We start from the raw sequence: 144,179 nt of genomic DNA, 5'->3' as shown, positions 1-144,179 counted from the left end.
GGAGGCTGCAGTAGAACACAAAGGCATCAACTGACAGGCTGCTCCTGTTGAAATATAACAGGAAGACATTTGAGATCACACTTGAAACATGTCCTAATTTATCTTTCTGCAGCACTAACCATAATTTCTGTGACAAAATGAATCCCATCATTTTGTTCCTTTTTAAATTAAATGTTTTAAGTGTTACCAGTTTATTCCAATCATGATGGCTTCAGGTGTGCCATACTTTTGTCATATGTAAGACTGTTAGCGCTCTAGTTGTTCTTTAGAACACTCTGGGAAGCTGCAGTAGAACACAAAGGCATCAACTGACAGGCTGCTCCTGTTGAAATATAACAGGAAGACATTTCAGATCACACTTGTAACATGTACAAATGTTTCTTTTTACAGCACTAACCATAATTTCTATGACAAAATGAACCCCCTCATTGTGTTCCTTTCTAAATTAAATATTTTAAGTGTTACCAGTTTATTCCAATCAAGATGGCTTCAGGTGTGCCATCATTTTGGTATAAGTAAGACTGTTAGCGCTCTAGTTGTTCTTTAGAACACTCTGGGAAGCTGCAGTAGAACACAAAGGCATCAACTGACAGGTTGCTCCTGTTGAAATATAACAGGAAGACATTTGAGATCACACTTGAAACATGTCCTAATTTATCTTTCTACAGCACTAACCATAATTTCTATGACAAAATGAACCCCCTCATTTTGTTCCTTTTTAAATTAAATGTTTTAAGAGTTACCAGTTTATTCCAATCAAGACGGCTTCAGGTGTGCCATAATTTTGTCATAAGTAAGACTGTTAGCGCTCTAGTTGTTCTTTAGAAAACTCTGGGAAGCTGCAGTAGAACACAAAGGCATCAACTGACATGCTGCTCCTGTTGAAATATAAGAGGAAGATATTTGAGATCATGCTTGAAACATGTCCTAATTTTTCTTTCTACAGCACTAACCATAATTTCCATGACAAAATTAACCCCAACATTTTGTTCGTTTTTCAATTAAATGTTTTAAGTGTTACCAGTTTATTCCAATCAAGATGGCTTCAGGTGTGCCATAATTGTGTCATAAGTAAGACTGTTATCTCTCTAGTTGTTCTTTAGAACACTCTAGGAAGCTGCAGTAGAACACAAAGGCATCAACTGGCAGGCTGCTCCTGTTGAAATATAACAGGAAGATATTTGAGATCTCACTTAAAACATGTCCTAATTTTTCTTTCTACAGCACTAACCATAATTTATATGGCAAAATGAACCCACTCATTTTGTTCCCTTTTAAATTAAATGTTTTAAGTGTTACCAGTTTATTCCAATCAAGATGGCTTCAGGTGTGCCATAATTATGTCATAAGTAAGACTGTTAGCTCTCTAGTTGTTCTTTAGATTTCTCTGGGAAGCTGTACTAGAACACAAAGGCATTAACTGACAAGCTGCTCCTGTCGAAATATAACAGGAAGATATTTGAGATCTCACTTAAAACATGTCCAAATTTTTCTTTCTACAGCACTAACCATAATTGTTATGACAAAATGAACCCCCTCATTGTGTTCCTTTTTAAATTAAATGTTTTAAGAGTTACCAGTTTATTCCAATCAAGATGGCTTCAGGTGTGCCATAAGTTTGGCATAAGTAAGACTGTTAGCGCTCTAGTTGTTCTTTAGAACACTCTGGGAAGCTGCAGTAGAACACAAAGGCATCAACTGACAGGCTGCTCCTGTTGAAATATAACAGGAAGACATTTGAGATCACACTTAAAACATGTCCTAATTTTTCTTTCTACAGCACTAACCATAATTTCTATGGCAAAAGGAACCTACTCATTTTGTTCCCTTTTAAATTAAATGTTTTAAGTGTTACCAGTTTATTCCAATCAAGATGGCTTCAGGTGTGCCATAATTTTGTCATAAGTAAGACTGTTAGCTCTCTAGTTGTTCTTTAGAACTCTCTGGGAAGCTGGACTAGAACACAAAGGCATTAACTGACAAGCTGCTCCTGTTGAAATATAACTGGAAGATATTTGAGATCTCACTTAAAAAAATGTCCTAATTTTTCTTTCTACAGCACTAACCATAATTGTTATGACAAAATGAACCCCCTCATTGTGTTACTTTTTAAATTAAATGTTTTAAGAGTTACCAGTTTATTCCAATCAAGATGGCTTCAGGTGTGCCATAATTTTGTCATAAGTAAGACTGTTAGCTCTCTAGTTGTTCTTTAGAACTCTCTGGGAAGCTGGACTAGAACACAAAGGCATTAACTGACAAGCTGCTCCTGTTGAAATATAACAGGAAGATATTTGAGATCTCACTTAAAAAAATGTCCTAATTTATCTTTCTACAGCACTAACCATAATTTCTATGACAAAATGAACCCCATCATTTCGTTCCTTTTTAAATTAAATGTTTTAAGTGTTACCAGTTTATTCCAATCATGATGGCTTCAGGTGTGCCATACTTTTGTCATAAGTAAGACTGTTAGCGCTCTAGTTGTTCTTTAGAACACTCTGGGAAGCTGCAGTAGAACACAAAGGAATCAACTGACAGTCTCTGCCCTTGTTGAATGTACATGATTTACTGAGAATGACAGAGTTCATTCTCACATGACTGAGAAAGATAATGTGAATTTACAGAAAATATGCTCTCATTTTAGCTTCTGTTTTCTCTCAAACATGATTCATGATATCCCAGCAGAAGGTTTTTCACAGGGTAAAATCCCCTTAGAACACACCACAATTCCTGAAAGGAGTATGGTACCATCAACAAATGAATTCTAATGCAACTAAAGTCTGTTATCACCCTTTATAGTTCTCCTTTTGGTAACCCTCAAAATCTTCGATTCACTAGAATGCATTTCAATGGGGTACTATCATGTATATTGGTGCCAAGATGGCTGCCGGCAATTCCAGAATGAAGTGCTGACAGCCAATCAGATCTCACAATGAGATGTGTCGTTAGGCTCCACCCAGATATTGAAACTTTTTCTTTTTCTAATTTCTCATGAACTACTGAACAGATTTACAACATTTAACAAAAAGGGATCTTTCTGAACCAAGGGCTACCTTTTTGCCAAATTTGGTGTAATTCCGTTCAGCAGTTCGGGCTGTAGCCGTGTCTAAAGTTTCCTATGGGAATTAACATGGAGAAAACATGTTTTAGGACCCCCTTTTTTCTAGGCCCCCACTTGCCGAATCACCCCAAAACTTTTAAGATAGGAGCTGACTGGAGCGCCCCACGAGTTCTGAAAATTTCGCGAAGATTCGTCAACCGAGGCCAAAGTTATTGGGAAAAGAATGTTACGATTTTCCAATGGATAATAGGTCCTAACTATAACTACCTACTGGCAATCGCCAGTAGGTAATATATATATATAGTTAGACTCAAAAGTTGCCGGATATCTGGCGCGTCTCAGCGGTGCAACTTCCACGGCGGAGCCAAGCCGTCACATATATTTCCAACCCTCTTTCTCAGAAGAAATGGTGCGCACTCACGGGTGACTTTCACAAATTCCTTTTGATTCATAAATCAATGTTTCACGGGCATCTCCTCGCCTCCAACCAACACGTTTCGGTCTCTCTGAGACCTTGATCACGGTTGATCAACCGGAGATGCTAATGTGTGAAAATAAATTAAAGTGAAAGCTAAAATTTTTGATCATTTGAGGTAGTGGTGATAAAACATTTGATACAGATGTTTTGCAGAAATATATAAAGAATACTCATAACCATGTGTGGAAATCCTCACTCGACCTTGAGGCATCTTGCTGTCTAATTCAAGGATATATTTGGTCTCAAGCCTCCTTAGCATCAGTTAACGGTTGCCACCTCGTCTGAGGGGCAGGATCGCATCCATGACAAAATATTTGAGATCATCTAATTTACTGCCGTGGTGATCCTTAAAGTGCCTGGCAACCGGATGAGTGTCATCTTTATTTGTAATGGCCCTCAGGTGCTGGAGTATTCGAATGTTTGTCTGCAGCTTGGTGCTTCCCACATACTGCAGGCCACATGAACACGCCAGCACATATACAGCATAGTCAGTCTTACAGTTGAGGTTCTTGGTAATTGGTATGGGATTAGGAGAAAAGGGTGTGCAGTATGAGGTAGTATTCACCCCATGCCTGCATGCCTTACAGCCGGTACATCTTCTACAACCTCTCCTGGAACTCAATCAGGTTTTGCTCAATTTCACCTCTGGGCTGCTTTTTACCAGGGAGTTACTCCTAGATCTTGACTTTCTAAAGGTGATATTAGGCGACCTGGTGATGCGACTACCTAATACTGGGTCATTTTGAATCAGGGCCCAATTTATATTGACGATCTTATGTATAGCTTTGTGTTGTTAATTGTATGTTAAGATCAGTCTAGTTGGTGCCTCTGACTTATTCTGATGTAAATTCTTTTTTGTGTTACCAGTTTTATAGGTGAGTGCCTCCAACCTATTGATGTTAGTAGTTCTGTTTATAGCTTTGTTTATCTCCTCTTGAGAGTAACCCCTGTTCAAGAACCTTTCCTTGCTTTACTGTTGGGCTACTATGCAGTCACTGTCAGAGCTGCATATATGACGAATACGTAGCATTTCCCCTTAGGGAATGCTATTTATTAGATGTCTAGGGTGACGACTAAGGGCGTGTAGTACCGTGTTGCCCACTGTTGCTTTTCTATGCAGTTTTGTTTGTAGTTTCCCTCCCACAATGAAAACTTCAACATCCAGGAAACAAATCAATTCCCTACTCATCTGAGCTGTAAATTGTAGGTTCAAACTATTACAGTTTAGTTGTTTCTCAAAGTCACATGCACTTTTATTTGTACCCTTCCAAATCATGAAGATGCCGTCTATATACCTAAACCAACATACAGCCTGTTTGTTCATAGTCTCACCATGGGATGCCATGAGGACCTGTTCCTCCCATAGTCCCATATGCAAACAAGCATAACTAGGAGAGAAACAGGCCCCCATGGCCACACCCCTAATCTGATTAAAAACCTGATTATTAAAAAGAAAAACATTGTTTTCTAAACAGGTTAAAATCATGGTGATTAGCATCTTGTTGTGCATGTACATGTACACAGGTCTGGTATTTAGGTAATATTCAATAGCTCTGATACTGTCTTTATGGTGAATGCTGGTGTATAGGGAGGTGACATCTAGAGAAATTAATACATAGTCTGCTTTCCAATTGATAACACTCAGTTTTCTTAAAAAGTCACCAGTGTCCTGGACATACGAGGGGAGATTTTTTACAAAACTTTGCAAAAAATAATCCACATAACAAGAAGTGTTCTCTAGTAAACAGCCACAGGCCGATATTATGCGCCTACCCGGTGGTTTGGATATATTTTTGTGGACTTTGGGTATAAAACATTATGCAGGAATCACAGGGTGGTCAACTTTTAAAAACCTGAATTCCTCATCACTTAACAGACCTGCTGACTTCCACGCCAACAACTTGTTGTAGAATTCATGGCGCGCGGATGTAACAGTTTGCATTGTGCATCTCCTGTAGCAGTCTGTATCGTGGAGTTAGTTTTGTGCTTCTTCCACATACATCTCACATGGCCACAGGATTATGTTTCCCCCTTTGTCAGACTAACGAATGATGATGTTGTCATCAGCCTGTAGTTTCTTTATCAATTGACGGTAAATATTATCCTGTTTCATGTACTTTTTGGCAGCATAATTGACTTTAGAATAATATTTTTTCAAATGCGTTGTTATTTTGTCATTAAACAAGTCCAAATTGTCATGAATCATAATAGGACAAAATTTAGAAGCTGGTTTGAAATGGATATGCACTGACCTGCCCAGTTCTGGGTCATCTTGGCTGGCCAACAGTGGTTCTGTTCCATCCTGTAATTCCTGCAAATTCCTCCAAAGCTCCACATCCCCTGCTGCCAAAGTTGTTAGATTTGTTCCTTCTGGTGGGTACAGTGGCATTTTTTTAGGTGCACCTTGTTTTTGATGGAATTTGTTCAGTTTTAGTTTGCGAACGAACTTGAAAATAATCAATTCGAGTTTCTGCATAGTTAAAGTTCATCTTCGGACTGAAAGATAACCCTAAAGCAAGTGTATTTGTTTCCTCTGGACTGAGCATGTCGGTTAGATTAATCACGGTGTTGGCGCTCATATTTTTGTCAGCGTCTATTGTCTGCGCCTCCATTTGTTGTTTTTCTTCCTTCTGTTTGTTTTGGCGTTGGCTGGCTCATCTCCGCCTTGTTCGGCATTTCCAGTTGTTGCTTTTGCTGCATGCTGACGAGGTCGGAGGGTCAGTCTTCTGTCCTGGCGGAGGTAATCGACCTCCTGAGCCAAGGACAGTTTTGGAAACCCCACCATACGTCCAGATCTTGTTAGATCTGTTTCTGATCCACTTTCAACAGCCGAGCTCAGATCCGATATTGAGGATGACATTCCTGCATTGCCACTTGTTATTGGACATGCCGTTGGTGTAGAGGTATTGCTGTTTGCTGCTTTGGCCAAGTCAAATTTCTTGGCAAATTTAAATACTCGTCCTTGATCGTAATCACATTTGTCTCTCTGAAACTTGAACCTTTTGCGTTTTTTTATAATTGCCTCTTCTCGCTGCAAGCGAACCAGCATATCCTCACGGTGGCACTCTATCACTGCAGTGGCATCCATTTTGCCTATTTCCTCATTTATTTTGTCTATTTGAAGTTGGAGGGTTATGCGATCACTTTCCGCATATTTGATTAAAGTCTGCACTAAACACCGAGATGAAACGTGTGGGCAAGCAATCACTATTGATCAAGCAATTGGGTGAATACCGCTACTCGATTTAAACGCTCTCCTTCTCCAGCCTCTCAGTGTGTCCTTACCGTTTAGCGAAGATCCCGCCGCTGCTCGCGTCTTCCGACAGAGGCTGCGTCCTCCGCTTTGGGTATAGGATGATTCCGCTGTCTGGGGGCTGCCACGGCTACTCTTTACTGGAGGCACTGTGACAACCTGGTGTGAACCAGGAAGTAGCTTCTTGCCGTCCGGCCCGTAACGAAGGAGGGGTCTGCAAATACCGAGGAAGCTGACTCGGTAATATGTACTGCTAGCTTCGCCGCGAAGATCACCCAGTCCCGTTGATGGTGCGTATATGTTCATTTAAAAATGCCCTGCACCACCGCCATGACGCGTTTCGGGCAACTGAATGCCCTTGATCACATGACACGCATGTGGAGTGCTTTCCCCATTTTAAAGTGCTAGTGCAAACATGTGACTAAAATTCAAAATGAACTGATGCATAAACATAAAAGAAATCTTGGTCGACTGATACAAAAATCATTGCTATCAATCTAAAATATATATACATTGATAAATTAATACGTGTGTAAAATATCAACTTAGTATATATAAAAAAGCAAGTGATGGTAAAATATTTATATAATAATAAATATTTAAAACCCTCCAAGCAAAGCATAGTTTTGAGAAATTCATGAGTCTCACTCGACACTCTCTGCGGCGACCCATTGGTGGGTTGTAAATGGTGGCAGAAATTAGTGCACCATCTATGGACTGATTTACCGGGACTTCAACATCCATAATGCTGTGGGGCCATTTGACCCGCCCATCCAGGGACGTGAAGTGTGCATTATGAAAGAGAGACCGGAGCATGCATTCGTGATAGCGACTGCCTCTGATGAAGAGAGAATGAACTCTTGAAACGCGTTAGGCTATTCGCATTGGGACTGCCTGGTTGAAGCTGTGGAGGGAAGGCTGCTTGCACCCTTCAATAAAGGTTTGCCACCTTAAGCATATGCTCGAGTGAGACTCATCTGTGGGCAAATGGAGCGAATATTTTAGACGGTGGTCCAGCCGTCGAGTCAGCACCACCCCGCGAAGTGAGGGGGCCACACGGCTCTATAATGTTGGCCCGTTTTGTGGAGCATATGTTGGGGATTAGAAGCGGACACTCTCTGCGGCGACCCATTGGAGGGTTGTAAATGGTGGCAGAAATTAGTGCACCATCTATGGACTGATGTACCGGGGCTTCAACATCCATAATGCTGTGGCGCCATTTGACCCGCCCATCCAGGGACGTGAAGTGTGCATTATGAAAGAGAGACCGGAGCACGCATTCGTGATAGCGACTGCCTCTGATAAAGAGAGAATGAACTCTTGAAACGCGTTAGGCTATTCGCATTGGGACTGCCTGATTGAAGCTGTGGAGGGAAGGCTGCTTGCACCCTTCAATAAAGGTTTGCCACCTTAAGCATATGCTCGAGTGAGACTCATCTGTGGGCAAATGGAGCGAATATATATATATATATATATATAAAATATATATATGTATATGTAAAATATATTTAAAAAACTAGAAATCAATTTAAATATTAACAGCTATGCATTCAGTGTTTCACAAAAATGTATAATTAGCATTTATTTTAACAATTAAAAAAATCTGTATTAAATCTCACATTACAAAATGAAACTTTATTTAAAAAAAAATTGAAAATACACCTAAAATGTAAAACCTTAAAAAAGGGACCTAAAAACAAAAACTTCCAAAATAACCGCTATAAACTTCTGTAATTCTCCTATTCCTGTATAAACCTGATATCCCACAAAAAAATATTAATCATATTAATTTAAATTTTTGAAAAACAGAAATTAGAAAACACAAAATGATATTTTACCATACACACACACGAACACGCAAGCGCACACACACACACACATATATACACATTAATACAAACAAATAACTGAATTGTTTCTCTAGCTTTTTCAAAGTGAAGTGTAGAATTAAATATCTTAACCCCTTCAGTGCCCATGACGAGCTGGACTCGTCATGGGCCGCGGTGGCGCTGTGCCCATGACGAGTCCAGCTCGTCATAGACCCCGCCCGCTAATACAACGGCCGGCACAGGGCGGGGAAAGGGGCGGGCACTGAAGGGGTTAATCACATTTACTGCTGCATTATGGTAAATATTGATGTACTTCTACAATGGAAATCGACTTTAAGCCTTCAGACACTGTGAACTCACCTATTTCAAGTATTTCATGTGCCTCTTTTTATTTATTAGGCATCCTGATCATGCCTTGTGAGCTAACATGTCATAATTTAGGAGTAACATCAATATATAAAAATTGTTTTTTCTGTGAGGCAAAGGCTCATTCTCTTGCAATGTATTACTGCAGTGCTTTGAAATGGCTGCTCAGCCAGAGCATAGTGGTGCCCTAGAGGTGGTTAGTGTAAATATATACAACAGCCCACATATGAATTGTAATTCATGCCATTTGTGCATTTTCTGTATCATTTAAAATGGGTTTACAGAACAAGTTAAAATGATCAACTGGGCGAATTTTAGGGCCAACGTCCACCCACTGAATGATACAAAAATAGGGCCTACGATCATGCTGATTAAGTGAATTTTGTACAGGCCCTATGCGCTTTTCTAATAAATTATGAATGATGTACATATCCCACCTGCTAATGCTGATAATCTTTAACTCCACAAAGCCACATCCTGCATGATTTTGTAGCATTGCGCAAGGCAAAGTAAAAGTTGGTTTAATTATATGGTTGTTAGGCATGGCACCTCGCTATGAAGTGTACAAGACAGGGAAATTGAAACTAAGCAACACCAACTTAACTCAGCTTCTTTTTAGTGTTCAAAATAGTCTATTAAGTTTTATACTAATAATAAACAATGACATTACAAAAAAGAGCATTGTATAAAGTACCCTTAAAGAAACTTATCTATAAAGAACATTAATTAAATATAAAGCAGTACAATGTAATATGAATGAAATGATCATAAAATAAAAAGGAAAGGGAGGAAACAAGCAGTTATTATCGTAAAAACAATTTCAAATAGAGCTACTATAAGTTAAACATGTGTAATATATAATGTAGGCCAATATATAGGAAGGGGACATAACTATCAATCGGATACCAAAATGAATTATAAGAGTCACAATTATGAGTAATACCAGACAGAGATAAATTGGCACCTCTTCTAATGAAAATAAACCATGACCACCAAGCATAAACGGATAATAATGATACATCTTTCCAACAAGTTGTGATAGACTTTAGAGCGGTTGACACCAAAAAGCATCAGCATGTTAAATGAAAGTCCATCAGAGATACTAAGGGGCCGATTCCAATCTGGCTTGGTAAGCCCTCCGTATAAATCGGACCTGGAGGGCTTTCCAATTGAGACACGCTGTGCGAGTCCAACTGAGCGGGTACGATGCAACAGCATGGTTACGGACTCGGTTTGGCCGGACTTCCATAGCACTCTATGGGAGCTTGTGTACGGACGTGTACACAGGATCCCATTGCAAAAAAGGGGTGGGAGGGGAAAAGTGTACACATTGTGGCAGGCAAAATGTTGCCCGCCACACTGCATGCTTGGATCGGGGGGGACCATCCACACCCCCTGTGACCGATTTGGAGTGCTCCAGGTGAAGGGGGGCCTGCTCTAGCCCCCCGAAGTCCGATTCTGACAGCGGCTTACACTTGCTGAGACCGAATCGATACAGCTGTCCGGATCGTCCATTGTACCCATCAGTTCGGAATCCGACTCCATTGTGCAGCGCGATTTGGTTTTGTATGAGTTGGATGGATAGATTCAGGTTCATAAACGAGTTGGTGGACACCAATGCAATTTTCGCATTGTACTTGGTCGTTTGTAATGGGGGACAATTCAGACAGAAAGATAGGCTCCAAATCAGATTTGCTCTTTATGAATCCCAATTTGGAGGCCTTCCTTATGACATGGGAATCGGCCCTAAGAATTTTTTGTATAACATCCCAAACTTCTTTCCAAAATGTACATTCAAAAAGCATATGTTTTAACAAATCTGTATGCGAGTTACAATGCCAACATTTCGAATTCGGAAAAAGCATAGCTTGAAATAATTTTGAGGGGGTCTATAAGCAATTAAACAGAATATAAGAATGTGTTTGATAAAGTAATACAGGTAACCATCCTACAATATTATTCAACCATATTTTTTTCCATGTATCATATGAAAAAGAAATTGAAAGTTCATTATTCCAAATCGTTGAAATCAAATCTATATTTTTACCCTGAAATTTATTCAGCTTCTTGTACATTTATGAAACAGCATGAGATGAAGAGGATATCATTTGAATAAAAATTGTTGAGTCTGAATTTGTATTTGAAGGAATATTATTAGGAAAGAAATCTAGTATAGAATTACATAATAGTTCATATTTAAGAAAATCAGAAGAAGGGAAATGGAATTTTGCCTGTAATACATCAAATGATACAAAAGTATTATCATGGTAAATATCTTTTGGGTAAAACATACCTGTGTTAATCCATGAATGCCAAAATTTAACAGATCAAGAACGTTTTAGTTGTGTATTGTACCATAATGACATCCCTACAGTATTTTAAATAGTTGATTGAATAAGTGAATCTAAATCATTTAATATTAACTTTGTTAATTTGAAAATAGGAGATTTATTAAGTAACATTGAATTGTTAGACATGGTTAGCAAAGTAGATAGTGTAAACAGAGTTACCAAATCCTTTCCTATGAGAAGCCATGTAGGAGGATTATTAAGGTGGGAGTGACTAAACCAAAGAGAGTTTTGTTTTAAGATAAAGGCTTTATGATAGTTAAAAAAAATCTGGCATGCCAAATCCCCCATTACATTTCGGCATTTTTACTTTTTTGTAGCCAATACAAGGTGATTTATTATTCCAAAGAAACTTAGAAAGATGTTGATCAACAGTTTTATAAAACTTCATAGGAAATTGACTAGGAGTCATAGCTAGAAAATAAAAAATGTTAGGCGCTCTAGTCATTTTTATTGAGTCCACTTATCCCCACCAGGAAAGGTGAAGTGGAGACCATTTGGATAATTTATCATTAATATAGTTTATAACAGACTCACAATTTAATGTAATTATTTTTATAGATGAAGAAAGCAAAATGCCAAGGTTTTTGATTTTATCTCTTTGCCAGATTATTTCTTGTATGGGTAACATATCTGGAGTACAATGAGGATTTAAATGGAACAATTCAGTTTAATTGGTATTTAACGTATAACCAGAAATTAAGGCATATGAGGAGATAATATCTAATAAAGGAGGAAGTAAGGATTCAGGATTACTAATAAACAAAAGTACATCACCTGCATATGCTAATGTTTTAATTGTGACTTCTTTAATCTTAATACCAGCGATATCCTTACATTTCCTAATGGAAGTAAGTAAAGTTTTGATAACAAGAAAAAATAATAGCGGGGACAGTGGACAACCTTTTCTGGTACCTCTAAAAAGAAAATATTGATTCAAAATTTGACCATGAATAAATAAGCGAGTGGTAGGGCTAGAGTAGAGAGCAGATATCATGCGTATAAACAAATCACCAAAATTAAATGCTGCTAAAGTATGAAATAAAAATGGCCAATGAACTTTATCAAAAGCTTTTTCAGCATCCAATGCAAGTACTCCACACGGAAAGGATAGAGTTGATCCTTGCTCAATAGCATGTAACAAAACTTTGTGTTATTAACAGAGTATCTATTTTTCATGAAACCAGATTGGTCGGGATGGATATGGGAGTCCAATATGGAGGACAGTCTGGTTGCAAGAATTTTAGCATATAGTTTACAATCTTGATTTATTAAGGAAGTAGGGCGATAATTCGATACAAGTGTCGGATCTTTGTTAGGGTTTGGTATAACTACAATCAAAGCTTCGGTAAAAGAACCTGAATTTGATACTGAAGCACTAAAAAAATGTAAAAAGTTTAAACAAATGAGAAATAAGTTGCAATTCAAATTCTTTATACAATACTGCTGGAATTCCATCTGGACCTGGGGATTTATTTTGTTAAAGAGATTTAATAGCCAATTGTATTTCTTGTTCAGTAATAGGCAAATCTAATTGATCCTTGGTTAACTGTGGAACTTTAGGTAGCCCACAGGTAAATAAAAAAGGATTAATCAGGGACAGATCATTGAATTAAAGTGTATTTTATAGGTTAGAGTAATAATTTAGAAATTCATTGACAATATCTTTTTGCGACAATGCAATCTTTCCATTGGGACCATGAATTCAATTTATTTGAGTTTTATCTTTTTCTAATACGTAAATAGTTGGCCAAGAGTCAACCAGATCTGTTAGTATTAAAACAAAATTTGGATTTAGAGTTAGAAAGTTGTATGCCAGCTCTTTTACTTAAAATTGAATTAAACTCATAATACAATTTTTGTAATTTTAATTTAAATTGGGGATCATTACAAGTAATAAAAAGTCTCTTGAATTTTGAAATTTGTTTGTCCAACTCTTTAATTTTGGAATCGAAAGATTTGTTTTCATGTGCCATAGGAGAAATGCAAGTCCCTCTAAATTAGGCTTCAAAAGCATCCCATCGATTCACCAAATACGTAGAGCCTTCTGGGTGAAGTTGAAAGTAATCTTGAAGTGCATTTAAAATGTTTGATTTATTATGTTCATTCAGAACAATGCTAGTGTTCATGCACCATCTGGATTGAGCTTTAAAATTTGAGCTAAGTTGCAATACCATAGAGGTCAAAGCATGATCAGAAATATCAATACTACAGATATTAGGGGTAGCAACTGAATTAATTAATAATTATAATTAGATAATTAGATCTTGAATCAGAATTGTGAGGGTTTGAGATGAGAAAAAAGTGAACGATTTTTCAGTAGGATAATGTAATCGCCAATTAGATTTTAGAGTTAAAAATGCTCTAGGTGGACGAAATTTAGTGTGAGATGATCTATCTAATAAAGGGTCATGTACAAGGTTGAAATCTTCTCCAACTATAAGTGGAACATTACCCAACTTGAGAACTTCAGTAGTTAAAATAGACCAACATTTAGGGTCCTCAACTGCTGGTTCATATACATTAATTAAAAACATAACTGTATCTTGAAGTGTAACTTTCCCTATAATATATATACCTTCTGTGTCTGAAGATTTACTTAATATTTAACAACGTAACCTTTTTGCGAAAAGAATAGCAACCCCATTTTTGTTACCTTTAGCAGTAGAAGAAATAATAGAATCAACCCACTTTTTCTTCATAAAAGTGAAAACTTTATCTTCAATATGTGTCTCTTGTATGAAGCAAATATCTGCTTTATGACTACCTAAATAATCTAAAAAAAAAATCATGCTTCACGGGATGCCTTAGACCCTTAACATTCAATGAAACAATTTTAATATTATTAATGTTAGCCATAGTGAGGTAGGGAAAAAAGAAAGAAGAAGAAGTAAAGTTTGAAGCATAAAAGGAAAAGCAATAGCTCTAGAAAAGGACAGTAGGGAGAAAAGGAAAAAAAAGTCATGTACGAAACATAGAGAACGACAACATATAAACATATATAACATTCTTGAAATGCACACACACTTTGCAAGCATGGCTGAACCATTGGAGCCCTGTAAGCAATTAAACAATTAGGTTAGCCAGAAAAAATAATGCATTAATATTCAAGTTGCAGTCTCATGTGTATCCAGGGGAAGCTCGGAATGTTGATCCAAAAATATCCGCAGGTCTTCAGGGCATTGAAAGGGTTTTAAAAACCATCTTCCAGATTCGCATTGTGAAAGGATCAACAATATCATATTTAAATCCAAGACTTCGTGACCGTGAACGAATGTCAGTGAATTCTTTGCGAGCGTTAACAGTTTCTTTAGCAAAATCTTGGTGAATAAAATTTTTATTACCGTTTACCATTAATGAAGGAATCTCTTGTGATGCTTTTCTTATCAAGACTAAATGATAGTGACATATAACCTTCAAAATCATTTGTCTCGGTTTAGTATGACGTGGATTACTAGGAGAAGGAATCCTGTGAGCTTTATCAATTTCAAATTTCTCAGGAGATTTTATACGTAAAAGACCAGGTATTAGGTTCTCCAAATATACCCTGCAGTCATTACCTTCTATATCATCAGGTAAATTAAAATTACGCGGGTTATACTGTCTGTTACGATTTTACAAATCAAGAAGAAGATTAGACATAGGAGATATCTTAGCCACAAGCAGCAAGAAAGAATCAATTTTGACTCTATTGTCTTGAATTTTAGTTGCATTTTCAGATATATTCATCAACATACTAGCCATATCTTTTCGTAAATTCTTCATTTCTGATGCAATAGTATCAGTGGTAGAGTGAATTGCCTGAATCTCATCAAATAGTAAAGACAAAGAAGGTTCAGTAGATTCCACCACTTTAGATTTAACAGGAGGAGGAGAAATATGTTGTTTCCTTTTATTATGTTGAGCTTGCATAGTTTGGTCTCAATGTTTTTTAAAAAAACTTCTGCAGCCAAAAAGAATCAAAAATTAAATGAGAGAGGTGCAGCAGCTAAATCTGACTGTGGGAGTGACGAGGCCAAAGCCTCGCCCTTTCCAGAGAATTACTCCGCCCCCTTGGCTGGAATGCTGGGCCGCACCCAAATAAAGAGGTTGACAGGATGCAAGAAACACTGCCCCTGATGACCTGTGAGACCGGAAAAACTTCTCACTGGTTGGTAAAATGCTCCAAACGCCGCTGTCAACAATATTTTATAAAATTCTGGCTGTTAAATGCAAAATAAAACGTGGTGAGAGCTCACGGGGGCGGCCATCTTGAATTGCACACTTGTGTGCCTCTCCTAATTCTGCTTATTTTTAAAATCCAGCTTTACGAAGATGGTGCATTTTTCAATTCGCAAATGCCTGCCCATAGCTGAATCTGATAAAAACCCACGAATATCTAGAAGAAAATCATAGGTCACAGTTTTCTGCTTTCCAGATTAAATCTTTTGTCAAAAAAAGCATAACCTGCTACTGACTAGTGGATGCTTTTAAAAACAAAAATCTGTTTATAATTGAAAATATGGTTCTCCAACCCGTGCCTGATTGACCATGAAATACACAAAAAACATGTTTCAGGTGGCATTTTCAAGCTGTTCCTTTTTGATTTTTAGGCCTTGGCTAGCGTTGCAGCGCATGCGCTGCTCGCTTTGCGAGGCATGCAGTATACACTATAGTGGGGAAGCTTCGTGGAAGCTCCGCCCACTCTCAGCCCATATTTCTTATTGGCTTATTTCCTCAATGCAGCCTTCCCATAGGATTTATGCTTCTTAGTCCCGCCTCATGACGATCATGTCGTCATTTGTATCCTGCCACGGCTATTGGCCCCTTTACTTCAGGCACTATTTTTTCCCTACCGCCACCCCTTCTCCCGCAGTCCGTTATTCTCAGCCCCTCCCACCCGCACTCCCGTTCGTGCACTTTCTTCACCTGTGCATAGCAAAGTTTCTGCCCCTGGAGTATTGCCGCAGAACTAGCAGGGACGTGCACGCAGTCCCTGCCTTTCCATTTGCAGCTCCATTCTGTCTTCAGCATTGCCCGCCCTTTACAGTGCCCCTGGGGCACAAGCAGAGACCTATTTGAGTGCTTCTCTAACAGAACACACACTGCGGTCCCCCCGGGGCACAAGCAGGCATCCACATTGGCGTGCCGTTCTTGCAGGTAAACTCGGACCAGTCTTGCACAGCTGAAGGAAAAGTTTTTGAGCATCAACGGAGAAAAGGATGACTCACACTTTGATGTAATACTTTTGATGGGCTTGTGTATGTATTCTGAGAGAGATAAAGAAGGCCTGTGGATTAAAGGCAGCCTTTTGAAACAGGACACGGTCACGGACCAGTATCAAAAATAAGACAATAACTGTGAGTACATATAAATGGTAACAGGACGCGGAACAAGGAAAGACTGCGGGGTCACATTTTTTAGGGCCTGGTCCCTTTTTTGATCTCAGTCCAACCCCTGCCAATCCCCCCCTCCGCCCTCATGTTCTTGTTTCAGGAGTGGTGCCAATGTCCAGGCGGTCGGCTCCCCTCCCCTCCCCCTCTTTAAACTTGGAAACTCCAGGTCCGGTTACTGGGTGGGCACACGGCTCGTGACGTCACTTCAGCCATGGCCTGGCTCATATTCTCTGCCCTCATGTGCTTTCACGAGTGCTGGCCTGCTCGGGGTATTGTATCCAATGTCGAATGTCGAGCCTGCTCCCCCACCTTAAACTTGGAAACTCCAGGGGTGATGGGGACGTGGGTGTGGTCTCTCAACTGAGGGATATAAGGTCACTTGTCCGCCGCCTCTCATCACACAGCACGGCCACCGTCGATCCCTAGCGCCCTGCCGCTCTCCTCTAGGCGCATTATAAAAATGTGTTGAAAAATGGTGCCCCTACCAAGGCTTTATGTTTCATCCCCATGACTCCCGGAATGTTTGACGGGTCTTGGGACACAATGCGGCTACTAATGTCCCTGGTATCAACTGTTTATGCTGTGCTGCCCCAGGGTGTTACCAAACCCCACAGCATGGCAGCAATTTAGTGTTATGCCTGTTTATGTTTCTATTTCAAAACACCTCTGCTTCCTGTATAGCTGTGGCACTGTTTACTTTAAAGTCACACAGCGCTTAGCTATGGTATGACAGTCTCTTGGTGACTCGCACCACAGCTTCAGGCTCGGGCGCTGAGTGTTGTAGCAAGCCACAGAGAGCTGCAGTGTTTTCTCACCCTCCAATATAGTGAGGGCTGGGCTTTCAGTAGAACAATATATTTTAACTCCCTCTGGGACTATAATGAGACTCTTGCTGCTGCTGCCGTTGCCCCCTCTTGTGGACAACAAAGCTCACCAATCCAGACTTCGGAATAGGCAATAAGTCAATCCGAATACGCAAATCCTTGTTTCTAAAGCAGCGTCTCAGCGTTTCAATGAGCTATCCCGTGAACACATTCATTTATGCTGCATCTGAAAGATCTGTATTGAGTACTTTTGGTTTTCCGTGCACTGCCTTCTTTTATGCATGCCCTATAGTAACATTTATGTCTGCCAATCAAATCATTATAAAACTGAGGTTTTATTTGATCTGCTACGTGTTTGTTTGTTTATTTAAGCCAGTTTGCTAAAAAACGTGGGATTAATTCCTAGACCTTACCTTTTGACAGTATTTTTTTTAGATAAATACTAAAGTGTCAACCAGTCTCTACAGATGTCAAATGCGTTTACATTGTATGTATGTGTAAGTATGCATGTGGCATTTGTATAGCGCAAGCACCCAGTCAGATGACTGCAGACAAGGTTGGATCGGGATCAAAAATCAGCCCGGGCACACCAAAAAAAAAGTGGCCCACATTTGCATATTGCCTTAACACAAAACACTGCTTCAGTGAAGTTGTATGAGAAGAAAGGGGGTGGGGGGCATGTTATATTAACTTCACTTACATTTTTAAAAAAATTACAGATTAGGGGTCAGTAAAATACCAGAATTGCTTTCTGTTTAGGGACTTTCTTTTTTTAATTTTTCTGGCAACTGCCTCTATTTAACTTTTTCTTAATAGACAACGACCAGCAAAGGTCAGTGAAATACCAGAATCACTTTAGCATTCTCTAAATTCCAGTCCATAGAAATTGTCTTCCACGAGCACCTGTAAACAATAATGTTTTTTCAAATCTTGCATTTCCAGTGATATGACCACCGAAGGGCCTGATTTTATATTAAAAACAGAGCTTTGGACTATACCATTTCCCGCTGCAAGGCAATATTTATCTCCCTGTGTTCCGATACCTGGTGTGTCCCGCAGTTTGATGCTTACTTTCTCGCCATGCTAAAGAACAGTAGATGTTTCAGCACCCAGACTAATGTGCTGCATAGCTAAATACATATAAGGACCCAAAGGCGAGGCCAATTGCATTGCAAATGCTTGTTTGGGTTACTGTTGGTCTTATACATATATTATCAACTAGGACTGATGCCATCTACTGTCTTATGCCATCTACTGTTTTTATTATGCACGTTTATCAGCTGATACTGATGCCATCAACCAAAAAAGAACATTGTTTTGAGAAATGTAACTGTACACAGGAAGTCATGAAACTGTACAGAGCAATTCATACTATGCATGTAATCTAACTCCATGTGATGTGTCAAATGACACTGTATAATTATAGTTAGAACCTAGTTACAACAGGATTTTTTTTGTTTTGCTAACCTGCAAGTTCACCCACATTAGCTCCTTCCTGGAAAGTATCGGGGTCATCCGTAAAGCTGGAGCAGAGAAAAATAGAGGTCCCAAAACACAATTTGCCCTATGCAGTTTATTATTGTGTTATGTGATGCAGATCGTGTGAGTAAACATAGGAGCAATATGTGAACCATTTCCCCTTGTGTTGAAAATCAATCCGCAAATGAATCTTTGTCATACAGTGTTTTACAGCTGAGAAATTATACATGACCCTTCTGATACAAACCAAGATAAAAACATCTGATACAAATATACAGATATTAATCATGAAATGATAATTTACATAGAAAAAATAATGCGTATTGGGCCATAAATTTCAAAGTGAAAAAAATCCACAAATTGTAACAAAATCATTGATTTGAGACTACTAATTATTTGAGATCGTAAAAGAAATACATCAATGTACATTTGTCAAATTTGCAAGTTTCGATCACATGATTGATATGGAAAAAATACTCCCGACCCATCAATACCATATAATTCAAAGATACTCAATTGTTAAAAATAATGGTCATTCCTGCAAATATCTAAAAAGAAAAGGAGCCACGCACCCTTTGTTATAGTGATTATAAAATAATGGTAGTCTTGTGTTTGTAAAAACGTTTTCTCAGTATATACAAAGTTGTGCCCTACTGGGCACATATAGGGTGGACATGAAATATCGAAGTACGTTTATTGCTCTTTCGGAGATGATGGGTAACTGTACAAGGAAATTAAAAATAATAGTTTAGAAAAATGATAATAAATATTTTTCATGGAGTGAACTCTTGAGTACATGGTTGCAGACACATCCAAGTAGGATAGTTTGGAGTGTTCAGCCCTAGGGCTTCTCAGGGAAGGGGCATGCTTTGTAGAGCTTGCACCTCCTGCTACATTTTCAGAAAGATTACATTTGTTTTTCAAGCATCACAATTGTAAAGTGGTCTCCAGCTGTCACCCTGAAGTCCACTGCGCTGGCTGCAATGCTGGGTGCCCGGCTGCTGCAGCCTTCAGTGTGGAAGTACGAGCGCTGTTTCCCATTCGCATGTGTGTGTACAATTTGATGTGCAATTGCTCATTTATCTCAGCTGCCTCAAGCTAGCACCACCATCATTGGTCCAAGTAAAAGCGAAATTACATTAGCTAATTCTATTGCTTTTTTTCCAGTGTTCCTTGTTCCAGTTATTACACTCTAAAGGTCCATCTTCACAGACAGACAATCCTTATCTTAAAGTAAAGTTAACCCCTCGTGAACAAATAGATCCGGATCACCTACCCAAAATACATACTTGAACGTGCTCAAGCCCTACCCTAACCTATCGGGGCGCCTACATTCTAAACCGGACAGAGGGAACTTATGACTGACTGGAAAGAGAAACACTGAACTCGGAATGATAGAATTACATACATAAATCAGTCACTACTTTACGATATTGTTCATCATTTTGTTCATTGCTCCAGGTAGAATATTCAAGCAAAATAAATGTAGCCCGGCCAAGCCTGTAAAATCAAACAATGAAAAACAGGCTCCAAACCCAGGACCCCTGCAGCAAACTAAAAATATCAAAAGCGGACACAGCTCTAGTTCACTGTGCTGTTGAAAGATACCAATTCTTTTCAAGTTAGGGCCCCATATAATATGAGAAAAGACTGCAACTGGCACAAAGTGCTGAGGGCCACTCAGTATTTCGACCTGAACTCCGTAGAGCTCTATGATAACTCACAGATAGAAACCTTTTTTATATTGCGTACTTCAAATTAAATTCACACATTTAAACAGCAATGCACAAGAATAAATGTTTCCCACACATCTTCACCACCACAACCCTCTGAAGTTTTTTTTCTAGTCATTCCCTCATTTAAACTTTCATCTAAGATGAAGCATTAGGTTCCTCTATAGGAGACATCCACATGGAACTGACTAAAGTCTTCTAATGATAACATTTTATGACTTGGGAAAGGAAGGATACGATATTTTCACTAAGTGTCAGTCATTCTAAATAACTAAAGTGCTGTATATTGTGCAATGGTTATTCTCTGCTGAGTTTGTCCCACAGGTGACTCCATTATTACAATGGCCTTTAGATACCACATACTTTCTTAGGGTGACCACTAGGTTTGTTTGAGAACATAAGATGAGTCAAACCAAAAGCTCTGATAAGGGCTGGAATTCTCTGGTTGCAACAAGCAGAAATCCCCCATGAAATGGAAGACCCTTTGTTGTTCTTCCAGGTTAATGTCAATCTAACCTTTATGAGAGTGGTAATGGAGGTTTTCTCTTCTACTGACCACTATTTTCTCCTAATATTCTGATGCCCTAATTGTTGACATCAGTGCATTGGGTCGTCCTCATCAAGTGAACAAGGTGGACCTTCAATGCAGGAGCCAGGCAACAGCCCCGACTTCCGTTAAGGAATAAGGTTTTTGCTCTAAGTTGCCTCACCAGCATCACTCTCCCGTGGATGGCGAACGTGTGGCCGGTCACATTTGCCATCAGCCCAACAAATAATTCTTGGTTTGGATCTCAACAATGCACAAACGGGAATTATGCTACTCAAAAATAAACATAATACAGACCCTACCAAATTATAGATTACTATGACCATATATAGACAGAATCGCAGATGAGTGGATCTCACTGCCACAGGTGCTAATTCCCTAGAAGAGAACAACAGTCCAATTTAAAGTGAACATCATAAATAGCTACTATAATCCGATTCAATTATACAACACTATAAAGTAACAGTATAAAAAATTTCAAAATGGTACTTTATATAATTTACAAATGAATTCATGTTTGAGTCATATTGCAGAGTAACTAACTATAATAATCAAACGTGCATTGAAAAGCATATGGAAGATTTGCTCTATTAAAAGTAAGATCTGGAATGCAAAATCTATTATTCTTGATTTAGTGAGAAGGCTCAAGCTATGTCTTAAATAGACATTAATTTAGAAACACGTTACATAAATATAAAAAAAGGTCAGGGTCCCAGGGGACAATTTTATTTTTCTGTATTCGTTTGTAATTATTTAGCATTCTGTTACAGCGCACTAATTCAGCGGCATCAGAATGCTGAGCAGTGTAACAAGTAAAGCAGAGTATTTTACAAGAAAATATTTAAATCCCAAAAGATATCAGAACATACTGTGTCAAACCTGCTGGTGAGCATTTTACAAGAAGCCGTTTTTATGCCTAATCATATCAAAATAGAATGTTTTGAACTCGGCTACTATGAAACCAGTGCTAAGAACAAAGGTACAGAAAGTGAGTGGCTAGCCAGAGAGACTGTAATGTGAATAGAAATACCTCAGATTGATAGGCTGGGAGAGAGTTTTTGGAAATCTTAGAGTGAAAGCTCCCTAGGGGTTACAGTGCCTCGCTCTACAAATGCTGATTAATTGATTGATTGATTGATTGATTGATTGATTGATTGATTGGAAGGTGAGGTGAAAAGAAGACAGAACGAAAGAAAAATAGGTGTCGGAAAAAGGAGAAAAACAACTACGCACAGAGTGAGACGGAAATACACCTAAGTAGATCATGGAGGGCTCGCAGAGGTCTGAAGTCCACATCTTTACAAATATTGATGTGAAAGTTCATCCCATGTTTCATATTTGTCATGGTTAAGCCTCCCTAAAGACATTTTCAGTTGCCTGTAGACAGACCTACTGTCACCACTACACTCACACCATACAATGCACAACACACAAAATAAACATGCTCCATCACATACAGTCACATTTACATAGTGTAATGGGATTTTGAGATTGCCCCTCCAACCATTGGCTTTCTGGGTTCAGCTGGCTTCATTCAGGCAATGACCGAATGAGTAGTTCATCAGCTTTCGTATCAACCCACTGAATGTTTGGGGTGTCATCTTTATTTTCCAGAAATTATTTCCATCGGTGATAGAGTCTCAGCAAGGAGTTCCTTGCATGTATGGAAAAAGTCAATGGTAAACCCAGACCTTTCTGCCAATGCATGTACTGCCACAGCTGCATTCAGAGCTACCGTGCTCTTTTCACCTCTGAGGACCTGGACTCAAATGCGTTCAGAGAAACCCGACGTGAGTACTGCCTCATGCAGCTATAGTACATTTTGAGAGGATACAGAAAGATGAATAGTACAGCGCCACTAGCAGATTGATGCATAATTTTATATAGTTAGCTCGGCGGCAGGGTGTTTGTCTCTAGCCTGGTTAGTATTATATTGTTCCTGTAATTTGAGAATCCGGCCATTTTGTTCGTTGTCATCTTTGTGGGAGTTCTCCAACACATACACTCTAAAGTAGGCCTACAGCTGCTGTCCTCATTCGCAGAGCGTGTCCTGCCCATGCAGTTAGCAGCTAACTGCATGGGCAGGACATGTAACATGATTTAAACCAAATGTAAACTGCAAGCAGTTTGTCCTCAATGCACATACAATGCAGCAAGAAACACAGCGGCGCACGAACGACTGCAAACGCATGAGAAATATGGTAAAGACGCGAGCAAAAGGCTCATTATTCTCCAGCAGACAATGATTGATTTAAACGTGAGTGTTTTGAGTGAAAGGTAAGTGCATCTACCCATAATGCATCAACGCAAATCTGGCAACTTTTTAAAATCAGAGTATTGCACACTTTCAAAAGTTATGTCTATGTTGAAGCTCTTTTTTAGGTTTCGCGGCAGACACATTTAGTTGCATGTTTCCAGACTTATTGTCACCACTACACCCCCCCCATAGACACATCCACATAGAGCAAGGAGCTTTTGGACATGCCCCATAGCCAGCGGCTAGTTTGGGTTAACTGGCTTCGCGTTTGGATAGACTTGTTATCCATCAGCTTTGATATAAGCCTGTGGCATGCTCTGTCTCTACATTTTTCTAATACCTTTTCTCTCAGTGGGGTAACAAGGGGCTGTAAGTGGGCTGAGTCCCTCCAGGTCTCAGACTCGATGGTAAATACAAGATAACTTTGAAACACACCTTTGTTTCGCCCCATCATCATGTCCTTACATTTACATGACAAAAACATTGCGCGATTTATGAACAATTGGTGTAAAACGCGTTAAGGTAATCCTAGTCGGTGACTTTATTCTTCATCATATTTCACATGTATAAATTAATCTACCCTCGTCTAAGTGTGCATATTACTCTTACATAATTAATACTTTGAACTGAGTCGCATCCATGATTTTATAGTGAAATACGGTTGACAGTTCTGGAGTTGAGGCTGGAGTGTGAGTTTCTTACAGTGGATATCACTTGGTCAAAAAGTGTTCAGAATACATTATCATCCAATCCTTGGCCTCGCTGCAGAGTGCACAGAACAATGGTAGCATATGCAGCCATGATTCTATGCAAATGCATGTGAAGTGGTCAAAGTATTGATGTAAGTAAAATAAAATGCGCTGCTTAGTGGTGAGTGGGTGCACGTTATGTATGTGTGTAGGGGGATCATGAAGCGAAGGTGATGTGAGGAAGTACATACAGGGGAGAGTGAAAAGACGGTGCTGAAGAGGAAAGAGATGAAGTGTGAGATATGCAGATGGAGGGTTTTAGAAAGATGAGAAGAGCACTGTTTAATTCACAGGCTAATAATTTCAGAATTTTAAAATGTCCAATACTATTTACAAAATCATTATTGCTACTCATTTATCTTATACAGACAGCAACCACTGACAAGCCAACAGCCCTGGCTTGTTTTAGGAGTATGTCCGTTGTTATGTTATGTATCTGGATACAATAATTGAAAGCACAGAGAAGCAGCAAAATAGCAAGCGAACTGCACGCTATGGGAAGCAGAGATTTTTAGTTCACCCATAAGCCATGCCCTTATGCAGTTAGGCGATGTCTCTTATGAGTTCCTCGCCCCCCTAGTTTTTTCATCCCACTTAAAGCACTGGTGGTAACAGCTCATCAACACCTGCTAAGAATTAGACCAAAGAAACAAATACTGCCCACTAGCATTTGTTATTTTATTCCTCACTCAGCACACCCACTGTTCACGCTGCACAATTATATTTCATAATTTCCTCTCATGAAAGTCATCAAATAAATTATTGAAGACATTATGTTCCGTTGAATGTTACATGCATTCATTGTAGTCTCCCCAGTTTTACATACTAAATCACTCTGCTTGAATATTATGGTGCAAGTGGAGAGGAAAAGCACCATCCTTGACTCCTCCCTCTCCATGAACTGACAGATCAACGCAGTTGCCTCCACCAGCTTCAACTGCCTGTGCATCCTCCAAAAGACCTTCAAGTGGATCACCCCAACTGCAGAAGGACTGTCACTCACACACTCATAACCAGCAGACTGGACTACGGCAACGCCCTATACGCCGGAATCAACAGAACCCTTCTACACAAACTCCAAACCATCCAGAACGCAACAGCCAGACTCATCTTCAGGATACCGCATCACGAACACATGACCCATCATCTACGAGACCTCCACTGGCTCCCCGTCGAGAAGAGGGTCACCTTCAAACTCCTCACCCACGCCTACAAATCCCTCAACAACATCGGACCCAAATGCCTCAATGAGAGAATATCCTTCCACGTACCCAAGAGGAACCTCCGCTCCGCCGACCTCGCCCTGGCAGAGGTCCCCCGCATCCGCAGAAACAGAACAGGCAGGAGAGCCTTCTCCTACATAGCAGCCAAGACCTGGAACAAGCTCCCAGTGAACATCAGACGCTCCCCGACCCTGCACACGTTCAGGAAGGACCTCAAGATCTGGCTCTTCAACTGATCCGGAGCTTCTCCCCCCCTCCCCCAGCGCGCTTTATAAACCCCTGATTGATTGATCCTTTTGCCACAGAGATGCTGTAATGTAATTGGAGAACTATACTTACTGCACATTCATAAGGCACAGTTTTAGAAAGGTAGACACTGCAGGAGGGACAGAAGCATTGCACATGAAGACAATGGTACGTTACCTTGTTGCAATTGGAGCACACCTGAAAATGCCTGTTCCCGAATTGTTCTATGTGTATCTATAGTACCATATCCACTCTTGGATTCATTGAATCATTCTTTACAACCTGGTAACTGGAGTTTTGATATTCCAATTATAAACATATTAGTGCAGTCTGAGTGCAAGAAAACAAACTAGACTGCATAGCTGTATGAGGTACTTGGATCTGACAACTTCAGTGGAACTCTCAAATGTATTCTCTATGCAGGTTTATCGAGTATTTTAATTACAATCCTTACTTCTGAAAGTATCCCCCATATTGCCCTACATGACAAAAATGTGGAAACATCGGTTTAACTGCCTTACTGTGCCCCCATATATATATAGCTGATTAAAGAAATTAAATTTGGTTGTTTGTCACCATACTGTTGGTCCAAAAAACAAGAATGACCTGGTTATAAAAAACACATGATGATTTTAAACAGTTTCTGCCAAATGTTTAACTCACATGTGTTGGTTATTATTAAAAAAACTCATAAACCACCCAGTGCAGGTCAGGAGCCCATCAGCCAATGCTCTCGCAATGGGCTACAAAATATAACAAAAAAATGTAACTGAAAAATGTGAGGTTGGTCAGAAAGTGCCTCACGTAAGCACCATCTATGGAGCTACTGGTTGGTACTCACCAGTTTGCTCACTCGGCACATTCTTGAGAGAAAAAAGAATGTGACCTAATTCTTAAAGTAATGTAAAAAAATAGGAAATGAAAGATGGAGGTGTATAAGTGAAGGTGACGTCTATCTACCATCTACGACCCATAATGTGAAAAAAGAGTAAACTAAACTCTCCATAAGTTAAAATAAAGTTGTGAACAGTCATTCCCTGGCAGTGCCACAGGAGCGCCACATCACATCATGCTGAGCAGGGCCTGGCGCAGTCCCGCTCAGCATATTTTGAGTTCTTGCACTGCCAGCCTTTACATGGCAGAGTCCCGCTATGACAATGTTGGCGTGCAAGAACAAAGGGGGCCCTACAGGGCCACCATGTCCCCCATACCAATGGGGATACATTCAGGGGGCACAACAAGTGCCCCCTGTCTTTATTCGCCCAGTTCGAGCATGGCATGGACGTCACCGTCCAAGCCGTGCTGGAACTTTTTGGCCATTCCCATTGCGGAACAGTTGAAGGACCGCCAACCGTATTACGAGTTGCACATTTTCAACTCTTAATACAGTCAGCGGTCCTTGCGCGGCTTTGTTATCAGGCCTTTTTTTATTTTATTTTACGTATGTAAATTTGTTGGATTGTTGAATTAATAATGTATTTTACATGTTTAATTTATTTTTAATCTATATTGACCCATTATCAAAAACGTTAATATTGATCACAGGGAAAGTAAACCACAATATATCGCATAAAACATTTAAAAATACATCAAAAGTGGATAATTCAATAATATTATCCTATATAAAATAGCAAGATACAATATCAACAATCATGTTTAGGAGGATAAAACTAATATATAATAAAACAAAATGTTATAGTGGAAACAACAAATCCAGGAAATCCAAAAAGGCTTAGCCGCACAATATTCAACTTTATCAATAAAAGCAAAGATCTTACATGTTGCAGTAGAGTGCAAAAGTATGTGATTGTAATAAAGTGACCAATGCATCAATACATCAAAAGCATCTAAACGACAGTGTGCCATTAGATAGAAAAGCAGGACCAACCAATATTGTGATTCTATACTACAACCGTGTACAACCTCCTAATTCCGGTTTAAGGTTGCCCATAAATTTGTGAAAGGCCCTAGTAAAGGCTCTCTCTCCATACTAGGAACCAATCTTGGCTACTTGATTCTGCATGAGTACTAGGTTCCAGTGATAAGGTGTCAGAGCAGTAATTATCTTGTATACACTGTATGCGTCTTAACCACAAGGCCATTAAGTATTTGGCCATACCAAAAACCACTACTCTGCTTGTATCCATTTTCAAGTTTCTGCAAAGTGGCACAATCCACTTTTTCCAGAGGCAATGAAAAGATGGACAAAAGAGTGGTACAAGGGTTAAGGATTACGAACCCCCTCAGCATGCAGGACATAGGGCATCAGCAATGCTCTTCTCTTGCCATTCACTGCTGAAGGCTGTAATGGGTAAAGATTCATACTTAGAATGCAAGTACAACTTCCTTACCAATGCGGGAATTATTTCATCAACTGTGTGCTCATACTGCTCACAGGGTTTAGACTCAATGCAAGCTAGTGATGGCATTCCTTTCAATTCAACACATTTTCCACAGCGACACACTCCCAATAGTTTGCATTTACACTGGCTCTGGAAAACGTGCACACTTTCTCAGGAGAAGGCCAGTATAGTTCTAGGCGCAATCTCTGAATTAAGTTCTTGACATTTTCGAAACCGAGGTATATTTTCGACACCCTGGGAAGCCAGAGGTCTCTAAGGCCCACACATTAGGATTCTAAAGCTAAGGTAGACCAAAATCGATGCCAAAAAGTCGAAATTTGCACTACATTTTTTGAGAGATCCTTCTTTGGTCCAGGTCAAGATAAAGAGGGGTCAATGGGGTACAGGAAGTTTAACTAGAGGTCTTAAAAACCTGTGCTCCACTAAAGTAAGAGATCGGGGATGTTTATGATGTCGGTGTGTCCGACACCGACATCTGGCCCTGTGGTCCTCCCCCAGCATTACTGTTTTTTGGCCCCACCATTAAGTGTGTGGGGGTAACCTGCTGCTAAATTAGCCACCAAATTTCTGCCAGGGCAACCTTGCAAAGCTATCTCCGTGCTCAGGTGTACCGTAAATGCTAACAAAGTGGCAAGTAAAATGTGCTTCTTGATTCACAACGCAAGGTCTGTGGCAGCTGTGTAAATCTCACAAAATGTTCAAAATTGTTTATTTATAGTGGGTAAGTGGATGTTTCAAGGCAAGTTTAGAGGGCTTGGCACTGCCTATAGCATGAACACTTAAATAATGATAATTTCATGTCAATTTACAAACATTTGCGAAATCTTTTCTACACTTTTTTGTAAAATCGTTTGTATTAGCGTTTCATAGTATAATACAGTACATGTGCATCAGTTATTTCAGAAACAGACATCATGCTAAATTTACATCGTGGTGTTATTCATAGCCATTTCATAGTGTGTAACCCATCCATCATCTCATTGGGTAGTATCGCTGATGAGAGGAGGCTTCTGGGTATAGAGCATGTGTCCATGAGAGGTAGTCTGTGGCCTGTACTGAAGATCGGGCGTGAGCTCTCAATGCTAGCCCTGTAGGTGACATGTTGCTAGGCTGAGAAAACGATCTGAACTCTTCAAACTGGAGGATGAACAGGGGTACACTGTGTCTATAGTGACTTTGCATAGTAGGGGCCAGTGGGTTAATACATCCTGACTGAACTTCTGATTGCACGGCGCTGAGAAGGGGGGGCATAGGCGTCAGACCGGGGGCAAAGCATGGGCCGTATGCCCTGGTCCACTATCCCTGGCCTATTATGTGTCTATTCTGCGGAGGAACTACAGTGGATAACCATGGTGTGTGCATGCGCTGTGGGGGACTGGGCGCTCTGGGACGACGGCTCCTACGCCGCTTCCTGTTTAAAGGAGTGTAATATGTTAGCCCAGGACACAGATATGGGGTTTTGCGGATACCCTTAAGCTCTTTTGAACGAAGCCCCTCCTCTTCCGAGGCACCCCACTTGTTGACCGCCCCCGCCAGGCCGCTAGCAGAGGTCCCCCCGCTGCCCTCCAGTCCATTGCTATGCACCATTTAGCTAGAAGCAGCGTCAAAGATGCGAAATGCGTCTCTACTTTCAGAGACTTGCGCCGCTTGTGTATGCCCAGTGTGCAGGCCTCCCAGGTGTGTATGTCAGTAAGTCCCATGACTGTGAGGAGGGTGCCGTGGACTTCAGTCCAGTAGGCGCGAAGCGCTGGACAATCCCAGAACATGTGGAGAAAGGTTGCGGCGGGCATTGGGCATCTGGGGCATGTAAAGGTTGTGTCTGGGTAATACTGTTGGAGCTTCTCGGGCGTCAGATAGGCGTGATGTAGTATGTGTAGTTGTATGCTTTTAAATCAATAGTTGCGGGACACTTTTTTGGGGAACTCTAATGCACGGCTCCATTCCCTGTTATGCAGTGGCCTTTGAAACTCAGCTTCCCATTTCTCCCGAAGGGGCGGGAGGGTGATTGGTTTTAGAGCCCGCACCGCGTTGTATATTGAAGGGACCAGATGACGCCCCGGGCCCATCTGTAGTAACCTGTGTATCACCAGGTGTGTGGGGGGCTCGGTGTCTATTGTGTGTCACATTCTACGGTAGTCTTCTTGTTGATGTAAAAGAAATTGCCCCCTAGGAATCGCCATATCCGCCGCCAACTCCACGAATGTCTGCAATTGTCCATTCACATATAGAGCGCCTACCTCCGTGACCTCGTTTGTCGTCCAGTCATGGAGAGCCCGCTCATTGTAATGTGCCCGGCCTCTTGGGAACCCCACCAGCGGCAGGATGTGGGAGTACATGGGGGCTTCGCAGTCCAGTCGGTGTATGCGTGTCAGACAGGCTTGTGCCACCATCATCTGAAGGGGCCGGTCAGATAGTGGCTCTGCCCCAGGGAGCAGCATGCAAAGTACGGTTGGGGTGGGAGTGGGCCCAGTAGCTGAGACTGTTTCCCCCAGTGCGCGGCCCACTGTCCATCTCAAAACCCACTGAAGCTGGGCTGCGAGGAAATAGCCCTCAAAGGAGGGATCACCCAGTCTCCCCTGAGTCATGGCCAGCTGGAGCTTAGCAAGGGCGATTCTCCTACGGCCCAAGCCCATATAGGATTACTGAGGAGGGTGTCCTGCTCGCGGAAGAAGGAAAGTAGAGGGATCACCGTAAGGAACGCAAAATAGTAGAGCAATCCCGAAACCAGTATCATTTTGGCCACTGAGATTTTGCCAATGACCTCAAGGGGGAGATCCTTCCAAAAGTGCACAGCAGACCTTATACCCTACAATAATTCCCTTCATAAAGGTCTTGCGGTGTGTGGTATAAGCGTACACCCAGGTACCACACTGCTTGGGGGCTCCAGGAGACTTCAATACCTCCTAGCCGTAACAGACGAGGAGGAAGAGTGATAATGAGGGAATATACCGTTGATTTAGACCAGTTCACTTTGAGACCCGCCACTGCCTCAATTTCCTGTAGCAAGTTAAGAATGGAGATCAGATGTAACATCACGGAGATATATGAGCATGTCATCCGCGTATAACGATACTGCATGAGTGGTGTCCGTGATGGGAATACCCCATCGCCTGCTCTCCTTGCGAAGACTGACTGCCAGCGGCTCCATCGCCATGGCGAAGAGCAATGGAGAGAGCGGGCAGCCCTGGCATGTGCCCTGGAGTAGTTAGCCATGGGGAGATTAAGTGACCTGCTCAGAATCACAGGATGATGAGCCAACGTAATGACTCGCACCTGGTTCCCCCATTCAAAAGTGGCAAACTCTAGTCGTTCCACCACATCCCCTTCCCTACATGATGTTTGTTCTTTATAATTTATTTGTAGGTTGATAGTCTCCAGACGAGATTTCATTACTGCCAGCTGGCCTCAGAAAGATACCATCCGCAGTAAGATATACACAGGACAAAATGGTGCCTTCACTTAAAAACCAGGTTGTACCTCATCGACTGCATTGTTTTAATGTACCTGAGAAGGAAAGGTTGAAACCTATTCTCTGTGTTTTTCCAGATAAGTTGTTAAAGTTTTTACTGCCTATATATATAATCCGAACGTGCCAACATTATCCTCGAAATTATGTGTGCTCACTGCTGTGCCACCCCCCTTATCTCATCTTGGCTGCTATGAACAAACCTTGGGATCTCATTGATCAAAAATGACCAAAGTAACAAAGCTGTGAGCTGCAGAAAAGCACCCTCGGGATTCAAAGAGTCAACAAGTAGGTATCCCTCTTGGTTTTAAAGATGTGTTGTGTGTGCTTGCACTTTGTGGTTGGAAAACATGCAACATAAGTATGTGCAGTTGCTGTGGTAAACTCGAAACAGAATTTTTTGTGCCACCTCACTCTCACTTAGAATCTTAGGGTACAAGTAATGAGAGGGTTATGGAATTGATCCTGCATACCTCCCAAGTCACCATAGCCACAGCACACCACCCACAGCACTTCTATGGTATAAGGTGCCATTTTAGGGAATACGGAAGCAAGGCGAAACAGGCACTGGTAATGCCAACAGGTCTGGCCTATAATTGAAACTGCCTCTTCAATGATTTGTGGAATTAGGCTCTCAATAAGTCATCATCATAGATGCACTCTATCAATCAATTTTGCACTCAGGTATCCATTTATCCATCTACTGAATCATTCTGACATTCACCCACTTACCCATCCACTATAAAACACACACAAACTTAACAAGCATATGCAATGTAAAGTAAAAGAATAAAAGTAGAAAAAAAGAAAACCTGCCACCACCTAAACACGGTGGGCAAATTATGTTACATATAGTAATTGGCAGCCATCTTGGATTAGTACAGTACATAGTGCATCATTGCATTACAGTTCCAACATGGTTGCCAAGTTTAAAAGGAATGTATTGGCCACCTTGAAGCAATAAAACAAAGGTAACCAATGATGACCAATCAATAAGAATCACACTGGGTGACCATCTTGGAATAGTATTGCGCATAATGTGTCATTGCTGTCTAGATCCAAGATGGCTGCCATAATCTTTCTATACACTGTGGTCACCTTGAAAGCTTAAAACCATGATGCACTGTGGACAGTACATTCCAACATGATTGTCTGGTTTAAATGCACTGATCACATAAGATTTGGTGCAGAGAAGCCACAGCAGCAAGCCAGTGGATCAGTTGCACTGTCTAAGGAGCTGCAGGACTCCTCACAAGTTAAAAAAACAAGCAAAAATTTAAGAAATGAAAAGGGACCTATAACATAAGAAATGGAAAACTGATGGTTTGGCCAGCCGTCCCTGGTGCCACAGTGCACCAAGGCGAATGTGCACAAGAGGATAGGCAAAAATGCAGCTCTTCCCAGAGGAATAGAACCATTGACCCTTGTTGTATACTCTCATGGGCAGAAGAAGAATGTGAATGACACTCAACCAGACCACTGGCAGACGAGGGATGACCCTGACCCCTCTATGTATGTATATGACTATATATGTATATAAGTATGTAGTTTGTATTGATTACATTGCCTGGCAGATACCTAACTCTGTAAGGCACTCGTATGAGTCCCTAACAAGGCTTACCACTGTGTAATTCATACGTATCTAGGTTGTGCCACACAGAGGTAAACAACACCACAACCCTTTGCCTGCACAGGTAATTAGTGTGTTTCTGTGTAAAAAGATACCTGTCTGCAGGCTTTCACAGTAAGTAATTCAGACCTACTGCGTTTGGTGTAACATTTCATAAAAAACTGATCACCCCTATAGCAGCATTTCACAATTAAACCATCAAGCCTATAACTTCCCTGTTGGCTTTTACCATAGCTGTAGGAAACTGTTTTATTAGTTGAGATGAATGAGAGCCCCGCTCAAGTAATAATTAGGCCTGGGCCAAAATTCCGTTCCGTTCGCGGAAATTGCGATATTTTGGCATTTTCGCATTCCGCGGAAAGCGCGAAAATGTCAAAATTTCCGCATTCCGCAGCTTAGCGATAATTTGTTTCTTGCTCGCGCTGTAAAAAAATACATTCTCGCGTTCGCGCGATCGCCTTACCTGAAACCCCGCGTTCGCCGACAAGTTTTCTTGACCCGGTCACGTTCTCCACGAGATGTTGGATTTTGGTAGCCATTTTGCGCTGTCTCGCGACAGTTCGCGGCCGCATTAACGTCATTTGTCACGCGATCACGTCATTTGTCGCGCGATCACGTCTTTCTTCTCGCGATCATGCACCGCGCGAGTATGAGAAGATTGAGATCTCGAACATGTCATTCTACATCGCGAGCCAGAGGATGAGGACGCGGGCACGTCTAATCGAACGCGAACAGGAGAAAGAGACCCCGAACACGTCATATCCAACGCGACAGGGACAAAGAAGAGAACGCGATCATGTCGTTTTCGACACGCCGGCGGAAGTAATGTGAAGCTCGAGAACTCAACAACGTAAAATTTTCAATTTGGAGAGGAATATCGGCTCTAGCAGCATGAAACCATCTGCAAATGCTGATTTTGGATGAAAAGAACTCCTTACATTGACATTTGGCTTTCCTTTTTTGTGCAAGGAGTCATTTTTTAAAAGGTGGAGAGAGGGAGGAAGTGACACAGAATCTCCAACTTCCTGTTCCTGTCCAGCAGGCTCCTCCCAGTGCTTTGTCCATCTCCTGCTCATTCTGCCTTTGGATTTGGAGCTGAAAAGATCACTCTTTTTGTCTGCTGCATCATTGCAATTGGATTTCAGGATTTTTGGAATAGGATATTTTACAAGTAAGTGGTTGTTGTGTTTGTTTGATTGTGGGCATTGCAGTTGTTGTAACTACAATTTATTTTTGATAATTAATTATCATCATTCCTTTTTTTTTTTTAAATTTTGTGGGTAGTAGTAGTAGGCCCGAGCTAGCCATGGGCATGGCCTCATGGGTGTGTGTGTGTGCATGATGAAGCAACTGTTCCTTTTGTTGTTTTTTGAATGTATTTCATTTTCAAGCACATTTAGGGCATGGATGGCATTGGATTGAGTTGGGGAAGTGTGTTTTTTGGGGGTGGTCTTTGTGATGTTGTTGGGCCTGGCCATGTGGCTGGTGGCCATTTTGAAGCCTAGGCCTGCAAGCTTGCCTGGCCTTGTCTGCCGACAGGCCTGCTTTTTCATCCACTAGGATCAGAGCAGGTAGCCACAGCTTTATTAATCAAGTGTTTTCTGTGTGATCTGTTGAATTTAGACATCATTTAGGGCATGGATGGCATTGGATTGAGTTGGGAAAGTGTGTTTTTTGAGGGTGGCCTTTGTGATGTTATTGGGCCTGGCCATGTGGCTGGTGGCCATTTTGAGGCCTAGGCCTGCAAGCTTGCCTGGCCTTGTCTGCCAACAGGCCTGCTTTTTCATCCACTAGGATCAGAGCAGGTAGCCACAGCTTTATTAATCAAGTGTTTTCTGTGTGATCTGCTGAATTTAGACATCATTTAGGGCATGGATGGCATTGGATTGAGTTGGGGAAGTGTGTTTTTGGGGTGGCCTTTGTGATGTTGTTGGGCCTGACCATGTGGCTGGTGGCCATTTTGAGGCCTAGGCCTGCAAGCTTGCCTGGCCTTGTCTGCCAACAGGCCTGCTTTTCCATCCACTAGGATCAGAGCAGGTAGCCACAGCTTTATTGATCAAGTGTTTTCTATGTGATCTGTTGAATTTATACATCATTTAGGGCATGGATGGCATTGGATTGAGTTGGGGAAGTGTGTTTTTTGGGGGTGGCCTTTGTGATGTTGTTGGGCCTGGCCATGTGGCTGGTGGCCATTTTGAAGCCTAGGCCTGCAAGCATGCCTGGCCTTGTCTGCCAACAGGCCTGCTTTTTCATCCACTAGGATCAGAGCAGGTAGCCACAGCTTTATTGATCAAGTGTTTTCTGTGTGATCTGTTGAATTTAGACATCATTTAGGGCATGGATGGCATTGGATTGAGTTGGGGAAGTGTGTTTTTTGGGGTGGCCTTTCTGATGTTGGTTGTCTTAAAGACATGCTTTTGTTGTATGTGTCTGGTGTGTTGGTGTGCAATGCATACACCCTGCAGAGCTTTTTGGGGCCTGTGAATGTTCCTATTTACATTTTGTTGCATTAAAAAGGCAGAGCAGTGTGCTTTAGCAGGCATCCTTTACCTGGCTTTTATAGGCCTTTTGTCAGCTCCTGGTGTTTCCCAGGCCCCCGGCTTGTTTGTGATTTGTGTGTGTCCGTGTGGGTGGTGGCCTTTTTTGGTGTTTGGACTGTGAGTTATTAGTGTCCTGCTTTTGCCATAGGCCTGCATGGTTTTCCTATTGGCTCTTTGGCTTACTGCGTCCATCCATCCACCCCCTTTGCCAGCAGCAGCTCCATGGATGCTGAGATGCTCAAATAATGCAATGGTCCACCCCACTTCCATAACATTTTTATTTTGTTGTTTATTATTAACTTTCCTACCCTTCCTGAGAGTGTAGTGTGTGGCTGAACACAGTACTAGTAGTATAACATAGCTCCAGTTAAAAAAAAGTCATAAATGGCTAGACTATCTTTTGTTTGCACTAGTACAGTACTAAGTAACTGAACCACAACAACAAATGCAACATTTCACTGATGTTCTTCTCCTGTCTTATTTGCTTTTAGGTTCACAAAAGACAGAGTAGGAGGTGTCATCAGCATCACACGGCTACCCGTTGTACTGCCAGCCAGACAGAAGTCCTGCTGCGCATCAAGTCCACGTGAGACCAGAACTTGTTGTGCATCTGCATCCTGCCTGACATCTGAAGAAGATGGCCCCAAAGAAAGGTACCAGGTCCAGTACCAAGAAAGTTGCCGGTGAGAAGAAGAAACAGAAAAAGCAAGTGCCATTAACCACGACTGGTGGTGTGCCGGCCATTGTTTTTTTTGGCACCAAAGCGTTGTCCGGGAACCAAGCTTGCAGCGGTCCAACCCCACCAACCTAGGCCCAAGGGCTTTAGTGTCGCAGAGGTAGCCAGTCTACTAACGAGCAGCGATGTTGAAGAAATGTCATTACCGCAAAGTAGTACACAATCAAGTTCAACGCAGGCGCAAACTCAGCAGATCAGTGTGCAGCCGCCGCAACAAGAACAGCAGCAGCTGCCGCAACAAGAACACCAGCAGCCGCCGCAACATGAACAGCAGCAGCCGCCGCAACAAGAACAGCAGCAGCAGCCGCCGCAACAAGAACAGCAGCAGCAGCCGCCGCAACAAGAACAGCAGCAGCAGCCGCCGCAACAGCCCACCATAGTAGTTGTTGCTCCTGACGTAGGGGCATTTCAGGAAATCGAGCTTCCTGCAGACTAAGTGGAGCAAAGTCAAACCACTGTTTCAGAAGATCTATTGTCTTCCAGACCACCAGCAAGGAAAAGGAGGCTTAGTCCATCATCTTCTTCTTCAAGCCCCACTTCTGATGATCGTGATGACACTTGGGTCCCACCAGCTCGGTCTGAGAGTGATATACGCCACAAGACAATGCTTCTGAAAAGGAAGGTCCCAGAAAAACTTAGAGTTAGGGAGGTAGATGTAGAAGAGGGGGGTGATGATGTTGATGAAGACGAGCCAGTCATCACGCACATTACTCCTGCCCCAAAGGGATTGGAGACCGACATTCTCACCCTATCCAGAAAGGCTGCTACTGAGCGGGATGTAGCATGGATCTCACCAACACAGGTTACACCACGACTGCCATATTTTCTAAGACCCGGCAGGGACCTACATCCAGCTCAACCATCTCAGTAGGAAGTGGTAGTAAAAGTCACAGTGTAGGTGGACAGGGTCACATATTTTCAAGCACCCCCTCAAGTTCATCTGGTGTTGAAAGTGGCACATCCAGCAGTGCCAGAAAGTTCTCCTCCCCAGTTTGAGACTTCTTTTCTGTTAGCGCAAAGGAGGAGAACGTTGCTATATATGCTCAATTTTTCGGCAAGGTGTTCGGCGTGGTAAGCTTGGTAAAAACTATGGTACCGGAGGACGAGCAAGTCATCTCAGAATACACCACACTATCGTGTGGGAGGATCACCTATTTAAGTTAAAAGAAAGTAGAAAAACTAAACCCATTGAAGTTGCTCAGGATTCAGAATCAGGGAGCGATATTATTGTGGTGGCAGGTGAAGAACAGGGAGGCATTTCTAGCCCTGTCTCCAGTAGTGCAGTCACTGCAGTGGTAACGCACACATCCTCCTCAGTAACATCAGAGTGGCACCGCAGTAAGAGCCATACTCAGAGTGTGGGTGAGACACCAAAGCGACCGGCGAGCACCTCAATGAGACAATCTGTGTCGTTGAGCCTTAGTGGGTTAATGAAAACAGCACCACTAAGGAAAGTAAGCCAGCCTACCATTGAGAGCATGTTTAGGTTGGAGGGGCAGTTCCAACGCAACCACCCAACGGCACGATTGTACAATGCGAAGCTGGCTAAAATGTTAGCGCTGGACCTTCTTCCTTTTTCATTTGTGTAAGGGGTGGGTTTCCTTGAATTTGTGTATGCCATCTGCCCGAAATGGAAAGTTCCCAGCCGGTCTTATTTCGCAAGAATTGCTGTTCCAGCACTACATCATGATGTGCTGGAATTGGTTGGACAAGCTTTGGAGAAGAGTGCTGTGCACAATATCCACCTGACAACAGACATCTGGAGCAGTTGCCAAGCCACAGATTACATGTGCATCACTGCACACTGGATCTCTTTTGTGGAGGTTAGAGATAAACTATCTGCACGAGGTGTTGTTGACACAGCTGCGATTTTTGAAGGTACTCGGAAACATGCAACTGTAGCCATGTTCGCCATGTGGAAATCTCATACAGCTGAAAACATTTTAGAAGAGTTTTGCACCGAGGTTTTGGAATGGCTGCGGCCCAGAGGGCTTGGTATTGGTTTTGTTGCCACAGACAATAGCAGTAATGTACTTAAGGCCATGGAACTTGGTTCCTATTTCAGGGTTCCATGTTTGGCCCACTGCATAAACATTATAGTGCAAGACTTTCTGAAAAAAGAACCCATAGTCAGCAATTTACTGGCCATCTGCCGAAGAATATGCACTCATTTCAGCCATTCTTTTAAAGCTCGGAAGCAGCTGAGGATCATCCAACGTGAATTTAGGATGCCAGTCAAGGCACTCATCCAGGAGGTGGCAACACGTTGGAACTCAACGTATTACATGCTTGATCGTCTGTACGAACAGCACAGGTCCCTCCATGAATATGTCTGGCACAGAAGCAGTGATGCTAGTGTTAAAGGCATGACCCTTCAGAGGGAGCAATGGAGCCTAATTAAATTACTGACTGAGATGCTTTCTCCTTTTGAGGTCTTCACACGTGAAGTCAGCAAGGAGGACTGTACAATGGGCCAAGCTATCCCATTGTTGCAAATGCTAGAGCATGGGCTGAATAATGTGTCTGAATCCTACAAAGGTGTAGAGGACAGAAGGCAAGCCCATGACTTGGTGGAGAGCTTATCCAGGCGCTTATCTGAAAATGAAAGGATACAAAATAAAATGTTGTCACAAGAACATTACATTTGTGCCACAATTCTGGATCCACGTGCAAAATTAGGACTATTCCTTGCTTTTTCCGACAATGATGTTGCCCGCTACAAAAGTTTGAAAACGAAGGGCTGCTAATTAAAAGCCCGCCACATCAACCCACAACAAGTACTGATACTGAAGCAGGCCATGCAGAATCAAGTGCAACTTCGTCGGCTGAGGGCAGTGCGGTTGGCTCACAATCCCAACACTCACCATCACTATCAACTACAGAAACAAAAACTGGATCATTAGGCCGAGTACAATCATCATCATTACAGGATTGGTATGTAAAGATGGGCTATTGTAAGCACAGTGCTGATGCACAGAAAAAACAGCACAAAAGCTTACCATCAGCAACCCTGAACATTGAGCGGATGGTCCAGGCCTATCTGGACGACCCAACAGAGGTGTACGTTGATCAAAACCCATTGCAGTATTGGTATAGGAAAAGGTCTGAATGGCCACAGCTCAGCAGGCTGGCGATAAGCTATCTGGCTTGCCCTGTCGCAAGTGTCTCTTCCGAACGTGTTTTCAGTGCTGCTGGTTCCATTGTAACATTGAGAAGGACCAGTCTATCTCCAAAAAACGTGGAGAGGTTAACAATGATCAAAATGAATCAGCAGTTCATACCACCGAATTACACAATGCATGAATCAACAGAGGAAGATGATGACAGCGGCTCAGGTGACGGAAGTATTGTGTCAGATGATTACCTACTACTGGAAGAACCCCCAGAGTTTGAGGACGAGCTATACTTCCCTGACAATTAGGCTCGCACTTACTGTCTTCCTCCCTTTTTTCCCCCTTTGTTTATGTGTCTGTCGTTCCAGTTATAAACTTGTGAATCGCCACAAATCCATTATCACCGTCTTCTACTCTTCTAATTTAATATACAAGTTTCAGGTGTCTGCCATTTGACAGTACAGTCCTCCGAATCCAGCTCCTCCGCTCGATCATACTGAATCTCCTGCTCAATTCCATTTCCCTCATGAATGATGATTGGATGATGGTAACAACAAATTCAAACTTTCCTCGTCCTTCCAAAACAAGTGGACCATGAATCAGATGACTACTATAGCTATCCTCCTTTCAGAGCCGAGAGAGACTGGCCATGAACTGAAAATAAGATGGAACAGGTAATGATTGATGCCATGCATTGGACGCAGAGTCGCAGACTGAATGATTTAGATTTTGTTGTGTTTGTTGCGCATTAATTTATGTAATTGTGCACTGCCACTAATCAACTTTCTACAGAACACCCTAATTTTCCCCTTCTTGCAAATAAGAAATGTGTACTTCTCCTGCATCTTGGTGATACATTGCTTTTAATTCAATACAGGAAGGGGACTCACTCAATCTGCGCAATGCAAATGACTGTGACACAACAGCACCGTCCATGATGATGATGGCGAAATAGACGGCCCGTTAACAAGATGAGATGGAACAGGTAATGATTGATGCCATGCATTGGCCGCAGAATCGCAGACTGAATGATGTCGATTTTTTTGTGTTTGTTGCGCATGAATTTATGTAATTGTGCACTGCCACTAATCAACTTTCTACAGAACACACTAATTTTCCCCTTCTTGCAAATAAGAAATGTGTACTTCTCCTGCATCTTGGTGATACATTGCTTTTAATTCAATACAGGAAGGGGACTCACTCAATCTGCGCAATGCAAATGACTGTGACACAACAGCACCGTCCATCATGATGATGGCGGAATAGACGGCCCGTTAACAAGATGAGATGGAACAGGTAATGATTGATGCCATGCACTGGCCGCAGAATCGTAGACTGAATGATGTAGATTTTGTTGTGTTTGTTGCGCATGAATTTATGTAATTGTGCACTGCCACTAATCAACTTTCTACAGAACACACTAATTTTCCCCTTCTTGCAAATAAGAAATGTGTACTTCTCCTGCATCTTGGTGATACATTTCTATTAATTCAATACAGGAAGGGGACTCACTCAATCTGCGCAATGCAAATGACTGTGACACAACAGCACCGTCCATGATGATGATGGCGAAATAGACGGCCCGTTAACAAGATGAGATGGAACAGGTAATGATTGATGCCATGCATTGGCCGCAGAATCGTAGACTGAATGATGTAGATTTTGTTGTGTTTGTTGCGCATGAATTTATGTAATTGTGCACTGCCACTAATCAACTTTCTACAGAACACACTAATTTTCCCCTTCTTGCAAATAAGAAATGTGTACTTCTCCTGCATCTTGGTGATACATTGCTTTTAATTCAATACAGGAAAGGGACTCACTCAATCTGCGCAATGCAAATGACTGTGACACAACAGCACCGTCCATCATGATGATGGCGAAAGAGATGGCCCGTTAACTTAAGATGAGAAGGAACAGGTAATGAATGATGACAATTAATGGCATGCATTGGACACCTGACTCTGAGCTATTGGTCTTTGTGTTTGCGGCGTTTGTTGTGCACAAAGTGATGTCAAAGTGTACTAGTAGTAATCTATCTTTCTGTACACAATAAAGAATGACTCAAGTCAGTAATATTTATATTTCTACTCTTGTTGTGTCATAAAAATTATACTTATACTGCAGTCCGATCTTCAGTCAGTCAGTAAAAGTATCAGAGATGATGATGAAGTCAGGAGGATGTTTCAGGAGTGGCATAAAACGGAAAAGCCTAAAGGTAAACACGTCAACAACAACCACAGCAGACCCAAATGTCTGTGTAGAAGTTGAATAGAGTGTAGTGGTGGGATGACTGCAGTGCATTGATTTTACTAACTTAAACTGTAAAATGCTATGTTTGGAATGGATAATGTGCTTTGCGTTTGTCCAACTCTTTGAGAGAAAAAAAAAGGACTCTAAAGTGTTAACGTAGGATGTGCTAATGCTAAGCACTGTGGCCCTGCTCTCTCCTGTTACTGTTGAAGGTCAATGCTTGGAAAAAAACTAGAGTAGAGATGATGCATATGCATACATGCCACCTTGGAAAGTGTTCTTGTTGCACTACACCATCACTTGTGCATTTGTTTTCACTTTCTTTCTCAATATTCCCTTTGCTTTTCCATCTAAAATTACAGGCCGGGCCTTGCCCAAAACTTTGTAAAACATTACAATGCACATTAATTACCTTACCAATCAATCACCTTTTTTTTCCAGCGGGCAGTGGCGTGTGGCGAGGCGACACACCCAAGATTGATGGACGAGACGAGAGGAGCAAGAGGACTGCCGAGATGCAAAAATCCAGTCCACATTTTTGAGCAGGATAAGACAGTAACAGTATCCACTTGTAACTTCTTTTAAATAATTTGATTAATATCTTGTATACAATCTTTACAACAGTGTGTTCTTGGAGTTGTTATTATGAATCATCATTATGTTTGCTCTGTGTTTACGATTCTTCCCTACCAATATTTAAAATTTCTATTTGCTATCTGTTAAAGTATTAAGGCCGGAACAACAGAACAAGAAATAGAAGTGTATGTAATCCGGGTCTCTCATCATCATGCATGCATTGCCTTTTTCTCCCTTAACATATGGATATGGTAGTCTTCAATGATTGTCGTTTGTTTGTCTATGTATGCATACTGTTTTTCTATGTCAAACCTTTCCCAAAAACCCCCTTCCCATCCATTCAACAAACCCTAACCCTCTTCCCCCGGGCTGTGTGACTTATTGTCGAGGTGTAACTAAATTAAATGTACACCAATACTTAATCACACACTTGCTGGGGCGGATGTGGTGAAAGCAACACTACTTCAATTTGAAGGCAGAGCGATGATCTTCTTCTGCTTGGCCACCCATGAGTAGGATATTTCAGAGGTTATTTTATTTAACAAAGGAACATATACCTCAGCATGAATTGCCGGCATTGATTGGATTTGTTTGTTGTCATTCCTCATATACAGCACTAACTGTTCGACTGTAAGCATAGTCAAGTGACTCGACACAACTATAGTTTGTAACTCTGTCTAGTAGGCTATCCTCCTAACCACCATTCAGTTTTTTTGTCAAATATTTGAGCATATTATTGTTGCTCGGTAAGTTCTGTACTGTACTTCATTCAACTACTCCTCTAACAGTCTCTCAAAGGCGATTGACTGTCTCCTTTTCTTTTTTTGGAAATGCTGCCGCCCTGCCAGTGTCTACTACTACTACTATACTACCACCACCACCACCACCACCCCAATCATGGCATGTATGAAAAAGGAAACCATCTTCACCATGCAGCCAGTGCTGTGCCACAGTTGGACATAAACATCAAGCACCGGTAAGAGAGAAGTTTGGGGGAGGCAGAATTAATAATGGACATGTTGTCAATGATTTCATTTTCACACACCACTCCAAAGAATGCATAGACTAGAGGACAGACTGAAAGTACTAGAAGGACCAGTCAATGAGTGAGGTGTGTCGCATCTATCTGTTTGTGTCTTATACAGTCAGCAAATTATTGAAATCAAACACAGGCTATGGGCGGCCATGCACCAGCAAGGAAACAGTGTGATGTAAAACAGTTACCCCACCTACAAAACATTAACAACATTGCATGTAACATAGAAAAATATATTTAATTTACCCTAACAAAAATAAACTAAACCCACAAAAGCTGACCCACCCCCCTCCCTAACCCCAACCACTGTCCATAGTAGAAAAAAGTCTGTAACGCCCAAACGAGTTAAGAACAAGAATTAAAAAAGGGGCAGTGACAGGGACTAACTGGTGGGGCGGGACTGGAGGAGGACACACATCTGGCGCATCTCGTCCTCTAAACGGGCGACGCGGCGTCTAAGGCCGCGGCAGTTGCAGCCACAGTGGGGGGAGGCACCGGAGATGGCACGGTGGCGGCGGGCAGCCGGCAGACGGTGGCGCCGTACCGCTGGAGGGCGGTGGCTGGGGCCCGGGGCACTGGAGGAGGCTTGAACAATTGCTGCCGCAGTCTCCTCCTCCTCCTCGGCTAGGACCACCAGCCGCCGGTATTCCCGCTGGATTGCCTCCAGCTTCCGGCGCCGTGCCTTGGTGGCCAACTCCTTCCGGTTGAGTTTCGGAGTAGCTGTATATCAAAAAGAAAGAAACAAGACAATTGTAAAATATAGTCTTAATAAAACAGTAGGACAAGGTAATTATTTATACACATAGTGGCATGGTAGAGTAGCACTATAAAATAAAGCACAGTAGTACATAACATTTTAAATGTCGCCCGCCCTTCTTCCTTCCACCTGTCTTACACTTTTTAGTTGAACAGTGCACCAGGTGCTCTTCTCCATAAAACTTTCAAAGCGGAGTTGAAATCAGATAGATGAGGCCATTGGTTACTCAATACTCCGGCTCCTAGTCCTATACCAATTAAAGGGAATTCTAGTCTTCTAGTTCACTCTTCAAACGTCCCCAACAACTCATACTTAATTACGACATCGGATAGTCCGCCCGCCATCCGACTGCTAAAAAGGGTGGGGGTCCCGTGGGGACAATTAATTAGGATGATGCACCTGGCACAGTGGCGGGCGCACCCTGTTTTTTTTTTTTACATTCTGGTTGGCTTTGCTGAAAGCAATGCTAAAATGTTGTGCTGCTTTTCCAAGCACAACATGACGGGCCCCGAACGGAGCCTGTCACGTTTTGCTTTGAAAGGCGGGGGGGTACCATAGCATAGGTAGGTACCCTCCATGGGGGCCCCCAAGCATACTCTGCAATGTCTGCATGCCTTTCCGTGGCGGACGGCAATGCCGCCACGCAAAGGCATTCCAAAATGCAGATTATATGGCTGGCGGTGTGGTGAGAGAGACACCACCGCCATATTGAACACTTTTCCGCCTGGTCGACATGTCTGAATATTTTCTACAGGGATGGCGGGAGGTTTGCCCCTGCGGTGTCGACAGTGAATTCCAGCCGGCCCGGCGGGGGCAATACGCCCACCATCCTAATGAAGCCATAAGTCACAACTGTACAGTATACATATACATACTGTACACCCTTGCAGTGAGTGTGCTGTCAAGTTCAACAATAGTTAAGGATTATGAATCTAACTTACCACCGCCTGCCACTGGTGCTGCCACTCCCCCTACCGCTCCATCGTCGGTATCGGCAGCAACTGCCGTATCCTCTCCCTCCACGTCGCCTTGTTCACTGGCCCCAGCACTGGTGGTCGGTAGTGCGCCTACAAAACTTTACACATTTATTAGGTGTCATATACACCTCCCCCCTATTGATCAGTTGCAAGGTTGAAAAATGAGTTAATACTAACATACATCACTAGTACAAATCAGGTAGTAGTAGAGTAGACACTAATAGTTATATATGATCATTGTAGCCTTTGCTTAATTAGCCCTAGCCATGCTACCATTTTACCTTTGTGGCTTTTATTTTTGCACATGTGACGTTACCTTTATCTTGCAGCTTCTTAAGACACCTTTGAGCCCACATGACCTGCCTCACACTGCTACTGTCTAGTCTACGCGCTGCGTACAAGCGGTCCACAAACATTAACAAGCCACTTTTTTAGGAAGTACTGGTGTACTACTGTTACTGTTAGTCCATATTGCTTATCCATAGATGCTACACTTTTTGGCACGGCTGAGAAATGCTTGCAAGTTGCAATATACTAACGCACACCATTTCTTTTTTCGCATTACAGACGCAATATTCCCTTCTACGAACCAGAGCTTCTGAATGATGCAACAACTACCAGTACTAGGTTCTTCTAAGGTGAGGGGTCCCTTCACTCACATCTTCTTTTATAAATGTATATAAACTAAATTGCTATGGGATGGTGGTGCTGCCTTCCACCACTGTTCAGTTATCATGATTTAATTCCCAACTGTATAAGTGTAACAACAATGTATATTGATTTAATGTTATTGATTTTCCGGTTGGTGCTGCTAAGAAAACAGTGTACAGACCTTCTCAAATTGAAATAAACATTTTGAACTTACATAGACTTGGTGGTATTTTGGTGTGGACTAACTTACACGAGTGAGCAAATTAAAGTAAGGGTGTGCATGTGAATTGCTTCCACGACTGAGAGGTTGGGTGTGTTATGTTCTGGGTTGTCTACTTGTTGGGTATCTTGGGGGGAGGGTTCCGAGACCTAATAGTTATGACAAGACAGTACTATAGTCAAGCAGTGGAATTGTGGTGGGTGCGGAATTTCTGATTGAGGTGTGCAAGGAAGGTCCAACCTACCATCACCAACATCCTATTTTCTGGTGCAAATGTATGTGCAAGATCCCTACAACAGTAGTATGTCCTATAGGGTATCATATCAAAATAGTAATAAATTTGGTAGGGCTATTGTTGCTGTGAATTTTCAAAGCCTCAAGATCAATAAGAGTAAAAGTAGTACAAGACGACGACCCAACGGATTGGACTCAATGGCTCGAGCTACTGGTGAATATGAGTTTTATATTACAACCTTTCACAAAAAGTGGAACTGGCCAACTGGGCAAGACTAGCTACTACAGTACAGACCGACTGATAGTATGTAGTAGTAGTAGTACTCAGAGTCATCATAGCAGAGGCAGGGATAAGATTTTTGAAACCGTACAGATCGAAGGATAATTTGTGGTAAAAAAATAGCATTTGGAAACCAACAATAGTTCAGGAAAAATATGGGGCAGTAAAAGTTATGGAATAAGAAATATTATTAAAAACAAGAAGACTTACTGGGGCCAGCAGAGGAGCCCTCAGCGGTGTCCTCCTGGTGGTGTTGTTCCTGTCCCGCCGACTGCCCAGTCCCTGTCGGTCTGCCCCTGGGTGCTGATGAACAGGAAAAATATAAGAAAGAGACAAACATTGATGGATGGTGTCAAACAAATACAATATTTTTCAACAACGGTCAAAAAACACTTATGTAAACAACAATTGCAATAACTACATTGACCGATCTCATCTGGTCAGCATGTAATATCGGGGGATTCGCAGTTCGACTACTTAAGTTACTATTTATCAACAGTAATCCAGTCTTCCATTCTGATTCCAGAAAACTAAGTTACAACTAAGCCTAAGTACAACGTACCACCCAACCTAGCCCACCTATTCCAGGCATGCCAATTGTACATTAAGTATGCATTTCCACTGTATTCCTCAACAATGCGTATGGTCAAATCATGGAGGACACATGAACATGACTACATTTTTTGTATACACCAAATTTTGGTTTGATTGATGCTGATCTGCTACTGCTAAGTAACTGCTAAGCCTACCACCACTCATTGAACAAACTAGAAAAGGTTCTAAAGACTGCCGTACTAGCAGCACGTCACGTAACTGAGTGAGGGGGCATCACGCGTACCACTAACAAATTAGAAGCTCATACAAAGTAGTGTACCTAAACATCAATCCGCCCCTATCTATTAGTGACGGGACAAAGTAAGGAGTGGACTAGAGTCACTGTAGCATTACGTAACTTAATTTCTCTAAAATAAACTCGTAAAGAATCACGCTAAGCAAGCGCAAACGCAAAGCTGCAAACAAGTAAGATTAGTAGTAGCGCAGAAGAGCACCATAATCACAAAAGACTTTTAAACGTTATTATCCTGGAATGTATTGATTTGTAAGCAGCAACATTCTAGCTGGTTGGAAGGAAAAAAAATATTCGCAATATATAACACAGAGCAGAAGAACAGACACAAAGTTGTAGTAATTAAATATGTACTCACCAAGCCCCGGGACCTCCACTCCTAGCAGGTCCAGCAGGTCCTGCTCACGGTCCAGGATGTCGGACCACCGGTGCGTCAGCTGTGCCTGGGTGCGCCGGACCCCAGAGATGCGCGACACTGCCCGGTGCACCTTCCCCCACCGCTGCCGACGCTCCCGGAGGCCGTACCCGGACCCAGGCCTGCCACCTGCTGCCAGGGCTGAGGGGAGGTGGCGCTGCACAAAGAAAATTAGTGCAGCCAACTCCTCCTCCCCAAATAAGGCCCGTGCCTGCACCCCTTGTGGGGAAGGCGGTCGCGGCTCTGGCTGCGCCGGCGAACAGCCCTACCCTTGGAAATGGTTCTGGGGACGGGGCGGGAAAGAAAAGGTAAAATAAATAAAGGAGTAAAGGAAATAAATAGCAAGCAATAGAAAGAGAAAAAGTAGCTAAAAAACTAAAAAAAAGTAGACAAAAACCAAAAATATAGAAGCAGGAAAATAGTTAGACAAATAATAAGTAATAAAGATCCAAAAAAAGTGGCTATAAACAAAGGATTGAAAGGATTTTGGGAGGATTGAAAATCAGGCCCCAGAACCATGCAATAGAGTGAAAAACAAGATGGCCGCGCCCATTGCGACCACGTGCGCGATATTTTCTCCCCGAGCAAGCAAAAAGCAACGCGATCAAGTAAAAGCGGTCGCGAACAGGAAATTTCTACCGCGAACGGGCGCGAACATGCATCGCGTGACCCGGAACAGGAAGTAAGCATCGCGAGAGGGCGGGACAAGTGAAAACAAGATTGCCGCGCCCTTGAGCAACCGCATGGGTAAGTTGGCGACCCGCGATCACGCAAAAAATACCGCGAACAGGCGGGAAAAAAACTTCTGCATCTTCGCGATATTTCCAGCGTGTTTGCGGAGATTTTTAGCATTTTCGCGATAATTTGCGAAAGTTAATTTCGCAAATTCCGCCCACCCCTATTAATAATCACAATTCTTGTCAGGGTGAACCACCAATGTCACTAAATAAACCTGTGTTTAACCCTCTAGTAACTTTGCCCAAACGTAGTCTGGCTTAATTTAGAGGCATTGCGTAAAGTATTTATGTAGCACTCAAACAGTAATAAATGTGAAAACAAAATAAAAGTAAAAATTGCATACCAATTTAGAAAACAATAGTATATTTCAATAAATAAAATAACACCAAAATGATAAAAGATCTATAAGCAGAACCAGAGTTATAATTTCTTAAGTTTTTAAGTAAAATTTGCCCCAAGAAGGTACGGTCATGCTGGACAGGAACAAAGTCAAAATGTTTAGCCGACCGCAATGAAGCACGGTTGAACACAGAGATCAAGTTAGTACTGGTGGGGAGTTTACCTTCTAACTTAGTCAAGTTTTACATAAGAAGCCTCATTCTGAGCTTCACGTTGGAGGGAAACGTGGGGTGGTTGCTGCTGACATGAAGCACACTACGCAGGTGAAGTACAGAGTCTCTAGGGTGCTGTGTTGGCCTCTGCGAAATCCACTCACGGTTTAAAGTCTTTATTTCGATTTTTACATCATAAAAGACAATTGAGAGCAATAAACATTAAACATACAAAAAATAGGTAATTTAAAACCATCACGATTACAATTTCATAAATTTCAAAAAACATTACGGCATTAAAAATAGAATTAAACAATATGATAAAGACCTAGTACATGAAAAAACCCGTTGAGAAGTTAAAAAACGAGAGCAAGATCAAGGTGCCTGCAGATATCTTGCTCTAATCACCCATGCCCACCCCAGGAATTTGGCTACGCCCACAACTACCACCTCAGAGGTATTGGTACGAAGCACCCATATAGCCTCAGCACTCCCTCTGACTTTAAGATGGCGGCAAAAGGGTCTAATCCATTTGCTTCTTGGAGCATAATAGGCTGGACATGCAAATAGAGAGATGGCCAACACTCTCCTTGTGACTAATGCACCAGGGGCAGAAATCACTTGCTCGGTTAGACCAGTTCTTGGTGAAGGATCTTAAGGGCAAAGACCCTACTCCGAACTGGTGGTAGAGCTTTTTGTCAAGTGTCTTAGTTATAACATCCCAGTAATTCTCCAGGAAAGGGTCCAATTTATGGGACAAGAACCTTCCTGTTAAGCTAGTACAATCTGAGGCGTTAACTAATGCTTGGCGAACAAAAGCCCAGTAGAGTGCTTTAAATTCCTGTTTTGAAGGAAAGGTGGTTGAAGCCGGGGAAACCCACAGCTGATTAAGACCCATGTCATCCAAGATCAATTTCACTTCACGAAGCCAGGGTATGCTACTAGACCCCCAAATAGATCTTACTTCCTCAAGTTCCCTAGCAAAGAGGCTTAAATCTGGGGAAGTCCAGATACGTCTCCACAGGGCTACTAGCCTGTATCGAGCCATTTCGTTAATTGGGTTGCAGCCCATATCCAGACATAGTGGCTTGATTGGAGCTGATTGGGGGAGTCCTACCAGTTTCCGCAAGAATTTATTTTGAACTTTCACCAGGGTTGATAGGTCCATATGCCCCCAGAGGTCTGCCCCCTACAGTATCGCGGAGCTTACCTTGGTGGCATAGATCTTAAGTGCGGGTTTGACACGTTTAGTAGAGGACCTTTTTTGCTCCTGCAGAAGACAACCAGTAAGGCGAGCAAATTTTAGGTGTAATATGTCAACCTGTGGTTTCCAGCGGAGACGGTAGTCCAAGGTTTCTCCTAAATAGGTCATAACCTCAACTTGTTCCAAACCGATTCCATTCATGCTCACTGAGCTCTTAATAGGGCGACTTTTAGTTAGGACCATGAATTTAGTTTTGCTCACATTGATTTTTAAATCGTTGACATTACAAAACTCCTCAAATCGGGTCAATGCAATTTGCAGACCACTACGAGTCTTTGAGAGAAGTAAGGTGTCATCGGCAAAAATGAGCATAGGGAACTTGGTCCCGCCCAAAGAGGGTGCATCAGTGGGGGTCTTAGCAAAGAACTTGACCACCTGGTCAATGAACAACAAAAAGAGTGTAGGTGCCAGAACGCAACCCTGGCGGACGCCACGTGTTACGGGGAAGCAATCCGTCACCTGCCCTTGGCCTCCCCACCTCACCCTAGCAAAATTTCCCTTGTGTAATCTTACAATCATGTTCAATATTTCTAACGGCAGTCCCAAATTTCTAAGAACGGTCCAGAGTTTAGCCCTTGGCACAAGATCGAAGGCCGATTTCAGATCTATAAAGGCTGCGTAGATGGACCCGCCGCCCAACAGCACCACCTTCCAGTAGATCAGACAAAATCTGAAGACCTGGTCAATGGTGCTGGTACCTGATCTGAAACCGGCCTGTAGGGGGGACAGGATACCCTCCAACTCCATCCACCCATGAACTCTGGCAAGGACCATCCTTGCAATGACCTTTTGAAGTGAGTCAATTAAACTTATGGGACGGTAGTTTCCCGGGACTGAACGGTCCCCTTTTTTAAAAATGGGGAGAATCTCCGCCCCCTTCCAGGACACGGGGATCCGGGCCCCCTTGGCAATAGCATTCGCTACCGCAGTTATATAAGGAACCCAGAGTTGGGGATTGATTTTGAATAAATCAGCCGGGATGGAGTCCATCCCTGGCGCCTTCCCCTTTGGACCAGGCGGAGCGCAGACTCAGTTTCCAGTGGTGTGAAGTTTAACTCTTGGTTGGGAGTAAGGGTAATTTCCTGCTTGGTCAGTTCCATATCGATTTCTAAATTAGGATCCATGAACTGACCAGAATAGAAATCAACCCATGCTTCTGCAGACACATGATTAACTGGAGTTTGGGAATCGGGGTTTCTGCCCCACTTAACAATTTCCCAGAACTTAATCTGGTTGCCAGAAGTACAGGCATCCAATAGGTCAGACCAATGTAGGTCATCCCACTCCTTTTTTGCTTCCCACTGAATTTTTTTTATACATTGAACGTGCCTCTTTAATATCGCTGGAAATCCTAGATTTCACTGCTTTGACTAAACGACCATGTGCCTCCCTGCAGTTTTTATTGTACCATTTCTCACGGGATCCATATGCCTTTACTTTGCCTTGTGTGGGTGGAAGGGTTAAGAGGGCCTTAAGATTAGCAAAGCACCGTTCGTGAAGATCACAAATCTGATCACTAACATCCATGGTGGGGGCGAGAATCGAAATATCGCTCAAAGTCGACGAGACGACCTTCATTATGCTATCTAAAAGGGTTGGATCCTCCACCACCCTGGACCATCTGAGCCTTCTCCTATCGTTTGTCAAGATAGCATCACCTGTTAGATGAACAGCAGTTATAGACCTGCCGAATCCACCTGGGAGTCTCATGCCAGTGCATCAGGGCTGGGTATTGTGGCCAATTTTCCTAAAGAAGAGCGTTTCCCGCTAACCAGATCTAATGAAAGTCGTTTTTCGACCATGGCTATCTCTTTTTCAAGTATACCTGTAGCCCTGGTGATAAAGGCGTCTAAGGGGCCAGAGACTACCCCCTTGGTAGTCTGCAGCTGTACAGTGCGTTCCTTTCCAGAACGTAAAGGCATGGTTACAACAACAGGGTGAAGTTGACACAACGATATGACCAAAAAATATATAAAAGAACAGGGGGGGTGGCCCAACCCAACCGCGACCGACCACGGACGGCCACAGACGGTCCCGCCCTTGTCCCGGGCTTCTCCCGGGATGCTCCCGCGTGCTCCCGCGCAGCGGAAGCAAGCGCAACCAAAATAAGGGGTATGTGACGGACAGGGGGCGGGGTTGGCAGGGAGAGCGGCCCAGGTGGTGCTAATTGGCCAGGCAGGGACTCCTGGGAAATGGAGTCCCTGCAGAAAACGCTCGCAGCCCTGCAACAATGCCCCAGCACTCCTCACACGTCGCTGCCCCTACACAAGGCCCCCACCAACTGTTCGTACGATGCGGGACCCGCGAAGCAGGTCCGTCGAGAAGTGTTCAGCAACTAGCAGCAACCCAGCACGGGATTCCAGGGAGTGAAGGTCCGTGAATCAGAAAGTCCTTCCAGCAAAGGGTCCACTCACATTCCTGAGGAGATTGGAGATGGTTCTTTTTCAAAGGTAAGAGACCAGAACCTCTGAATATTCCTCTGCAGTCCTATTCTTGCAGTTTGTAGGTTGGAGGAGTACACTCTGATATCAGACAAGAGTCCATTACCTAAGGGGGCAACTCTTGGGGGGCAGGACTCACTCCAGTAGAGGCCAGCAGAAGGGTCCTGTTGGTGCTGGACTGCTAGGTAGTTGCAGAGCAGGCCTCTGGAAGCTTGTTGTGCCCCTGTAGCTCAAAAAGGGGTCAGCCAACTGATTTTTTAAGTCACTTCTGGGATCCTGAGTGCAAGTCAAGCAGGTTGAGTCTTCCTTTTTAAGACAGCAGGAAAGTCCTTCTGGATGTCCAGGAGTGTTCTGATGAGAAGGTCTGAGGGTGGCACTTTTATACCCAGTGCCTTACTCTGTATGAGGGTCACTCCCTTTGTCTAACACTAACACTGTTCTGGTAAGTTGATCCTTCTTCCCTAAGGTTGTCTCCAATCTGTCTAGGGAGTCAAAGGGCAAGGAGCCCCGGTGTGAGCTGCATTTGCCAGTGAGAGGGCAAGCAGCATCAAAAGTGAGGAAGGGGGTGGACACAACTCTCAGGCTACCCTTTGAAATTAATAAGGGCCGAGTACAAACCCCAGGCCATCCTGCTCAGGAAAGGAACACCCTTCCCCACACCCAAGGTCCTTTTGTCCCCTGTCTAGAAGGAATACACATCACACCACAGGACAGTCATTTGTCCCAGGCACTGGTAGAAAGGCACATTTGCTTTAAGCAGAATAAATGCCAAGAGGATTCTAAATCACAGTTTAAGTGAGTGGGAGAAGCATTTCTCTATCTGCTCCGAAACTGACATTATTTTTTAGTAAGGGTAATAAGGTGATCCAGTGTTAATGTTTGGGAGACATGCCTTGATACAGTGAACAATTGCTTTGTGGGAGTACAGATGGGGATGTCTTCCAGGGCATGTACAACTATGTAAATACCATGCACTCTTTCCTGTGAGCCTTTATGGCCTATCCTAGGGGTGTCTTATAAGTATTAAATAGGAAGGTTTAGGTCTGGCAAAAGGTTTATTTTTCTAGGCGGAATGGCAGTTTTAAAACTGCAGAGCAGGCTACAGTGGAAGGCCTGAGACATGTTTTACAATGCTACTTTAGTCTGTGCCACAATGAGTCCTTCTGCCCACTCTTAGAATTTCATTTACAGACCTTGGGTGCATGCAGTACCATACTAGGGACTCAGAAGTAAATGAAATGGGGCCAGGTGTGTATCAGGTGTTCACCAATTAGACCATGTTTGGAAGGGAGAGCGCAATCACTTTACTATTAATTAGCAGAAGTAAAGTGAGAAGAGTACTAAAAGTCCATAAAAAGTAGATCAGCAAAGAAAGGCATAACACTGGGGAGACACCGCAGAAAGGGTCAAGTCGAACAATAACTAACTCAGTTCTACTGAACAGAACATAACCTTTCGCACAATGTATCCACAAGTCAGTCATAAAATTGCAAATATGTACAAAATGAGTTGGTCATACAATAAACAAACCCATTTAAGAGGTCCTGACAATGATTACCACACTGTGAATCTTCTAGCACCAAGGTTAATCAGAGAGGGGAATCAACACCAAAACCCTTGCCTATTAGCTTAATATAGCACATTCCATATAACAAACTTTGCCTACAGGCTTTAACACAGAATAATAACGATACCTCCACTGGCTTTAAGATATGTTTTTCACTATAAATATATCAGCCCTACTGTCTTTGTCATAACTTGTCATACTTTGAAATAACTTTTCATAATAAACAGATCAGACTTATCACACTTTTCCCAGTGAGCCCATCAAGCCTATAGCCTTTATCAATGGGTTGTCACCTACGGCATTGCTTTTGAGTAGTTCCATAAGGCAACCATCATGCATACATTCATAAAATTGCAAACATGTCAAAAATTTCTGTTCTCAAAACAATATATAACCTCATTTAAGAGGGTTAACAAAGAATGACAGAGTGCATATCTTTCACCATTAGGGTTTATCAGAACTAGTGTCCAACACCAAAACCTTTCTTTACCTGTGAGATTCCAGCTAACACAGTAGCTGTCTACAGGCTTTAGAATAATGTAATAACAATCCATCCTCGAATGCCAACTATGGTTGACATATGCTTTTGACATTTTTTCACACCTCTGCTATGCTATGTTGAGCATAAGCTTTCAACAAGACAAACATTGCAGTACAAGTTCTCTATTTTAGTGAAGTAAGCAACTTCTGCCCACTGAGATGCTGTACTGAATTATATCAATATGTGGTTGGAGCCAAAGCCCTTGTCTGTGTAGTACTTCTTAAAGATCTTGCTCTGTTGACCACAGAAGGTCTGGTGAGATCTGCTCTGTCTAGCCAGATCTTATAAAAGGCTTAGTAGCTGAGCTAGAAGAATGTTGTGAACAGTGGGAAGGGCCGTAGAGAAGACAGAGTTGAGTAAAGCAGCAGCAGGAGAGCAAGCAGAGAGCAGAACGGCTCCTCAATAGACAGGCAGGAGTCCAGGAGCGCTGGGGCATTAGATGTAAGTTCAGAGGAGCCAGGGCTTAACATGAAACAGTACAGGGAAGTAAACAGACGTCCCGCTTCTGTGGTGCAAGCGGACTGCATCAGTGACAGAAGTTGGGGGCAAACTTGTAAGAAAGATTCTAGGTTACTGTACTTTTGTTTGCAAATTAAGCACTGTGCGGGTAACACCCGTGTATTTCCAGAGATGTAGGAGAAAGTAGATATATGCTTGAAGTAATTTCAATTTCTCATTATGTATTAAGCATTGAACATCTATGCACCAGATTAAATGGTGGACAGAGATTCTTTGTTTTAATTTTCTGTGAAATCACACCAATGAAAGTTGACTGTGTACTTGTTCTACCTTCTCTGTTGACATGTCAAGCACCCTCCATCCCACCTGTGCCTCTGTTGCCACCACATAACCAGTGGTTGGGACTGACCCTGGCTCTCAGGAGCCTGAAGACAGTGAAGAATGGGAAATGCATCTTTGACCGTGTTTGCTATGGCTGGATTTTCCTACTGCACTCTCTGCTAGCTCTCCTCCACTTATCACAGTGGATACCATGGAGGCAAGGTATGCATTTTTTTTTAAATGTAATTATCTTTACACTAATCAGAACTGACTGTGAAAAAGATGTGCTTTCTACTCACATATGAGGCAGTTGAACTTTTAATCTAAAGGGCTATAATATTGGACCAGCATAATTTAGTGCCCCACCCATTTCATATGTGACATGTAGACTCAACATTTATTAATCTGTGTGTATTTTATCAAGCAGTTGCAGTGCAAGGTGGTATATTCCTTTTAATGAGAGCCACTTGTATATTTAGCTGAATTATAAGAAATGTAATCACCATGAAAGGAATGTATGCTTTTTTACAATAGCATTTGCCATAATCACTTATGCTAACTGTATGAATTTATCTTGTTTCTCCCTTACTTTGCAGGTGTCATATGTATGTCCTGGTTAGCTTTGAGTAGCTTAATTGTTCATTGTATTGGACTAGCAGATCACTGATCTTTTAATTAACTTTTGAACTCGTATATGAAGACAGAGATGGTGGGAGACACCCTACTGTGCCAAGCAAAATGGACTGATGTTACATCCAAGGTCGTCCAGATGATTGCTTCTTGGGTGAAAGTTGGAAAACTAGGGAGTCTGCCTGCTTCCCGAGAACATTATCTTTTGATTGGTTTGTTCGGAGTAACATGACATGGAGATGCCTTCTGGAAATGTCTTTCATGCTTTAACTGTGACTTCCTTGGAACAGCAGACCAGACTCTATCCTGACTTTGGTGAGAAAAGACCTCTTCTTAATTCAGCCGATTTCCCTTGTCCAGAGGGTTAAGCTTCATGCGTGTATAGTCAGAATCTTTTCATTGAACCTTAAATTTAGTTAATCTGATGGTGGCACCTTCCTCATAGAATTTCTCCTTGCTACCTTTGATAGTTATTTAGAATAGGGAAGTTCCTTTTTGGAACCTGCTTTGATTATATTTTGCTTGCTGTATGTTATTCTGTTTTGCATATTGTTTTTGATTATATATAAAGATAGACTGCATGAACATATGAATATGAACATGCTCACCATATTTTTCTATCAGGTTTACTGCTTGATTTGATATGTAACCAGATCTAAATTTGTGACCAAAACCGTTATGGTTTGGAAACCATCCTCTCTATCATTTCTGTGGAGCCACATAGGTTTCACTCTATTTGAAATGTATATTTCTGATGCTAGCTCCTTTATTACACTTCACGTATAATTAGTGGCGGGCTCTGTTTGATGAGTTCTCCAAGCAATTGAGATTCAAGAAACTCTGCTCTATCAATATTACTGATGAAGTTTGCTGGCGTAATTTTGATACCGGAAGAAGCATAAATGTAGAGTTTATGTTGTATATAATTACACTGGTCGCATTTTTCCACTGCATGCACTACTTAAGTTGGTACTAGTTGAAGTGAGACCTAAGATACAGTAGGCCAGTGCTAAATAGTGTCTTTTGTGTGTAGCTGTTCTCTGTCAATTACTATTGTTGTATAACACTCTTACATCACAGTGCTGGGCAATTACCTTTACATTTCAGCATAAGCACCATATTCATTAGGCGTGGCTGTACCTGGAGGCAGGGCAAATACTTTAATTACATTATCTATATTCCGACTGATTACATACTCCTGGTGTTCATCAACAAATCTACACCTGTGCTGCTAGAAAGTAATAGAATAGATTTCTGGAAACCATTGTATTGAGTACTGGTTTGTGCTTTAAACTTCCAATAACTTGTAATACTTAAACAATGCTTCACATGGTAATGATATACAGGTGTATATATTTAGTATTTCTATGGTTCAGACTAACAAAGCTCTCAGCATGGTGAATTATGAGAGAAACAATCTTAGTTGAGTGAAGTTGAATAGCAAATTATTCCTAATCACATACAAAGTGCAGGAGGTAGGGAGAGATACGTTTTTTTTCTTTGTTGGGCCTGATGAGGGACTCCTATGGAGATTAGCCCTTAGTTTGTTAATCATGTGCATACATGATGTAATGAGCCTGATACGTGCTATTCCATATTCTAGGTGTACAGATTTAAGTGGTGCAACTCTCGGCATTTACATTTTTACCTTTCTTCATTTCAAGTCTTTTGATGACATGGCCTCTGTATTATATTGACCTTCTGAATTGGTGTCTTCATATGGCTTTTAGGCTCAGAAATAATTTACATTTTCATATAAACCATTTATTTATATAATATGTTTATATTAGTTGACTGGAAATAAATTAGCACTGATGGGTTAGTTAGATTAAAATTGATGTGTTCCACATACTTGACTGACCAAATGATAATAAGATTTCTTTATTTTTCCTTACTCAACCGTGTTAATTTTTTTATTCGCTTCTTCAATTTGCAGGTTGATTAGGATTTTCCAGTATCATGGTATTATAATTATTACTGGTGCCAAAAAGAAAGTTATGTTTGAATGCATGAATTTCATGCACCCAATAATGCAATAAGAGGATGTTCGGGAACTGAGTTGCTGTCAGGTCACAACTTTTGAAGAGATTTTCTTTTAAGAATTTTTTCAACTTTGAGCAGCTTCATTGTGTTAGTGCCTAGCTCGGGAATGTCTGGATACCTAATGCCTGATATCGATTTCAGTTTTTTAACAGGTTACGACCTTGCTGAATGCAGTGCCACAAATGTAGAGTTGTATAGTAGGAATCCCTGATAAATGTGCACGTTGGTGAGAAGATGGCTCTCTTGTATTTCATTCTACACTTGGACTTATTTGAGACTTTTCCTGATCCTTTCCTCTGATATTTGATACATTGGAGCACATTTGTGTTTCCTTAATTTATATTAGCTATACATTGGATTCATAGTGGTCCAATTAACTACTAATGTATTACACTGTGTTGGTTATCCTGTTGCCTCTGTTACTACCTATGTTGGAAAACGAATTCCTCTGTCTGAAACTAGTGGGAGCATACTGTATAATGTGTGACCAACATGTGAGGTGAGGAGTTAATAACACTTCTGAATCCCAGAAGATAGATGGCTTCCATTGGAATTGCTTTTGGTTTGTTGTTCAAGTCAGATCTCTAAATTTTTAAAATACTTAGGGCCCCATTGCGATGAAAGTTGAAAAGCCTTCGACCGCAGGTCAGAGGCTTTTTGACTTACATGGTTGGTTTCAAATCTGACAGCCTTAATACGATTAAGGCTGTTGGATTTGAAACCGGCTGGTCGGATTGACTGGCTTCCGACAGACTCAAGGAGTCCGTCGGCTATTCGAGGCAGCTCATAATACCCTATGTACTGCATTTATGCCGTGGGGATTAAGATGACAGTTTCCAACAGGCTTTTCATGTTGGGATTTCAAACATGAAAAGCCTGTCAGTAAGCAACATTGGGGGGCCCCTCCGGATGGTGCCCCCTGTAAATCCCTGCACCGTGTGGCAGACACCTTATGGTGCCTGCCACATGGTGCAAAGGATTAATAAAAACAGCCATTTCCCTATGAGAGCTTGTGCTACGGCTGGTTTACATCTGCAGCACAAGCTCCCATAGAGAAATGGGAGTGTGTCCTAATAATGCGGTCAGGACCGCGTACCAGACTTCGGTCGGTCCCGATTCCACAATGGGGCACCGGGGAACAGAAGATGGAGCGAGAAAAAGTCATGACCTTGACTCCTCGAGACAATGAGCAGTTATCTCTGCTCATCCCCCGAGGAAGAATTATGCTGAACAACAAGTTATAGGTACTATAGACCAATAACAACCCAGTGACCCCTTACCTCACTGCAAAGAAGGGTAAATGCAAAGCTTACCTCAGCACGTCACCAAATAGTTACGTGCCATAATCTGGTCCTGAAGAAAGCCCTCTGACTCAACAGGGCACAGTAAGGGCTGAAACATGTTGACCACTCACGTTCTCATAGTAGGTGTTATGGAATAGTAGCCCTTCTAGATACACATCACTTCTTTATTTCAACCTTGCCCCATCTCCAATAGAATAAAGACTCATTTCGGAGAGATGTAGGTAGTTGTAAACTCACTTCACTATCATTTCTGATCACTACTGTAATCACTAGTTGGTCTCCCTCCAGGTGGAGGAAAGCATATGATAAGACCCCATGATGATGCTTTTCACGAAGTTACTTAAGTGGATAATCAAGATATACCGTTCCGTCCCACTGTGCTGAATGAGGGTTTTTTAAGATGGTCAGTACCTCAGACCCTGGTAACACTACAGTACAAATGATCCATTCCCTTTTAAATAATTGTACATGGACAATAAGCCTTCCTGATTGCATTTGTGGATGTATGTAGTAGTGACATATTGTAACAAGTTAACTGCACTGTACCAACTTTTAAACTCAATCCCCCTCCCATAACGTCAACCCAACTTTGCTGGTATCATTATTCCCATCACCTCCTATACATTCTCAAACTGTAAATCGCAATGGAATTTCAAACCTAAGGGGATCTCCCTTCGGGATACACCAGGGGCTAACACAGTCACTACCTTCCCCCTGAATGACAGGGTGGCTCCATATTAGGACAAATATTATCATGAAGTATCCTGTAGTGGTCTTGTTGTCCATAAACAACGCGGCCAACCTCAATCTGTTTTTTGACTCTGTCCGCGTCTTATCCATTCGCCACACTGCAGTAGCCAAGGGCATAAGTCAATCTTATTTTTTTTTTAAAGTTCTTATCTTAGTTCACACTTGTCACTCTCAAATTGCATTCGTTCCAATGAGGCGGATACTGCTCGCGAAAGGGGGTCAGCTGATTTCTGATGCATCTCCTTACGCAAGGTAGGCTTCAGGAATTCTTCCACTTGTTGCGCATTTAAGAAGAAGTGCTGCTTGCCCTGATGTGTTATTCTGAGGTGTGCTAGATACGTAAGAGCATAGTCTATTTGCGCTTGTCGCAGCTTCCATTTAGCTGGGATGAATTTCTTTCTTGCTTCTTGCACTGCGGTTGTAAAGTAACCCTGGGCGTAGTTTGCTTAGTAGCGCTATGTGTAGCTACGCGAAGTGCACTTCGCACTACGTAAGCTACGCGTAGCTATGTGAAATTTGTAGTGCACTGTGCAAAATGCTGTTCGCACTGATTGCACAGTGCTGGATGCATGTCTGCACTGTGCAATCATTGCAAACCGCATCTTGCACAGTGCAAGCGGTTGTGTTCTGCCGCTCAAGTAGATTTGTACTCGAGCGGCAGCTTTCTCAATGCGGACTGGTAGTTTCTCATCGCGAGCGCTCGCGAGCCTACGCGACCACTCGCAATGAAGAAACTGACCTCCCCACATTGAGAATCTTGCCGGGAGGTTTATTTTCCACGCTCACGTCGGCAATTTGATGGTGCTGATCGCGAACAAGGAAAAAGTCTCGCCCGGATGTTATTTTTCGCGCTCGCAGTCGCCAACTTGACGTTGAGGACCGCGAGCAAGCAAACAATGCCCGCTACGCTGCGCGTGTTTTTGCATTGTGCTACGTGCAATTCCCATAGTGCGTAGTTGCGCAAACTACGCGAGCGTAGCATAGTCCTACGCCCAGGGTTATTGTAAAGTCTGGGTACACTGTGAACTAATTTCCTTCAAAATTAAGTTGTTGCTTCTCCCTAGCTAATCTCAATGCAATGTCTCGATCGGGATAATTAAAAAGTCTTGCAATTATTGGATGTAGTGGAGTGCCCAGTGGCAGACATGGACCAAGTGAGCGATGCGCCCTCTCCACCATGATATGCGGAGAGAAGTCTGCCCCAAAAATGGTGTGTAGTAATTGCTCCGTGTATTCCTCCATACGGCCAGTGTTTGCACTTTCCGGTATTCCCAATATTCTTATATTATTGCGCCAAGAGCGCGCCTCAAGATCTTAATTTTTGGCCACTATCACTCTCAGTAATTTATCCATCTGCACCATCTGGGTCTGAATTCCGGTCGAGGTATCTTTGATATCTGCAATATGTCGTTCCAGCTCTTTAATGCGCGTGTTGTGCTTTTCAAGCTTGTGTACAATGGAGTCCATTCGAGTTGTCATAGAGTCCATCCTAGCCGTTATAATAATGAGACTATGCTTCATGACAAGTAAGAGCATTTCCAAATCTTCCTCCTGACTGTGTGTGGCCTCTTGGGGTTGATCCATTCCTGTGTGTTCAAGTTCTTCTTGCTGCGCGCGCATCTGTTTCTTGGGTTGGAATGACAGCTTCGCTTGCTTCCCATCTGTTCTCCCCTTTGCCAGACACAGGATGCCTACAGTCAATAAGATATTACTGAATTGTTGTTGTTATGCAGCAATCGAGGCCCACCCCTTTTGCCTGGGAAGAAGTGCAGGGTGCAGCTGCTGAGAATTTATCTTTTAGAGAGTTGATGTTCCCGGTACCTTAGTATTGGGAGTAGCGGGTTCCGTCAGTGTGTCTTCTAGTTGCACCTGGTACTACTTCGCCAAGCTCAGCTTCTGCCAACTAGCCATCTGTGCTGCTGTGGTCCTATATTTGTGACACCTGGTAGTAGTGTTGCCTTGTATCACTGTTCCGGAGGGGCACCCCCCAGTACTTTTCCATTGTCCATGTGTCAGTGTCTTTGATGTGGTGCTCTGTATTTGATGTGTGCTGTCCATTGGGGCCGAATTTGCTTTTCAATGTAATCCCCACCTGGTCTTGTATCGCTGTCTGTCACACAGCTGCAGCATGCACCTCGCAGCTGACAGATACTGGGATGTGGCAGGTGGTACAGGAGACAAGCCCACTTGTTCATCGCAACTTCTCCGTGGCCACAGAGTTGTGTTTCTCTGTCACATCGAACTCCTTCCTATTTCAGCCTCAACCTTCTCACGGGTGGTGTCCCTGCTCAGGATACACAGTAGTACACACTGCCATGCAGGATTATGCAGAGAGCATGCCTCCTGCCACGGCCTTGTCTTCAGCACTGGTCGGGAGGAGCTTCTTCTGTCATCTTTATTTTCTGCCCCCCTACCTTGTTGATGTGCCGTATTGGGCGAGTGTAGTCTGCTTTTGGTCCCCCACACTCCTAGGCGGCATGGTTGCTGACAGCCCATGTAGTGCCTTGTTCGATGCCGACCCCGTGTCTTTGCATCGTAAAGGCCCCAGGGCTTACCTAGGCACGTCGGAAGTCCGCAGGATCTGTTTACAGGTGGCATTCGGCATTTAAGGCACAGTCCACTCCCGCCGCTCACTACCGCGGGTGCAATGCCTTCCACGGCCGTCTTCCTTGTCAGCTAGTTTCATCCATTGAGGAGGATATTAACAGATAATTGTTCCAGGCTGACAGAGCCTCACAGGTGTGCGGCCATCGTGTTTGTGTGCCACCTAGAGCCCCGCTGAGGAAGATAAATTAATGAAGAACCACCTCAAACCATTTCTACACTCTGAGACAGCACATCCATATCTCCTGTCTAGAAGATGTGTAAAAATGTGCGAGACCCACACCATCCCCACTATAACCACAGCGAGGGAATGCTCCGCATGGTACTCTCAGGACTATTGTGGATCAAGGGCTGGTGTCTGCCTGACAGCCAGTCGTCCAGAGGTGAGGGGAAATCACCTGAATCCCTCACTTTCTGCTGAAGGGCTGTGGATAGATGTGCCTAGAAACCTACCTTCCTGCTGAGAGAGGGAAGGAGCCTACCTGTCTATGCAGGAGGAGAGAATGTCTAGGAGGAGAAAGCCCAACATAACACTGACCGTCTCAGATTGAGCTTGGTGGGATCCATGTGTCTAAAAGGCCTCCACGGTCTCTCTTCCCTGTTCCTGGAGGTGAACCACAACTGTTGTGATAATCGTAGGCCCAGTTGATGCTGAAGCTGCTGCCAGGCAGACGCTCTAACAGCCATGATCATCATAGGCCCAGGCGGGGCTACACCAGCCATGAGTATCTTTAGCCTGAACATGAGCTGCAACTGTAGTTATGGTTGCAGGCACTGCTGATGCTGCACATGCTTTAGGTTTGATTGAGAATTGAACTGCCATTGCCATTGTTGGCCATACCAAGACTGAATTTGTCCTCTGGTCTGGCAGGATGCATCACTGCAAACATGCAAGACCACTGTGGCTGTGTCTGCCCCCATCCTGGCATGCATCCCAAACCCAGCTTCACCTATAATGTAGTGGACTTGCTGCTCACTGTGGCCCCCACAATAGATGCTCTGGAGGGACGCCGTAGCTGCTTGCTGAAAGACAAATAAGGATTCTGTCATGCCTATCCACTAAACAGAAAGGGTAAGACTAGAACAGGTGTTCAAACAAAAAAAATCCCCATACCAAAATATTGTGTCCAAAATATCGTGATATGAAAATATCATCACCAAGAATAGAGTTGTCAAGAGCAAGATTTTAAGGTGAGTAACATCGATTTTTAAAATCATTAATATTGTTTGCAAAAATATAGTTGCTTAAAATTTCGTTTTGTTATGTATTTTATTATATATTTTAAATATCTATGATGTTTTTTCTATTTCAAAAGAGTTTATTATTTTAAAGGAGCAGATGAAAACATAAAATACAAGCATAAGTGATACAAATGATATCAGCTGGAGCATACAATATGGAATAATCTGTATATAACAGAAAATCAATTAAATTATAGAAACATCAAATAATAACTGTAGGAAGTAATTATCAAAAGTATCACCATCAGATATTATTTTAGGTAAGGAAGGAAAGAAAAGAAGAAAGCAAAGATAGAAAAAATAGAGTAAGGCTGAGGAAAGACAAGAAGAAGTAAAAGGAGAGAGAAGGATTTCCAAAGGATTCACCCAACAACCAAGAGCGTATTACCCAGACAAATAAAAATGGGTACTGTTCCACCAACCCCTCCGAAGCCCTTTCCATATACGTATCTAGAGCCTTCCACACACCATTAGATATAGAAGGAGAGAGATGGGCATTATCAACTGAAGTATGAGCACTCCTTAAAAAGGAAACCCACGCCCACCAAGTATGATAAGAGACTGAAGAGAAAGATTTCCAATCCATGAGAATTACTTTAACAGCAATAGTTAGTAAAAGATCCAATAATTGTAACTCATGGAATCTAAAGGCAAAGGGACCGAGGCCGCCAACGGGCCAAACAGAATTAATGGGAAAGAGAGTTGAAACTTGATATTAAAGATAATCATTAGGTGTTTGTGAATTAAACCCCAAAAGGGTTGAAGAAGAGAGCAGTCAAAAAACATATGTTGAAAATCGCCTGGTGCAAGATCACAGCTCCAGCAACGATTGTCTTCTTTTAAACCTAGCGAATATAAACGAGTGGGGGTCCAGTGAAGAAGATTAATAGAAAAAAACTTAGATTGCATTAATGAAGGGGCAATTTTATTACGAAGAGAAAATTTCCCAATATCTTGCCAAGTGTCTGAAGAAATATGGTCGGTAACACCATGATCAAAATGATGCAACCATTTTTGCTGTGTAACAGTCTGGGAAGGAGGTGTAGAAGACGACAAAAATGTATAAATCCTAGAAGCCACATGACCAGACCTAATCCATAATTGAAAAAGCGTAATCAAAGAGGAGGAAGGATGCAGGTGTACCTTAGCAAGTGCTACCTTTATCTTAAGAAAGGTATAAAAGTCTAGATTAGATAAAGAAAATTGTTGAGCCAGGTTAGAAAAAGGGAGAGGATGATTGTTAGAATCATAAAGATGTTTGACAAGAGAGATACCTTTCCCAGCCCAGTAAGACAACAAGTCTGAATCAACTATTGATTTTAAATTTGGTATTCCGCCAAATAGATGACCAAGTGGTTTTATGCAGTGGGACCGCCAATCTCTTATCAACCTTGCGTATCGCCGCAATAGTGTCTCGAATAATGGATCTAGAAAATGGAATAGAGAGGGTATTCGTGGTTAAAAAAGCGGCGGTCGGAAGAGGGGAGGCCAGTTCCTGTTCAATTAGCAACCAAGCTGGAACATGAGTAGAGGGAGAGGAAAGCTACAGCGCACCCTGAGAGGCCAGAAAAGCAGATTGATATTTCTCCCAATCAGGAAGATTGCATCCTCCCATATCATACGACTTCCGCAAGAATTTATAGGCAATTCTAGCCCTTTTGTTATTCCATAAAAATTTGGAAGTTAATAGATCCAAATCATGAAAAAGGCATCAGAGAGCTTTGCCGGCAGCATAGAAGAAACAAAATTAACAATGGGTGTTATCATCATTTTAAGAGTTTGAAGTCGGCCCCACCACGAAATATGCTTCGGAGACCAATTGTCTAAAAGACTTTGTACCTTAAGAATAGTTTGAGATTCGTTATAAGTAACCGTAGCATAAAGGGTGGAACAAAAATAAATACCCAAATATTTTAGTTGCTTGGATTGCCACTTAAAGCCCGCTGAGCCCATGTGAGAGGAGAAGCAATAAGCATTTAGAGGGAACATTTCTGTCTTATCTTTGTTCAGGGTATAACCTGAAACTTTTGAGAAAACAGAGATCGTATCAGAAATGGCAGGAATGGCCAGAGCAATATCATCCGAGAAGATGAGGACATCATCAGCGTACGCAGCTGTTTTTATCTGATGAGATCCAAAAGAGAACCCCTTAATGTCAGGATGTACATCAATCATTCTGAGAAGAGGATCAATGGACAACAAGAATAAGAGAGGAGACAAAGGGCACCCTTGTCTAGTCCCCTGGCGAAGATTAAAAAAGGACGACGTAGCTCCATTCACTCTTATGTTAGCTCTAGGTCGGGAGTAAAGAGACATAACCATTCGAATAAAGGATTCACCAAGGTTGTGTGCACATAAAACAGCTCGTAAAAAAGGCCAAGAAACCTTATCAAAGGCGTTTTCAGCATCCAGGGCCAAGGCCGCCGCCGGCAGGTTAGATCGTTTAGCTGCACCTAGAATATGACAAAAAGTACGAATATTATCCCGTGCAAGACGCCCCTTTACAAAACCTGTTTGGGAAGGGTGAACTAATTGCGGAATAAAGGACTCTAAGCGCTTAGCCAAGATTTTAGCAAAAATCTTAGCCTCCATGTTAAGAAGGGAAATAGGACGAAAATTCTTGGGGTCTGAATGATCTTTCCCTTCTTTGGGGATTACAACAATAGTAGCATCAGCAGCAGAGCCAGAGACAGAACCTTCTTTAATAAAGGCGTCAAAAAGGGATTGAAGTTTCGGCACAAGTACAGATATGAAGGTTTTATAAAACAAAATAGGATAACCATCAGGGCCTGGAGCTTTACCAGAGCGAGTAGCTTTAATTGCAGCAATGATTTCGTCAGATGTAATCGGACCATTCAGCGAGTTATTATCTTCCTCCGGTACCACTTTCAAAGGGACTGACTTCAAGAACTCCTGGCATTGTTCAAAAGAAGCTTGAGTAGAAGGGGTATATAACTTATTATAGAAATCGCGGAAAACCTCGAGAATTTCCTCAGTTTGAAATTTTTTCTTACCAAACTGGTCAGTAATAGAAGAGATTTGGGAAGATTTACAAGAGGATTCCTGGAACTTTAATGTGGCTGCAAGGATTTTACCCGCACAATTTTTTAAGAGCAACTTCTTAGATTTCTGAGCCTGGAGACCAATATGAGCTCTCTTGGTGACTATAGTATTGTACTTATACTTTAAATTCTTAATAGACTGGAGACAGGCCTTATCCTGAGAATGACGAAAAAGGGATTCCTGACGTTTAATATCATCTGCTAAATCTGTGAGCTCCTTTTTAATCGCTGCATTCCTTCTTGACATACACTTAATGACCTGACCACGGAAAGTGCATTTAAAAGAGTCCCAGAGAACCACAGGAGAGCTGACTGAACCAACATTTTCAAGAAAAAACGTCTCAATGTCATTGGAAAACTCTCGAACCTGGGAATTGTCATATAACATTTCTGTATTTAGTCTCCACGAACGAGATCTTGCCCTAGGGGCAAAAGACATAAGAGTGAAAGTCACCGCGGCATGATCTGAAACCAAGATAGGATGAATAAGCGGAGAAGAAGAAGATTGAACAAGAGAGGAGTGAACCAAAAGATAATCAATGCGTGAAAAGGACGAGTGAGGGGAAGAAAAAAGGAGAAATCACTGCCCGTAGGATTATGAAGACGCCAGACATCCTGAAGATGGATCAGAGAACACATATTAATCAGATGTTTATGTGCTTGAGGGGGTCGAAAATTAAAGGCAGAGTTCCTGTCCAAAATAGGATCCATTGGTAAATTAAAGTCTCCACCTACAATAAGATTGCCAGAATGAGGTGTATCATTAAGCTTTTTAGTTATTGCCTTCCAAAAAGACGGGTCATCCTTGTTAGGGGCGTAAATATTCATGACAAAGAGATCGGCATTACCGTCGGACAACTCAGAGAGCAACCACCGACCCTCTGTATCCTGCTCAGAAGAAACAATAGACAACCCAGAGTGTTTAGAAACTAAGGTAATTACCCCATTCCTTTTACCACAAGCATCTGAACAAGCAACATCAGAGACCCATTCTTTCTTCAGAAATAACGCCTCCTTGGCAGAGACCTTCGTCTCTTGAAAAAGGACTAGATCCGAAGAAAGAGATTTGCAATAGTCTAAAATCTTCGACCTTTTAACTGGGTGATTTAACCCTTTAACATTAAGGGAAAGAATGTTCAAACCAGCCATAGAATCAAAAATAGAAGGAAAAGATATTTCATGTATGATATATGAACTACAACATCTAGGAAAGCCCGCCACCACACACTAGCAACCACCCCGGAATGAAGTGAATCCAAAGAGGAAATCCGAAGAGAAAACGAGAAAGAAAAAGAAGAAGAAAGCAAGAAAATAAGAAAATAAGCAGAGAGAGAAAGAAAAGGGCCCAAAAGGCAGGTCTGAAAAAGACCAAATTCATACAAGGGGGAACATGGAAAAATGAGCAAGGGGACCAACCAGAGGGATAAGAAACATCAGCATAAATAGCCCCAACACAATACATAGCTGAATATATTTGTATAAAAGGAAGAACTGTCTAAACAATATGAACTATAGTTAATTATAGTATACTGGAAGCAGTAAGCATTAAAATCCATAAAGGCATCCCATTGAACCAAATTGATAAATAAGTAACAGCTAAGACATATCATAAAAATTGAGAAAGCAGAAAAGAAGAGAGAAAGAAGTCATACAACGGACTAAGAAACAGATCGGGACCTACTACGGCGAAGGACAAACTGGGAAGGAGAGGGGTGCTGAGGACGACACGCGAGCAGGAGAGAAAACAAACCATCAAGAGATGCTATCACAAAATATTGGAAGAATCACACAATAAAACTAACGACCATAAAGACCACTACACCATAACGATAGGGAGGAAACACCAGAAGACGACAACGACACAACGAAACCCATGGACATTAAGACCACCACACAGATCTAAAAGCACCTAAGCTTAAGAGATCTGGCAAAGAGAAGAAGACATAGCAGAATATAAACCTCATCAAGTGCCAGAAGAACCAGGCACGAGCGAGGCCTCCGTTTGAAGTTCCATCTGTAGTTCCATCTGATTATCTAAAAACGAGGCCAAGTCAGCAGGTTCATCAAAAATTCTGGAACGACCTTTGAAAGTAATGCGGAATTTTGAAGGGCCCGCAAAAGAAAAGGGGATATTCATCTCAGATAAACGCTTCCGAAGATTAAGAAAGCCCTTCCTCCGAATTACCGTGTCTCTGGCAAAGTCTTGAGAAATGGAAATGCGATGGCCATTCCACGAGACAGCTCTAACCTTCCGCATATGGGCCAAAATTTGTTCTGAGTGCTGATGGCTCAGAGGTTTAAAAATTATTGCTCTAGGTTGAGTAGCGGACTTAGGGCGAAAGGTAGGGACACGATGTGCAAGTTCCAGCTCAAAATCCCTTTGGAAAGAAATTTGCAGCGTAGAGGGAATCCATTGATAAAGGAAATCAATCAAGGAAGGTGCATCCTTCTCCACCTCTTCCGGAAGACCAAAAATACGCAGATTGGATCTGCGATTACGATCTTCTTGCTCAGTGAGGTCTTTCCGCAATGCCGCCATTGAGCGCTCTAACTGACAGAGAGATCTAGATTGCTTTTGCACGGAATCTTCAGCGCCACTAATACGTGCTTCTGTGTCTGAAACACGAAGGGAAAGGGCCTTGAAATCATTCCTAATGGCTAACACCTCCACTTGCAGTAAATCTGTGTTAGTCTTGGTAGACTGCACAATCTCATGCACTTCATTAAGGCGCGACAGGATAGTCTCAAGAGTGGAGTTAGGGTCCTTCAGAACAGACTCAGGTGTAGGGGAAACCTGTTTGGACCTCTTGAGGGATGCTTTAGAGTCCTTTGCGTCTTTAGCATTTGGTGACGGGCCCATATGCGCAGCCATAGAGCACACCCCCTCAACAGGAGCAAAATATACCCTTCCGGCAAGAACACGGAAAGGAAATGCCCGAGGTTGTATAAAAACACACTAAGGAAAAAGGAAAAGAGCAAAATAATAAATGCGGCTTTCAACGACAGGACAAGGAACCACCTATGAAAGTAATATGCCCTGCAGGCACCAATAGGACTCCTTCCGACCTCAAAAAACAGCTACGAAGGAATAAAAAACCAAATCCAAGAAACCCCTTACACAGGCCTTGGCGGCGTTCTGAGGAGAAGCAAGCCCAAAAAAAATGCTAACAGACGGCAGCAATGCAGCAGGAAGGAAGAAAAAGCAAAATAGACTTAGAAACGTCACCAGCTCATGGTTGTCTTCAGTTCCGACCAGTCCGCTGAGGAGAAGAAATAGCTGCGCCAATGAGGAAACAAAATGGCGGCCGCTCGTAGAAACAACGAGCGCCACCAACAGATGTCCAAAATACGGTCACCGGCAGCACCAAAGTTCAGGAAACCTCCTCAAAGCACACACGACAGCATCGTAGGCATGATACCACCTTCTGGCGTAAAGGGGGCCATCCGCAGCGGCAGCAAAACCTCCGTCGGCCGTTGCTCAGCGCAGAGCTCAAGCGCAGACCGCCATCTCGCAGCGGCGCGCAAGCCACGCACCCTATGTATGATGTTTTTTAATACAGCTGTTAAATTTTTAGTATTTATCAAAAATATTAAATTAATTGTTTTTTTTAGCGCGGTAGTGGGTTTATAGGAGTATAGGGTGGGAAGTAATTTAATTATAATACATTAATATTTATTTTTAATTCAATATTATTTATTTCATTGATATTTAATTGGGTTTATTGTGCTATTCATTTATTTATGTCAATTGTATGTGCTAGTTGTAAGAAGTAATTTATTTTTAATAATTATTAATTATTTGACAAATAATATTAATTAATTATGTTAATTGTCTACTTTTTCTTTATTTTAGGTAGGGGTTGTGAGTTTTATATGGGTAAAGGGTGGAGAGTAAATTAATTCACGTTAATTAATAATTAGTTGTGAAATACTATTAATTATTTGATCAGCAATTAATCATTTTAATTGTGTAACACATATTGTTCAAGTTAAATTTTAGGTGTGTGTTTGGACTTTATAAGGTGTAAAGGGTGGGAAGTTAATTCATTTTAATTAATTAATATTTAGTTTTTAACTACTAATATTTGTTTAATTGCTAATTATTATGTTAATTGTGCATTTTTTAAAAAGATTTCAGATGTGGGTTGTGGGTTTTGCAGTGGTATGGGTAGGGAGTATATTAATTGGAAGCAGCTAATAATTAATGTTATAATTAATATTAATTATGAAATTGAGAATTATGTTAATTGTATAAATAATTTTCTCTTTTATTTCATGAGTATATTTTGTGTTTTGTAGAAGTATATACGTGGTAATAAATTAGTTATAATTAATTAATAATTATTAAAGTTACGCTTTAGGTGTAAGTTGTGTGTTCTGTGCGGTCATAGGATGGGAAGTAACTAAATGAAATTTATGTAATAATGTTTTTTTTGTAAATAAATAATTTCTAAATAAAAATATTTCTTTGTATGAAAATTATTTTTGTATTTTATTTAGAATATTATTTGTGGTTATTTGTGATATGTGTTTAACATTGTAACTATATTTGTAGTTTTTTGGTACATATTTATATTTTTCTTTATCTACTTTATTTTTTAAATTATTTTATTTTGTTCAAGACATTTTGTTTGTTTTTAATGTTGCCCCGACTGGAGTGGTAATAGTAAATTTTACCCCTCCAAAATCCAACACTTTCCCTACTGTTGTACTGACTGGAGTGGGAATAGTAAAGGTTACCCCTCCGCTATCCAACACTTTTCCTACTGTTGTACTGATTGGAGTTGGAATAGTGAATTTTACCCCTCCGGCATCCAACACTTTCCCTACTGTTGCACTGACTAAAGTGCGAATACTACATTTTACCCTTCTGCAATACAACACTTTCACTACTGTTTCATGTACTGTAGGGAGATTGTCTATAATATTTTGCGTAGTTTTGTAAAAAGTGCAGTGGGAATAGCATATGTATTACATTTTATATTTTAGAATTTATTTTATATTGTTGTAATTTATAATACTATGTTTTTCTTTATTTAAAATTATAACATTTATAATTATTAATGTTTTTAATATGCAAAATATATTCACAAAATGTTAAGTTAATTTAATTGTAATGGTTTGTTTTTTAAAGATCATATGTTATTGGTATATATAAATATATATGTATATTTGTTTTATTTATATATTAGTTACAAAATTTGAAATAATATTATAAATTAAATATATTAGTTTAATTTTTTTTGAGTAGATATATATAAATATATCTATTAAGTATGCTACCTATGATTACCTTTTTTAATTAAGTTTATGTATTAAATTTGTTAAAGTATGTATTAAATCTATTTTATTTTTTTAATTAATGTTACCATTAATTTAGTATTTTTTTTTGTTTATATATATATATATCTATATATATATATATATATATATATATATATATATATATATATATATATATATATATATATATATATATATATATATATATATATATATATATAACATTATTTAATACAATGAGATTTTAAAAAAATATATTTTGATACATAAGTATTGGGATGACAATATTTTGCCATCGATATTTCGGCCACAATATTTTGGTATGAGTACATTTTGAGGGTCGATATTTTGCCAGTGAGCGACTTGAAAATTAGTGCTCATTGACTGCAAATCGGTAAATGGCACATATGTGCTTAATTCATACTATTCCTTACTTTCAAAAGGCAGGGGGAAGCAGGGGCTAGAGGTCCACCCATGAGGCATTAATACAGAGACTAGGGGGCTGTAATTCCTTGAATATGAATTGCATTTAGAGACATCAACTTGCATGAAAAATTGGGGGGCATATTATCAAGCCAGGCGATAAAATTATCGCCGCTTTAGCGGCAGAAAACTGCCGCTAAAACGGCGATAATGGGCTTGATAATATGCTCTATGGAATTCCAATTGAAGCCCATGTTAGATATCAAAATAGGAGTCTGGTGGTCTAGCTACCGCCAGACTCACGGGGGCACAGGAGTGGCGGTCCACCGTTTAACCGATTATGACTTTGTAAGTCGTATCGGCGGAGGACCGCCGGCTGAACTGGCAGTGGTGCAGGAGCGCCACAATGCATTATGCTGAGCAGAGACTAGCGCACTGCCACTCATCATATTTTGAATTTCTGGTCTGCCAACCTTTTCATGGTAGAGCCCCACCATGAAAAGGCTGGCAGTGCAGGAAAAAAGGGGGTCCGACATGGGGATACATTCAGGGTGGCACAACATGTCCCCCCTGTCTGTATTCTCCATCACCGTCCATGCCGTGCTGGAACTTTTTGGCTGTTCTCATTGCGGTGCCTGTTTCCAAGGCACCTCCATGGGAAAGGCCAAAGGACTGCTGAAGCATTACGAGTTGTACTTCTACACCTCGTAATACGACTGGCAGTCCATGTGCGGGTTTGCCGCCAATCTCATAATCAGGCCCTTAGTCATTAGTGTTCATGACATGTTGGTCATTTTTGTATTGTTTGACAATTTCTGCAGAGTGAAGAATGCTAAAACTCAAATGACAGTGTGGCTGCCCAGTATTGTTTTGCTTAGTACCTGGTTAGGTTGCATAAGTTTTGGTATTGCTGTGGTTTTTGGGGTGACGCATGTATTACTCTGCCCCATTGATCAGCATTCTAATGTGTTGTTGGTGATGATCCAGTTTAGTGTTCTTTCGGATGAGGCCACATGAAGTTAAACTCCTTGTGGGTGGCGTTTTTTCTTCCTCCTCCTTGCTATGCCTGAGTTGTGGTTTGCTGAGTGGACTTCTTTATTCAGGTATTAAAGATGCAGATGTTGCACTAAGATATTAGGTTGATATAAGCATCATTTGTGCGCTTCACAGGTTTTGAGTGAATGACAATCCATATTTCCCAGTGTCTTCCATGTGTAACAGTTGATTGGTAGTTACTTTTCAGTTTTTCCTATTCTAAACATACATTACACATACGGATTCAATGTTCTCTAGGAATGTGGTGGTTTCAAATTTTCACTGGCCATTCTTATGAGAACAGGATTAGTATTTGTCAAAAAGAATGCATTGAAATAAAAAACAAACACATGGGTGACATAGAGAACTTAAGCTTGGTTGGCTTTTAGTCGGATTTAGTTTCTTCTTCCCTGTTGTCTTTCTTTCTGTTCCACACTCAATTGCTGTTGGCTCACTCGCTGCTTTGCAATACCTATATAGCAAATCCAATCCTGCAGGTGCACCATAGGTCAAGCCTGTCTGTGCCCTATGCATGCTTAGTTGTCATGTTGCTAGATTCCCATGCATATTCTCGGGATTTCCTATTTGCCGTTAACACCACTCCCTTTCACTATGCAGCCCTATATATCATCAGGGTGATCTCTTCACCTCCCATTCCTAAAATCAGTTCATCCACTCTCCCCTTCTGTACTCCTCATTACCTTGTCTGCATCCTGGCCAAGTCTGCTCTCTTCACAATTATTGTCTAGAGATCTACCACTTTATTCAAGACTTCAAACCAGGCATCATCTTTGCAACTGACTTTTGGACTCACAAAGCTTCTGGCCCAGAACCTACTTTTGCCTCACCATCAAACTACAAAATGCTCCAGCACCCTATTCCAGTAAGAGGAGAGATGGTCTAGCTATCATTTTCATAGGCAACCTTAATGGTCACATTGCTCCCTCTTGTTGAAGTCAAACTCCTCAGCCTTAAAATGGCCCTTCTTGGACTTACTGATTGGTTCCAACGATGGCGTGCTTAGTACTGAACTATACAAAAAACCGATGGCTCATAACTCCTTATTACATTTTCAGAGTTTCCATCCGAAAGCTCTAAGGGAGAATCTACCATTCGGACAATTTCTCCGGATACGTCGGAACTGTTCCAACCTCTCTAAATATCGAGAACATGCCTCTCATCTCTCAGCACAGCTCCTTGATAGACAATACCCCAAAAAAATCATTAGAACATCTATGAAAAGGGCTATCAATAATCACAGAGAGGCTCTCCTTGAAAAGAGGATTCGCAACCCAGCGGTCGAAGGAGATAAAAGAATTACATGCGTTAACACATATTGCTGTTATTCCAACGCATTGAAGAAGAGCATCCTAAAAAACTGGAAATTGCTTAAGATTGAGGGAGAAGCTCTACCTCCTCCTCTCTTTGCTTTCAAAAGGAGCTCTAATATAAAGGATCAGTTGATACACACACGTCCCAGAGAAATGAAAAGTTATGACAACACCACACTATGGGGTTTACCTCCTGTTAAAGGCCATTTTCCTTGTGGCACCTGCTCGGTGTGCCCACAGACCTCGCATACAACAGAGGTAGACATCGGCACGAATAGACCTTGGATTCTGAACAAACACACTAATTGTAATAGTGAAAGAGTCATATATCTGATCAAATGCCCATGTAAGAAGAACTATGTGGGCATGACATCTCGTAAGATCAAGATAAGAATATCAGAACACAAGAGTACTATACGCTGCAAAAAAAGTGCGACGAAACTCACGAATCATTTTATTGCAGCAGGTCATAAAGAAACTGACCTACATTGGGTTATTTTAGAACAACCCCCTATTCCCTCACACATAACAGATGTCCAACACTTCCTGCTACGCAGAGAACAACGATGGGTACATCGATTACACTCAGATACCATAGGGCTGAATGATGATATTCCTTGGCTGCTGTTAGAAACCCATTTATAAACTGTCGATACTAGATATCGATACAACTATTCGATATTTTGAGCTTGAAGCTCTCATTTGACAGACCATCTTTGTTTTGCCCCTTTCATTATTCATATGAAAGAACCATTGTCGGCATCTCTAGGTATATTATATCTTATCTTACCGTGAGACAACTCTTCTACTGTTCATTTCACATATGCCGATTATGAATCACACATTGTTTTTGTTTAAATCGTTTTTGGCATAGATTGAAGATGCACCTAATATTTACTGATATTTTATGATACTGACTATGCCATCTATCAAAGATCTGCTAGTACATTACGAACCGCTAGCAACTGTGCTTTTTCTTGTTTTGAATATACCATCTCTCTGTACATTTGAGCGGAATATAACGGGCGCTGACATTAATACAGAATCCAGCCCTGTCCTTTTATTTCTACGATTAACGAAGGGCTCAGATACACTCAGCACGCATACGCTGGTTTGTGCACTAATGTGTCTTCCATACACGCATGCGCTTGTTTGAGTGCTACCTTGAAAGCGCGGAGGTCCGTACACCAGCTACTGGTCTATTGTCGCTGATTTCCCACATGCGCGCTAGAATAGACCCTCTGTCTTTTGGTCTAGTGTCGCTTCTTCTGCACATGCGCACTAGATTAGACTTCTGATCAGGCATTAGCTTAACCAGCTTTTCGGACACGCGAACCTGCAACCAATTAAGACCTTTGGGCTATAAAGAGCACGCAGGCCACCTCGGCGGTTCCTCCGGTCTTTACTCAAAGACCGCCCTGGGGTACCGACGGAGAGGTGAGTTTGGCGTTCCCTTTTCTTCCTTGACCTTTTCTCCTATCAACTTTATTTGAGCGCGAGGTACTGGCTACTCCCTAAGAGATTCCTATAGTCTTTTTGTCCTGTTCCTTGTGAACAATTAAGTTACATCTATTTTGGTATTAAATATGAAATGTGACTAACAAACATACCCCATCATGGGTATATGGAATAGCGGTTCATTCTGTAAACACTTTTTCAATGAAAACTTTTTCAATGATCTCAGACAGACAGTGACTATTTAGTCACAAAGAGACACTCTGTTTCTACAAACACTACATAGTTATAGGCACTTTGCCACTTAGACTATCACCACGATATAGGTCCATTGACTTTGACAGTATGTTTTCCATTCCACGTGAGTGTGCACTAGATTAGTCTCATTGCTGTTAGCCAATACTAACTTGAAGGCTATGCTTTGGGCATCATAAAATGGAGCCTGATTTTGTCTTCCTTTTTAAATAGAGCGGGCCCCCTTCCCTGAGTAAGGACCAGGTTGAGGTGAGGCCGCAACCCAATGATTATGGGTAAGTGCAACTTAATTCAATTACTAAGTGCTTTTAAGCATTACTGAATGCTTTTATTGAGTCATCTAAGAGAATAGACCAATTGCTGAATCTAAGTACACCAGGAGATATGTTACCACTAACTGTTCTTTTTGTTCCCCTAGGAATCCGGTTCACGATATCTTGAAATTCAAGAATTGACCGGTGCGGTAGGATTTTCATTTAAAAACAATTTCATTTAAAATAATTTTTGACATATTCTTTGTCACATTTTTTCACTATAGCAGCAGCATCTAAGGTCCTGAGGAAAGCCCAGATACTTATAGATCAAATTGGGCAGAAACATGTCGACCCTACTAATATGGACAATAGCATAATGATAAAGAATTTTTGCTAAATTGCTATACTGTTTTTTAATTATGACAGGGGCACTCTGCTAATAAAGAACATTTGATTTCCTCTAGTCATTTTTATCTTCACCAATTATTATTTAGTGCTGCTTTTTCTAGGATCCCCTTCACAACCTTTGGGTACACTGTCGTTTTGACACATATTGAGATCTGACAGCAACCCCCTTTTTTGCGTTCTCTCTGTGCGCTCCCTGGTCAATATGTCTAGACTAGGTTCGTCACTCTGAGAATCACAGACCCAAATGATGACAAATAACCACCTTCTGTGAATGATGGGTCCTGTTCTAGAAGGGTTTCTCTCCTAAAGAGATGTCAGAACAGCTGTGAGTATTGTCTCCTGTTTTATCTTTTTGATTCTGCACAGACCCAGGTTGTTTTGTGGTTATCGTGTTAGTGATTGAGGGAAACACAACCTGCAGGTCTTTAAACCTCTCCCCCTAGCTCTTGTTGTGTTGCTAGGATACATTTGATGCCTGTTCATGCTTTATAAATTCTTTTTCATCGTGATCTTTATCAGGATCCTTAAGATTCTAACTCAAAACACCAAAAGGTCCAAACAAAGGTAGAAAAAGCTTCTCATAACCAAGTCTCTCCTGGCAAGCTTGTATGAGTCAAATTTGTTAATGCATAATACAGTACACCCATCCAAAATGGATTATGTAGAAATAAGTGAAAGTATCATCACTTCTCCCTCAGTCGCCCCTTATCCTCACCTTTCATAAAAAATGTAGCCTAGCCTGCTGAAAAGCCCTCCCTTGATCCTGCTAAGTTGGAGAATTATAGGCTTGTCTCACTCCTTCCTTTCTTCTCTAAAGTCGCTGAAACATATATCAACCAGCAATTATCAGGTTTTATTGAGAGAAGGGATATTTTACACAGAACACAATCTGGTTTCCACCCCGAGTACAGTACCGAATGGGCTCTCCTGTTAGTTTCAGAATGCATGCGCCCGGCTATGGACAATGGGGACACTGCAGCTTTACTGCTACTGAACTCAAGCACGGTCTTTGACACCATATCCCATGCCTGCATTTTGGAGCAGTTATGGAGTTACAGTGTCGGTCATAACGCCTTACGGTGGCTGGCATCGTCACTGGAAAATTTCACCATCCAGGTCCTCCAGGTCCTTCCAGGTACTCCAGAAGCATTTCTACTCCAAGGTGGTTCCTTTTCCTCAGGGGGTTCCACAGGAATCCTCTCTGAGACCTTCCCTTTTTAATCTGTACATGCGCCTCCTGTCAGACATCATTGTGCAACATGGCTTTGAAATAATATCCTACTCCGACGAATCCCACCATTTTCCTCACCTCTCATTAAAAAAAAACCAGCCTGATATAAAGAAATGAAAGAACACATTTGGCCACAAAAATATAAATTTCCATTTTTCACATAAGATCTGAAAACACCCATTCTAAATTCAAAATTGTAGGTTAGAAATTTAAAGATTATCCACCCGAGCACACTCAACACCTGAGTCACCTCATAGCTAAGCCACCTCTCCATGCAGATATATAATGTAAATAACCTCACATTATGCTCTGATAATATCCCACATTAACAACAAACATGCAACAGACAACTTAAGACAAAATATAGAACGTCAACCTGTAGAGGCACAAAAAAAGACTTTGGCGATAAAAGCCACTCCCAGGCCTCCAGTGAACGAGCACTCCTTGACAAAACACTACCATCAAAACATCAGTCAGGCAAAAATAGATAAATCTGGTCCCAAATTCATTCAACAATAAACCATAGAAATAACCTCTCTTAAATGAATAGCTACACTGCCGGCTTACTGTCCTATTAGCAATCTCTCTCTTTGCTATACAATGTTTACAGTCTGCAGATATTTGCAGACAAATTCACAAAATCTTATTAGATCCTATACTATCATTAATTTATTAATCCAGGGCAGAGACCTGGGCATTTCATCCTGGATAAGAGGGGCATACATGCTGATCCATCTGGACCTCTTTACAGCATATGACTCAATCCAGAAACTTCTAAACGCCCCCAAAGGCACTCATTGGAGGGCACCTAATGTCACATAATTATATCCCTTATATAAACAAGTATTATAATTCTTCCCTCATGCCAAACCTTTAAGGGACTGTGAGACTCACTCCTTTCCACATCCCCATAACTTTAAAATTGAAAATCACAAAGCACTGATTACATAGCTTGCTTTCAAAAGGTAACACATACCTCTGGCCAGAAATGCCATCTAAGGAGGAACTCTTTCTCTGAATAGATAGAAGTTAATGCACATTAAAACATCATCTAAAATACCATAAAAGAGATATGTTGGTTGCAAATATCTTCCTCTATAAGACTCCCCTGCGAGATCTGGATATCCACTCTAACTCCCAATGGTGCTTACACAATGTTGGTATATAGTGTGAAATCTCCGTCTTTCCTACTCAAGAGAAAACTGTGCCTATCGTAAATTAGGGGCCCATTAGGATGGCAGGCCGACTTTAGTACGCCCGCCACCCTAGCAGTGCTGGGACCAGCCGCCAGTGGTGCAGCAGTCCCGCACCTGCAATTAGGATGCCACCGCCACCACGGTGGTGGCATCCTCCATTCCCAGCATTGTGGCGGGTGGTGCTCACAGCACCGCCCGCCACAATACTGGGAATGCACTGTGTGCATTGTCATGCACAAGGTGACAGGCACTGCGAGGTGCCTGCCACCATGTCCATGACAATGCAGGGGGGTACCATATCGAGCACCTTTTCCGCCCGGTCGACCGGCGGAAAACCAGCGGATGGTCTTTCCGTCCGCCGGGGGGGGGGGGGGAAATGGGTGGCGGGCGGGGATGAATGAAGGGCGGATTGCCACCGCCATGCGGGCGGTCACGAGCCGCCCTAGATCCTAATGGACCCCTAAATCTCTGTAGAGTCAAAAATTATATTTCAAAATGTTACCAACAGAGAGTAGTACAATCCTTATTCACATCTAAGTTAAACTACGATCTACCTAGCAGATTACCTCTTCGATGCAGAACTGTCACTGCTGGTTTATTTCAAGCTCTGGAAAATCTGACCACGCAAAAGGTGTTGTAATGTGCAGTACTGGTTCTCGTAGAAGTCCTGTGTGCCTTTAAGGCATGTGTCACATACTGAGCCATGCATCTCAACATCTTGATGTACTTTACTAATACAATGACTACGCACAGGAAGGTTTGTGCACTCTTCCTGGAAACCCCAAGCTTCCGGCGACAGTAACATTTGTAGTAATCCTTTTCCGGATTACTCGCTTCTCGCTGTTCCTAGTGCCATTCTTCCATTTGGTTAGGAAAAGCACTGAAAACTCTTGTTGGAGTGGTATCTGAGGGCCTATACTGTTAAACTGGATGAATGATGCTAAATGTCACCCTATATTATAACCGGTCAATGTCTAGGTTCATGCCTTTGCTGGCAGAATTGTGTTTTCTTCACATTTTGAAGCAGCTATTGTTTAGAACTGCAATGTCATTTCTACTCGTGTATAGGTTAAAAGTCCTACTTGTTAATTTTTAGAGGGTTTCAAGAGTGAGTTTGCTTTATGTAACATAATGAAACATCTCAATGATGACTGGCTTTTAGTAATGTATCACTAGGTGTATAAACCAGGTGCCACTTCAAATCATGTTTAGGACCTGAATCTCTGCTGCTAAAATGCTTTATTGGTGTATTTGGAATGTGTGCCAATGCTTTTTGTATGCTTTTCATATGTGGCTTCTCTGGGTTTTCCTTGTAACTCTATGCCCAGGGCTCAAATCCTTTGGGACTCACAAATAGCCACGATCCTTCCAGCTGCCCCTTTTTCATGGTAAAAGCACCTCCACTGTATCTAGGCACTACGGGCTCGATTACCATTTCCCCTCGCCACATTACGATGGCGGGGTAGACCCCGGCGGACGGAAAGAACGTCCACCGCTTTTCAGCCGGTCGACTTGTCGACCGGGCGAAAAACGTGTTTTAATATGATGGCGGTGTCTGCATGACACCGCCATCCATATTACGATGATTGCGGAGATCAGCCTTCCCATGGTGGCAATGCCGCCATGGAAAGGCATGCGGTTTTTTTAATTTGGGTGCCCGTTGCGGGCCCCCAGGGTGTTGGGGTCATGGGGGTGTAAATGAGGGGTACCTATGGTACCCCCAGCATTTGCATGCACAAGGTGGCAGGCACCACGCGTTGTGTGTCACGTTGTGCATTCAAATGCACAACATGCATTTTTTACGTTGCGTCGGGTGCTGCTTGCAGCACTGCCCGCCGCCATGTTAAAAATGCGGAATGCGCCCGCCAGTGTGGCGGGTGCATCTCCGGCGGTCTGTCCCTGGCTCCCTTGCGATGGCGGGTGGACTTTGTCCGCCCGCCATCGTAATGAGCCTCTAAGTTATTGTAATGTGGTAGTGTGAGAACAATGAAAAAAACAGAAAGCCAAATAAGGTTAACAAAACAACCAGGCTTTTAGCGCTTTGTGAAAGGAAGCAAGAGTCTTCTCTCCCTGATGTTTAGCAAGAGTTTTCTTCAAACTATAGAACTAATTAGATGAAAACTGCCTGTCTCCGCATCAATTACCTTCAGTTGAGGAACAGTCGGGGCCAATTACAATGATTTGGCTAGCACATACATTAAGGTGCCGATTCCGATCCTGTAAAACCCGGGTACCAATGGTCGTACGGAGCGTATTCTCCGTACGACTCGTACCCGGGAAAACCACCTTACAAACCCGCGAGTACGATTCGTACAGAAATGCCATTTCCGTACGAGTCGTACAAAACACCGACCGGGAAAAAAATACCCACAATTCCGATCTGGGACATCGTGTACGTGACGTCCGGACGGAGTCAGGCAGCGTTTTACGGACCAGCTAGTACGATCCGTGCCGACGTCAGTCCGCACCGCTCATTTTTTACAGCAGCCAAAAACTCCTGGGAAATTGAGGACGACGAGAAGAAGGAGCACCGGTACGCGATGGACAGCCATGGACCCCATCCTACGTGTCATCCCGGCCCTCCTAGCCTACGACCTGGTGCCCCGAAACCGACGCAGACACCGCAGAAGGTCAGAACAACACCCAGCGGCAAAGGGGTGGGGGGGCGAGGGGCAGGAAACATATCCCCCAAGTTAAAACATATATACCCTGCACATAACTTACCCCCATGGTCTGGTCACTTCGGGGGCGTGTCCACCAATCCCATGTACCGCCACAACGGAAGTGGACCTGGACGCGTACCCGTCACCACTACAATGGTGGTACGGGCCGTACCCACGCTCTGGGGTCGTGGGTACGGGCCGTACCACCATTGTTGTGGTGATGGAGGGGTACACGCCATACCCACGCCCTCACAGTGTGGGTACGGCACGTACCCCTTCATCACCACTCCACTGGTGGTACGGGCCGTACCCACACCCCCCAGAGCGTGGGTATGGCCCGTACCACCATTGTAGTGGTGATGGAGGTGTACGCGCCGTACCCACGCTGTGGGGGCATGGGTACGGGCCGTACCACCATTGGGGTGGTGATGGAGGGGTACGTGCCATACCCACGCTGTGGGGGCGTGGGTACAGCCCATACCACCATTGTTGTGGTGATGGAGGGGTACGCGCCGTACCCACGCCCTCACAGCGTGGGTACGGCACGTACCCCTCCATCACCACTCCACTGGTGGTACGGGCCGTACCCACACCCCCACAGCGTGGGTACGGCGCGTACACCTCCATCACCACCCCAATGGTGGTACGGGCTGTACCCATGCCCCCACAGCGTGGGTACAGCGCGTACACCCTATGAATGCGGGGTTAGGGTCCGTCCCACCTGTACCCCTACGGCACCAGTACAGAATGGATACAAGGCGTACACACGCCACAAATGTTGGCATAGGGCCTGTTGCAGCATATAAGCAGTATATTGGTGTGTGTGTATGCACAGGACAGCAGTGTACTGCACCAAGGGGGCGGGTGTGGCTGCAGAGGACTCCCAGCAGTGGACAGAGACATGGGGGAGGGTGCATATCACTCCCAGCAGTGCCCATACATATGAGGGGTGGGTGCAGAGGCCTCCCAGCAGTGCCCAGACATATGAGGGGTGGATGCAGAGGACTCCCAGCAGTGCCCAGACATATGAGGGGTGGGTGCATATCACTCCCAGCAGTACCCAGACATATGAGGGGTGGGTGCAGAGGCCTCCCAGCAGTGCCCAGACATATGAGGGGTGGGTGCAGAGGACTCCCAGCAGTGCCCAGACATATGAGGGGTGAGTGCATATCACTCCCAGCAGTGCCCAGACATATGAGGGGTGGGTGCATATCACTCCCAGCAGTGCCCAGACATATGAGGGGTGGGTGCAGAGGACTCTCAGCAGTGCCCAGACATATGAGGGGTGGGTGTATATCACTCCCAGCAGTGCCCAGACATATGAGGGGTGGGTGCAGAAGACTCCCAACAGTGCCCAGACATATGAGGGGTGGGTGCAGAGGCCTCCCAGCAGTGCCCAGACACATGAGGGGTGGTTGCATCATCCTCAGATGACCACAACTCCATGGGTCCATGATCGCATCCCCAATGTGCGACTATGTTGAGAGTGCCATATCAACACATCACTGACAGCAGTGTCCCACTCCCATGAGGATGGACGTCATTCCCCCACTGCATGACACACCACATGTGGGTGTGATGACAAATGACACATGCATACCCACCCCTTGCGGAGGCTGCACAATACACACACTGAGATCATGTTACAAGACTGTATAGTCATGTGAAACCCACTAAACTAAGAGAGCCAAAGGGAACACACACTGACACGCACATTCCAGGACTGATAGGAATGTACAGGTGCTGGCACAGCCACCAAGTTGTTGTCTCCCATGGAAGGAATAGGGTGGACTTCCCACAGATACAATGCCCACAATTGTCAGTCAGGTGACCAAATACCCTGCAGAACAAGTACCATATATGTGCTAGGCTGGGAGTACACACATGCATAGTGCGGAAAAGGGACCATTTCCCCATGGAGGCATCGCAACATACTCTATACACAAGTACAGTGACTACCAAGGATGGCACAGATGATGCAGCCGGACACATTGCTGAGCAGGCATGGACATAGTTGAAGGGATCCATCAGCCACCAAGGGAATGTAGACACAGGTCAGCACAACAATGGTGCAACTCCCTGCAGGGAAGATGTCAGGTGCCACAGAGGAAGGAACACTCCTTGGGACAATGTCTCAAAACACAAAGAGCATACACGACCAAAGAATCATTGCAGAGACCTTGTGATGCCACGCAGATACCATGGTCCACCCCATGAGCAGCAGACTACTACATTTCCCAGATACCCAACACATGATCACCACCCCAACTCATGGAGCATCAGCACCAACATCAATACCTGAAAAGCAATTGTGTGCAAAGGAAAAACAAAATGCTTTATTCAGCATGAAAACAAAAAGTAGAAAAGGACACCATTTACAAAGGCCATAGGCCAGTCCAGACACATGGCCATGCGTCTCCCCTAGCTTGCCTGCACATTAGATACCTCTGGTTGATCGACTGGGGTGGGGGCATCATGTGGGAAAGGACCAGGCACCAGGGACATGAGGGGGTAGGGCAGGTTTTGGGGGTGCAGGGGCGGACGACTCCACCACAGGGGGTGGGGCAGCGCCAAAGGTGGATGTCAGTACTGTGCTGCACATGTCCGCAAGATCTTGCAGCGTCTCCCCTGCACCCGAAGGAACCACAGGCCCCAAAGAGGGGGGGGTCGGAGGGGTGGGTTGCAGCGCTACTGGGGGAGGTGGTGGACAGGGGGGGACTCTACTCCCCTACCCGTGGAGTGCCTTGCCCGTTTGCATGCAGGTGAAACAGTGGGGCTGAGGCCCAGCACAGCCAAGTAGGTCTCCTTCTCAGACTGTGGGGTAGGGGAGCCGAGGGGAGTGACATCGGAGAGACTGGGGAGTGAGGCATGCGGACTCCTACTGTGGCTGCGTGTCTGCCTTGTGCCCTAGACCCAGTGGGTGTGCCTTCTTCCCCCTGAGTGTGCGTGAAAGGAGGTGTGCGCTTGCCCTTCCCTGTTGGTGTGCTGCCTGTGTCTGGTGTGGTGCCTGCCTGGGAAGGTGTGTGTGTGCTTGGGACAGGAATGGGAGTGGGAAGTGTGGATGGCGCAGGGGTAGGTGGGGGGATGAAGCACTGCAGGAGACTCACTGCTGCCGTCAGTGACGACCATGGACCTCAGCAACATCCGTTGGTCAGACATCGCTGATGACATGCCCTCCATGTACGACACCATCTGTGTCAGCAGTCTGGTGTGGCCATGGAGGACAGTCAGGATCGATGTCTGCCCAACCTGCAACTGCCGCTGAATGTCCATAGACTCGGCAGTGAGGGCAGTAGGGGAGACAGGGGCAAGGGGTGCTGTGCCTGGCACGAAGGAGACACGTTGTTGCCATACACGGACAGAAGGGACCCGAGTAACTGGGAGGGCGGTGATGGGAATGGAGGGGGCGGTGACAGTTGTAGTGCTGCTGCCAGCTGTTGGAGCAGCCTCCACCCCCTCAGGGAGTTCAGCCTCGGACCCGTCTGCGTCGTAGTCGGTGGTGGTACTACCCAGGTCCTCCGCCGCACTCCCCTCGCCCTCCATGCCACTTGATGCTGCTGACTTGCCAGGTGTGGTGGCACTGGTGCTGGATCCCTCCTCCACGTCCGTGCAGGTGTCTCCCTCGGTGTCCCCGATGATGCTGTGGGAAAGGTGAAGAGACAGGAAATAATCAGTCACCTGTGTACATCTGACACCTGAGTCCAAACTAAATAGGTCACAGTGCATATCATGAAAAGCATCATGAGGAACATCTAGAATACCCAGCACATATGTAAGCCCTGCACTCCCCAGTTGGTTCACCCAACGTGCCCCCTGAAATAATGAAAATCAGGACACCACAGCAAATAACTGGATATCCAATTATACAGAGAAGCTAGTGTCTGTGAACAGTGGAGCACAAGCAGACCATGACGGCATGCCACCTCCTGGTCACTGTGAATGAAATAGTATTGGTGCACCCAATGCCAAATAACAGACGCCAATGCTGAAGGGGTCCCCACACTCATAGACCTGTGAGTACTGTAGAAAAGCAAAAGTAATACTATCTGATCCATTGGGAAGCACAAAACTTTACACAATTGACATATTTGGAATGTGTGAATGTCCCACCTGTGGAACAGAACACACATGTGCATGAATATCAGAAGTCACACAAGGAGGTGCACACAAAACTACATTTACACAGTCATTGTATGAGCTGCCCGCCTAATGCCAAGAAGCCAATGTTAAGAAGAAATGTGGTATCAGGAAGTACATAAACATGGCACCACGGTGGTCGGGATGACTTGACACCGGTAAGTTGGCATCAGCAACAACCAAGGACTAACCCAAATGCTAACACACTGTGGGGACATGGATATGTATAATTGCTAAACAAATTTTGGACAGAAATGTGCCCATGTTCTAATTGTGCCAGCGTGTCCCTCAAAAGTGTAAAAGTGGTACTTGTGCACTCCCTTGGGAGACATCTGTCATGCAGGCACATCATTGTCCTTCACAAAAATCTAAGTGAAGCATATAAACTATTGGGACATGTTGACAAGTGTAGTGAGTGCCAGGGCACATGCCTTCTTGAATAACAACTTAAACATGCCACCTGTCACATGGCCATCCGTACCATGATGACACAGTTGGCAACACATCTGACACACTACCTGTCATGTGGAGTGGCACACATGTCCAGACACAGGAAAATGCATTAGCAAATGGCCCTGAAATTGTGTTGGAATAAGGAGCACCTGCACTGAGGAGACACCCTGATGTGAACGAAGAATGTCCACACAGATGTCAGCACACACAGACCAGACCAAACCACAAAGCATCTGGAGCACACACCCGTGCCAATAATGGATGAGCAGGAAACATGTTTTTTAACTTGTGACACACGCTGCAAAGCACAAACATGACACCCTGCACAACATGCCTGGGTCACTGCATGTTGAGTGCCTGTCCAGACAATTATCACACACTGGTCAGACCTGGCAAGGAGACATAAGGTATGGACATGTAGTCCTTTCCCGCAAAAACACCCCATACCTGAGACAATGTGATTGAGACAGCTCAAAAAGTGACACCTCTCAATCTGGGCTTACTAAAAAGTGCATCAGGAAATCCTAAATGTACTCCACATCACCTCGTGAGGCTGCCAACACATATTTGTGACACAAAACCTCAACAGATTGTTGTACATAGACACACAGGCACTGGCCAGTGTGAGGATGCAGAAGCAAAATGGGGTCAGCCTGTACAATGGGCACATGTAGCACACTTTAGATAAATACAAATGAGGCCAGGGAACAATGCCACAGAGGGAAAACTATGCTGAACACATTGAGAATGGGCACAGTGTTGGATGAAACACATGATACCGAGGCAAGGGTGTCTTAGGGTACTGAAGTGGGCACACTGCTCCATGGGCCTGGAATTATCTGACTGTAACATGAGCTGCCGTCCCGGTACTATACATATCTCCCACTCATGCACATCATGTCTGAGGCCACTACATTGGTCATGCATGCTGCAAGTCTGTTCATTTGAACACTCACACTCTGATATGGACCCCCAAATGACTGAACAGGACAGGGCAGAGGCAAGGTAACAACACATGTCTCCGACCCCACCCCCACATGATGCAGACAGCAATGTGCACTTGGATTAACCACCAGCCTAGATGACCATGTGCAATAGTGATTACACACAGACCAGGGAACACATGTCAAAGAGGGGAAAGGAGGAAGAACAGCAGCGGATGACTTTGGGGAACAGAAAATGCAATGCAAATATTAACCCTGCCAGTGTATCCATGCAACTGGGCACTTCCCAAAGCTGGTGACACAACAAACACACTTGTACCTACCCCCTTGCTGCTGCTGCGTCGCCTGTAACCGCCTATCCATGTCAGGGAAGACCACCGCCAGGACATGCTTCATTTGGTGGGTCAGGCGCCGGCGCCCGCGGTTCTTGCCTTCTGGTGAGTCCCCCAGCAGGACCCGGGCGATCCTCCTGGTCCAGCACCGGATGTCCTGCCAGCGTTTCCTCACCTGTGCCAAGCGCCGACTGCGACCCTCCACAGATCTCACGGCCCTGACGGCCCGCTTCCATATCTCCCCCTTGTCGTAGGCAGTTACCTGTGAGGATGACAAAGTGAGACAACATCACTACACCTGATCCATGTCACAGAGATACACATTTGAACATCTTTGATATGTTGAGCAGGGCATAGTATGCTGCCAACGAATAGCACCTTTGTCATGGTAGTATTGGCGTAGGCGTATGCCATAGTGCTACGGGCCGTACACACGCGTGTACGGCCCGTAGCACCATGGCGTACACCTACGGCAACACTACCATAGTGCTACGGGCCGTACACACACGGGTACGGCCCATAGCACTATAGCGTACGCCTACGCCAACACTACCATAGTGCTACAGGCCCTACACACGCGTGTATGGCCCGTAGCACTATAGCGTACGCCTACGGGGACACTCCCATAGTGATAGGACCAGTGTGTACATGTACGTGTGTACGGTCCGTACACACGCGGAGACACAGCCCGCACCTTCTCGCCTAGCCGGATCCTCGCAGGCTCCCCAGGTTATTCGCGTTACCATACGCCTTACCGCGGTTCTATCGGCTACCTACCACGTTGTCGATATCCGGGCTCCCGCCCCACGACTGCATAGTTTTGCGAACGCTTCCACACGCACGTTCCGGCTCCCTCGGAACCTCAACTGTATTCAAGAATTGGCCTGACTCGCACTTGACGGACCTTTTACTCCTCTCATTGGCTCAACGTCAATTTGGTTCACTTCTCCGCCACCTCGGATTCCCAACATCCTTCGTGTCCTGGCCTCCGTTATTGATGTATGTGACCTTACCTGACGGGCCATTTTTCGCCTCCCATTGTCTCATCACAATTCTGGCTGATTTTCCCGCCTCCACGTATCCCTGAACCTTCCACGAGTCCCGGACTTCAACACTATCTTTCGCACTTGATTTACGTGACGCTACTGCGCATCACACACCACCTAGTGTGGATCAATTTCTTCCCGCTCCGGACACTGCTACCTCCCAGGCAAATAACTTACTCTAATTGAATGGGACCACTGTTCACATGAATTGATAGTCACACTTCGTGACAGTCATCTGTTATGGGATTGTGGTTTATGATGAAGGCATCAATGTGTGTACAACTTCCCTCTGAAACATACGGGAGGCTACGGGTGGACATATTGAGGGACATCCCCATAAGAGGCTCAATGGGGAATTGCAGCCTCTCTGTGTGCAGCAGGGGATGTTTGGCTCACCCCCTTCACTTGTGTGCCACTCCCATGGATTTACAGCATCTGTGGTGCGAAGGGGGTGTCCAGTGTAGGTCCCACATGTTAATCCAAAATACCTGTGAGTCTGTTAATGTTGATGCATTTCCATAGGTGTGAGCCTGAGTAATAAAGGTGTTCCTCAGCCTCGAAGGTGCCTCATCTCTGTCAATGCAGGTCTCTTGCCACTGTGCATGTGCCATCTCTGGCATGGTTGTCAAGGATTGCGCATATGAGTCTATGTGTAGATTAGCAACCTGCATGCTGTTCTACATGTATTTGATTCTCTATTGTGCATGAAGTCCATGGCTGTGTATGTGTTTTGGTATGTTGGTCCCCACAGCGGGCCGTCAACACCTTCTGGGGTGTGTTTCCTGTGCGCAGCTTGGCCTTCAGTTTCATGATCCGGTTTCAGTCATCTGTGGGGATTGTGCATCCTTTGTCTCTGGGTGTGCCATTGAAAACCGGTCACTCCTTCCTTGACATACACCTGTTGCAGTAGTCCTTTCTGACATCCTAGTCTTTGTGTGGAAATTGTGTCATAGTTCCCAGGACATGCCGCCTGCTGTTGCAGCCACTGCAGCACGGGCACAAGAAGTTTCCTGATTTGGCAACACACACACATCAAAGATGCTCCTCCCTTCCTCCATCAACCCATTCATTTGGCTGTCATCAGCTTGTCTGTGCCACAGTTGCGGCCACGCGGTGCCAAATGCTGGACCGTCTGCACATGCAACTTGCACATTGCACGAGCCTCATGTCCTTTCATGACCCACATCACACTACAGTCTGATGTTGCAGCCACCCTCCAAGCAATGTCCATCCACACATCTGCCGCCAGCTCTCAGGCATACACTAAGCGCACACACGACACCTTTGCATGATGAGTGTGCAACTCCGACTGCCTACACAGCGCTGCCACACCTTCCAGGCCCTGTCACACCCACCAGGTCATGTCCCTCCTACTCCCCACTGGCTCAGTACCCCGGCAAGGCCATGGGAGTGGGACTCAAGGCTACTGCATGTAGTATGCTGTTGTTGTGAGGCACATGGCACAGGTATCATCTCTCAGCGTGTCAATCTACAATGTGTCCAGGACCCCCCTCTCCACCATCACATGCGCACACAACCTTATCATCAACTCGTATGCCATTGACAGCCAGGTGCTCCTCACCCTCACCAAGGACGCAGACATTGCCAGTTCCAATATTCTAGATTGCATGAGATCCATTGATGAATGGCAGAACAGCAGCCACCTGAGGCTGGACTTGCACAGGACTGAGGTCAACATCTGAGGATTGTCCACTTACAGCTGGGTCAACTGCTTGTGTCCCACCCGCAGAAGCCCCGCACAAGCACCCAGTGTTCATGCACACAAGATGGTGTGCATCATGGATTGGTTGCTCACATTTGGCATGGTAATCACCAGCATCTGTGCCTCAGACTGCAACTCTGCATTATGCACATGATCTTCAGATAGATCCACTCCAAGGAAAGACGGACCATCCCACAGGTCCACGACAACATCCGTGTCAAATACTGCCATGCCCTCTATGGGGCTGCCACATCCATACTCCCAGGACACTTGTCCACATCCAGGCTGCATCTGCACACCTCAGCTGCAACATCCCGCGCCCCTGCCACATCACCGTCCAGCAGAGATAGCTGCAATGGATCACTGTGTGCTGCAGGATGACCTTCAGACTCCCCACCTGAGGCAGGCCACAACCCCGACCCAACACCAACCTTGTACCACTGTCATCCGAGAACCCGTAGTGCCATCTCCGTGCATCCAACCTTGACCTGGCCACCATTCTTCAGATCCACCATACTCCAGCATGCAGGACATAGTTCTCCCACCTGGGAACACATACCTGGGACTCCCTCCCCGGGAACCTCCAAATGAGGCATGACCTCTACGCCTTAATGATACTCTTCCAAATAGATCTGTCCGCACAGTGTTGCAAGCAACCCCTAAGCAGCTTGAGGCCATCACAGGTGAGTATTGTGCTCCATGTTTGCATTGACTGATAAATTGTGACCCATGTGTGTCCTGTATCAGACTCAGATCCCATGGTATGGATGGCTTGAGTTAGTTCAACACTCAGGCATAGTTTGACATTTACACACACATATGTTGTGGACTAATGCCAAATGACAGCAACATCGCTGGGATGCCCGAGGTTAACTATGCGCTATATAAATTCCCTATTCATTCATTCATTCATCTCATGAAAAAAAAATTTTGGGGTCTCGCCTTGCCATCGCGTAAGCGATAGCAAAGCGAGACTATAGAATACGGGTTTGAAAAGTGCTCCCAAAAAGCGGATTGCATGGCTAGCACGCACACAATCACGCGCATTGCGCCGCCATCCAATCCGCTTTTTGAGAGCACTTCAAAAGGGTCCGCTCCCCCGCCCCCATGCGCGCGCGCGCGCCACGCTCCGCCGGGCTTGTTTTTCCTGTGCGTTATTGAAAAAGCTGAGACCCCGTTAATCTGCAGCTCCTAATGAAGAGCTAACGAGCGCTGCCACCGCGCCATCATTAAGGACTGTTAGAAGCTCCTCGGAAAATGCTTACAGCTCTAATTAGCGGCAGCGCGGTGGGCTCTGGGGTGGGGGCCCGGCTTCATAGCTGTGACTTATTTACCTTCAAACGCACCGCCCCCATCCATCAGCGCTCCCCCAAGCACACTTCACTGGAGACAGGTGAACGCCAGCTCGGCTGCGGCCCTGGATTATCGTATGCGAGGGCTTGCCGCAGGCCCCCTCCCCAGGAGGCAGCGCCACGTGCGAGTCACTGACTGCAGCTAGGCGCAAGGGCGCAACAATGGCCGTGAGCAGCCCCGCTCTCTGCGGCGCGCGCCGTGACGAGCAGCGGGGTGCGCGCGCCACGGGTGCTGACACACCAGGTAGCTTCACACCACCACCGGAGACCGATTTGCACAATTATGGACTATATAAGAAGCAACATCGAGGTCTAACGGTATGCCTAGACCACGATGTCCAAAGAAAAATATTCCATTCTTGTTAATCCCTTCCGCATGTCAAAGATGGCGTAACTAAGCCCCGCCAAGACAACCGTCTACAGAAACATGAAAGGGATGCAAGACAAAACTACTACTCTTCAGGTATAACGTGATCTACACATTTGATTCACTATGTAATGAGTGCCTCGCTTGACAGGATTTAAGTCGGCATTGAATATACTTTCATGATCACGTTTTACTAGATATGCTCTTTTTACCTCCCTCCCTACCTTCATGCCTAGCAGCTCCCTGTAAAATGTAGCAGTCCGGGTTCTGTCTCCCACTTTGAACACATAGTGCAAAGCCCTTCTGGATGCCATGATACAATATGGATTCTCAAAAGGTCCTGACACCAAACACGTGGTATCGATTGCACAGGGTATGCCTTACTACACTGCGCATATCAATCCTCCCAGCTGATCGGGCTGTCCTGAGCGGCGGACATGACAGGGACAGGCAGTACGTTTCTCCACCCTCCCTTCATTAAAATAAATTATTCCTCTGTGCTTTCAAGTATTTTTGCAGCTGACTTTTTCATTAGAGGGATTGGTTATGGTTGGGAAACAATGCCCCTTCCAAAATCTCTAAACTGCGTAACCGGAAGAGACTTCACCACTGCTCCGGAAGACACCCACCCGGCCGCACGCGAGCCCGGATTTCAACTGTGTGCCGTGTTACTTGTCGCTGCACTCGAAAGTCCCGCTTTTCAAACAGTGTGAACTTCCCTCTATTTTCATGCCTCCGCGGAATCACAGGGGTACAACAAATGGAAGCCCAGGCGGGCAGGGTCTACTTACTGCCAGCGTGATGCCGAGAAGTGTGCATCCCTGTCAGAGCTGACTGGATAAGCAACAAATGCCGAGGTGTGTGATTCCTAAGAAAAACTAAGCTTGATTTATTCAGCAGCTCCAGGTAACTGCGTGCGCGTTCCTAGTTGCTGTCAGTTCAACACTGGGCCATTTAAAGAAGACAAAGAAGTGAAGAAGAGTTGCCCTATTTTCATATGATTATAGCTGTCATTCGTGATGCGAAAGCTGCCTGGTTGCAGTTGTCCCAGCCATTTAGTCCGTTTTAAAGACATGTTTCAATTGCATACATGCCAACATTTCAGAAGAGCAAAGTGGGAGATTCTTTAAAAAAAAAATCGGGAGAATGGGGCCTTGAATCGGGTTACTGTATGGGCCTTGGAAGTGTGCTGCTGCAGGATCGGACATTTGAAACGCAAATGCATGTTTTTTTCTAACATTTCAAAAGCATAGAGCGCAATAGCAGGCAGAGAGAGGGTGATGCAAGTGTTCTGCACTCACTGGCCTGGCAGGTTGCTGGCAGTGCATATACCAACCCCCCACTCCCCCCCTCTCTTGTGTGGCAGCCCAGGCGCACACACACAGCTGCCCCCGAGTACTTCACAGGTCTTTAAAAGTCCATTCGCTTGTTTGGGGGTTAGGCATGGGGAGATTGCTGTTCATGCATCTTATCAATAACATCAGAATGCTCCATAACACCCCTGGCTTCACATGCACCTTATTAATCACATCAGAATGAACCAAAGGGTTGCAAAGTGACACGATTCACTTTATATGGAAATAATAAGGAGGTAAATAATTAAATACATCGCTTAATTGAAAAACACTTCTCCTTGGATTCTAGAATTCTCGTTTTCTATGATGATGCCGCTGGGCTTGTTTTACTTACAGTCCTATTACAGGCATTGCCTCCCACTGAATTCACGTCCCGCGGATTTGCTGGCTGATGCAAGCTGCCACGTTCTAGCATTTGAAGCGCCGCGCTTGGGCGGAAGCGTCACCTCAGCACTTTTTAACCACAGTGACACAGCCTCGTCTTTTTGACACCTTTCATTAGCCCTGCAATGAGCTCTCTGCTCGCTCCGCTCCGAAGTGCCAGCCCTGGTGCAGAGCCTGCAAAAACAGCAATGCAGCGTGGCAAGCGAGAACCAGGAAATGGTGGTTTGCAAACGAAAATAGAACGTTCGTGCAGCTCGTTCGTCTCGCATTGAAATAACAGGAAACAATGGCTGTGATGTTAGAATAGCATCCAGTATGCATGTCCTCATATCTTAAACAAGCATTTGCAATGCAATAGGTCTCGCAGTTACTTGAGTTTAAGCTATTGGTATTGTAAATGACAATGCCCTTTATTTAAGTTTTTAAAACAAAAATAAAAGGCATTGTTATTTGCAATGGTAATAGCTCAAGCTTGCGTAAATGCGAGACCTATTGCATTGCAAATGCTTGTTTTATTTATGGTGGGGTAAGTCTTTTGGTAGATGTACAAAGGTGCTCTACTGGGTGCAAAGAATCCAGAGTTCACAGGGGGAGATGGCATCCTTGTCAGTTGGAGTCATCAGAGTCCAGACCACAGTGTTGGTCATCATTGGTCAGACTGTGACCAGCAAGTCCATGTGGCAGAGAATGTCATTGGGTGAGGTGCTGCTGTTGCGCCAGTGGGCCAGGTGCCAGGCCAGGTGACCTGGGAGATGTGGATGGTCCGCTGACTCTCACGGTCTTTTCCGTGGACGACCCACCTTCCTGGGGGACCCTCAGATGCAGGCCTTGACGATGCTTGGGACGCTACGTCGGATGAATCCTCCTCCTCCTTTCTCCCTGTGGCTGGTGCTGGTCTTCGCCTGGTGGCACAGGGAGGGTTGCCCATGTTGTCGGCGATCCGACAGAGTGAACGGCTCATGTCCGTTTGCACCGCCAGGAGCTCAGCCAGTCTTGCCTCCATCCATCCTTGGTGTTGTTGTTGACTCCCATGTTGCTCGGCCTGCAGGTTCTTCATCTCGTCGAGGGTCCCCTTCATCTCTGTGAGGCTCGACACTACCTGGCTGATGCCCCTGGTGTCATGCCGGTATGTGTCCAGGATGGGGCTTATGTGTGACATACCGGTTCCCTCAGCTGTCTGGTCAGGTTCTCGCCTCCACCTGCCTCCACTCCCACCACACCTGCCCACACGAGCCGGGCCTGCCGTTGTGGGCACATCGGGTCTACGGGACCCCTGAGGGATGGCATTATCTGGGTTGTCTGCCTCCTCCTGGGTGCCCGGAGAACCTTGTCCCTCTTGGTCAGACTGGCTGTGTTGTTCAGTGTGAGCAGGGCTCCTGGGTGTCTCCTGGGATGTGGCAGGAATGGGGGTGGTGGTTGGCACAGATGTACCTGACGCAGGTGCTGCAGGGACTTGGGCACCAGAGGGGCCAGGTTGGTCGGGGTCATCCACGGAGTGGTGAGAGTCGTCGCTGCCGGTGGGATCATCTTCACTCTGAGCCTGGGACTGTGATTGCTCCCCCCCATTGTTGGGGGGAGGTCGATGACGTTGCCCTGTGTGTGAGAGAGAGACAATGTTAATGCTGTTTCATGCCACATCCATGTTTCATACATATTCAAGTTGTCACAGATCCTCCAGGTAGTTGGATGTGCCTAGCATTCCTCTCAATGTACACTTGGGGATGGGTATGTTGCGGGGAATAGATTGGTATGTTCTCCTGAGTGTTTGACCAGTAGAATTTTGGGTCGGATGCTTATTTGGCGATGGATTGGTCTTGTTGTGTCACATGTCCATTGTGAGAGTGGGTAAATCCGTTGCCTGCCCCGGGGGTGTGTGCTTGTGTGAGGGGGGGGTGTGACCGGGCCTGCTGTTGGGTGTAGTGTGATTTGTCATTGGGACTCCCAGGTGATGTGTCTGTCCCCTCATGGTGCATGCTGGCATGCCAGTGAGTTTGAGAGCCTGTGCTAGATATCTGAGCTTGTGTAGTAGGTGTTTGAGTGTGCAGTGGTCACAGGAGGGCCTTGTGCTGCATACAGCAAGGCCAAGTGTCAGCTACCTTGTCAGTACTTTGCCAGTCCCTGTGCATTGGGCATGGTGCATGGGTATGTACCTAGGCCATATGGGCTGAGGGCATTGGTGTCTGCTTTGGAGTTGCACAATGTGTTGTGTGAGCCCCACCCTCCCAGCATCCCGGACATCCAGTCTTGGGTTTGTGGTTGGTGTGGCCTGGGACATGGCATTGCCTTTATTTGTGAATGGGGCATGGAGACGTTAGTGGCATGAGCATGGTTTTTGAGTGTGGTTGTGTGCGGTGAGGGCTTGGGGGAAGTTGCGTGCATTTTGTGTATTTGTGGTGTGGATGGCATTCCCCCCATGTTACGTGAGTTATTTGTGTACTCACCAGGCTCTGCGACTCCTTCGACTCCGTGTACTCCCACCGGCCGAAGCATGGCCATCACTTTCTCCTCCCAGGGATGGTAATGTACGGGTCTGCGGGGCAGCCCGCCTCCAGTGATGTTACTCTGGGCGTATTCCTCGTTCATTTTCCTCTTGACTGCCCTGCGCAGATCGTACCACCTGGCTTGGCATTCATGCCTGGTCCTTCGGATGGGCGCAACAGCATTCACCTTATCGACAATCCTCTGCCACAAGCTTGTTTTTTGGGCTATGCTGGTCTGTCTGACCAATGTTCCAAACAGCTGTGGCTCGACTCTGATGACTTCGTTGATGAGGAGGTCCAGCTCCGCCGTTGTGAACTTTGGATTCTTGTCTGTGGGCATGGTGTGGGGTGTGGGTGTGGATGGTTGTGGGTGTGTGGGTGTGAATGTGACGGTGTGTGTGTGAATGTGAAGAGGGGGTGTTTGTGAATGAGGTTGTGTGAAGGTGTGTAAGTTAAGGTGTAGTGAAGATGTAAGTAAGGTGCAGTTGTTTGTCTGTGGGGTCTGTCAGCAGTGGGTCTGTTGCAAAGGCTCATGGGTTGTGTGTGTGGGCCCTTTTTATTGGTCCATTTGTGGGTGTGGCTGGGTTTGAATTTGTGGTGGGTGTGTTATAAGAGGTGGTTGTGATTTAGGGCCTCTGTTTGCCTGTTTGGATGTGCCAGGTCAGTCATAGAGATGCATTTTGTCATGTTGACGTGTTTTTTGGTGTTGTGCGAGTCGAATTGACCCTCCTTGTGCTGTTTTACAGTGTCCTGGTTCTGTACGAGTATTTTTCGCGTAGGTAAGGTCCGTACATACGCGATGCTGGGTGAGGGTGCTGGGGTACGGTGTTGGGGTATGGTGCGTACAGGTACGGGGCTGGGGTACGCGCCTGGGGTGCATCGCGTACAGGTGGGGGGCTGTGCCACGGTGTTGGGGTACAGTGCGTACAGGTGCGGGGCTGTGCTACAGTGTTGGGGTATGGTGCGTACTGGTGCGGGGATGTGCTACGGTGTTGGGGTACGGTGCGTACAGGTGCGGGGATGTGCTAGGGTGTTGGGGTACGGTGCATACAGGTGCGGGGCTGTGCTACGGTGTTGGGGTACGGTGCGTACAGGTATGGGGCTGTGGTACGCGTCTGGGGTGCATCACGTACAGGTGGGGGGCTGTGCTATGGTGTTGGGGTACGGTGCATACAGGTGCTGGGCTGTGCTACGGTGTTGGGGTACGGTGCGTACAGGTGCGGGGCTGTGCTACGGTGTTGGGGTATGGTGCGTACTGGTGCGGGGATGTGCTACCGTGTTGGGGTACGGTGCGTACAGGTGCGGGGATGGGGTATGGTCCTGGGGTATGGGGCGTACAGGTGGGGGGCTAGGGTACGGTCCTGGGGTACGGGGCGTACAGGTGCGGGGGTGGGAGACGGGCCTGGGGTGTGGCGCGTACAGGTGCAGGGCTGTGCTACGGTGTTGGGGTACAGTGCAGGGGGGTACGGTGGTGACATACGGGGGTACAGTGCTGACATGTGCGGGGTGAGGGGGGCTGTACGACTCATATCCGGGCACAAGTTTACCCGTGTACATGTGTGCTACAGCGTTCGGTCCGTACGGTGCCTTTTACATGCGGTTGTGTATTCGGACGGGCAGTACGGATCGTACTTGCGCGCTCGGACTTCTGTTTTATGATTTGCACGTAAAAATGTCCGTCTCCCTATCGGACACTTTTCCCGACGCTATTCAGACGTTAAAATTTACAGCTCCCTCTCGGACCATTTTCCCGACGCAATTCGTATGTATTTTTCATGTACGAATCGTACTTCGCAGTTTGTGCGGTACATGTACGATTCATACGTGAAAATATACGGATACGAGTCGTACGCAAAATGTTTTACCCGGATCGGAATCGCCACCTTAATGTTTTGCATCAAATGCCAATTTGCTGTTCCTGTAGGCACTTGAGAACTTCTCATTCTTAAACAGGGCCTTTGTCCTCAAAGGTAACCAGTGAAGGGATTTCTTCAGGTGCAATGCTTCTTTTTTTCTCAAAAAATATTTGATTAATTTTCGACCGCTTACATCTCAAAAATAACAAGTATAACACATCTGCATTGCATTTTTATGTGACTCGTATCTCCTGCCTCCAAACTCCCCTCCTCCTCCCATCTCCCTCTTCAACCATCCCGTTCCGGCAAGGGTATGAACAAGTACATTTCCAAGAGGTTGCATTTGGCTAAACTGTATATGATTGGAGCAGGGTCATCAAAATATTATAAAGTAATCCCGCAAAGCCTCGGAGTTCTAAATTTCACATTTTGAGATCTCTCATTTCAAGTTGATACTTCTGTTTTTGAACACACTGTTAACTAATCCTATAGCCAATGCTAATGAAAGTTGTTTATGAATCTCATTTCCACGATGTGGGTACCACAGACAACAGCTTTGTTGTGAAAGGAATGGGGTAACAGTAGCGCTAAATATCTGTCTCTCTGCGCTTAATTTCAGAACAGAAGTGTTGGCATTGCTATACTTCACAGCAAAAATGTGCCAGTTTGTGTGCACTCCTGTGATTTTAATTTTAGTTGCTGAAATGTAAATGGGGTTTTTCCATGTACCTGCCCAGATGGACCTGTACCTGAAGGACAGCTTGTGGACCCCTACCCCAAAATAAATTGGAGACCTGATCATGGCAAACACAATGTTACTGACGCAGCGGAAACTGTACGGTAAAAATATTCACCACACGTGACCAATTTAATAACCGCTAGACTTTTCTCCTTATGAAACTATAATTTGACCCATACCTATAACTGGTCGTCCGACAAAGCTTTTGAGAGTTGTTAGGGACTGACAACTGTTAAGACAGATAATTCCCCCTTAATGAGGACCTACAAGAAAGGGAATATTTTACAAACCGACGATTCATCACTATGTACAAATCACATTAATCACAGTCATCAATAATGACAGACTCAGTTTTACTATTCACGTAGCTTTATCTAATTCTTTGAAGCATATGAAATGGTCACACAAAGACACAGTATCAAATCAGTTTATCACACAAGAGTAAACAAAGTAATTCACAATAACATCTCATTTAACAAGCATGAGTGAGTGGATAGGGAGAGAGACAAAAGAGCAGTGTAACAAGATCAATGCAATTACAGAGTATCATATGAACCTAGAGAAAACCATAGCACAGCGTGCTAATAGTCTGAAGAGATAACCCTCTGGCCGGAAGGGAAAGCTGGGGCAACCTCACAAAGGTATGAGGAGCAAAGTTAAATAGTCAGGATCAGACAGCAGCAGCCAAAGAGGAGCTGAAGGGAAACAGCTCACAGGAAGATGCTCGCCCTCGCCTCGCCAGCCTAACAACACTTAAAAGTAGAATCTAACACTAATAGTTATACCCTAAATGTTAAAGTTCATCCCTAACTTAGTAACGATGTCCAAGCAATTTAAAGTAATCATTGATTCAGGAGCATAGGGTGTTCAGTCACACCACTTCCGTCTCACCTCACTCTCAAGAGTTCTTTGTTTTGAGCCATGCGGTCATCATCGTCCTTCAGCCAAGGAAATCCCGATATTCTCCTTCCTAGACTCGCACACATCTTTAAAAAATTGCAACATTTTACTAGTGCAGTTATCCACAAAAGTAAACATTTACCCTGACCGTAGGAAGTTCCACCGGTATCTCTCCACGTAGCAGTCGGCAATGAAGGAACACAGCAATCATAACAAAGGACAAATACATTTCTCTGCAGCCTACATTTAAAAAAGCAAAGTAATCCTAACAGTGATTTGAGGCCTTCTCTGTAAAGCGGGCAGTTTCTCTAGGAGAAATAAACAGACGCAGTAATTTGTTCACATAAAAAGCTCCTTTTCATTATTCATTTTAGTCTTCTAGTATTCTAATATAAACACAAACATTTTCAATAATTATTCTATGTAATTAATATCACTTGTCTAAAACTCTTTTGTCAACGCGTTTCATTCACTTTGCACATGAAAACTCACACCTCTTAACATTATTTCTCCACTGACTTTCATGCAGAAATCATTTGCGGCCTACAGGAACCATTTGTCATTTTCCTGCACGTTTCTCTTTTTCTTTTCCCAAATACCCCATGTTAATATTTTTCTCTGTTAATCTCACAACTCTTGTTAATTATTTTCACACAATTGGAGGTTTAATCTGAGCAGGTTTTATTCACAAAAATCCTGCTCAGGAGGAACCAACTGGTGTAATAGTGGCCATGATATAGGGCACAGCCCACTGAATTCCCACTAGCTTTGTGATTAGCTTGATGTAACTATTGTTCCAAATACCAAGGTCAAGGAATATAGCTATATTAAACCTGAAAAACATAGAGGCAACTAGCACAAACACACAAATACCCTGCTGCATGGGAGAGTCAGGGATCATGTGGGACATGATGATGGCGTGCAGCAGAACATGATGATGACAAATGGCTCCTAAACAACTGGCTGGGGCATTCTTATGTCCTGCAGTCGACAACAGCTCACACAATGTTTTCAGTAACACACAGCCAGTTGGGCTCTCTTCTTTTACCGGTGTCGCTCCTGAAGGTACCACCTAACACTGCAGGAGATAGCTCCCAGGTCAATGTTTTCCACTTCAATTCTCCGCTGGTATCCCCTACACTCACTGTTCCAGTCCTTTCCCTTTTGAGAAGAACTTCTCTTCCTTATGACACACTGGTTAGTGGCTCTCCCGCTTAACCCTCCTTCCCCTCTCTTGCCTCTGCTGGCCACCTCTATCTAATAGTGGAACAGCTGTTGTTGCCCACTGACTAACCACTCATTTGTCAAAACAGTATTACCCAATTGCTGACCCATTACCTGCATCTTCTCTATAGTTGTCTCTATCACTTGGCACACAAGTCTCTTCATTGTCACTGGACACTGTTCTACGGACACTATCCCTAAGGCATGTCAGACCATGTGGCCTGGAATGGGGATATTTGTATAGTTTTTCTATATTCTCTTTGAAAGTTAAAAGCCTGTTACATTTTGTAAAATGGAAATAAACCTTGTGTTGCATTACTTCAGGAGACAAATCTCTCTGATACAGATTCACATAAACTACATTAGCAATTACATAGGCCTAGTGGTGTGCAACAGCTGCCTCAAAATACCCCATATTGAATCATGCAAAATCAATAAGAAATATTGGTTGTATTTACTGCTAGTGGTGCAACTACGCCAGCACGAATTCCAAGTCTACACTATAACAATCCTTTATGACCTGATCACTTACTTTCCCACCCTCTCAACATCAGGGAGGCCTTCATGGCAATAATACGGTGGTCTTTACAGCTCTGAAAAATTCAACACTACTCATTCTGAGGAGGCCTTTATACAACGGTTATATGTGTTCATTTTGCCCCCAAACAGAAGGAACCTCTTGAAGGGTGAGATCACTGAGGAGGAGCTATTGGATGCCATCTCTGCCTTTCCAACATTAAAAGCACCAAGGAATGATGGGTTGATTCCCTAATGATTTTTATAGGACAAGCAAACCATTCCTTCTGCCTCTTTTTGTGGCTTGCAGGAGGGTTAGAACTTATTGACCTTTCCACCCTACAGCTGCACTACCTGTACCAGTGTAAGTCTGCCCCCACCTGCCTGCCTTCTACCATCCACTAGCTCTGGTGTTCCTCTTGAAACTGCACGGGTTAACTGTACCTACACTGCTTGTACATAGTCTACACAAGGGTACCTTCCTCGCTGTGCCAACCCTACTCCTTTTTCCATATTGTCTAACAGTGTGTATCTCTGCCCACTATTGCACATACCTCCAGGTAGATAGCACATACACTTGTTGAAGTGGTGTCAAACCATAGGGTTTGAAACCCAAGCCCTGCCGCAAAATTTCTCTGTTATATGATTGACCTCAGAGTACGGGTCTAGCTTCTCATACAAACAACACAGGAATACTATAGGTGACCTTGCAGAATTATTAAGGTCACTGAGGGAAAAGAGCAGGGTCAACCTGGAAAACAGGTGCAGGGCAGGGCACCTCAGCTCTCCATAGCCACTCAGAACAGGGCACATGTACATATCTGTTTCCTGATGAAGTCATCAAGTTTACATACTTTCGCCATCTTGCAATTCCGTATCTGTTCACATTGTCATGATTTCTGTTATGTATCGGTTACAGCTCTCTTACATCATGAGGGTCATGGTAGTACTAATTAAAGAAGCAAACATGCATGCAGGAATGTGTGTTTAAATAGATACCACAGTGGGAAATTGAGTTTGCCACTCTTCAGGAATCCTATATGCTACACCTTTTTTCTATCAACTCTTGGATATCCATGATTAAGTTGCATCTGAGTTGGGAACAAACAACATTTAGGGACAGGTGTACGTAAATTGGATTTGCTAAAAATGTTCGTAATTTGTACACCGACTTTTAGCAAATCCAGTAGTATTTTGCAAACCAACCGTGTACTAATAGGTCATATCAAAAATATTGAATCTCACTAGGTTGCAATTTGACCTACCTCATGAACATTATTGAGGCAGGTTGCAACTTGCCATCCACTGCGATTTGCTCCCATCACAGGGATGGTGGCCTGCCGGAGTCAATAGAAGACTATGTGATTGCTTTTCAGAAAAGCAATCTTTTCATGTTGATGCTGCGTGAAACAGTATGGGTCTCATTATGATGGTGGTCAGACAAGCATTCGACCACCAATATTTTGGGCACGGGACTGTCTGACAAGGAGTTGGCTGTCCCGACAGCCCAATTACAATGCAACCACCATGGAGGTGGTCGTAAAATGCTGTTTACCATTGCGGCTTGAGCAGCGGGCCAGGAAAAGGGCCGCTTCACAAGCCACGATGGTAAAGTGCATTTTTCATACATCCATGACCCGTGTGCCAGGCACCATTCGGTGCCTGGCACATGGTGCATGGATGTTTGTAGGGGCATTACAGGTGCTCCTAGCCAAATAAGAAGAGGCCCCGGGGGACTGGGGCCCTGCTTGGGGCCCTCAAAGTCCCTTTGCGACAGCCTTTCCTTGCTGGTTAGACTGCCCTGGAAAGTCTGTCAGAAAGGGGCATCGTAATCCCTACGTCAGTGCCTGCACAGGCACTGCCTTAATGGTAGGGACTACAATCAGACCGATGTCCTTCGGGCTCCGTGAGCCTATCGGAAGCGTTGGTCGGTCCCTCCAACCGCTGTGGTTCGAACAACTGCATCATAATGCAGCAGTCGGACTGCTATGTTGGATGTCGGTGGGACTGCCATCGACGGCCTTTTGGTTGCGATCCCACCAACATCATATTAAGGCCCTTTGTGTTAAAAAAAGGGATTTGGGTCATTCACAGAGGTGTCTGTAATATATTAATGTTTTATAGCCATATTTAAGTCACAAAACATCAATACATTACATAAGTAATTCATATCTGGATGACCTAAACCCCTCCTATCAAAATAGTGATTCCTTATGATTTCCCAAACCCATTTAGCCAATCGGTTGCATGTTACTAAATCGTTGAATGGTTTCCCATATTGGAAAAGCACATTGTTGGAAAGCCTTCAATTCAGTAAATGGCAGGGTTTTCCAAATGGGTTTCTAAATTTGGCCCTTAGTCGCAAACAAATATTTGTAACTTTTGCCAAAGTAATTTTTGGTCTGATTACGATGACGGTAGGACCACCACCGACAGTCCTCAGGGGGCGGTCGCACCGTCATTATAATACTGATTACCGCCCACCACATTAGGATGGTGGGTGGATGGTTGGCGGTTGGAGAAACCGACTGCCACAGATCCGACAGGCTCAAGAAGGGGCTTGTATCTCTACAAAAGTGGGGGTGCCTGCCAGGCACCGCTGTAGGGATAACAATCACCCTTCCCTCTGGCAGTTACATGGTGGTTTACCTGCCATGAAAAGGCAGGCAGAAAGGGACATAGGGGACCCATAGCAGGCCCCCCTTCCTCCCTGGCCTCCCGACATGGCACCTGGGGGCACACATATCCCTGCACCATGTGGCAGGCACCACATGGTGCCTGCCACATAGTGCAGGTATAAGCATGGGGTGCATATGATGTGCTGCAGCCTGCAGCACCAGTCGCAATACAAGATATACACTTTACAACCACTTGAAGGTGGTCGCTTTGGGATTTGGGATGCGGGACTGCCAATAGCTTGTCAGGCAGTCCTGTTTCCCGCCAGGATGGCGGTTGGACATAAGTCCGTCCGCCATTGGAATCAAGCCATTAATGTCATTCAGCTTTATATTCAAAACATACTAAAATGTCACAGAAATATCAGTAGAAACACTTTCTTCACAATCCTCCTACATTTTAGTTTAGTTTCACAGAAATGTTAAATATTATTGTTAAAGCCTGATGAAGCTTCTATCTTTCTTTGTCAGAACAAATATTATTTTAAAATTTCCACCCTCTTGAAGGAAAAATAGAACTTATATGGGCCACATGTTTAATTTTAGAATATATTTAGGAAATTATAGTTTTCATTGCCAGTAAGAAACAAATGGATAAATATTGGAACATTCCCAAATTATTGTTTTCTATGTCCGTCTCAGTGACTTGTAGATGGAATTTGTATAAATGGTACCCAATAAATACAGCTGGGTGAATTATTCTATTATTCTCCATGGAGAAACAATAAGCCTATTATATGATTCTCTACTACTGATTCTCTACAACAGTAAACCGTATTCCAACAGCTGGAAACTATTTAAAAATAATGTTTCAATGCCTGGTATTGTTATGAGGTCTGTCAACTGAGCTTTCATGCACAAGAAGCAAAATTTGAGATACGTCCCATGTTTTTGTGTTGGATGGTCTGTTTGTGTAGGGATGTCCTTATCGCAAAGCTGGATAATATGACATGAAGTGCTTCGCATGGAAGTTTGAGGGAGGGGAACGGCATGCTCTTGTTTCCTCTTTCCCGTGGATGGAGGAACAGTGTTCTGTTAGTTCTTGGTGGACTAATGTCTACTCTATAGTGTTGGACTAATGTCTACTCTATAGTGTAATGAAACTGAAACTGAGTTACTAATCGTATCCATGATATCCAGCAGTGCTTAAACACCATAGATCAGACTGGGGACACCACAAGATCAAGACTGTCTTTGGAAAGATGTTTAAAGGGGTATTTTGTATTGAAGCATATGCAGCAATAACAGAAGGAATAAAAAAACATAACATGCTCCTGCCTAAATGTACTTAGATCAGATCTAGAAGCCCTGTTAGTATTTATGTTCATTGCTGGAAGCTATGACTCTTATTGACACAAAGAGAATGCACTATTTCATTTGAATTTCTGTAACCTGGAAATACAGTTTAAACAAACAAAGATGAGTTAAAAAATAAAAAAGGAAAAAAGCATTGTTAATTGTTATAATTTGTGTAACATTATGCAGCTCTCCTCGTGTTGCAATGCTCGTGCTGCCATCACATGTACATTGTTCTGTGACATTGTGTTGACACTCTATTGTGTGGCGGTTGGGGTTTAGATTTATTTCCTGGCCGTGCCGGTTGGGTGTCTGAGCTGTCTCCTGAGAAGAAAGCTTCTTTGTTGAGAAAAGAGCCTCAGCTTCACTTTCTTTACCACATTTTTGGCAACGATCGGCCAGGCATTGAATTGCGACAGCAGAACAGTTCACCCTTATGGACCTACGCAAAATGTGGAGAGGTTGTGGCACATCACCTGGGGTTAAGTCACTGTGTGGACACAACAGAAGTGTTCTTTGGCTACTTCGTCCTCATGTTTTCTTGCACTGAGGTGTGTCTTTTTTCAATGTTTAATGAGCTGGGCTGCATACCTGTTTGTTTTTGGTGGCTGGCGGTTAGCGGTGGCTGGCATGATTGCAGTGGTGCGCATCTGAGCTTACCACCGTGATGAAGGTTGCGTCAGAAGGTCGAATGTAGGCAAACCTTCATGATTTCTGATCCAAGAGAGCAGCCTGAACTTGGTTGGCATAGCACCTGATCGGTGATGTGCACACCCTCTTCATCTCTCAAAGGGGCGTTCTGTCTTCCCTCATTGAGCCAGTGCTCTTCTGTGTTTGCTGGAGTTTGCTGGAGGCTTACCTGTGTGTTATCATAGTGATGCACACAACTCCAAGAGTTCTTAAAAGGGGTAGCTTCACTTCAAGTTGCTGTGTGTGCTTATTTTATATTCTGTGACATGCACACCAGTTGTTTAAAAGAAGCTTGTCTACGTGCTACCAGGGTACCACGGTGACCAGCACACCTTTCAGCCATATTTTCCCTCTACATGTGTTCTAGCTAAAAGGAAAAAGGGATATATTCAACGGTAACATGTACCGCTTTATCCAGCAACATATGCATGCAGCATCACTGCGCTGATACGCACAGCCTTATCTAACGTACAGTCTTATCCAACAACATATGCATGCAGCATCATAGCGCTGATACACACAGCCTCATTTACACTGTATATATACAGGGAACCCGTTAGGTCTGTCTGTGGCAGTTTTGAACACCAGATCCCTGCAAAAACACCATCTTGAGATCTTTACTCTGCTTCAAGAGGGGGATATTGATATTCTCTCCCTGACAGAAACCTGGTTGGGGGACGCATCAGTCCCTGACATCATTTCGTCCCTGCAAGGAAACTTCGACGCCATCTGGCACAACAGGCAAGATGGCAGAAGAGGTGGAGGGGTGGCTACTCTTTTTAAATCGAATCTCTCGGCTACCATGTTAATATCAGAAAGTGTCGATAACTCTGACATCTTAGGAATTAAACTTTCCCTTAACTCCTCTTGTTTCGTACTCCTGACAGTCTATCGCCCCCCGGATGCAGCACCTGGTTTCTGTGATCACCTTGGTGAAACCTTGTCAGACCTCAGCACCCGTTATCAAAAGCTTATGGTCGTAGGAGATTTCAACTTCCATTGGGAAAGAATCCCACGAGAGCCACAAGCTAAACTAATTGACTTGACAATGTCAAGTCTAGGACTCTGTCAACTGGTGAACCGCCCCACTCACATCAGGGGGCACACCCTTGATCTGGTTTGGTCATCTAGCCAGCAAGTTAGGCTCCTTAACATCCTTCCGTGTGCTTGGTCCGACCATTTTTAATCACCTGCTGGGTCCCCTTGGATAGCCCCCCCACTCAACCTTGTGCGGAATGGAGGAGAGTGCGAAGCTGGCATAAGATCCAGTCGGGAAACCTCATTGATACCCTCCAGAGAATACCTCTTTGCAGGCCAGAGGGAGGTTACACCAACATCAACATAGCCAGCCAAACCCTTAGTAATACCCTCCAATCAGCTATTGACCACCTAGCTCCAGAACGTCGGGAAAGAGTTAAGCCCAAACGTAAGGGGGCTCCCTGGTTCAATGAAGCTCTGCGGGTAAAAAGGCAGAGTTTGCGGAAAGTGGAGAGACAGTGGAGGAAAACCTACAACTCCACCGACCTGATCCTCTATAAAGCAGCTCTGACTCTATATAAGAAATCTATTATCTCGAGGAAAGCCGAATACTATGAGGCTCGGATTATAGATGCCCCTAATAAACAGAAGGAAACTTTTAAGATCTTAAAGGAACTAAGTAAAAAAGGTGATGCCAACTCAACCTCAATCCCTTTCAATGTCAATACTCTGCAGACTTTCTTTCTGCAGAAAGTGACAGATATTCTCTGTGAGATCAATAGTTCTCCCGTTGCTTTAAGTTCCCAGGAACTGGCGCTGCCTTCCCCCTCGCCAACTCACTTCCTCACAGATTTTCCCCCTCTGGACTCCGAAGCCTTGGCCTTATTAATCTACAAAACCAAATCTGGTTCACCGGCCGATCCTGGTCCTTCTAGGATCTTCCAGATGGCCCTTCCAGCCTTGGATTGCCAGATCCTTACACTTCTCAATAACTCCCTGGCCACTGGCCAGGTACCATCTAATATGAAGGAAGCTAGAGTTATTCCTCTACTGAAAAAGCTTGGAGCGGATAAGGTTGAGTTGAAAAACTACCGGCCTATCTCGCAACTTCCTTTCTTAGCTAAGGTCATGGAGCAGCATGTCCTGAAAGCTTTATCCGGCTTTCTCGAAAACTCAGAGCTACTCCATCCACGCCAGGCTGGCTTCAGAGCCCATCATAGCACGGAGCTAGTTATGTTATCTGTTCTCGACGACCTCAGATTAAAGGCTGACAACAGAGCCCCGAGTGCCCTGATACTTTTAGATCTCTCCGCGGCTTTCGACACGGTCAGTCATTCCATTCTACTGACTCGATTGGCGGATTTGGGATTCAGGGGTGCTGTCTACAACTGGCTAAAGTCCTTTTTATCGGGACGGTCGCAAAGGGTTCAACTCGGCAACTACTCCTCAAACAGGGGAGACATCCCCTGTGGTGTGCCCCAGGGCTCGGCTTTGTCCCCTCTGCTCTTCAATATATACTTGCAGCCCTTAGTAACCGCACTATCCAAACTGGACTGCCGAGTGTTCAACTATGCAGATGATACTCAACTCATCCTGAGCATTGACAACTCGGCCCAAGCTCAAGAGACTGTTCAAAATATCCTAAGATTCACCACGAACTGGATGACGGTTAATTCCTTGAAAATTAACCCTGACAAGACGGAGGTCCTCGTCATTCCAGCAAAAAACAACTTCTGGAGTGGCCTGTTTTGGCCCAAAGAACTTGGGGCCTCCCCATGTCCGTCACCAGTCGTGAATAGTCTGGGAATCAAAATCGATTCGGAACTCTCCTTGAGTCATCAGGTCTACTCAGTGGTGGGCACCTGCACCGGCGTCCTGAGACAACTGAGGAAACTGGCCCCCCTCTTATCAGTTTCCTCTTTAAATTCAATAGTCTCAGCTACTGTGCTATCGCGCCTCGACTATGGAAATGCACTCTATTTAGGACTCCCTTTGAAATTGATGAATCGACTCCAGGTTGTGCAGAATGACGCCGCCAGGCTGATTTTTAGCCTTCCTAGGAGGACTCATGCCTCCCCTTTGCTGCATAAGTTACACTGGCTGCCAGTCAGACAGCGTGTAAAATTTAAGGGCCTGTGCATCGCTCATAAAACTCTCTACGGCCATGCCCCTGGCTACATACGGGATCGCTTAGCTAAATACGTGCCAGGGCGCGTACTTCGCTCTACAGATGCCTTCCAGCTAGCCTGCCCTCAGAATAATCTGGCCACCAAGGGTGGCCGAGCTTTCTCAGTTGTTTTGCCACGACTTTGGAACCAACTACCTGATTCTTTGCGTAAGGAACCGGGTTTGTTTCCTTTCCGGAAGCTGTTAAAAACTCTGCTATTTGAAGATACTCTTTAGCTTTGCTCAACACAAGGACTGTCTGAACCTACTTTGATGCAATCTCCTTCTGTCAAGCGCTAAGAGACCTGCTGGTATATATGCGCTATATAAATAAACAAACATAAACATAAACATAAACATATAGTGCTGACATCTCATAGTCACTTTACACTTTAGCAACTGTTACCTATTTAAGTTGGTGATTAGTGATACGGGGTATGCAGGTGGGTGAAGCAATTTGTGTCCTCATCATGAATGTTGCCAATTCTATTGCAGTTCTACCACATTTTCTCATGTCAGCAGGGGAACCAGCCATGAAATGGGAGGATTGGAGCGATTGTTTCAAAAACTATTTAGTGGCATTAGATGGTACAAGGTTTCCAGCTATAAGAAAAAAGCTTTGCTGTTGAGTGTGTTAGGAAAGGAGTAGGCCTGGGCTAAAATTTCGTTCCATTCGTGGAAATTGCGATAATTTGACATTTTCGCGTTCCGCAGCTTGGCGATAATTTGTTTCTTGCTCGCTCTGTAAAATAATACATTCTCGTGTGCGCGCGATCGCCTTACATGAATCCCTGCGTTCGCCGACAAGTTTTCTTGATCCGGTCGCATTCTCCATGAGATGTTGTATTGTTGTTAGCCATTTGCGCTGTCTCGCGACAGTTCGCGCCCGCGGTGACGTCATGCGTCGCGCGATCATGTCTTTCTTCTCGCATCATACACCGCGAGATAACTGAAAACAAGATGGCCACGCCCGCGAGCAACCACATGGGTAAGTTGGCGAGCCGCAACCATGCAGAAAATCTTGCGAACATGTGGGAAAAAAACTTCCGCATCTTCTCGATATTTCCGCGTGTTTGCGATAATTTTTAACATTTTCGCGATAAAGTGGATTTCGCAAATTCCGCCCACCCCTAGAAAGGAGGGGCAGCATATTTTAAAATACCTTCTGGGTAAAGGTGAGGAAATGGATGATGAGTACAAGGATGTTCTGCCCAGGCTACGCACTAGAATTGCAAAACAAGAGAGCATTGTTATGCGTAGTCATAGGTTTTATAAAGAACCACAAAGAGCAAATTAATCAATTGATGAATTTGTTTCGAGGTTAAGAGAGCTGTCAAGGAAGTGCCAATTTGGGCCAATTGAAGAAGAGATGATTAGGGATCAATTAATAGTCCAATACTATTGCAAGAAGACACAAGAGAGGTTGTGGGCTGCCAGTGATCCCAATTTAAAAGAAGCTATTGGTATTTCAAAAGTTGTGCAGGAATCAGAGAAGTGTATGAGGGAAATGAAGTCTATTCAACAAGAAAAGGGATGAAAGTTGCCACTTTAAGTGTTCTGAAGAGGTGAATGTTGTGCATAGTACAAGTAATATGGGAAGCATCAACAGTAACAAAGTTAAGACAAGTAAAGGCATGTTGCCTCTGTCTCAAAAAAGCTCTACTTATTTTTGCCATAGGTGTGGAAGCACCTTTCATGGAGCAGACTCAAGGAATTGTTTTGCACAAGGCAAGGAATGTCACAAGTGTGGGAGGAAGGGGCAAGGTGTCTGGCAGAAAGGTTGGGATGGTGGAGGAAGATGACACCAAGTACAGGATAATGGTTGTTAAAGATGAAGAAGGCTCCTCTGACTTAAGTAAGAAGAGAATTCACCCCAAAGATGATTTCATTAATAATGGGAAGGCTGTCTCCTTAATGGTGGACACTGGTTCACTTTATAGCATTGTTCCTAAATGCTCGTGTGACTCTGTGTGAGAAGATGTAGTGTTAATCCCGTCTGATGTAATTTTGAAGGGCTACCTGGGAGCAAGCATTGGTGTCCTAGAAAACACGGAGGCAGATATTACGTTTTGTGAAAACAAACCAAAGGAAAGGTTTACATTGCTCAAGAAGGTCCTGCTATTTCAGGATGGGTTCACTAGTACGACCTCAACATTAGGGTGGACCCAAGGGCAGAATGAGGGGTAATGATTGTGGATGGCTCAGAAGTACATAATATTATACAACTTCACGCAAATGTTTTTGACACTAGATTGGAGGAAGCCTCTGGGTTTGTACATAAAATTAATCCAAGGAAAAACTCTATACTTGTCAAACATATTGCTAGAAGAATTCCAATGGCAGCCAGAGCACAAGTGAGAGACATAATCATACAGGTGCTGAAAGATAAAGTCATTGAAACTGTAGAGGCGGCAGAATGGCTATCTCGAGTCGTTATCTTCAAGAAACAGGATGGCTCATTAAACTTCTGTGTGGACTTACGAAGTTTAAACATGAGTGTCATTATGGACAGTTTTCCTATTCCCAACATTAATGAGATCATTCTGATGTTAGCTGGTGGGAAAGCATTTTCTAAATTGGATCTGCACAGTGCGTGCCATCAAATCAAACTGCATCTGAATTCGAGAAAGTACACCTCTTTCATCACAACGGAAGGCACATTCCAATTCAACAGACTCCCGTTTGATTTATGCTCTGCAGCCAGTGCATTTCAGAGAATCATTACTGAGATTTTAAAGGGTATTGATCTGGTGGTGTTTTTTCAGGATGATATTTTGATATATGGGTAAAATGAGAAATATCATAACACCATCTTAGTACAAGTTTTAACTCGTTTGGGTGGGGCTGGTTTAACGCTGCGTAAAGACAAGTGTGTTTTTGCTGTTGATGAAGTTGATTATTTGGGATACCACATCACTAAAGAAGGAATTCAACATAAGCACGATTTAGTTAGTGCCATTGTCAATGTTAGGGTTTCTGATGACAGGGACCAACTAAGGTCTTTCATGGACTTTCATGGGGATGGTTGAATACTATGCCAAATTTGTTCAAGATTTTGCACACAAGGTGTAACCTCTAAGGGAGTTATTGAGCAAGGGCAGGAAATGTACATGGGCTGAAGAACAACATAAGGCATTCCATCTCATATGGGAGAACATTGCGCAGGCTGACATCTTGGCATCTTCCACTCCTGGATTACACACTATTCTGATGTCAGTGCTGTAGGCGTTGGTGCAGTTTTGGCTCAGAGACATGCAGGTCAGGAGAAATCCATTGCCTTTGCTTCACGGTCTCTAACTGATGCTGAGAAGATCTACTCAGTTATTGAACGTGAAGCACTGGCAGCTGCCTGGGCCACTAAACATTTTAGAGTGTTTTTGTGGGGAGTGTTTTTCACATTACGCTCCGACCATAAGCCTATTATTAAAGTTTTGGGTCCTGATGGCTCTAACAATTGTTCTGGCAGACTAGCACATCTTGCTGTCAGAATAAAAGATGTCACGTGTAGGGAAGAACATGTACCTGGGTGGTGTAACCGTGCCGCTGATTGCTTGTACCTGACACTAAGGCGGCATGTCTAGACTTGTTTACTGAAGAGGTGGTAGCCAGTCTTGATGATATCACTGAGGGTTTGGGCAAGGCCATCTCCAGAGAGGATTGGCTAGAAGGCATGCACAAGGATGATACCCTTTCAGGTGTTATGAATATGGTGAGGGAAGGCCATTTAAGGGAAAGTACAGTGTCAGCAGGTCTTAAACCTTTCACCCAGTTGCAAGATGAACTATCCATACAGGGTGATTATGTTTTGTTGAGGGGAGAGAGGTTTGTACAACCTGAATCCATTAGGAATAGGGTGATTGGTTTGGGGAAGGGCACCTGAGACAAACTTTAACTGGCAAGAGAGGCAAAGAAAGGTTTTTATGGCCAGGTATGGATAGGCAAGTGAAGTATTGGGTGGAGCATTGTAGTAGTTGTAAGGAGTCAGAAAAAAGATTGCGATTTGGATTGGAAAGATCTGTCCCTTTTGAGCATGTTGTTGGATTGGACGGAGTTTGGCAAAAAGTCTGCATGGATTTTATTGGTCCGTTCAGGGACTTGCAAGATACCGAAAAGTTTGCAGCAGTCTTGGCAGACGCTTGTTCAAGGTGGGTGGAGGTGGTCTTCATGAGAAATATTACCACAGAATCCACTATTAGTGTTTTAAGTGAAATTTGTAGGAGGGAGGACATACCAGCTATTCTTGTTACTGACAATGGTACACAACTCACCTCAGGAGAAATTGAATTTATTTTTTACAAAACTGGTTTGTGACACTGTGTACATCACTGTTTACCCCACAGGGAAATGGTCTGTGTAAGAGAATTAACAAGCTAGTAAAAGGCACAATGCCATTAGCGGTCGCTTCAATCATACCTGTGCAGTGTGCCATCAAGGACATGTTATGGGCGTATCGTATCACTGTACATCAAGGAATGATCAAGACTCCTTTTGAGTTAATGAGGGGAAACTGGCACCAAAATGATTCCAACTTGGTTGCACAGTGATTCAACCAATTGTTCTTCTTCAAAGCACAACAAAACTTTGGTTGCTGGTAATAGAAACATACAGCAAGGTGATTGGGTAAAAGTCAAACCAGGTGGTACAATGAAGGGCTTCAGCAAATTCAGGGGTCCCTTTCAGGTGAAGTGTGTAGGGGGAAGTTGAGTGAAGCTACAGAATGGTCAAACGTAGAATCTAAGAATGATGGCATTGCACCAAAAACAGGGAAAGGGTGTGCAAAATCCCATGGAGGTGAATGAAGAGGTCTCGGGATGTACACCCATAGCACGTAATACCCTTTAGAGCAGCAAGAAAAAAGATCAGCCCATTTCTCCGGAGACATCTTTACCTGAATCAAGGGAAGGCAAACAGATGGGAAGGGTTCTCAGGGAACAAACAATGTCACAGTATTTGAAACATTATGCCTGTTCCTAATTCACTATGCTCTCAGCTCGTCAAGGGAGGGAGTGGGTATATTGGTATGTCTTCTAGGTTTGTATGGACACTTTCACGTGGGTCATGAATGAATTCACACTCTATTTTTCTCTCCTCCATCCCTAATTTATTTTACTTTCTTGTTTTTTTACATTTATACTTCTCCAAACCCTGGACTTTTGCTTTTCTATTTTACAAATGAGAAGGTTATGTCAGTTATTTAATATCTTGTTCAAAGATTTGTTTATTTTCATTTCAGTTTTTACTCCTATGAAGAATACTACCACCCCTACCGATGGGATTGTCGCAGAAGGTAAGTCTAATACCTACCCATAGACAATAATGTAACTACCCCATGAAAGTCAACAGAAGATAAAGCAGCAATTTGGGTGGTGGGACAATAGTTCCAGCAATTCAGACACAAAGGGGGGCGGGGGGCTAATACTCCCAGCAATGTCCTGCCAAAAGTGGTAGGTGAAGGTCTAACACTCCCAGTAATGTAAAAACTGGGGTTGGGGGACAATACCCCAAACACTGTTTTGGCACATTTTGGATAGTGGAGCAAATCCCCCCACCAACGTGGAGCCAAACTGGGCTTTGGGAAGCAAATACCCTTAGTAATGTAGATGCAACTCTGGGGTTTGGGGTGCATAACCCCCACTAATGTAGGTGCAAATCCAGGGTTGGGGCAAATACCCCCAGTAATGTAGATGCAAATCTGAGGTTTGGGGTGCAAATGCCCCCAGTAATGTAGATGCAAATATGGGGTTTGGGGCAAATAGCCCCAGTAATTTAGGTGCAAATCTGGGGCTTGGGGGGCAAAACCCCCAGTAATGTTGGTGCAAATATGGGGTTTAGGAGGCAAGTTCCCCTCAGTGATGTAGATGCAAATTTGGGGTTTGAGGGCAAATATCCTCCAGCAATGTAGATGCAAATCTGGGGTTTGGGGGCAAATGCCCCCAGCAATGTAGATGCAAATCTGGGATTTGGAGGGCAAATACCCCAAGTAATATAGATGCAAATCTTAGGTTTGGGGGCCAAATGCCCCCAGGACTGTAGATGCGAAAGTAGAGTTTGGGGGTAAATACCCCAAGCAATGTAGATGCAAATCTGCGGTTTGGGGGCAAATACCCCCAGCAATGTGTATGTGAACATTTTAACTGGTGCACATGTAAAGTGCCTCAATACATACAGGTGGAGTACATGCTGCAGGAATGTCTAAATAAACAAACACAAGAGTAATTTTCCATGAAATGCATTCCCATACTGTTGCAGCAAAAGTAACTGGCAACTTTGAGGAATGGGCAGAGTGGAGATGCAAGTGCTCAAGGAACCTTTAAAAAACAAACAAAGCCTCATCATCTACTAAATTGTCCCTTAAAAAGCAGTGAAATACTGGGGAAATGATGTGCAAAAAAGACAGACCAACCACCTACACCATCTCAAGGACTGTATGTATGTGTGGAGAAGCTGTCTCAGCCTGGCCTGACACACACAACGGGGGGCCGAAGACCATAGAGACGTCTGGGCATTGAGTCGAATCAGAAAGTGCTCAGCATACCCTAGGCCATGCGGGCAATTGGGCATTGGTTGATGGGCTGGTGTACCAGAGTCACCTGTGGGCCATGGTTTTTGGATCTCCGTAAACCACACCAAGAGACTGACTCACTTACACAGTCCCCACCATGCCACTGCAATGTGGTGCCAGGATTTTTTCGACTCACCAGCTGTGCTGTAAATTGAGGCTGGAGGAAAGCCTTTAGAGCATACTCACCTTGGTGCACTACCTTACTTGTCTTGACAGAGGTAGTGTCATCTCCTCAACACAGTCATCTCTTTGAGGTCATGGCAGCTGCAGAGAGGCTGTGTTGTATGTAGGGGGCATGCAGGAAGGCAAGTCACATCTGGACAGTCTGACCTACACATCACCCCCTTGACCAGCAGCAGTGTGCCTTATTTAAAAAAGAAATTCACTTGACAGGTAAAAGCACGGAGTCCAGAATAAAATAGATGATCACAGAATGTGTGTCAATTACTTTCAGAGGGCCTAAACATCATTGTGATCCCAATCAGAACATGGGTCCATACTAGCATATTGTGTATGTACAATGTGGAAATGTCATGTAGGTACACTTACCATGCTAAATACTAGTGGAAACACACATTTTACGGTGGAACAGGAATTGCCATAACCACACATATGTATGTATCACAATGTGAATGCATGATTCCACAACAACACACACCGAAACATCGCAGGGCAACAGAACTACAATGTACTCAAAATAGTATGACATTGTGATGCGTTTGTGTACAGTAAAGCACAGAGGATATTGGCCCAAACAACACACATGTCCACAGACCCAGCCACTCTGTACTGATTTCAGTGTCTCCAAATACAACAACACAGAAGTGGTTGTGTCATAGTCATCAGGGAAATATTCGTAGACCAAATCTATATTGGATCTGAAAGAAGCATGGGCCAACAACAATGTAGGATACAGTCACCATGTGTGGACTGGTGCCACTGCACACAATTCCCAATCTGTATGCGTCTACGCTCATCTTTGAAGAATGTCATTTGTGGCAAGTCTGCATCTAGCTCCCCAGGCTGTAGTGTGTGCCGCAAAATAATAATCCCATTTTGAATGTGCAGATTGTGTCCTGCACAGCAGTAGGAGCATGCGTGAGTCTCATGATGTCTGATTCAAAAACAGTGTTGGTGTGTCTAGTGCACAGCTCATTGTGTAAGATAAGCTGCCAGCACGGTTGAGGATGCTGGGGGTGGCTCAATCTGTGGCTCACCAACACAGTTGACATAGTAATTCTCAAGCCAAGGTATATGGGTATATCTTGTGAGGATGAAAGACATGTGAAGAATGAAGTCTGCTTTGCCCACATTTGGCACTGAAACACTGTCCGAAAATCTATGGAAACATAAAGGAGATCGAGAAGTGTGGCTCAATGATTAGAGAGGCAGACTCTGATGCAGAGGTCTCGCCCGGGACCAGGGTTCAATTCCCCGCCTCGGCGGGTCTTGGGCTCAAAAATTCCACGGAACTGATAATTCTCGCCTCGGTGCCTATTCCAATCATGGAGTCCCACTCTGCAACTCTGGGCAATAGCTTGCTTAATCTCCACAATGGCCCCCACAACGCTAAGGATGCCTGGCCTCCACCTTGGGGGTGCCCAGGAGTGGACGCCTCACAGGGAAAGCCAGGATGGGTTCCACAGCGGTATTCGTACAAGCGCTTTGAGACCCTTGCGGGTGAGTAATGCGCTATACAAGTATCAATTTATATTTAAGGGCTACCCTTGCCAAACCAGATCAGATATATCTAAATTTAGAGAAAGCAAACACTTATGGAACTGGGTGCATTGTGTGTTTGCTTATAGTGCAATGTGTTTTCCTCAGCACAACTAGAGATATCGTCCCAATGACTCCATCTCCCTTGGTGTCCCCATACCTCAGACATTCAAAGTCAGAATTCCAGCAATACCCATGTGGGTGTAGAGTACTGGCAAGTTTGCCGGTGCATTTTGGAGTAGTCTGACCCCATGTGGCACAACAACATTGATGGTGGTGTACCCCTCTAAGGAATGGACTGTCATCCAATGTTCCTGAATCACGACATTGTAAATTTAGCAATCACCACATTCATCCCAGGGCAGTTTCCAAGGGCAAGAATGACCAATAACTGAGTACAACTACCTACAAAGGGTGAAACGCCACATATGCCAACACACAACTCAGACAAGGCAAGGCTAGGTGGAGCCTACTTTTCCTGTGATGCCAATAGGTCTTGCATATGACAGTGTACTCAAAGTGGCCATTAATACCATCAGTCATAAACATCCATTGGCAGACAGCAAGCTGCAGACAACACATTCCACATCTTCATATTTAGTCAGGCAACAGTTTCTGACTACTTACAAACACAACATTTAAACATATGTACATAGTAACATTACCTCATGGCCTACATGAACTCTACTTGTGCAGGTATGACCCCTCTCACATCCACCTCACAGTACATGCTCAAGTTTCAAAACTAACATACACACAAGCACGTCATAAGCCCCCTCTGATACAGCTAGATGGAAATACATGTCTGCCACGCAAGCTACAGCCTTGTACTCAAACTCTTCAAACAGGATTGTCACAACCTCACACTGGTGGTCCCCTTCTCACATCCACAACTACATGCACAGCAATACTCTTAATCACTATGTACACAACAATGTACTGTACTCATCACCACTACAGCAAACGTCAAAACGTAACGTGTTAAATGGACCACACTCATCATCAGTAATGACTTGGACTGCACTCTTTTCACAACGTGCTGCATCACCGCCCACTCTGACAAACACACTTTACACACCACCACATCTCACAACAAGATACTTACATTGGTCAATGGATATGTCCTCAATCATTCACATATCGCCACACACCCACTATACTCTGCTTAAGTTCTACAGATTGTCATTTATAAAACACATGCATACACAGATGCAAAAACAACATACATCAACTACACAACACCTCACATCAAACCGTTCGGCACCCTAAATTACACAACTGCTGGATACCCTTTACGTACACTTATCCACTTTGTCTCATATGACTAGTTTATCCTTGTCTCACTGTGGCCCAGTCACATCCACATATGACTTCCATGCCTAATAACACCATTGACTTATGCACATTAACAACTAACTTCACACACTGTAAATGCACTGTCCCACTCATATTTCATACTAATGCCACAGACTACAGCTCTACAGCTCTCATCACATGCCACCCGACCATGTCTTGCTGGATATACCCCTCTCACATCTAACTATGCCTAGCATACCTTGTGCAGAATTAAACCAGTTGTAACGGAGCTTGCATACGCTGGTTCACATCCCTGCATGTAACACCACTCACAATGGGACAATGTGGGTACTTCAAGTCTTATACACAAGAACTGCCCATGAACTTAACCCATACCTTACACTCTCTGACAATAGCCACATTTGTCCTGGCTCCATTACGTAGGAGTCTCCACGCCATATCAAAGTTGGAAACACCAGTCGCTCTCACCTCTACAATTGTTTGAGACAGCTTTGCAAATGCAACATTAACCTTGCCAAACACACCTGCAGTTAGGCTTTACAACATAAATTCCACCTCCTCCACTGTGTGGCAACTGAGAGCATGAATGTGACACTGGCTCCAGTGGCATCTGCATGGCAGACGGACCCCCAACAATCCTGTGCACTCACTGTCCACTCGGCTTACGACATGTAGCTCGGGGCAATCCAACTCTGTGTGATCTGGAGCAGCATGAAGAATAGCTCAAAAGGACACCATTGTCATGCACAAAGGACAACATGCACACAAATCATATGCTCAACTACGAATTATATGTGGCAGTAAATATGAAATTCAAGTTTGGACAGACAAAACACAACATCAACATGATGTAGCCAGACCAAAGCAGGATGGCCTGACTCACATATGAATAAGTAAGGAATGGACTATAAAGACCACAGACACCTTGCAGAACTGGAATATAAAGTTAAGTCCTAACAGGCAGCAGGGTCTGAAGACTGTGAGAATACTCCTCACCTTACACTCATCATGGGCTCAGGCAATGTATCAGATGAGTACACAGCCATGAAGTGAACTTGCTTACATTGGCATGCCACCTGTGGCAATGTAATCATTATCACTATTCTACAAAATCTCAAGAAGACACAGACATGGGTCAACCACTATCAATTCATATACAAGTATTGTACCATTACCTTGTGTACTTGGGTGTGTTTAATGTCACCACAATGTAGTCAAACCCATATGTACCCTGGTGTAACGGTGAGATGGGTGACTTTCTGCACATTCTGCACATCTCAAACATATTCAGCATGCTCATCCTGAATTGTTGAAATTTCAAACACTTGCACTATGTTGGCATATGAAAGCATGAACTATGTGCAATTGTGATGTAAGAAGAAAACTTGGCAACTTCATGTCACCCTCATAGCCATAACTGATGTGGACGATGACATCCAGCAAATGTAGACAAGAAAATCTTGAATACATACTGTGAAAGGTCACATACTCCATGGACCACATTCAATCCATGACATACTAACATCATTGGATACCTACACTACCAATTGTACATGATTTACAGTTGACTCATAACCAATTTGTTGAACACAGAAATCATCAGTAAAAAAGTGGAGACATGCTTTATTCTGCATGTTAAAAACAAAGCTATAACCAACATAAGGCCAATTGCCACTCCATATTTGTCCGTATCTGCAATGGGCACAAACATCCTACCCATCTACTCTTGTCTGCACTGCAGCTTCAAGGGATCACCTCCCCTGTGAGGGGCATCTAGAGGGCATGCCTGGCACCAAAGGTACAAAACAAGGAAGTACTGGGTTGGGTTTTGGGAGGGATGGGATCAGGAGTGGTGTTTGGGTCCACTGCAGTGATAGTACCAGATTGTTTGCATATGCTTGGGTCAGGGAGGGTAGTTGTGACAGTGGATGGTGAAGAGGTAGGAGTGGGAGGGACTGCTGGAGCTGGGGCACTGCTGCTGTCAGTGTGGAGGCCAGAGCATGATTTGATCTCTGTAGGGCAGACATGAATGACCTCCATGAATTACAACATTTGTGTCAAAATAGTGGTATGTGCATGGAGGGCATTCAGCACTGATGTTTTCCCAAAATAGATCTGCCTCAGGAGATCGATGGCCTCCACACTGAGGGCAGCAGGGGAGACAGGGGCAGGGGTGAGGTGCCTGGCCCAAAGGAGGCAGCTCTCCTGCTATGGGAGCGGCCATGGACAGTGGGATGGAGAACATGGAGATTGGAGTGGTGGTAGTGGACTCCGATGTCGAGGAATCATTTCCTGTGTCCTCCACCACCAGGGAGTCGTCACTGGAGCTTGACTGGTCCTCATATGTTCAGGTGGAGTCACAGACCTGCCCTCAGTGTGGTTCCCCTCCTCCTCCTCGCCAGTGGAAGCCTCCATGTCCGATTCGGCACTGGTCCCAGACTGGCGATCTGCTTCACTACATCCATAGCACTGTCTCCTCCGGTTGTGGGTGCTAAAGATTCACATAAGTCATCTGTATGTACTTGACACATAGGTGACATCACAAATCCTCACAGTTCAAACAACTACATACTTTTTGCTAATGCTATCGCCTCTACACACATTTACATACATGGCACTTGTCATTCTGCAAGTAAACCATTGCTTCCTCACACATGTGGTTTTATGAAACATTGGGTGTATCAACATCAATTGCCAGGACCACAATGTCAACTACTTCACTAAGTAGAAGGTGATGTATTTTTTGCACCTGACAATCCTGTGTCCTGAAATACCCATCTCATCTTCTGCACGGAAATATAGAGCTCACAATGGGAACAGGATTCACACAATTGAATTGAGACATGGTATCCATTCTGCAATCCCTTGTCATCAAATTGGGAAACATTGGCTCTAGTGTCACATGTCAAATGACATCCTTGTACAATTTAAAGCTTGCGTACTCATTGCATGAGTCATGTCACACAGATAACAGTGATTCTACTCATTTGTCCTGTAACTTAGGTAATCTGTCAGGTCACACATCTGAGTCTAATTGAGAATTCACCAAGGTAGTAGGCATAGCTATGGTGAGAGTCATGTGGCCCACTGTCTTGTGTCATCTATGCACAGTGTCATGAGGATGAATCAGAATGTTGTGCACATTGTAAACAGCTCACCATTTTCAGATGTGATCAATGGTCAACACACTTCTAAGTCCAATAACTGCATCTTCACAATGCTTATGGTAGAATACCATGCCAATAGCCTGTCTGGGTGCACTGTCTGTATAGACAATTAATACTGAACCTCCATTCTTCATGAGACCACTCAACACTTTCTACCATTCCTGCCTGGACTGCAGAGGTCCCCATTTGTATGGCCCAAGTCTGAATGTCCCTCAATTCCATTGGAGATATTGTACACTTCTTTTGCTTAGTTTGCTCTTTTTTCCCATCTCATTTTGTTGATTCACTTCAAGATTATGATTATTTTACATCTTTCAGGCTGACAGTGATGCATCATGCACATAGTTTACAAAGCCCCAAGTATGTATAGTCAACAGCATTTACACACATGGCAACTGTTCTGAATGTGTATCTAACATTTTCAGTCATGTTTCATTCAGTGACTACCTGTGTTTGTTAGTGAATGGCATGTGTTGTCACTGTTACAGAGTCAAACAAATGGACTCACTCCTTTGAGTGGCGAGAATGGAATCTTCCGCACAATTATGTGACAGGCCAGTGTGACAGATGACCAGACTTAGCATACCTGTAATTGGCCCATGGGATACATTTCATCACACTGACCAGCATGGCTGAGACCTAACAATGGCACAATGAGCAAGCAAAGCTCACCAAGCCTCAATCTTGATGTCACCTTCTGCAGGGATGTATATATAGCATGACCTATTCACACTTGTTTGCTCCAATAACAACATGCCTCACACATTTGTGGAAACCACAATGAGAGCAGGTCATACATTAGTCAATGTGCTGCCACATGTTGGACATTTGCATTACTCCAGTAGGTTACCTCCATGCACATGTTTCTGTGATTTCTGGTGATCACATCAGCATGGCACTATGGTCACTTCGCTGAACATAACTGACTCACATATCTCTGATGAAAGGGACGTAACTGGACATCAAATTATCCCTGTGAATATGCATCTTACAAAATGCATCAATGGGTTTGGCTGGCTTACAACCCGTAAAAGGGGAAGAAGGCTAAGGTACTGTAACATGCATGTCTAACAAAGCAGTGTGACAAGGCACATAATCAGCCCCTACTCGGTGCTGTCTGGCTTTCAACTGCCCGTACAGGTTAGAGAAGACCACTGTCAGGATGCATAGCATGTGGGGTGTCAGGGTTTGGCACCCGCCCCACTTGCCAGAACATGACAGGCCCAGCTGGACCTCAGAAATCTTCTTGGCCCAGCCACGAATGTCATGCCACCCCTTGAGCAATGATGGACGCGCCAAAGCTCCAATCCCACAGAGATCAATTTCCGTGCAATGATCCTCCAAATCTTGGCCTTCTCATGGGGGTCGACCTGTAAGGATGGCATGGTGACAGAACCTTAGTGCACATGCAACATGTTTCTGAGTCAGACACCTGTACACACTGTTAATGCTCAGATTGGCAAGAATGTCTAAGGGCTAGGCATATGTCATTCTGGGCAGTTGTCCTGGGTATAATGATGACTCCATCCCATGAGAACAGTGATGAGATGTCTGCACCAGTACACACACTTCTACAGCAGTGTACCTGCCCAGAACAGTTATCTACACACTTTTAAAGTTACAGATAACATTTTATATGCTTGCCAATGAGATTCCTAATGGTAGTATTGCATGGTGATTGCACAGGTACAAAGAAAATGCAGTGTAATCATCACTCACCTGCTCCTCTGTTTTGCCAAATAGCTGACTGTACAGTGGCAGGAGGGTGTCCAGCAGGGCCTTGTTCTCCTACTCGCTGAAAGCTGGGGCCCTCTACCCTGTATGTGCCATAGTTGCTCCCAGAGGATATGGTAGCAGCAGCAGAAAGATGGGGAGGTGCAGGAATAATCCAGGTAGCAGTCTTTAGGGAACAGCCATACTTATATCTCAAAGACAGAGGCCGTCATAAATCCATGCAGACAAAGCAATAGGTTTGCGTCGGTCTAATTATCAGAATCGGTCCAATGCACAACATTGCTTGCATACAACAAGCCTACTGTGACGTTCAAAAACTCATCATCTGACCGTGATTGACTTCAATACATTGGTGATGGGAGGTTTCCAAGCGATGATGACACGTTCAGAGACGCACTTCGGTCTTCATAACAACCAACAGCCAATGACTGTGACCAAATTGGTTCGGATGCGGCTACCATGTCCTTTGAATACTCACCCGCATCTTTCACCATAACAACCAACAGCCAATGACTGTGACCGAATCGGTTTGGATGCGGCTACCGAGTCCTTTGAATACTCACCCGCGTCTTTCACTATACCAACCAACAGCCAATGACTGGGACCAAATCAGTTTCGATGAGGCTACCAGGTCCTTTGAATACTCACCTGTGTCGGTCAGCATTACAACTTGCAGTGTATGGCTCAGTCAGAATCGGTTAGGATGCGGCTTCCGAGTCCTTTCAATAAGCAGTCTGCAGGGCAAACACTCCTGTAATTTATGTGTTTTTGTGCATTACATGTGTGTGGACAGTTTTTTCATGATGAGATTGAACTTTAAATAAATATCTCACACTCCCATGAGGAGCTAATCTTGAGCGGCACATGACACACTTATTTTTAGGCTAATACCAACATCCTGAAAAATCTATTCATTTTACCCTCCTAGACTTGATCACAGTGCCAATGTGTTTTGGGGTATATATATGTGTTGTATTGACCTGTTTAGTGATTTTGGGGACTGTGTGACCCAATGTGCATTCTGTGAGATTCCTAACTGTAAATGTTGGTTGTGTGAAGTCATGAAGCAAGCATTAATATTTGAATGAATAGACTGTGAGATTAATCAGCCACATCAGCTTGTGTTTGTTATTTGAATTAATAGTGTATATTTGTCTCCCAGACTTAAGTGGATGATGGGAAAACTTAGGCAATACCTACATTGTTCATGTTCTGCGTATGTGATTGTATGTGTTTGGCAGTCAAGACAACATGACTGTGTCCTCCCTGTGGCAGTGGTGTGCATCATTCTCGTTTGTGAGATGCTGTGTGTATCATGTGTCCCACATATATGGTACTCCATGATCCAATTGTGGGTACCTACAAACCATGTAATTGTTGTAACAAAAATATGTCTTGGCCAATTTGGTGTGGAGTATGTGATGCTTGATCACATTAATGGTGACAGACAGTAGAGGCTTTTTAGAGTACAGAACTCTAATTGCTGTGTCCACATCCCTTGGTAACATGTCTGGGAAGGGTACTAATGCTGTGAAACTTACCTATGGTCAGCCTTTTTCATAGAAATGTGTATGTTCAATGTTCTGTTCATTATTTGTTTTCAGAATGCATGTTCAGTTTGTCTCAATGCATATTGCTTTGTGCATTGTAAAGTGACACCAACTCTGTTTACACCCTACATATAGGTATTGGAGACATCCTCCAGTCTACAGGCCCTTTAATGACCTCCAGAACATGAAAGAAAGGGATACCATCAGAAGATATAATTTCAACAGGCTAAATATTGAGGATTTCTCAGAGAAGTTGGCACCGCATTTGCAGCCGCGAGTACATATCCTCTTGCGCTGACCCCCAAGGTGAAGGTGATGGCAGCCCTCAATTTCTTTGCCACTGGGTCATTCCAATATACAGTGGCAACAGCTGGTGGCATGTCCCAGACCATGCTTAGCCATGTCCTTTGTGATGTGTTGGAGGCATTGATACAGTACCTTGACCAGTACATTCAATAAACGAAACATGGAGAGTTGACAGACATCAAGGTTGGGGAGAGGAGTTGACCTAACAGCAAGGGCGGTTGACCTTGAATCTGGGGAACCGGATTCAAGTCTCAGCAATGATGCTGAACATCCTGTGATTCTGGGCAAATCACTTAATCTCCCCATGCCTAACAAAAATGAATGTGCCCTCATGTAATGCAACTGGTGCTATGTAAAGCGCTCTGATACCCGATACCTTCGGGTCAAGCTCGCCCTATATAAAACTCTGTGGAAAAAAAAAGAATTTTTTGCTTTGGGAAGGATACCACATGTCATTGGCTTGATTGATGGCACCCAAGTTGCTTTGATACCACCACAAGAAAATGAGCAGACATACCGCAACTGCAAGCACTACCATTCAATCAATGTGCAGGTAGTATGTCTGGCTGACATGTTAATATTCCACGTCTGCGCACATTTCCCGGGCTCAGCATATGACGCGTACGTCATGAGGAACAGTGTCCTCCCCCATTTGATGTCGCAGCTGCAACCTGACCGTATCTGGCTTGTTGGTAGGTGATGTTGCACGTTTGCATTGTGGTGTGTGTTGTTTGTATGTCAGATAGTGTTCTGTTGACAGACAACTGAAGTATTTTCTGTGTTCAATGTAGGAGACTCTGGATACCCCAAGCAGCCTTGGTTGCTGACCCCACTCCGTAACCCCATCACCCCTGCAGCAGTTCGGTTTAATGGGGCCCATGGAAGGACCAGGCGAGTGGTGAAGCAGACTTTTTGGAGTCTTAAAGACATGATTCAACTGCCTGGCTCATACAGGAAGAACCCTTCAATATGCTCCATTGAAGGTGTGTAAAATCATCACAGCTTGCTGCGTGCTCCACAACCTGGCTATAAGGAAAGAAATACCTCTGATACAGGATGACAGAGACCAGCATCTGCCTGTGAGGGAGGATCCATGCCAGTGGCATCGAGGAAGAGGGCTTGAATGTGCGATGAAAACTCACCCACTACCTTTTTACATGAGTGTAAGTAAGCAATGAGAGGAGGTGAAAAAGCCTAATTGTTTGCTCATGTGTTGGTGGTGTACAATGGGTATGTATGCATGTGAGTGCATGATAATTAACATGAATTTGACACATGTAATGCTTCAATTAATGTTATATGTTAACAGGTAGAGTGCTAACATGAATCCTAGCTAGTGTTCACACAGACCAATGTGTGCATTTGATGAAACTCTCTTGTACACCTGGTCAACTTATTCATGCTTTCCTGACTCTGTTCTATGTTTCTCCTATGCAGGGTACTTTGCCTTGTCTTCTGCAGACTTGTGACCTCCCAGACTCATGATGCAGTGACAGATTCTAACATTGAATGTTATTTAAATTCCCTGGCACACACGTCAGACCTGATGGTAATCTTTTGTTCTTTTATGATTTTTGACACAGTGTGATGAAATCTTATTTTGTATGAAAGCGCCAGTTTGTATCTGGAGAATAAACCTGTGTTTCACATTGAGGTGCGTGTTGTCTGTTTTAACACATCCAAATATTAGTTACAAACCTAAACATGTTTCATGATGATCTGTTTTGCCTCCAATGATTGTTGATTGTGCTTGCAATAGGTGCTAGTTTTTTAGGCAATAGACTTCCATTGAGTCTGCACCATGTCGTACATATTGTATGATAACCTGGTTGTGTCTATCTATCATGCTGCAACAAGGTACATTCACTCACAATACAGTGATGACATTTGTGAAGTGATTTGCTACCAATGTTACTGACACTTTCTTCTTTGTGATTTTGTGTCATTTCAATTTGTACAATTGGGATTTAAGGTCACAACATGAACTAGTATTTTGTGCAAAGTGATTTTTTTTGTGCATGAAGTGATGAAATCATTCCACACCATGGTGGAGTGCTCCAAAAATTACAACTCAAAGTTTAGATAGGAGTTGGTTGTGTTTGTAGATTAATTAGTCCAAAGTAGATCCACAGTTATTTGAGTCCTTAGTCCAACTTAGACCCTCCAGCCAATGTGGGACAGTTCAATAACAGTCAACAAAGTGAACGCTTGGTACACAATGAAGGGTATCAGGAGCAGGTTGTCACTTCCTGGGGTTGATACATAGCCATCTGTATCTCAAGGACTCTTCTTCGGACAACCCTTTTTATGTTTTTCGGGGGGACTCTCAGGTGCAGGCAGCGGCATTGCAGGAGGGCTCTCAGCCAGACTCCACATCCCTCCCTGTGGCCGGTGCAGATGCTGATGCACCGGATGTTGTGGGCACACAGGGAGGTGTGGACATGATAGTGGCAATCTGGCAGAGGCAGGTGAGAATGTCCCTGTGCACCGCAGTCAGGTCATTAATTGTGTTCATGTAGTTGTCAATTTTCTCATAGTGGGCTGCCTGCTGCTCTTGCATGGTCCTGAGGATCCCAACAACCTGGCAAAAATCTCAGCAGCAACCCTCATATACATTGAGGATTATGGATAGGTGTAGGTGCACTTCATCAGCAGCACCAGCTGCATGACGACACAGATCCCCATGTCCCCTCCCACCACTCCTACCCACCTGAGCAGGCTCAGTTGGTGTCGGCCCAGTCAACACTGAGCTTCCTTCCTCATTGACAGGGATGTTGTTGTCTGCTAACTTCCGAGTGCCCTGTGTTGCTGAGCTGTCAGTCGTGGTTTGGGCTGCTGTGTCCATCAGGGTAGGGTTCAGCTGGTCAAGATACGCATTCAGGAACATATAAGCACTATTAGGATAGGTAAACTGACTACAAGATTCGTGCAGCATTTTGTCACTGAGAAACATAATGCTAGATCTTTGACTTGGACAGTATTGGAGAGAATTAAGGGTGAGGTTTCAAACATGGATACATTACTAGCTAATAAGGAAGCCCGTTGGATCTTTTCTGAAAGAGTTGATAAGATCGGATTAAATGACTGTATTGAATAGAATAGAATTTCCCTTTGAGGCTGGTGACTGCTTCTTTGTGTCAGCATGACCTTTCTGTGTGCTTTGAAATAAGCCTAGTTGCGATACAGAAAAAATGATGTGGTCTTGAAAAGTAATATTGAGCTTTAGATACAGTGAATGTGAAGTGAAATTGTCTTTATAGAAGGGTTGCCAATTTATCGCGATGGCACAGATAATTGGCTGGTGAGAGAGAAAGACATCTCAATAAAGTTTATTGAAAAGTTCATAGTGGAAAGTAATTTTCATTTGCAGAATTGGTGGTCTGGATTCAATTCCCTCTATTAGCTGAGATCTTGTTATGTTTACTTGTGGACCTTTCCCCAGAGTATGAGTGGTTTTTCTGGGGCAATCAATGATACCATTTATATGAGGTGGTCGGGTGTAAATCACTTGGTATATTGAAAAAATCATTTTTATACCAACAAATTGGTATTATTTGAGGGTAGGATTTCCTGACGGTCGGGTCTGCACCTGGAGTTATCTGGAAAGGCATTGAATCATTGCTTACTCCAAGATGGCGCCTTTCTTTGCTCCATACATCACATGATTTATTACAAACAAACGTGCTTCACGTAGGAACCGGCCTGTATATTGGGTAGACGCACGGGAATCCTTACGCGGCTGAGACGAAGCTCGGGACGCGAGTGCTTTGCGGTGAGATGTAATAGTGGGGAGAGATGTAGGAATGGGCACTATTGCTTTTATGGCTAGTACGCGCTTGAGTGTGAGCTGAGGCCACATGGATGTCATTGAACATTGTCTTGGAATAGAGTGCTTGATAAGAGCAATTGGGACATCGTTAGGTAGCGTAACCGGTACGAGTATATCTCGAAACAGATAAGGGACACAAAGTTGAGATGGGTTTGAATACCCTTAGCTAACATGCTTGAGTAACAAAAGGGATGTCAAAACGTGAAACGCTCCCCGTGTCATTGACTTTATGATACGTTTTGTGACACGTCTGTTATATGGTTGAATTCTGATTTGAATTAATTTCTCCACAGAATGCCCAAAGTACAAGATGGTTTGTGAAATACAGGATCACTGGAAAAATTACAGTGCCTGTTTGACACGGTGTCGAGCTGGTATGAAAAACCTTGGCTGACAACAGGTAATGATAACCTATGTGGTTGTTTTTTATACATGTGTGAATGGTTGAATATAGTGGCCTTGAGGTATTCTGTTTTGGCGCTCATTGCATAATGGGAAGAACCCTTTCTTTTGTCTTTTGCAGTCACAAATAGTTCATTACAAGTGTGCTGATAAGGTGAATGAAGTCCTGTTGCCCTGAAGAAATTGCCATAAGAGTAAGGCAGTGAAACATGTCGGCTAAATGGCTTTCTGTCTGTTAAAATACAGCACTTTTTATCTTTGAATTGACCCATGAGCTAAGACTAAAATGATGGTGGCCATGGCTCTTCATCAATTTTAACTCAGGACTATGGTGTGTGATGTTCACATATTTTCACCTTTGTTGATTATTATTTTTTCTGGTATATTTGCCCAGTTTTTTTTGCCCAAGGTAGTAACCTATGATGAGAAACGTGGCAGTACTGGTGATAATTTAACCAGTGTCAGCCCGCTGTGGTGTTGCGCACGTGAGGTTCTACCTTGTTTTGCACACATTTTTTCACTGATATTCACGGTGTGGGTTTTGTATCCCTGTGATTATACTGGTTTTTCACATATAGATTTTTTGGAACAGAGTAACTGCTACATTGGTTTAGGGTTCTTGCAGATTTTATATCAGTACAGACTCAGGTGAATTAGGAACCCACCTCACAAGTCTATATGGTGGGGAGTGGGTTAGAAGAAGTTAATTTGATACTTCTCAATTCCTTCTTTACACAGTGTGGAAAGTATTTCTATACTAAGTAGATTGGGTCTTTTTGTTGTAAAACTGATCTGAGTGGGGGATGACCCAATCTTGTACTTTTCCCCTGTAGCTCCTTGTTGATATGTCAGTTGGTGTTGGCCCAGTCAACACTGAGCTTCCTTCCTCATTGACAGGGATGTTGTTGTCTGCTAACTTCCGAGTGCCCTGTGTTGCTGAGCTGTCAGTCGTGGCTTAGGCTGCTGTGTCCATCAGGGTAGGGTTCAGCTGGGGGTTGTCAGCTAATAGAGAGTGGTTGCATAGCATCCTGAGGTAGTTGCTGCTGGTGCTGTGTGCTAACCCCCACCTGATGGGCCATGTCGTTCTTCATCATCCAAAATGTTTGAGAGACCTCAATGCCAGAGTGCTCCTGGTCAACCAGAGTCTGGGACTGGCTGTCCTGGTTGCTTCCAGTGGTGTTTCCAGCTCACCCTGTGGGGACATGAAAGACACAATGACTGATGTGAACAGCTGGGGTCTGTGCAGGTAACAGCGGTGGGGCCGGGTGGGGTGATTTCGAGGGACGATGCAGAGGGAAAACTAAATAAATAATTAATTTCCCCCGGCATCATCCCTTGAAATCCCCTCCATGCTGCCCCACGGCCCCACCGCTGTTACCTGCACGGACCGTGGCTGGATGTGAATGTCCACTGCCCCACAAATCATACCCATGACATAGGCTACTGAACAGGATAATGAGTTAATATACATAGATTGGACTTCTTCATCCATGATGTAGGATTATGTTTGGGGGGTACAATGACATTCTGTTAAGATGGGGATGAATTGACATGTCCAGCTATGTGCATCAATGGGCATGTTGTGTTCTGTGGACATTACATGACCAAAGTCATTGACTTTTTTGTGGCATCCTGTGAATGGTGCAGGTGGGTTGTTGTTGTCCACATCTTTGAATTTATTGTGACATACGTACGCTTTCTCTCCTAATGTATGTATTTTTGTGGCCAGGGTACTTGGCCTAGTGCATGTCTTTAGCAGTCATATTGGAGAGGCTTCACACTCACAGTCTGTCGGTGTTCCATGAAATTATTTATGATGGTTTGAGTGAAGGCATTCTTGTTTTTATCTCATTATACAGATGTGAATGGTTGTGAGTAACAAAATGTGTGACTGCTTACCTCAGTGTGTACACATATCATGCATTCTGTACATTGACTCCATAGTCAGATGAGTTCTCACACTTGGCTTTCTGCCATTTTGTGTCACTGGACTTTGATGAAGTATAGCTTATGTGCTTATGATTGTGCTCTATTTGTGAAACTTACACTCCTCCTCCCAACCAGCTGTAAGAGGCCACCATGAAGAGTGATGTTCAGACAAATTTGGTGAGTGTACTTGCAAGTTTATTGTCAATGGTGGCTAGTGTTTTTAGCCCAGAGACAAATGTGCTTGTTGTTGTGGTTCAGACATCAGTCCCCAGTGTCTGCCATCTTGCTAGTACACATGCGCTCACTGTCATATAGTCATTATCAAAGATAAGCTATTTAGTTTGTGCTATATGAGGAGTATTTTCACTGACTGTCTCTCACCATGCCCTGCCCTACATACACCTTCACATCCAGCGCAAACAGCCCAACAGGACTTAGGCTTATCGCACAGTGTGTCTAAATGTACCTGCAGGATGCATGACGCTGGGCACTTTTGTCTGACTTTAGAACAACTCCACTCATGGTCTTGTGGTCCACACACTAGTCTCCACTCTCAGGCATTTTACTGTTACATTTGCACTCACTGTCAGGTAAGTATGCTCTATGCTGTGCCTGTTGTGCTGGGTTGGGGGAGGAGTGTTTTCTATTGCCAGATCTCCCATCAGGCCCTGTACTACAGACTCTTTCCACTGTGCACAACAGCATCCCTGGAACCATGGTTTCCTGAGAGAGTGGATATGTACTGACATATCTGGCTGACTCTGGTGCATGGGGTTTATAGCACAAGGACCTGTTTGCAGTTGAGTAAAAGTCAGAGACCAGTGTCCAGTGTCAATGTGCACTCAAAACAAGCCCAGGAACAAGAATCCACCTTGCTGCATGTGACAGACACACAAGTAATGCACACGACACTTGCAACACACATCTGAATGTATCACACAGCAACAATTACTCACACACAATCGCATGCAAATAGAACATCACACACACAGAGCATCTGTCAGTAGAAAGAGTCAACACAGGCCAAACACTGCATAAATCCACAACAAAAACACAACAGATGCACCTACCAATCCATCACATAGCAAACTCAGCTGAACAACAGGGGGATGCACACCAGGCAAGTACAAGGCAACACATACTGACATCACTGCATGCACACCAAGCAGTGTGTGCACAACAACCAAACCAGTAGCACACATATCTGAGTGCCACACCATGAACTCCCAAAACACAAATCAGCACAGCACACAGAGAACATCACACTCAGGAAGGGTAGCAGTACCTCAGCAAACACACATACAGCATAACCATCACCCACAGATGCACAACTAAGGGAAACCCAGGGGCAAACAATATGACTAGAGGACTGTGCTGCTCAAAGATATGCACTGCACATGAGTAACCATGACTGCAAATCAGGAGAAGAAACTAAAACATAACTAATTGGGAAACTGTTCTGAGTGGCACATTGTTCCTGTACACAGTTCAGCCTCACACAGGATAGTGTCACACTATGAAGTGCTGGGGAGGCTCACACACTGGCAAGCCATGGGGTGGAAGACATGAGATTGAAGTGGTGTGTACATCAGTAGTGGACAGGTGAGGAGTGAACAGCACAAAACACATAGAGGAGTTACTCACACTGTGTAGGCATCAGAAGCACATATAGGGGATGGCATGACTCCACATACCATATACCATACTGGAGCCAACAATGGGTCAAGTGACAGCAATGCATAATAAAACTCACAAATAATGTCAGTGTGGCTGAGCAGGTCTACACAGTGAGCACAAACAGTAACAAGACACATGGCTGATCATCAAAACACAACACAGACTTGGCAGTTACACACACTGCATACTCAAAATTGGCAGCAGCAACAAGTAGGTGTCCCCCAGGAGTGCAAGGACACACCAACACACTGCACAGTGCCCAACCTACAACTCCTACATGTGTCCACAATCTGAAGCACATGGCAGACAATTGAAAAAAAACCGCTCTCATTGCCTGGATCATACATGTGGGCAGTTGACATTGCAGGGGCACACACACATCAACACTACTGTCAATGACAGCCCATTCACACTGTATGACCACTCAAGTAAACCAAAACAATCCGAGATGACGGATAAAGGACCTAGCAATGGGGAAAGATTTTCGTTCAATCTGAGTGGGAAAATCAGCAGGAAAGACATTTTTTCTTTCTTTCTTTTTTTTTTTTTTTTTTTAATTTTTTTTTTTGAAAACCTTTATTTCAAAATTCAGGACACAGCTATTCAGCCGACAGCCCGAAGGTTCGGCAGCATTGAGAGTTAGATACAGTGATGTGTCCCCAATACAGTTCAAAGAGTAATGCAAAGGTCCAATTTTAAATAAACACAGGAAAAACTCACAACAAACCCCAGCAAGGCAGAACATTGAAAGCCCATGGCGAAAGCCCATGGCCATTTTTTCTTTCTTGAGTCTCTTCACTCACCAGGGTTTCCCCTTGGTGACATGCTTCATCATAGGGGTCATCTCAATCCGCTGCAAACTGAGGCATGCTGCGACTTGCGACATTACGTAGGAGAACTTTTGTGAGGAACTATGTGTAGTGCAATGGTGTTGTGGAGTGGAGGAAGTGAGTTAAAAATACCTAACTAGTGGGCGAAATAGCTTTATTCTGGCTCCTAGTCGGTATGTCTAAAACGGGGTAAGATGCTGGGAGAACCTAGCTGCAATGGGTTAGGGGTCCATAGCATTCATCAACATGTTTCGAGCTTCCCCAAAGCTCTTCTTCAGGACAACACAGGATCCAGCCCTGTGTGTACCACTCCAAAAAGTTACCTAAATTGAGGTAAATAATGAAAATAATCAAGGAACAACCGTTGCAACTAATAAGCATGTGTTAGGTAATACATACGATAAACCATTAGTCACGTAGTATCTGTGGGATAAAAAAGAAAAACATTGTTATCGGAACAGCCGCCCCCCAATTGAGGTCGGTAACTATATTCCATGTAGATGTCAGTATCTTACACAAAATGCTCCTCTATGGTGTGTGAATTTTAGCAGTAGTCTCTTGTTTCGTCGTGCTTAATAGAAAGAAAAAAACATTGCTGCTTGCTCGAGTGAGTGACATTAATAAAACATACACCGCGTGACTTCACAAGACATGACACACAAACATTCAGTATGTACATAAACCTTGTTCACATACTCATTGTTAAGCAAAATTGTGCTCCATGTCTTGAGGGGATGAGGGGGCTCATACTCGAATTCTGAAAGGAAGGACAGAGCGTGGTTAATGGCCTCGCTCTCTGGAAAACGCTAAGAAATACGCTAAGAAAAACCACTAAGAAAAACGGGTCTGCCATGGTGGTTTTTTCAGTCTGCCCGGTTGTGCTCGTCGCCTGAAAAGGAATGGACTTACTTGGTGTTGTAGAAGTGGACGTCAGCTAGGACAACCAGTGCAAGGGGTTCGCCCTTCTCTGCACAGAGTCCTCAGATCAATAGGAAGAAGTTGGCACAGAAACTGGAATAGAAAATACAAAGTTTAATAAACCTCATGAGGTGGAACTACATTCACACAGCACCCTTCTGTAATGCATGAAAGTAGCACACCGAACAGAAGGAGCATGGTCCTTTTATAACAACACCTGGGCTCAAAAGAGGGCGGTTCAAGTACAGGAGAAGGTTTTATGTACATATAAGGTCATATAGAAATGCACAGTCGACAAGTAGGAGAAGTTAACAGTTTGCCAATGCTAGTAAACACATCCTGACAGTTACATACTACTAACAGCTGCAAGGACAGCTGAAAACTCACTGGGCATGTGCGAAGGTGGAAGATACTAAATAAAGTTTGTTTCTAGGCAGATTACAAGAGCATTCAACACTGAGGGAGGACAGAGCACGTGGTGAGCATGTGGCAGCACATGGAAAACAAAATGGCTGCCAGAAATACAAAATGGATTCCACAAAATGGACAAGATAGCCTCTAAATACTAGATGGCTTCCGCTAATGCTAAGCCAATCGCTGCCAATTTACAACAGAGTGAGCTCTCCTCAATGGCAAATACCTAATCGTTCCCCTCGAGACCGCATATCGGCGTGCCTGCCATCGGGTGCCAGTATTTGAAGCAAGCGTTTCCGCCCAGTCATTACTAGGAAGACTGGAGCGGGAACCCTGCCAAGATGGCCGCCGCTAAACGGCAAATGAAGTCCACCCTGTTGGGGCTATGACATGCTTCTCCGAAACCGGTGTTTTCTAGAAGACAAACAAGACAGAATAAAACTGTCAAAGATTGCATGGTGGGTTATTAGTGGGAAAATCGGGACTACCTCTCTAAAAATAAGGCTGGTTTTTGTGCAAATGACTATTTGATCACTTACATGTCAATGCTTGGGGGTATGGAGTGCTTGTCCGAATCCGGGGTTAACTAGAATAAAAAGACAGAATTAAACAGCCAAAGATTGGATGGCAGGTTATTTGTGTGAAACAGGACTGCCTCTCTAAAAAACAATAATAAGACCAGTTTTATGTGCAAATGACTCTTTGATCACTAACAAGTCAATGCATGGAATTTTTTGTGTATAAAGGGGCAGGTGCCAAAGGCTGTTAATATAACTATCAAGTTGGTGTCTACTATAAGTCTATAATCCTCGTGGATATGGCGACGTTGTCGAAAACGGTTGTTTCTAGCCGTCTGTAAATATATACGCTGGCATCCCACAGTGGGAGGCAGATTAGGAAGCCCAGGTGATAGTAAAATGCCATGGGTGTACCAAAAAACATATTACTGATGGAAGATGAGCTTAGCAAACGTCAATTATTCAAACTGTACCTACAGTATTTTACTTGATTTTAAGCAGACACAGCCAAAAAAAGGGGTTTCATCAGGATTATTTAGTAAAATGGTCCCAAGGAATGTTATCGTTTAGGCCCTGGCTGTCAGAGCGTAACTTGAAAACCCAGCATTGTTCTTTCTCAAGGAACCTTTGTTCCAAACTATCAAGGTTCTTAATGTGTTCAAGGACCACCCACCTCAGGTCATTAGGGGTGTGTTGTTTCTCTATGAAGTGCAATGTCATTTTTGTGGTGGCTCGCTTGCACCTGATTTACGTCGGTGTTCCACTGTTCTAGTGCTAACTTTCCTAGTGGTCATCCCTACGTAGTGGAGGTTACAGATGCAGGTAATCAGATATACGACACCTGTAGTGTTGCAATTGGTAAATTTTCATAGTTCCCAGGTCATTTTGTTATTAAACTCCACCTTTTTTGTGGCAGAAGTGAGATGACACACGCTACAATTACTGCACGGGTATTGACCCCCTGGTAGTGCATGTATTGTGAGTTGTGGCCCTTCGGTCTCAGCTGTGTTTTTAGGTATGTCCAGGTTACCACTGTTCAGGGTCCGCCAATGTTTCTTCACCATCTTTGACATCCTGTCTGATGCGATATTAAATGTGGTAATGCAGATTGGTCTTTTGTCTTGTGCAGTTACTTCTTTTTGTTGTGGTTCTAGGAGTGCTTCTCTGTGGTTGTTTGAAGCTCTTTTTCTAGCTTTGGATACTAGATGCTTAGGATATTGTCTTGCTATCAGTTTCTCAGATAGATCTTTTGCTTGAATGTTGTAGTCATCCCTCTCAATGCAGTTTCGTCTGAGTCGCAGGAATTGTCCGAATGGGAGGTTGTCTTTGAGTTGTCTGGGATGAAAACTGTCATAGATAAGGAGGCAGTTCCTTGCTGTTGGTTTGAAGTGAGTGGTCGTTGCTAGGGTTCCATTCCTTGCGATGATGTTTAGATCCAGGAAAACCAATTGCTCATTGTGAAAGTGAACTTAAGGAAGGGGTCTTGTAAGTTTAACCAGTTTATGAAATCCGTGGCTTCTGACTCATTCCCTTCCCACATGAGTAGCACATCATCGATGTATCTTTTCCACAAATGGACATGTTTGATGTGTGGGTTGGTGTTGTTTAGTATTTTCTGTTTTACTAGATGATGGATGTAGAGCCCTGCTACACTCGGCGCAAAACTTTAAAGATTCTGAAAAAAATACTCTTCGAAGACCAATGGTGTTATCGCACACCTAGACATGTGGTTCTGGAATTCTGCAGACTGGCCCTGACAGAGAATTTATTTAGGTTCAAGGAGACCAACCACACAGCACCAGCATGGGGAGCACTGATGCGCCGAGTGTAGCGGGTCTCTACGTGGATCTGGTGGTCTCCAAAAATTCCGCGGTCTGCGGTATTGCAGAATTTTTCCCATTTTCGCGCTTTCAAAGTGCGTGCTTGCGCACGCAAGAGCGACTTACCGGGATCCCTGAATTCACCAACGAGTTTTTCTATCCATTCGCGTGCACCACAAGATTTAGGTCATTCGGAGGACAAGTGAAAGAAGATGGACGCGCCAATTGGTGACCGTGCCAATTGGCGACCGCATTGGCAAGTCGGCCAGATATTTCCCCCTGAGCACGCAAACAGTATTCGCGAACAGGAAAAATGCATCGCGAATGGGCAGATCAAGAAATTCCACGTCTTCGCGGAACTCTGCGTGCTCGTGGAGATTTTTTACCATTTCGCGGAGCTTTGCGTAGCGTGACTACGCATATTCTGCCCACCTCTGTCACCAGAAGGGCTTTTGACTTTGCGCTCCTGTGTGCCTGTTTTTTGTTTGGAGGATGGTGTCTGTGCTCTGGGCTGCTTGGAGTGCTGCTGCTGTGTGCTGCGTGTTGAGTACTTGGAGCCTGAGGGCTGTGGTGTGTGGTGTGTGGTCACTCTCGTCAGATGTTGCCACTGGCAGGGTGGTTGACGTAGGGAATCGAGCTGGACTATGAGCCTGTGACAGCTGAATGACTGCCGTCACTGTGGAGGACAAGGACTGGACAGTTCAGTGTAACTCACCCACGTCAGAATGAATGCCCTCCATTAAGGCAACTACCTGTGCCAACTTCTTGTCATGATCCTGGAAGGCATTCAGGAGAGTAGTCTGAACCACACACAGCTGGCGCAAAAGGTCCACCACCTCAACACTGAGGGCAGCAGGGGAGACAGGGGTAGCGGTGCCTGGGGGAAGGACACTCTACTCTTCTTGCTGCTGCGGGCACTGGTAGTAGCCGGGAGGGTGGGCACTGGACAATGTGTGGTGGAAGAAGAGGCAGATTTCCCACTCCCTGTGCCCGCCAACATTGAGGAGTCACCGCTGGAGTCAGATGATGTTGAGGTTGGTGTTTCTGGGCGTGAATCTTCAAGGGCACTCCTGTCCCCCTCCGAGGTGCTGGTCACATCAGTCTCAGTGAGCTCATGTGTAGCAGTCGTGCCAGATGCCTCACCACTGGTGTCCGTCCCCTGTCCTTCTGTGCCTTCGGTAGATGCTGCAAAAGACAGAGACATAGGTTCGGTATAGTGCCATACTCACAAACATTATATGCAACCAAAGCAGAAAACTACAATATGATACCCCCATGTTGCACACCACTCTCTGCAGTCTGCATGTGCAACCTTAATGCAAAAGTCAGAAGATGCATTAAAACATGCATAGTTGGCATTAATGACCCATGTGACGTTCACACTGCCAAATAGCTGGTCCATGCCTCCTTGTAACCTGACATACTGATTTCTGTAAGTATACCTACGTGCCTGTAGGTGAGATAGATGTACATCTCAACATGTTGTCACAGTCACATACAGAGTCACTTTAAGGGGACAACACAGATACTGACTCCAGAATGTCCATATACTATGGCCATGAGCAACTGATGTCCACCCTGTTGTGCTTTGAAGCACAATGACCCTTGCACATTGGTGTCCGATGTGTAGTTCTCACAATTTACTGCACACTTTGACGAAAGCACACTAATATGAGGCACACTGCTGTTCACTTCCCAGTGTTGTCTATGACACCCATAATGCAAAAGACACACAATTGATAGACGGAATGCAGAGCAAATCAAAACATTCACCCCCAGTCAAGAGATCTGGGTTAAATCCATCATTCTTTTGCTCACCATGACACCCCAGTTTAGACCTAGCCATATGCAAATCAGTCTTGACACTGTGCCTCATGGGAACAGTCCAGCCCAAACTGTCAAGTCAGGTCCTCCCTGGACCGGAAAAAATTATTTTTGCATATGACACTCATAATGCAGCAGATGGCATTAGGCCACATCTCATCTTGCAATGTCAAGGACCATAACGTGAAACACATGAGAAAGTACATGTAGAAAAAATGTATGAATGCTGCACGCAACACAGAGGCCACTTACAAGCCATTGCATCACACTAGAAACATCACAGAGCTCAACACTGGCTCAGGGTTGGGATACATACAGTTACTCACACCCTAAGTTACCCTCCGCAAAATACTCACCCCCAACTTGCTGCTGATGGGCCCTCAAACGTCCATCCAGCTCTGGCAGTGTCACAGCCATGATGCGGGCTATTAGTGGTATCATGCTCCTGCGCGCCAACCTTCGAGTCTGAGGGAGCAGCCCCAGCGTCATCTCTGCCACGTTTTTGCACTGCCAGCAGATGTCATCCCACCTCTTGTGACAGTGTGTGTGCCCTCGGTGGGAGACACCCAGAGCCTGCACCTTGCGTGCAATGGCCCTCCATAAGGCCTTACACTGGCGGACTTTACGTTTAAGCTACAGGCATGGGAGAGAAGAAGAGGATGTTTCAGGGACACTGGGTTATGTTCCACTGTGTCTCAGTACAGGAGCATGCAAAAACTTAGCACAGCTGTACAGAAACCTTGAGCAGAGGCCATACAGTATGACGCATAGTACATTTGCATCAGACAATCGGATAGAAATGCATGCAGGTATGAGGATGGACCAAGGACTTGGAAATGATGTGTTGGGGCAGACTCACTGTGTCCAATACTACACACCCCTCAATGTCCTTGGCCTGTGAGTGGCTCACTGTTTCATGGAGGTGACATCTAGGGACATGATCTTACATTCTCACACCCTTCTCACAAGGTCTGTCTTGTGCAATCATCAGGTCTAAGATAGCTCATTGAGAAACAGTGTGGCAGACAACACATATGTCTCACTCTGTCCATTTACTGGTGAGTCCCTGTCAAATTGAGCAGTATCTGTGCAGGCCAGGGGGACTCACACTGAGGTTAAACGTGGCCCATCTGAACAGTCACGTGCATGTACATTATGAGAGGGCAAACATTGCCCGCACATGTGAGTCAGTACATATTATGAAAACAATGGAAGGAGGATGTTTCAGAAGTACATCAATCTGATGTGTCATAGGTATTTTCAACCAAGAGTGTCACCCTCAGGCATTTCAATCTTGTGCATAATGCTCACATATCCATGGTGACAATATGAAAAGTGTACACACATCTTTCAGTGCCCTCTGAACAAAACACATTTGTGATGTCACAAATGAGCATGTGAAAACCTCATGGACTCTGACATCAATTAGCACAGGCAATGTTTGTTCTGACTTCCACTTTCCAAACCAGCAGTGTTACTGTATGGCTGCAAAAACACTGCACATCCTTCCCATTCTTATATACAGCCATGTATCTGTGGAAATAAGGCTACACACCCCATTGACATGAAGTCAGCATGCTTGGCAGGGTATCACACAAACATGCACTCACAGGCACATACTACAGAGTGACATCATGTGAGTACTCTTTGCACTCTCCAAATTTCACTCTGAAACACTTACCATTACATCAGGAGCACCATATAGCCTCCCGTAGTGTGTAAGCACCTCGTCCACCAGGACCTCCAGCTCCTCTGTGGTGAAGGGACGGGCCCTGATGTTCTCAGTTCTTGCCATTACTGGGTCCAGGAGACATGTACAGCAGCAGTTGTTGTTGAAGAATGGCAGGCAGCAGTATCTGGATGCAATGGAAATGTGTGACTCTCTCCTAGACATATATAGCCCCCTGGAGTTGTTTCAGTGGTACTCAGATGCTGCAATTGGTTTTCCAGATCAGCTTGTTTCAAATGTAATCAATGACCAATGCTCCATCCTGCTCAGGGGTGGGACAAGAGAGCATAAGATGGCTACCTACCTGTAAGTTTGGAGGGAGCAATGCAATGGCTGACACATGGTTGAGGGTGGGGGAGTGCTCCATCCTGCTGAGCTGTAGGACAAGGGGGCCTGGGGGAGTTGTAGTGCTGCCTTCCCACCCACAAACACCCCCCCCCCCATTAAGATGGCTACCTACCTGTTAGGTGAAGGTGAGCAATGCAGTGGCTGACAAATGGTTGTGGGTTGGTGGAGTGCTCCATCCTGCTCTGCTGTGGGACAAGGGGGCCTGGTGGGAGTTGTAGTGCTGCCTTCCCACCCACAGACACCCCTCCCTGTTAAGATGGCTACCTACCTGTTAGGTGAAGGTGAGCAATGCAATGACTACCACAGAGCTGTGGGTGGGGGGAGTGCTCCAGCCTGCTGAGCTGTGGTACAAGGGTGCCTGGTGGGAGTTGTAGTGCTGCCTTCCCACCCACAAACACCTCTCCCTGTTCAGATGGCTACGTACCTGTTAGGCGAAGGTGATCAATGCAATGACTGACATGGTTGTGGGTGGGGGGAGTGCTCCATCCTGCTCAGCTGTGGGAAAAGAGGGCCTGGTGGAAGTTGTAGTGCTGCCTTCCCACCCACGAACACCCTTCCCTGTTAAGATGGCTACCTACCTGCTAGGTGAAGGTGAGCAATGCAATGTCTGACACATGGTTGTGGGTGGGGGAGTGCTCCAACCTGCGGAGCTGTGGGAGAAGGGGGCCTGGTGGGAGTTGTAGGGCTGCCTTCCCAACCACAAACACCACTCCCTGTTAAGATGGCTACCTACCTGTTAGGTGAAGGTGAGCAATGCAATGGTTGACACGTGGTTGTGGGTGGGGGAGTGCTCCATCCTGATTTGCTGTGGGACAAGGGGGCCTGGTGGGTGTTGTAGTGCTGGCTGCCTGTACACATGCCCCAATGGAAATATTGCTAGCTACCTTTGGGGTAAATCTGAGGGAGTAAATGTTGGATCTGTAAGACATAATTTGGGGAGAGTGTGGTGCACATGAGTGCATTTGGGCATATGCAAGACAGTACATAGCAATGTAATGTATACATTTGTTGGTATTTACCAGCCTTCACTCCCCCGGGTATTCCTGTGAGACTCTCT

The sequence above is a fragment of the Triturus cristatus genome, chromosome 4_1 (assembly GCF_964204655.1).
Source record: "Triturus cristatus chromosome 4_1, aTriCri1.1, whole genome shotgun sequence".
Classification (NCBI taxonomy): Eukaryota; Metazoa; Chordata; class Amphibia; order Caudata; family Salamandridae; genus Triturus; species Triturus cristatus.
The sequence above is the reverse complement of the archived record's forward strand: the minus strand, read 5'-3'. Positions refer to the sequence as shown.